The sequence below is a fragment of the Oryctolagus cuniculus genome, chromosome 13, assembly GCF_051225735.1.
Source record: "Oryctolagus cuniculus isolate XC-2025 breed Fujian yellow rabbit chromosome 13, ASM5122573v1, whole genome shotgun sequence".
NCBI lineage: Eukaryota > Metazoa > Chordata > Mammalia > Lagomorpha > Leporidae > Oryctolagus > Oryctolagus cuniculus.
The window spans coordinates 15,494,000-15,614,577 of record NC_142879.1 but is presented as its reverse complement, the minus strand read 5'-3'; the positions used below and the strand labels follow the sequence as shown (position 1 = coordinate 15,614,577).

Sequence of the window (120,578 nt, the reverse complement as noted above, 5' to 3'; positions counted from 1 at the left end):
TTCCGTCTCATTTCAAAATGGCTCACCTTAAGTATCTCAGTTTAGGAATTTATCTTCTTCAATTACAAATTCCTGTTCTGTCATCAACCTCTAGCTGAATCAATCCTCCAGGGAATTTCTTTAGGTATTCCATTGAATACAGGGTAATGGTTTCTCAAGGGGATGTGCCTAGTGGGGTTGCTAAGCCACAAGGTACACACTTTTCACTCTCATTAGATGTTTCATACTGTTCTCCAACTTAGAACCAATTAACATGCTCACCATCTCATTGTATTGACAGACTTTTTATCACTAGATGGCTATAAAAATTATCTTATTGTAATTTGTCCACTCCATAATTTTGATCTTTCTACATTTGTGTGGGTCTTTATTCATCTATGAAACCTCTGCTCATTTTTCTTTATGAGATTTCCTTTTCTTATAGATTTTTAATCACTTAAAATAGATACTATAAATAATAACTTTCATCCATTGAACATTTTGTCAATATTGTATCTAAGTAGATGAGACTTGTTATATGTATTTTCTTGTGGTGTAGTCACATTTATAAATTTTTACCTTTGTGTTCTGTACCTTTGAAGTCTTATCTTTTATTTTATTTTTTAAAGATTTATTGATTTATTTGAAAGGCACGGTTACAGAGAGAGAGGGAGGACAGAGAGAGATCTTCCATCCTCTGGTTCGCTCCCCAAATAGCCGCGATGGCCAGAACTGGGCTGAGCTGAAGCCAGGAGCCAAGAACTTCATTTGGGTCTTCAATGTGGGTTCAGGGGCCCAAGCACTTGGGCCATCTTCTGCTGCTTCCCTAGGTGCATTAGCAGGGAGCTAGATTGGCAGTGGTGCTACTGGGAGTTGAACTGGGGCCCATATGGGATTTTGGTGTCTTGGCCCCAGAAATGTTTTTCTACACCTATGTCATGATAATAGTCTCTTATATTTCTTCTAAATTCCTTAGTTTTTTTTCATATTTAGACCATAAAGAAACCTAGAGTTAGTTTTTATGAAATGAGAATTTTCCTTATGATATGGATTTCTCCTGTCTTTTATGCAATCTGCAAGGAGATTTTTATGATATTCCAAGTTGCCACTTCAATTTATCTTATTTATTTAGCTAAGTGACAATGCCACTCCAACCTTATTTTTCTTTTTTTTTTGATTCTTTGTAATAATCTTGATTCAATTTTTGATTTAAAAAAATTGTTTTGGATTGCACTTTTGCAAATTTGGGGAGAACTGAGATTGGTGTGATGTTATATTTTTTCATGGAAAACCTGTTTATGCAGGTCTCTATTAACTTTAGTAAAGTTCATTCATTCAAATTTCTGAAAACCTCTTGTGCTAGGCATTGGTCTAATAACTGTGATCACTGAGAAAGTGAATTAGGAGTCTAACTAAAAATTAATATGCTGTACTTATGTATATATAGTACCATAGTATATAAAATTATGGTTAATGCTAATGGAACAAGAAATGGTTTAGCAGATTAATGGAGATCACCATTGCAAGAGTCATGGGGCAATGGCAGTAGATTTCTGTTTAAACAGGGTAATCATAAAAGACACAATGGAGAAAGGACACATGTGGAAATTTTTGGAAAAGCTGAAGAAAGAGTATTATTTTTAATTTTTTTTAACTTTTATTTAATGAATATAAATTTCCAAAGTACAGCTTATGGATTACAATGGCTTCCCCCCCATAACGTCCCTCCCACCCGCAACCCTCCCCATTCCCACTCCCTCTCCCCTTCCATTCACATCAAGATTCATTTTCGATTCTCTTTATAGACAGAAGATCAGTTTGGCATACATTAAGTAAAGATTTCAACAGTTTGCTCCCACACAGAAACATAAAGTGAAAAATACTGTTTGAGTACTAGTTATAGCATTAAATCTCAAAGTACAGCACACTAAGGACAAAGATCCTACATGAGGAGTAAGTGCACAGTGACTCCTGTTGTTGACTTAACAAATTGACACTCTTGTTTATGGCATCAGTAATCACCCTAGGCTCTTGTCATGAACTGCCAAGGCTATGGAGCCCCCCTGAGTTCACTGACTCTGATCATATTTAGACAAGGCCATGGTCAAAATGGAAGTTCTTTCCTCCCTTCAGAGAAAGGTACCTGCTTCTTTGATGACCTGTTCTTTCCACTGGGATCTCACTCGCGGAGATCTTTCATTTAGGTTTTTTTTTTCCCCCAGAGTTTCTTGGCTTTCCATGCCTGAAATACTCTCATGGGCATTTCAGCCGGATCCGCATGCCTTAAGGGCTGATTCTGAGGCCAGAGTGCTGTTTAGGACATCTGCCATTCTATGGGTCTGCTGTGTATCTCACTTCCCATGTTGGATCATTCTCTCCCTTTTTGATTCTATCAGCTAGTATTTGCAGACACTATTCTTGTTTATGTGATCCCTTTTGTTCTTAGTCCTATCATTATGATCAATTGTGAACGGAAATTGAACACTGGGACTAGTGAGATGGCATTGGTACATGCCACCTCGATGGGATTGAATTGGAATCCCCTGGTATGTTTCTAACTCTACCGTTTGAGGTAAGTCAGCTTGAGCATGTCCCGAATTGCACATCTCTTCCCTCTCTTATTCCCACTCTTATATTTAACAGTGATCACTTTTCAGTTAAGTTTCAGCACTTAAGAAGAATTGTGTATTGATTACAGTATTCAACCAAAAGTATTAAGTAGAACAAACAAAAAAATACTAAGAGGGATAACATATTAAGCTGCTCATCAACAGTCAGGGTGAGGGCTGATCAAGTCACCGTTTCTCATAGTGTTCCTTTCACTTTAACAGGTTTCCTTTTTGGTGCTCAGTTAGTTGTCACCTATCAAGGAGAACAAGTGGTATTTTTCCCTTTGAGATTGGCTTATTTACTTAGCATAATGTTTTCCAAATCCCTAACAGGGATCACTTTTCAGTTAAAATTTAAACACCTAAGAATAATTGTGTGTTAATTACAGAGTTCAACCAATGGTACTAGAACAAAAAATACTAAAATGGATAAAGTATTACATTGTACATCAACCGTCAGGACAAGAGCTGATCAAGTCACTGTTTCTCATAGTGTCCATTTCACTTAACAAGTTTCCCCTTTGGTGCTCAGTTAGTTGTCACTGATCAGGGAGAACATATGATATTTGTCCCTTTGGGACTGGCTTAATTCACTCAGCATGATGTTTTCCAAATTCCTCCATCTTGTTGCAAATGACCGGGTTTTGTTGTTTTTGACTGCTGTATAGTATTCTATAGAGTACATGAGCTGAAGGAAAAGTATTTCAACCAGAGTCAATAGTGAGGACAAATGTCCTGTGATAGGATCTTTTTGAAATTATTCTAGAACAGTAATGAAAGGAATGAATGAGGAGAGGAGTGAATCAAAGAAGTCTTGGGGGGGGGTGCACATCATAGTGGGTTTTATGAAAGCACAGTTTTTTTATTTTATAGAGACTGAAGAGCTTTGCAAGGTTTATGGCTAAGGAATATCATAACCTATGTGGATGATACATTAAAGTAAGTGTAGATGCAGCAAAGCCAGTGGTAAGTCCAGGTGAGAGATGATGGCTCAAATCAAGAGGACATTAAAGGGATGGTTGAATTTTAGATACGTTTTGAAGGCTGAGCCACAAGGATTTCCTGAAAGAAACTATGTGTGTTCTAAAACAAAAATAAAAGTCAAGAGGATAATAAAATCCTTCTCCCAAAGGAAAGAGTTTCTATTTATTGAGATTTAGAAGTCTGCAGATGAGTTCAGAAGTTGGTTCTGAATTCATTGACTTTTAGATGAGTATTAGACATCCTTGTGGATATATTTAGTGGAAGGTAAGTACAGAATTCCTGAATTTAAGAGAGGCCCAGTATGGAGATATAAATTGTGTGTCGATTATCATACAGGTAATATCTATGCCATGAGACTGCATTAATGAGCAAGGCAGTGAAAAGAAAGTCAAGAGAGAATGGGTGACAGAACTACCACCAATCATACCAAGAAGGCAGTGAGTAGAAAGAAAAAAAAAGTGGGTGAATAAAATACATTCAGAGAGAGAGAGAGAGAGAGAGAGAGAGATCATTTGCTCCAGATCTTAATGAGGTCAGTTTATAGTAGACTAGGCTGGAGATTGGTCCCCTTTGAAAGGAGAAGTTTGGGCAGATTGATGTGGCTAAAGTTGTTTGGAATGTGTTTAAGGAGGACCTGTTGGAAAGAAATGGGGTATAGAAGATCTGTGAGTTCTTCTGAGAAAAGTAATAGAGAAATGGCTCAGTAGCAGATAAAGTTATGTCAAAGACTTCACTGGAGGGGCTGGTGCTGTGGTGTAGCAGGTAAAGCTGCCTCCTGCAGTGCCAGTATCCCATATGGGCGCTGGTTCAAGTCCCGGTTACTCCACTTCTGATCCAGCTCTCTGCTATGGCCTGGGGAAGCAGTAGAAAATGGCCCAATGCTTGGGCCCCTGCACCCACCGTGGAAGACTCAGGCTCCTGGAACCACGTGGAAGCTCTAGGCTCCTGGCTTCAGATTGGCTCAGCTCCGGCCATTGTGGCCAATTGGGGAGTAAACCAGGGGATGGAAGATTGATCGATATCTCTCTCTCTCTCTCTCTGCCTCTCCTTTTCTTTCTGTGTAACTCACATTCAAGTAAATAAGTCTTTAAAAAAAAAGACTTCACTGGCCGGCGCCGCGGCTCACTAGGCTAATCCTCCGCCTTGCGGCGCCGGCACACCGGGTTCTAGTCCCGGTCGGGGCGCCGGATTCTGTCCCGGTTGCCCCTCTTCCAGGCCAGCTCTCTGCTGTGGCCCAGGAGGGCAGTGGAGGATGGCTCAAGTGCTTGGGCCCTGCACCCCATGGGAGACCAGGATAAGCACCTGGCTCCTGCCATCGGATCAGTGCGGTGCGCTGGCTGCAGCGCTCCAGCTGCAGCGGCCATTGGAGGATGAACCAACGGCAAAGGAAGACCTTTCTCTCTGTCTCTCTCTCTCACTGTCCACTCTGCCTGTCAAAAAAAAAAAAAAGACTTTACTGGAAACAAGAAATAAGGGCATATATTTATGTTATGTATGTCAATGGCAGTTATAATGAAATGCATGAATTTTGATGTAGGAAAGAAAGACAAAATTATTGGTATTACATCTTTGAAGAGTATATAGGGGATCTACTGGAACAAATAAATTAAATCTTTGGTAATGGTCATGAAAATCCCTGTGATTATAGATTTTATTAAGTGGGTAGATTTGCTGGTGGGAGTCAGCCAAGGTAGTATCTTTGCTGGAGTAAATTAACATGGCCTTGGGTTTGTAGTAGGCAGCCAGTTATAGGGAAGTGTATTTTTCCCCTTAATTAGAAAAGAGGATCTGAAACTGTATGGATAGCAATATATAGTCTCAGTTTTTCTTTTATTTTCTGTTGTAATACAGTCTGAATAGGTCTAGACCATCTGGGTATCATGTAGATCATCCTGACCCATTAAATCAAAGGCATCATTCAGGAAGAGTAAGGTATGCTGAAGGTCTCGGCTCATGTGCTCCAAGGAGTATGTATATAAAGAGAATTGAAAATGAAAATGAATCTTGATGTGAATGGAAGGGGAGAGCGAGTGGGAACGGGGAGAGTTGCGGGCAGGAGGGAAGTTATGGGGGGGGGAGCCATTGTAATCCATAAGCTGTACTTTGGAAATTTATATTCATTAAATAAAAGTTAAAAAAACTGCATGCCAATAAAAATAAACTTCCCAAAGGAAAAAAAATCCATGAGGATTCCGGGCCTTGCTGCAACAGTGAAGTTTTTAGGGTTTCAGTGTCCAGAGTGTATCTTTAGAACCCCTTAATGTAAAAGACAAATTTTATGTCCTGCATTACCCACTACAAGAAAAGGAAGCATAGTATCCTGTTAAGTCTTTGGGTACAGAAAATACCTTATTCCATACCTACGTGTACTTAGTCTGCTCCAGGTGACATGGGAAATGAGGATTTGAGTCATACTGCCATGTAAACCACTGAGACCAGCTGAGAATGGATAACAGATGAAGAAGACAAAAGCAAACAATTGTGCCCCTGAGACCAAGGGTACTGACTGCTCTGCACTGATTCCACCTAAAAAAATGGGAACTATCTTATTGATGGGCATGTGCAAAAAAGACCAAGGTGCTACACAAATGTTAAGATTAGCAACTGAGTTTGTGCTAGCATTTCCAGTAGGAAATTGGCTGCATATTGAAACATTTTCCTATCGGATAATACTATTCTGAATGTTTAAACTATCTGTGTCTGGGAGCTAAAAGTAAATGACAAAACTCCTTAGATAATTATCAAAATTAAGTTATAAAGAAATCTTTCCCTAAGAAGCAGCAGTTGATGAAAATGTACAACCAAGTACTTAGCTTATTCCTCTGATATTAAGTAAGAGCTCCCCAGTCAACTAATATGCTTCCCATTACAAGTGACTCTCTTCCTTTCTGGAGGACTACGCCTAGGGGAGTTACTGTGCTCTTCGTTGTAAGTCAAAAGGAAACAGCCCCATAGTAATTGCCTAAGTGGGACCTTGGAGTATTCCTGTGAAGTAGCTGTTCCCATGGCCCTATTACTGCATCACCGGAAGCTTTGCTGGAGAACACTTGCAGAATACTGGGAGAACTGCCTGGTTGGTGCTGGTGCCTGAAACTCAACTACTGTTTATCCATCTTATTTAACAAACATTTCCTGATGGCTGCTTAGATGCCAACAGTGATACTCAGCATTTTGAAGGATTAAAAATGAACAAGCCAGAGGTCCTGCTTTCCTGATATTTCAAGTCTTTTGGAAACTTAAAACAAACGGCAAATAAATTGGAGAGGGTACTTAATTAGATTAGTAGGTCTAGAGTGGAGTCCAGTAATGTTCAGGTTTAGCAGCTATCCTGGAATGTCACTGATTATTGGATCCCACTTTGAGAAACGTTTCCTTGCTACTGTTTATTTACAGGTAAAAGCAAGACCGGGAGGGAAAAAAAATCACAAGAGAAAAATATAAGAATTGCTATGAACGTTGTGCTTATTTTACTGTCTTGATTCTAAGATGAAATTCTGGATGGGCCAAAGGACAAGAGTGTCCTGCGGCTGGGCTCATGCTGGCCATTTTGGAGAGCCAGCGATGCTATATGTGAGATTCCTCTAGGAAAACTGGTATCTTTTACTCCTTACTGAAACTCATCCAGTTCTTGCCACCCATACCTGTGTGGATAGCAAAATGCCCTATCAATCCCTGTCCCCTCCTATCTTTTAGGATCCTAAATAATATGTGCTTTTTTTTTTTTTTTTTTTTGGTCAAAGGGTTAAACCCTGAAAGATGTCTTGTTTGCATTCAAAGTAGTAAATGCTCCAAAAATTTTTTTTGAAAAGCCATCAATAAAGCAGTTTTTGATCGCTGGCCCTTTTTTTTCACTTTCTCTGAATCTCTCGCATCATTTTGATGCATTCGTGTTCTGCCACCTGCTTTCTGGAGGCTGTTTGCATTCTCCTAGGGTTGCCTGGAGCCTGTAGGTATTCTGCCATCTCAGTTTCTACAGAATTAATCTTGTCTCTTTTCATAATTAGGAAAATTTTTTTCCAATTAGAAGATAATTTCAAAAAAGATAAAAAGATTATCTACCCATATATTTCTTAGGGCTTTTAAGAAATGATTCTACTATTATTAGAGCTGCATGTTTGGGTCAAAATACAACCCACATACTTTTAAAATTTACATCAAGTTAACCAAACCTCTGTTTGTTTCTAGTATCAATCCTGTGGTCAAAACATTTGTCACAGTAATAAACAACAGCATAATTAGAACTACTTCAGTGAATTTGGGTCAGTGTATCACTCTCTTAGAACACATTTTACATTTATCACAATTATAGCCTGGGGACAATTTTGGCTTTTTGGCCTCAGATAGTTTAAATCATTATTATTTTGTGAACACGTTGCGCTCAATCTGTAGTTCAAATGCAGAGACAATAAAGCAAAACGAGTAAAAAAATGGATTTTGATTGTCTTGGAACACTGTTTTTAAATATTCCTCTCACATCAAATAATAGTGATTTCAGTATTTATTGTGATTATACCCAGTTCTTTTTTTTTAAAAAAATTGCTGGTTGAATCATGTAATAATTATAGGTTATATTTATTTAATGTTTAAATCACATACTATGCTAAGAACTTAATGTATATCACACCAACAAATACTTGCTTCACTTTATAGGTGACAGAATTGAGTCCCAGAGAGATTAAGTACCTTTCTCTAGGTCATATATTTCACAAGTGACAGAAGAATAAATAAAACCTAGCAGCCCTGGCAGCATAGTTTTTAATGTGGAAAGTTTCCTCTCATACTCACAGCCATTGAGTTCCCGCAAAACTCATGGAAATAATTTCTGAAGGACAGAAGTACATAAGAATGTCCAGTGCTTCGGCAAGGTGAAAGGCAGATAAAAAATGAGAAGAGAACACTGGATCTGGTGATGATGCATGCGGGGGTCACACTGGAGAGAGCTGTGCCTGAGAACAGTATGATCTGAAGGTAGACAAAAAGATGACAAACGTGGTAGCTGACCGTAGTCCGCCTGGTCTCACGGTTTGGTTGTTTTCAAGTTATTTAGATGATTAGGCTCGAGTGTTCTGTGTTGTAGAAACAGGAAAACACTAGCGTGGCTGTACCAAAATGAGCAACAGGGAGACTAGCACAGAGCAAGGTTGAACAGGTGAGTTGAAAGAAATTTCAGGAAGTCTTACAGGCCACAGTGAAGAGGCTAAATAGGTGCTAAGAGCAGAGGGGGCGAACCTGGGGAGTATTAGGCAAATAGGGATAAAAATATCATGCAAATTTTTAAACAATCACTGTGCATGCTGTCTGATGGAAGGGCGGTAGAGACTCCAGAGGGAAGATTATTACCTTGGTTTAATCATGGCGAGTTTATCTAAAGAGATAACAGTGGAAGTAGGTAGACTGAGGGATTCTGGGAGCAGAGTTAACAGGAATTGTCAATGAAAAGGAATTAAGGCATGAGAGAAAGACATTAATCAACGATGACCCCTAGCATGGCATTAGAAACTAGAGGTACCATTTATTGAGAAGGGAAGGTTACAGCAAGAGGAGGTTCAAGGGAGACCAAACCTGTTTTGGTTATTTTTAGATTAAAAGAAAAATATCCAAGAGGATATTTTAAGACTAGAAATATTATATGCTTAAAATATGGAAGATAGGTTTCTGGGTCTTCCTGAAGGCAGTCACGGGAACAGTGGGTGGCAAGTGAATCTGGGTCAGCAGGAGTGAAGGGCAGAGCAGGTGAGGGGTTGCTGCAAGCTGGGTATGCGATCAGAATGGGGGATGCGGCTCGTTCACAGCGATTTTTCACAGAAAAGTGAATCCCCCAGCCTTGGGCTTAATACAGACTTGAGTCGAAAGTTTTTCAGCCACAGCAGTTAGCCATTTCAGTCCTGATATAGCTGTTTCTCAGGCTGGAAACTGGCCCAAGAAGCAATGACACATCCTAGTCGGTTTTCCACTCTTCATGGAGTCAGGAAGGCCAGCCCTTCTAACTCCCCGCTAACACCCAGGTCGCCAAATGCAAGTTTCTCTCCCTGAACACAACTTCCAGTCCTCCACTCACTCCTATAGCCAAAGCTCCATCAGTTGCTTCAAGGAGGCCTTTCCAGAAAAGCGTCTCTAGGGGATTCTACGGTGACTTCCATTTCCTTTTATTCTGTCATGTTGCTGCAACTTCTCTTAATAATGACCTTTTATTTCTGCCAGGGTCCTCCCTCTGGTCGGACACCAACTACAACAGGGTCCTCACATATGATTCCAATAACATTGTCTTTAAAATGATTGTTATTTTAGTTGTACAAATTATTCTAGCAGCAATGGGACCACTCTGTTACTGTGAAGACTTTGTTTTTCCTTTCCATTGTACACACAAGGGATGGCATCGGCGATTTGTAAACCCAGAACATTCTATTTGGCTCTCTCTCAAAGGACCACGTCATTCAAAGCTGTGTCAATAGAGAATTAAAGCTTCCACATGACTAGGTATTCAAAATGTAAATACAGCTAGCTATGGCATTTTAGAAACCCCAAAGTAAAAACTTCACCACTGAAGGGGGAAAAAATAGCTTAAAAAGAGGACAGCAGGACAAATGAGGACAGCTAGTCTTTTTTCAGCGTATTTTTGTTGGATTCATTTTCAGTTTTGTAAACCAAGCTCCAGTTAGATCTTGAGGAAAAAAAAATCTAACTGACATAATCCTCTGAGTCAACCTTCACACAAAAAGGTTTTGAACATCAAGGCAATGTTAGCAGTTTTCTAACCTCATGTCTTATCAATTTAAACAGAGCTGAATATGTAACTTTACATATACTATCAAGTAGGAGTAGAAAAATAAAATTCCATGTGCTCTTTATTACCGAAACCAAAACAACAATGAACTATTCTCTTTAATTAACATTGAAAAAAAAGGATAAAATTATATTTGCTTTTTCCGCCTCTAACAAATGTATGTGAGTACTGTGTCTTTTTAACGAACTTATATAAAAATTTTAGATATTAAACATGCTATAAAATATTATAAAGCAGAGGTGGTATAAGGAGACTATTTCCTGGGTTTAATACATAAAATATCATCTGTTTCTCTTAATGTCACAATCTCAACTCAGTCCTACTACTCTAATTTCAAATCATCTGTTATATTTTCAATACAAAGGCAGATGGAATTTCATCAGGAATAAAATTACTCCTTGTGGGTGAGAATGCCTAGGATTGGGGCTATCATTATACATTTGCCAAAGGGACTTCTGATATTGGACAGTGTCCTGCAGTACAGAATCTGGTTCTTTACCATGGCTCAGGTTTCCTCCTGGACGACCAATTTTGGCCAATATGTAACTTATGAAAAGCTGAAGTTTAACTTTGAGTGTTCCTGTTTATCCTTTTATTATTTAAATAATCTTCCCCTTACTTAGGTTCTTTTTAAGGTAGGCATAAACTTGTAACAAAAAACTTTACCCTCCAGTATGACAGTAAGAGAGCAACTTGATTCTTGGAGACTACTAAAACTCTTCTGTGATTCATTATAGAGTATTATTGTGCTTAATTTTCAAAGAGGAACGCATTGCTTCTCCATAAGAAGAAATGAAGCTAGCCAATTGAATGAGTGTCTCAAAAGACTGTTTTAACTGAAGATGATTTCAATAGTATCCTCAAAGTACAATAAGATTTTCAAAGACTGTAAATGAATTAAAAGTAGTAGACTCCTATTCCACCAATTAAGTGAATAATTACAACAGCTTGTTATTTTTGTAATTTAAAATTTCACATAGAATGACCTTGATGAATGAAATAAAGAAAACTTTGTAGACAAAAGAGAAGAAAAGTGAAGCCATAGGCAGTTTTTATACTCCAAAAGGAACTTAGGAATTTGTTTCTTTTTTGTTCCTTGAAAATATTTCCTCCAATTTCTTTTATTCTTAAATAAATATTAGGGCCACATTTTTAAGGAAAGAGGTAATTATAAGCACATTAACATTTCTACCAGACAGCAAAGATAGTGCTGGCCCGTCAACCCAAAACAGAATGCAGCTTGGCACGGAGCCCTGGGCCACTGCAGTGAGTCACTCTCTCTGCGCTGCCCAGAGAGGGGAGTAAGCGCCCTCTCTGCTGTGAACTTCCACTTAGGACAACACCACATGCTGCAGACCCAGAGGTGTGCTTTTATTCTTGGGCTTCCCAGTCCCAGTTTCAAAGCCAAAGCAAAGGCGTGGTTTGCACTAGGACTTTAAAGTCAAACAGAGTAAAATTCCCTCACTTGCGTTTATTCCAGACTGCCTTGTCCAGATGGCTTCTTACAGGGAGAGAAAAAGGGGACCCTCACGCTCTGCTTCCTTTCATGCTGGCGGGCTGTGATTACTGCTAATGACCCACAGCTGTCCTGGCTCCGCACCACCTCTACCCTCTGCCCACCCCCACCTTCTTGCTCCCTTCTTATTTATGCTTTCCTCCAGCAAGCCTTCCACGGAGGGCGGTGGGAGTAAGTTTTATGATGGATCCACCATCGGGACTCACCCTGAGTCTGGCTTCTCATGAAACCTGAAAACAGCAGCAGGCTCAAAGCTGATAGCTCTGCACAACCAGCAAACCTACAGTTTCCAATTTTTCTAAGTGCTCCAACAAACATTCGTGAACTGATTCAGAAAAGCAGTTTTAAAGATTCCCTGTAATCTTCTGAATATATCATTAGCTACATTCATAGCTAAAGCATTAGATGAGTTCTAGATTTACTGTTGTATAGAGCACTAATTCTTTCAGCATATGTAGAAAGAGGGGCGAGCAGACTGGGAGAATTTTTGCTATTAAATTTTCCCCCTTCTACTTTCATCACTCCAACTGGTTTACACAAACACTATTGGGGAAAGGTTTCCATTAAATGAATTTGGATACGTCAAAGAATTGAAATGTCTTTTTCAAAGGTTTATTTGTATTGTCTGTTTAGTTATTTATTTTATTAGGTAAGAAGACAGAGAGCAAGAGAGAGTGAGTGAGCTCCCATTGCTAGTTCACTACCCAAACACCACAACAACTGAGATTAGGCCAGGGTAAAGCCAGAGGAGCCAGCAACTCCGTCTGGCTATCTCACACAGGTGGCAGGGACGCAAACACTGGAGCCAACATCTGATTCTTTCCAGCTTCCGAACTCTCAGGAAACTGCAATTCTAACTGGAGCCAGACTCAAACTCAAGCACCCTAATATGGATATGGGTGTCCCAAGCATTGTCTTAACTGCTATGCCAAATATCTGCCCAGGACGTTAAATGTCTTTGAGACACTGTCTAGTCTCGGCTTGTTCTACTGTAGAACATATCTGGATTGTAAAGCTGCCTCATCTTCCACACTCCGTGCTCCCAGCACAGACTCTAGAATCAGAAGACAGAAGACGGCCATTGCCAGGTGAGGACCAAGGTTATTACTATGAGTAACAATAATGTTATTGATGGTTGATTCTGCCATTATTAATAGGCTTAATAGTAGTCCTATCCATGCTACTATTAAGATATTATTTTATACTGATATTTACTGTTGCTAACCATATTAATTCCTAGAGTTTCTGTTGCAGTGATCTCTGTTAGAAACTTTGTCACTATCAGGGGCCTGTGGTTTGCCTAGGATGTTATTATGCACAGTTGCCTCTGCTTTCCCAAGCTGTGAAAAAGGAGAGTAAACAAGTGTGACAGCCATTGGCCCACTTGCTCATATTTAGGGTAGTTCTCTTTAAATGTGCGGGCAGCTCCCACTTAAAATATCCTTGTTATGGAATTACTGTGAACTAAGAAAATATGTTCTTAGAATTCCTCAGTTTTCTTCCACGGTAGTCCTTTCCCTCTCGTGCTCTCTGAAGCTTTTCTCCTTTACCTGGAAGGAAACAAGCCCACTACCTGTAGATTCAAATGACAGGTCTTCATCACATCCAAGCACGAAGGTCACTTCTCCCAGGAGGTTCTCTGACCCCCCTATGTCTTTCCCTCTCTGAGCTCAATACCATTTCCTCTTTTTCTATCCCCTCACCGGGAAGTGACTTTTATTGCCATGCTAGCAGCTACACAGTCTGTTCCTGATATCATACTACTTCTTCCCTCGTGATCCTGTCTGTCTTCAGTGGTCCCATGAATGCCTTCTTCTCCCCCACAGTCTGGAAGTGGCCATGGCCAAAATGGAAAGCGGTGTCCATGAACTTAGCGGCAGTCTTCTTCAGGGCCGACCATTTGTTCTGCACCAGCAGGGACTTGTGAAGGGTGAGCACTCACTTCTTGGTCCCCACCACACAACCTTTTAGCATCACAACGTCATTGCTCACTTCACTGTAATGCCCAAAGCCACCCAGAGGGTTGATACTCTTATCAGATAGGTCATAGTAGGTGGAGGCCTTATTCTTGACCAGCCTGCCTTCCTTGATCAGGTAGCCCTGCCCAATCCTGTAGATGTAGATAGCCTTTCTTTTTTTTCTTTTTTTTTTATATATTTTATTTTATTTAATGAACATAAATTTCCAAAGTACAGCTTATGGATTACAATAGCTCCCCCCCCGCCCATAACTTCCCTCCCACCCACAACACTCCCCTCTCCCACTCCCTCTCCCCTTCCGTTCACATCAAGATTAATTTTCAATTATCTTTATATACAGAAGATCAATTTAGCATATATTGAGTAAAGATTTCAACAGTTTGCACCCACACAGAAACACAAAGTGTAAAATACTATTTGAGTACTAGTTATAGCGTTAATTAAACACCTAAGAGTAATTGTGTATTAATTACAGAGTTCAGCCAATAGTTTTAAGTAGAACATAAAAAATACTAAAAGGGTAAAGTTTTAAGTTTTTTTTCTTTTTTTGTTTGTTATATAGTTTTTTTTATTTAATAAATGTGAATTTACAAAGTGCAACTTTTGTATTGTTGTGGCTCCCCCCCAACCTCCCTCCCTCCCGTGGCCCTCCCCTCTCCCACTCCCTCTCCCATCCCGCCCTTCATCGAGTTTCATTTTCAATTACCTTCATATACTGAAGATCAACTTAGTATATACTAAGCAAGGATTTCACCAGGCTGCACTCACACAACCGCACGATAGCCTTTCTGTAGATGATGGTAGCCTTTCTGCCCAGGCAGTGACACAGAGAAGGCCACGTGCATAAGGTGGGATGCCCCAATACAGGTGACCTGGAGCAGCCCTTGGTGGGTCTTGCTGGGCAGCTTCTTCGTGTGCCAGCAGCTGGTGAGCTTTTGTAGCCTTTGTCTTTGGTCATGCCCATGACATCGATCACCTTGTGCTGACCAAACGCTTGGTTCACTGGGATCTGCTGCTCCAGCCGTTCCAGGCCCGGCGTAGTTCAGGGCTATGGTGCCACTGTTCACCTGGATCTCCATCCGGTGAGTCATCTGCAGCAGAGGAAGCAGGCACATTGGCGTGTGGGTGAGGATGCGGGTGACCTGGCAGCACTTCTTCAAGCTGCTGAGGTCTTTCTCCAGCTGCTTCTTGCCAAGGTTGTCCTGCCAGTTCTTGTAGTGCTTGGTGAAGGCCTTTTTCTACCTCTCCCAGTTCTTCTAAAGCACCTTTGCACTCATCACTGACGGAATCAGCAAAGATTCTTGACGGTGTGGAGGCCCCGAGGGGTTTCCGTGGAGCACATGATGTCTACAGCCACCATGGTGGTATCTCCACGGTATTCAGACTCTACACTTCCTTCTTGTTCACCTTGGATCCTGGCCTATCAGCTTTCACACGAGGTGATTCATGCCAGCCTTGTAGCCCAAGAAGGCAGGGAGGTGCACAGGCTTGGAGGAGTCGTCCTTGGGGAAGCACTTCACCCTCCCACGATGCCTGCTGCTGCAATTCAGAGGCAGGAAACCCAGAGACCCATGTCTGGGAGTGGAGAATTTCCTGTGAGATATCTTGCTGCCAAATCTGCACGTAGAGCTCCTGTGAGATATCTTGCTTGTTACTTACTATTTTGTATAATAAAGTTATTAATCTAAATTCCCTATATACTTAAATTTCCTACATTCTCCTTTTAGATTAGAAATTCCATGATACAGTAGACATATCATGATGGTTCTTATACCACAGTGTCTTAGGCATTTCCTTCCTTCTTTTTCTTTCCTTCCTACTTTCCTTCTTCCTTATTCTTTCTCTCCCTCTCTGCCTTGCTCCCCAACTCCTTCCATCCCTCCTTCCTTTCTGTCCACACATATACACATATATATATATATATATATGAATGACATCTATGTAAACCCATACACACAAATATATAAATTTGAATAACATATGCCTATTTGTGTTTGTATCTTTGAATTGTGTGTTTGTGTGTGTGTGTGTGAGTGTGTGTGAATTTCACCTGCTTGGTCTTGATCAGGACACATAACTCATCTGTTTCTCAAGATGTATATTAGCAGTGTCATGAAAATAAACAGGCTCTGTAAAACTTTAATGTAAGATTTATTCAGAGCAGAATATGAGTGACATAGGCATGGCAGACACAAGTCCAATAACTTTCAATGATTCTTGGGAAGTGTTCCAAAGTGGTCAAATTCTAGCCAGCATTTATTTATGCCATGTCAGTAAATTTTCATTATCATTACACAGTAGACATATATTGGCTTGGCTTGAAAAGGCTGACTTTATGTAAGTGGGGCAAACTTCTCCTAAGTTGGAAATTTTTTTTACACATGCTTGGTAAAAAACATCTACAGAGGCAGGGAATGCTAAAATAAGTTACTAACAAATTCTAAGGGGGATATTTCTGGAAATAGATAACAGAGTTAGACCACTGTGATTCAGATGACTAAGACAAAACAGACTCTATTTACACATTACGCGCGTCAAATTAACGTGGTGGGTAAGATTAATAGCTCTGTCTGGACATTCCTCAGACAGGTCTCAGTATGTATTTCTCTTGAATATGTTGCAGCCTTTTTAGGAACAGTTTGTTCTCAAGAGGAGGCTACAATTGAGAGCAAAGCAAGGACTCAGGATGAGGAACTCTGATATGGGATGTGGGCATCTCAAGGACAACAGCGAGGCCAAGTACTTGCCCATCATTGACCATTTATGTATAAGTGTTATTTTTAACATCTGATATGAAACTCCCTTTGTTTACTTTTGACAGATCCAGCATTATTATTTTTTTCTTTTCTTTTTTTAAATTTTATTTTATTTAATGAACATAAATTTCCAAAGTACAGCTTGTGGATTACAATAGCTTCCCCCCGCCCCCATAACTTCCCTCCCACCCACAACACTCCCCTCTCCCCATCCATTCACATCAAGATTAATTTTCAATTATCTTTTATACAGAAGATCAATTTAGCATATATTAAGTAAAGATTTCAACAGTTTGCACCCACACAGAAACACAAAGTATAAAATACTATTTGAGTACTAGTTATAGCATTAATTAAACACCTAAGAGTAATTGTGTATTAATTACAGAGTTCGACCAATAGTTTTAAGTAGAACATAAAAAATACTAAAAGGGTGAAGTATTAAGTTATTTTTTTTTCTTTTTTTTGTTTGTTATACAGTTATTTTTTTTATTTAATGTGAATTTACAAAGTGCAGCTTTTGTATTGTTGTGGCTCCCCCCCAACCTCCCTCCCTCCCGTGGCCCTCCCCTCTCCCACTCCCTCTCCCATCCCGCCCTTCATCGAGTTTCATTTTCAATTACCTTCATATACTGAAGATCAACTTAGTATATACTAAGCAAGGATTTCAACAGTCTGTACTCACACAACCGCACAAGGTATAGGGTATTGTTCGACTAGTAGTGTTGTTTTTAAGTTTCATAGTAAAACACATTAAGGACAGAGATCCTACGTGGGGAGCATGTACCCAGTGACTCCCATTGTTGATTTAACAATTAGCGCTCTTATTTATGACGTCAGCAATCACCCGAGACTCTTGCTATGAGCTGTCTAGGCTATGGAAGCCCCTTGAGTTCACCGACTCTGAACTTGTTTAGTCAAGGCCATATCACAGTGGAGGTTCCTTCCTCCCTTCAGAGAAAGGCGCCTCTCTCCTTGATAGCCTGTTCCTCCTGCTGGGGTCTTGTTCACCAGGATCTTTCATTTAGATTGTTTTTTGCCACCGTGTCATGGCTTCCCATGCCTGTGAGACTCTCATAGATCCAGCATTATTATTTACATATTGTCTGTCAGCAATGGTGGTTCAGAGTCTTCCCAAGAGTATAAAGTAAAGTAGCAAAGAGGTCCTAGAGCAGTATGACATGAAGTGCACAATACACTCAACTTCCATGAGACAGATCATTGCATTTGCAGTACAGTCTGGCAATTCACTGGCAGAGCCTATGAAAATCTATTCCGAGTTCTCATTGGTATATATTCATTGTTTCTTAAGGAATATATAAATCTAAAAAAGTGTCATCATAATGTAGTAATGTGTAGAGGTGGTATTTAGAAGACATCTAAACACACAAGCTATAATGCCTGGTAATACTGCACTGATAATAGTTTGAGAAATCTGAGGGCAATAGGAAGATTTTTCACAGAAAAATAAAAATTTAATCACAGAAATATAATGAAGAGAAATTCAAAAAAGGGAAGGGTACAGGTGAGTTCAAGGTAAATGTTCAATAAAGCTTAAAAAAAAATAGGGGCTGGCACTGTGGCATGGCGAGTAAAACCGCCACCTGCATTGCCGGCATCCTATATGGGCACCAGTTCTAGTCCTGACTGCTCCACTTCCAATCCAGCTCTCTGCAATGGCCTGGGAAAGAAGTAGAAGATGGCCCAAGTCCTTGGGCTCCTGCATCTGCATTGGAAGACCCTGAGGAAGCTCCTGGCTCCTGGCTTCAGATGGGCACAGCTCTGGCCATTGTGGCCAACTGGGGAGAGAACTGGTGGATGGAAGACCTCTCTCTCTGCCTCTCCTTCTTTCACTGTGTAACTCTGATGTTCAAATAAATAAATAAATCTTTAAAAAAAGATAAATGTTCAGAACAGGATTACTATAACATGCTTGACAGACTCAGTGTCAGCCAAAGAGAGTTAAACTGTGTAGAGCTTGATTATATTAGAATGTTGTTTTATCCTAAGAGAAATGAATAACTACAAGTTTTAACCGTGGTTAGGTTGATTACATTTATAATTGGGATGGTAACTAGTGACAACCTGGAGATTTAATTAGGCTGTGTAGAGACAGAGAATCTTTATGAGGCTTTTATAATAACCAAATCACAACGCATGGACAACCTGCCTAGTAGCTGATAGCCAAAATTCCATATGTTCAAGCCCAACTCTCTATTGTTTAATCCTGTTAGATCACTTACTCAGTCATCTCTGAAGTGAGAATTACAACATCCACCTCATTGGGTTGTTATGAGATTAAATAAGTTAATAATTACAGTATGCTTGATTCACTAAGTGGAAGAACTTTTTTTTTCAAAAAGTATTCATTAGAGCTAAGAAAGTATAAAGGAAGATTAAGATATAATTTTGAAAGCTCAGTAGTAAGCAGAATCAGGATCTGACAGAAAGTAAGTCAAAGCTGAGTCCAAATTTTGGGACCTGATGCTTGGTACTGTGAAATGAGATGGTTTATCTCAGGCATTATGGATATGGTTAGTTTTAGGGAGGGAACAAAACAAACTGTGTTCTATTTAATACTTTTTAATATTGAGATAGCTAATGGTAAAAATGAAAGTTTTGTGGATTGATTATAAAATTGAGGCTTGCAACTTAGAATAAAGAATTCAATGGCAGATAAAAATTTATTCATTTAAAGGTTACATGTGAAGATGTAGCCTTTTAGGGGAGAAGTATTTAGTAAGAAGAGAACGTGATTAAGTAAAGAAGCATCAAGAAAAAAATACACTTTTAGGAATGGGTATAGGAAAAGGAGATGACAATCCATATTTAGAAAGGATATTTGGAGTGATAAGAGAAATAAGAACAAACAGAGTCACGGAAACCAAGGAGTTAATGAGTTAAAAAATAAGAGATGGGATCAATATGCCAGATCATGGGGGTTAAGTCCACTTGATTATAGACTGAAATGTGGCCCCTTTCTTGGCAACTACAAAGAAAGACTTTGCCTGAAATACTCTCATGGGCTTTTCAGCCAGATTGGAATGCCTCTAGGGCTGATTCTGAGGCCAGAGTGCTGTTTAGGACATCCACCATTCTATGAGTCTGCTGAGTATCTCGCTTCCCATGTTGGACCACTCTCCCCTTTATTTATTCTATCAGTTAGTATTAGCAGGTACTAGACTTGTTTATGTGCTTCCTTTGACTCTTAGTCCTTTCATTATGATCAATTGTGAACTGAAATTGATCACTTGGACTGGTGAGATGGCATTGGTACATGCCACCTTGATGGGATTAAATTGGAGTCCCCTGGTATGTTTCTAACTCTACCATTTGGGGAAAGTCAGCTTGAGCATGTCCCAAATTGTACATCTCTTCCCTCTCTTATTCCTACTCTTATGTTTAACAGGGATCACATTTCAGTTAAATTTCAACACTTAAGAATAACTGTGTATTAATTACAGAATTAAACCAGTCATATTAAGTAGAACAGACAAAAAAACTACTAAGAGGGATAATGTATTAAGTTGTTCATTAACAGTCAGGGCTATGCTGATCAAGTCACCATTTCCCATAGTGTCCATTTCACTTCAACAGGTTTCCTTTTTGGTGTTCAGTCAGTTGTCAACGATCAGGGAGAACATATGGTATTTGTCCCTTTGGGACTGGCTTATTTCACTCAGCATGATGTGTTCCAGATTCCTCCATTTTGTTGCAAATGACTGGATTTCGTTGTTTCTTACTGTGGTGTAGTATTCTAAAGAGTACATATCCCATAATTTCTTTATCCAGTCTACCGTTGATGGGCATTCCGATCTGGCTGAAAAGCCCATGAGAGTATTTCAGGCATGGAAAGCCAAGACACTCTGGCAAAAAAAAAAAAAAAAAAAAAAAAAAAACCTAAATTAAAGATCTCTGTGAGTGAGATCCCAGTGGAAAGAACAGGTCTTCAAAGAAGGAGGTACCTTTCTCTGAAGGGAGGAGAGAACCTCCACTTTGAATATGACCTTGTCTAAACAAGATAAGAGTCGGTGAACTCAAAAGGCTTCCATAGCCTTGGAAACTCATGACTGGTGCATAGGGAGATTACTGATGCCATAAATAGGAGTGTCAATTTGTAAAGTCAACAACAGGAGTCACTGTGCACTTACTCCTCATGTAGGATCTCTGCCTTAATGTGCTGTACATTTAGACTTAATGCTATAATGAGTACTCAAACAGTATATTTCGCTTTGTGTTTCTATGGGGGTGCAAACTGTTGAAATCTTTACTTAATGTATACTAAACTGATCTTCTGTAAAAAAAAAAAAGAAGAAATTATCAATTCCCAACTTGACTCTCACTGGGATTAAACATGACAATAGGTCTGATCTGATTTCATCATCATTTAAAAAATCATCTATTATTTTTCACTTTATGTTTGTGTGGGAGCAAACTGTTGAAATCTTTACTTAATGTATGCTAAACTGATCTTCTGTAGATAAAGAGAATCGAAAATGAATCCTCATGTGAATGGAAGGGGAGAGGGAGTGGGAAAGGGGAGGGATGCAGATGGGAGAGACGATATGGGGGGGAAGCCATTGTAATCCATAAGCTGTACTTTGGAAATTTATATTCATTAAATAAAAGTTAAAAAAAAAAAGAAATGCAGGATTAGTGGAATCCCTGTACAAGAATCCTCCTGTAGCTTCTTGGGGGGTATAAGAACAGAAAGGAGTACCTTGAAGAGGTAAGACATTTATAATATATAAAATTCAAATGTTTCTGGATTTCATGTATTAATATTCAAAGTAATAAAATATCATATACAATAAATTAAAAAAAAGACTTTGGTGAAGAAAGTGATATTATGAAGACATAAAAATTAATGGGACATAAAATATACAGTAGCAGTGGGAACTTATTCACAATAAAAATATTTAAGCATAGAAGAATTGAGGTAAAGGCAAAATTAGTGAAGAACTCAATTCTATGTTATGAATTTGTAGAAATAGGATTATGAGTACTTTTTCTGTGGGAGTATGATTTGAACCTGAGTAGATGATGATACAGAATCAGAATCATGAATGAATAAGTAGTATAGACAGCAGGGTTAATGTTGGAACATATGCACAATATTCTCTCAAATGGCAATTTAGGGATTCAGAGCAAAGCTGAAAACAAGCTAGACAAGTGTCAGTGATGAGGTGGTGTCGTTCGTACTTACACTACTTGGGACCATAGTACTTCTTGAATACTTAGCTTGATGTCCTCCATCAGTTTTGGAAAACCATTTCTTTATGGCAAAATTGTTGAAACTAAAGTGAAAATCTGACAAAGAGAACAATTCAAAATACATATTGTCCTCAACATAGCAATAGTTACTTTTCAGAAGGAATAATGGAAGTCACTGAACAATAGAATTATAATTTTGAAGGGATGAAAAGAGATAAATTATGATTTATAAGTCCTCATATTAAGGAGTGAAAAAATTCTGATTTATAGTGCACACCAAAATCGTCACAACACAGAAAGAACTGTAAAATTACATGTAGTAAGTTTGGAGGGGATAAAATTTGGAATGATTAATAAAATATCCAAAATAAAGCAAGTTGAATGTGTGTGTAGGACATATGGGAAAAAATTAAATCTCATATTATTAAGCCTATGTATTTTAGAATCTGGAAAACATCATGCTGAGTGAATTAAGCCAATCCCAAAGGGACAAATATCATATGTTCTCCCTGATAGGTGACAACTAACCAAGCACCAAAAAGGAAACCTGTTGAAGTGAAAGGGACACTATGAGAAACAGTGACTTGATCAGCCCTTGTCCTGAATGTTGATGTACAATTTAATACTTTATCCCTTTTAGTATTTTTTTTGTTCTAGTTAATACTATTGGTTGAACTCTTTAATTAACACACAATTATTCTTAGGTGTTAAAATTTAACTGAAAAGTGATCCCTGTTAAATATAACAGTGGGAATAAGAGAGGGAGGAGGTGTACAGTTCGGCATATGCTCAATTGGACTTGCCCCAAATGGTAGTGTTAGAAACGTGCCAGGGGATTCCAATTCAATCCCATCAAGGTGGCATATACCAATGCCATCTCACTAGTCCAAGTGATCAGTTTCAGTTCACAATTGATCATAATGATAGGATTAAGAGTCAAAGGAATCACATAAACAAGACTCATGTCTGCTAATACTAACTGATAGAATTAAAAAGGAGAGAACTATCCAACATGGGAAGCAGGATACACAGCAGACTCATAGAATGGCAGATGTCCTAAGCAGCACTCTGGCCTCAGAATCAGCCCTTAAGGCATTCAGATCTGGCTAAAAAGCCCATGAGAGTATTTCAGGCATGGAAAGCCAAGACTCTCTGGCAAACAAACAAACAAACAAACAAAAAAATAAAAAAAAGTGACCTAAATGAAAGATCTCTGTGAGTGAGATCTCAGAAGAATGGGCCATCAAAGAAGGAGGTACCCTTCTCTGAAGGGAGGAGAGAACTTCCACTTTGACTATGGCATTGTCTAAATAAGATCAGAGTTGGCGAACTCAAGATGTTTCCATAGCCTTGGCAAATCATGACAAGAGCCTCAGGTGATTACAGACGTCATAAATAAGGGTGTCAATTGTTAAATCAACAACGGGAGTCACTGTGCACCTGCTCCCCATGTAGGATCTCTGTCCTTAATGTACTATGTGAATTAATGGCAAAACTAGTACTCAAACAGTACTTTATACTTTGTGTTTCTGTGTGTTTGCAAACTGTTGAAATCTTTATTTAGTATATATATATACTAAATTGATCTTCTGTATATAAAGATAATTGAAAATGAATCTTGATGTGAATGGGACGGGAGAGGGAGAGGGAGATGGGATGCTTATTGGTGGGAGGGAGGTTATTGGGAGAAAAAGCCATTGTAATCCAAAAGCTGTACTTTGGAAATTTATATTTCATGAATGCTTCAGTTGCATTACGATATTGTAAGGAACATAAAAACTCAACTCTATGTTATCCATAATAGGCATTCTTTATAAAAATAAGCTAAATACAATGGAATGGGAACAGTTTTATCAGGTAATTACCAATCTAAAGAAAACTAGTATACCTGAATATAGAAAACAAAAACCACTTCAAGCAATATTACTAATATTAAAAATAAGCATTTCATGGGGACAGTGCTGTGGCTCACTTGGTTAATCCTCCACCTGCAGCTCCAGCATCCCATATGGGCACCGGGTTCTAGTCCCGGTTGCTCCTCTTCCAGTCCAGCTCTCTGCTGTGGCCCGCGTGGGAGACCAGGAAGAAGCACCTGGCTCCTGGCTTTGGATCAGCACAGCATGCCAGCCGTAGTGGCCATTTGGGGAGTGAACCAATGGAAAGAAGATCTTTCTCTCTCTCTCTCTAACTCTACCTGTCAAATAAAAAAAATAAGCATTTCATGATCCAAAAAAAAAAAAAAAAAAGCTTTGATTTACTAGAATGACACAATAATTCTAACTTTAAAGGAATTCATGTGTTCCTAAGACTAAAGAGCATGATGTTAAAAATACTGAACCTTTTGGTCACATTTCCATAACATTTTATTTTATTGTTTTTATCACAGACCCTGGTGGGCAATATAATGTTACCAATTAGCATCCTTCGGTTTAACCTTTTCGTATTTCTTGTAAAGGACACCTAGAAATAATACAATCCCTCAGCTTTTTTGTTTCAAAAAATCATTGTCTTTCCTCCATTTCTGAAGGACAGCTTTGTTGGGTAAGGTATTCTTGGTTGAAATATTTTTTGTAAGCATTTTCAAGATATCCTCACACTCTCTACTTGCCTACAAATTTCTGCTAAGAAATTTACTCACAGACTTACTGAGATTCCTTTTTATGTGATGGGTACCTTTTCTCTTTCTTCTTTCACAATTCTCTCTTTGTCTTTAACTTTGGAAAATGATTAGAATATGTTTTAGTAAAGACTTCTTTGTGTCCAATCTATCTGGAGTTCTTAGGGATTCATGGATATCGGTTTTCATTTCTCTACTCAGATTAGGGAAGGATTAGTTCATTATTTCTTTAGACTTTCTTCCCCTTTCTCTTCATGTCTTCTGGAACCTCATAATAAATATATTGTTTCACTTGATGTGCTCCCATAAGTCATGTCAGCTTTCTTCATTCTTGTTATTGTTGTACTATTTTTAAATGATCTGTCTTGAAGCTCTCTGACTTTCTGCTTGGGCTGAGTCTGTTGTCAAAACTCTCTATCGAATTCTTTAAATTTAGTCATTGTATTGTTCAGCTCTAGAATTTTTTTATTTTATAGTTTGCCTTTGGTTGAACTTCCTATTTTGAGCATTGATTTCTTTTCCAATTTTACATGTACATAGTTTATGTACAGCAAATAAGAAATCTCAGCTAACACATCTAATCAAACATATAAATAGTTCTATATCAAAATATATGAATATTCAAACTTGTTAAATTTTTTCTAGTATGAATTTAAAATTTTTATTAGTAATTTTAATTTTTTATTTATACAAGGGAATAAATCTCATGTATTTCATATTTACAGTTTTCAAAGCATGTGATACTTCCTACTGTAACCTCTCTCCCTCCCTCACACCCACCGTTCCTTCTCCTTCCTTCCTTACTAATTGCAAGATTAACTCTGCACTAAAGAATTCAACAAGTAGTAGGCAGAAAAAACACTGTTCCTTAAGAGTATAGACAAGGACTTTAACCAATAATCAAATCTCAAAATATCAATTTTTCTCATATATAATAAAGTTTTTCCTTGTATATTAGCACATATCAGGGAAAACATGGTATTTTTATTTTTGGGACTGTCTTATTTCACCAAGAATAATGGTCTCCAATTGCATCCATTTTGTTGAAAAAGACAGGATTTCATTCCTTTTTATGGCACAATAGTATTCTATCATGTATATTTATCAAATTTTTAAAACCAGTCATCAGCTGATGGACATCTGGGTTGATTCCATATCTCAGATATTGTGCATTGAGCTGCAATAAATATAGGGGTACAGATAACTCTTTCATATGCTGATTCAGTTTCTTTTTTTTTTTTTTTTTTAATTTTTTTTTTTTTTGACAGGCAGAGTGGACAGTGAGAGAGAGAGAGACAGAGAGAACGGTCTTCCTTTGCCGTTGGTTCACCCTCCAATGGCCGCCGCGGCCAGCGCGATGCGACCGGCGCACCGCGCTGATCCGATGGCAGGAGCCAGGAGCCAGGTGCTTTTCCTGGTCTCCCATGGGGTGCAGGGCCCAAGCACCTGGGCCATCCTCCACTGCACTCCCGGGCCACAGCAGAGGGCTGGCCTGGAAGAGGGGCAACCGGGACAGAATCCGGCGCCCCGACCGGGACTAGAACCCGGTGTGCTGGCGCCGCTAGGCGGAGGATTAGCCTAGTGAGCCGCGGCGCCGGCCTGATTCAGTTTCATTTGGGTAGTTACCCAGGAGTGGGATGGACAAGTCATATGGTAGATCTATTTTCAAATTTCTAAGGAATCTCCATACTGCCTTCCATAATGCTTGTACTAGTTTACATTCCCACCAACAGTGTATTAGGGTACCTTTTCCCCCAACATAGTTACTAGCATTTGTTATTTCTGGATATTTGGATGATAGCCATTCTAGTTGTTGTGAGGTAAAACCTCATTGTGGTTTTGATTTGCATTTCCCTGATGGCTAGTTATCCTGAACTTCTTTGGATGTGCTTGTTGGCCATTTATATTTTATGCACTGAAAATTTCCTGTTCATATCCTTAGCCCATTTCTTAATTGGCTTGCTTTGTTGTTGTTGAATTTCTTGAGTTCCTTTTATATCCTGAATATTAATTCTTTATCAGTTTCACAGGTTGCAAATATTTTCTCCATTTTGTCTGTTGCCTCTTTGTTGAGTGTTTCCTTTGCAGTGTAGATGCTTCTTAGCTTAATGTAATCCCATTCATCTATTTTTTTCCTTTATTGCCTCTTTTCTAGGGTCTTATCCAAGAATTTTTTGCCTACGCCACTCTATCGCAATGTCTCCCCTATGTTTTACTTCAGTAATTTGATGTTTTCAGGTCTTGGATTTAGATCCCTGACACACTGTGAGTTGATTTTTGTATAGGGTGTAATGTAGGGGTCTTGTTTCATATTTCTGCATGCAGAGATCCAATTTCCCCAACAATTTGTTGAGGAAACTTTCCTTTATCCAGGGAGTAATTATAGCTCCTGTATTGCTTTCCTGATTTTTAAAAAGTTATCCATGTGTGTTGTCTTATAACTCACTGACATTTCTGATGATTATTTTGAATTTTTTGTCAGGAAGCTCCATTTCTTTTGTTTTGTTTTTGTGCTTATTTTTACTTGTGGTCCATTTTGTTCTTTCAGTAATGTCATGTGTTTCTATTACATTTCTCTGATCCTTCATGATCCCTATAGTCTTGTGTTGGAGTATGTGCATTTATGTACGGACTCATCCAGTCTTTATGTAATAGTCACTAGCTTTGTAGTCTATAAAGTCTACAAGGAGAGCATTTTACTAGATACCCTGGCCAGAAATTCAGAGAGGTGAGGCAACAGGAAGCGATCATGGTTCAGATCTGCTACAGATATTCACAGATCATTGGGTGGTCAGCCTGGTGAGGATCTGGATTATCTGCATGGGCCTAACTGAAGTGTGAATTGGTGGGCACCAGTCTGGCATTATGGTGGATCTGTTTCCTGAATCTACAGGGGCTGGACAAGCATGAGGATCCAGTGAGATGTGTGGGATTCAGCCTGATGTTCAGGTGAACCCAGCATGTAGTTCTTGGGGACCAAGATGACAGTGAAATGGCTCTGGAAGTTGGGTTCATGTATTTCTTCTTTTTTTTAAAAGAACCAAAATGACCCTAAGAGTAAGGAAAAGTTGAGGAAAATCAGAGGAGAATAATGTATGGGTTTTGTACAGCTGGAGTGAGTATGAGAAGGATAGGTAATTGAAAAATATTGAAAGTGCGGCTGTGCCTACTTACACCCCTAACTGAAGTTTGAAAGATCATTTGAAATAAAATGGTCTTTGTCCATAAGAATTTAATTTACCACAACATTTCTAAATGAAGGAGCAGATGAAGAGAAAACAAATAGATTGATCCATGATTTGAGTAGTGCAATACTGGGCTTTCAAAAAGTTAAAAGAAAGAGAAAATAAAAGATATTATAAATTGCTTGATTAATCAAGCATGGATAGGGAATAAAGTAAAGAATACAGAGGGCTTATTTTATGGTGATTAAAAGCATAAACTTTATAGTCAGGCCTACCTAAGATCAAGGAGCATACTGGTAATCAACTTAAATTATCATTTTAAATGAAGCTGCTTCATTTCCCCAATTGAAAAAAATATCTATCTGTGGAAATTAAATCAGGAACTATATATAAAATCTAAGAAAAAGCACCAATATAGACAAACTAAACAAACTGAATAACTGGAGATTAAGAATAATTATGACCTCTGGCGATTGGATTAAGATGACTAGGGAGGGAGGGAGCTTGCTGCTCAAGTATAGAAGATAGCTTAAAACAAGTGGGAAGAGTGCAGTCTCAGGGAAGAGCTAGGGAGAAAACTGCAGAGGAAACTCTATGTATTGGAGGATACAGTGGATATACATGGAGGGTGAAGACTTGTACAACTTAAGACCCCACCAGCCGCGAGCCCCTGCACCAGTGTGGGAAAGCTAGGTGAGACGAGGCTGCAGCAGCCCAAGCCACTGGCGAAAAACAGCCTAAAGGGAATTTGGCTTGGAGCCCCATAGGGGATAATATACCTGCCAAACTAGAGGAGAAAATAAAAAACAAAGGTGGGGAGTATGTTTTCTTTTTCCTGCAAAGGCATCCTATAATAAACAGACAGAGAGCAGGTGCCATTTTGGACATACTTAACAGTTGTGCCAGCTTGTGTTCTCACCCAGCGACCAGCCAAGTGGAAACTCCTGAGTCTGGTTGGGAGAACAGACAGGGGCTGGGTGCTGGTGACTGTGGGAAATTTGTGTGGGGGGGACTGTGAAAACACTGAGACTGCATGGGAGGATTCATGGTGTGGCTGGGACATTGGGAAGTCACTGTGGAAGGCTCCACATGATGAGGGCTCTTTGTTTACCTGGCAAGAGACATTGCTGGGAAATCTGAGCTTATACTGAGGACTGCACAGATCCTTTGTGTGGTCCTTGTGGCAGAGCAGATGAATAATAAGCTCAGGCACTCAACTCTTTCGAGGAGAGAAGCTCAGCTGAGTCTATACCAACAGACAAGAAAAAACCTCCTCGTTGATTAAAAAAAGAGAGAGAGATTTACCACGCCAAACCTGGTTGTGTCACCTCAGACATGCCCGTCACCCTGCAGCACTGAACAGAGCTCCCTGGCCATGCCCACCACATGCCTCTAGGTATTCACTGAAAGCAGGCACTCTACTAATACAATCAGACATAATCCAAAAATAAAAGCTGCTGCAGCAAAAAATGAAGGAAAAAATGAGTATCACCACAAATGCTGAATAACAAATAAATCCATGAAACAAGAACAAGGAAGACAACATGTCACCCCTAAAAGAACACAACACCTCAATACTAGATTGTGAAGATGATGAGATTGAAGAAATGCCAGAAATGGGGTTCAAAAACTTGATCATAGGATTACTTAGAAGTAATCAGAAGCAAATGCATGAACTAATGAAATACTTACATGACATGAAAGAAAATTTCTCCCACAAAATGCAGATCTTAAAAGAGAAATCAAAATGAAATCTTGGAAATGAATAACTCAATAGAACAAATAAAAAATTCAGTGGAGCAGGCCAACTCTCTGCTGTGGCCAGGGAGTGCAGTGGAGGATGGCCCAAGTGCTTGGGCCCTGCACCCCATGGGAGACCAGGATAAGTACCAGGCTCCTGCCATCGGATCACTGCGGTGCGCCGGCTGCAGCGTGCTGGCCACGGTGGCCATTGGAGGGTGAACCAATGGCAAAGGAAGACCTTTCTCTCTGTCTCTCTCTCACTGTCCACTCTGCCTGTCCAAAAAAAAAAAAAATACAGTGGAGCACTTTAACAACAGAATTGGTGAAGCAGAAGAACAAATACCCAACTTAGAAGATGAAGAACAGGAAATTATACAGTCAGACCAAACACAAGAAGATGAAATTAGAAAACTAAAAAAACAGTGTTGAGAATCTACAGGATACTATCAAATGACCCAACATACTGGTTCTAAGAGTGCCTGAAGGTGAGGAAAGGGAAAGGATTAGAAGGCATTTTTAGTGAAATAACAGAAAATGTCACCAATTTGGAATAAGAAAGGGATATCCAAGTATAGGAAGCTCATAGAACTCCTAATAGACATGACTAGATAAGATCTTTACCACAAAACACTGTAGTCAAACTCTCCACAGTAAAATGTAAAGAAAGATTCTAAAATGTACACTAAAGAGATGCCAGATTATGTTCAGAGGATTCCTAATTAGACTCACAGCGGACTTCTCATCAAAAACCCTACAGACTAGGAGAGAATGTTGAGATATACTCCAAGTCTTAAGAGAAAAAACTGTTAACCCAGAATACTACACACTGCAAAGCTCTCATTTATGTATTCAGGTGAAATAAAGACCTTTCATGACACAGAATCTGAATTTGTCATCACCCATCTAGCCCTGCAGAAGATGCTTAAGGATGTGAGGCACACAGAAAAACAGATACATGGTCATCATGATAGAAGAAGGTAAAGGAAGGAAAGCCCCAGTAAAAGTACAAAGGAAATCCAAAGTAAAAAATAGGAATATTTATGGAAAAATGGCAGAGCAAAGTTGTTACTTATCAATAGTCACCTTGAATGTAAATGGCCTCAACTCTCCAGTTAAAAGAAACAAACTGGCTGAATGGATTAAAAAACAAAACCCATCTATTTGTTACCTACAAGAAACACATCTCACCAACAAAGATGCACAGAGACTGAAAACAAAAGGATGGAAAAAGATATTCCATGCTAACAGAAAACAAACAAGAGCTGGTGTAGCCATCCTAATATAAGACAAAATAATCTTTAACACAAAAAAATGTTTGAAGAGACAAAGAAGGACACTTTATGTGATTTTATGATTAAGGAATCAATTAACAGGAAGATGTGACTATAATAACTATATATGCACCTAATTATAGGACACCTCGTCATACAAAAGAAATATTAAGTGATTTAAAGGGAGATATATACTCAAACACAATAGTAATGGGAGATTTCAATACCACATTTTCAGCAATGGACAGAACAACCAGACAGAAAATCAGCAAAGAAACAGCAGATTTAATCTATACTATAAGCCAAATGGACCTAACAGATATCTAAACAGAACTCTTCATCCTACAGTTGCAGAATATACATTCATCTCGTCTGTGCATGGAACTCTCTCTAGGATTGACCACATGCTTGTCAATAAAACAACTCTCAACAAATTCAAAAAAATTGAAATCATTCCATGCATCATCTTGGACTACAATGCAATGAAGCTGGAAATCAACAACTCAGGAATCTCTAGAACATATGCAAACACATGAAGATTGAACAACATTCTCCTGAATGAACAGTGAGTCATTGAAGAAATGAAAACGGAAATCCAAAAATTTATGGAAACAAAGATGACAATTCAACATATCAAAACTTATGGGATATAGTAAAAGCAGTGTTGAGAGGAAAGTTTATAGCAATCGGTGCCTACATCAAGAAATTGGAAAGGCACCAAATGAATGAGCTACCAATGCATCTCAAGGATCTAGAAAAACAGCAAACCAAACCCAAAACTAGTAGGAGAAAATAAATTATTAAAATTAGAAAAATAAACAAAATAAAACCAAAAAAATTACAAAAGATCAGCAAAAAGAAGCGCTGGTTTTTAGAAAAAATTGATACAACAATGGGCCAATGGCAGAGAGATGACTCAAATCAATAAAATTAGAGATGCTGAAGTAAATGTAACGATAGACATCAAAGACATAAAAAGAATCATCAGAAAGTACTACAAAGAGCTGTATACCAAGAAATTGGGAAACCCAGAAGAAATCGATAGATTACTGCACACATACCATATACCTAAATTGAGCCATGAAGACATGTAAAACCTAAACAGATTCATTAGCAAGACAGAAATTGAATCAGTAATAAAGATTCTCCACACAAATAAAAGCCCAGGACTAAATAGCTACACTGCTGAATTCTACCAGACATTTATAGAAGAGCTAACTCCACTTCTCAAGTTGTTCAAGACAATTGGAAGCAACAGAATCCTCCCATATTCTTTCTATGAAGCCAGCATCATACTCATTCCTAAACCTGAAACATAGAACAGAGAAAGACAATGACACACCAATTTCTCTGATTAACACAGCTGCAAAAATCCTCAACAAAATTCTGGCCAATGGAATCCAAGAACACATCAGAAAGATTATTCACTCAGACGAAGTGGGATTTATCCCTGGTATGCAAGGATGGTTCAACATTTGCAAATCAATCAATGTGATACCTAACATTAATAAAAAACATTAACATTAATTATTATTAACAAAAACATTAATAATAAAAATACCTAACATTAATAAAACTGAAAAACAAAAACCATATGATTATCTCAATAGATGCAGAGAAAGCACGTGAAAAAATACAACACCCTTTCATGACAAAAACTCTAAGTAAATTGGGTATAGAAGGAACATTTCTCAACACAATCAAGGCAGTTTATGAGAAACCCATGGCCAGCATGCTACTGAATGCACAAAGTTGGAAGTACTCACACTGAGATTCCAGAACCAGATACTGATGTCCATTCCCGCTATTGCTATTCAATATTGTACTGCGATTTCTAGCCACAGCCACTAAGCAAGAAAAAGAAATCAAAGGGATCCAAATTGGGAATGAGGAAATCAAACTATCTCTATTTGCAGATGACATGATTCTATACATAGGTGATCCAAAAGACTCTACCAAGAGACTATTGGAACTCATAGAAGAGTTTGGTAAAGTAGCAGGATATAAAATCAATACATAAAATCAACAGGTTTTGTATTCACAGACAATGCCATGGCTGAAAAAGAACTTCTAAGATCGTTCCTATTCACAATAGCTACAAAAAAATCAAATACCTTGGAATAAATTTAACCAAGGATGTCCAAGATCTCTATGATGAGGATTACAAAATAATAAAGAAAGAAACAGAAGAAGATACAAAAAAAGGAAAAGTCTTCTGTGTTCATGGATTGGAAGAATCAATATCATCAAAATGTCCAGTCTTTCAAAAGCAATTTACAGATTCAATGTGATACTAATCAAAATACCAAAGACATTCTTCTCAGATCTAGCAAAGGTTATGCTGAAATTTGTATGGAAACACAGGAGACCTCAAATAGCTAAAGCAGTCTTATATAACAAAAAGAAAGCTGGAGACATCACAATACCAGATTTCAATACATACCTCAAGGCAGTTATAATTAAAACAGCATGGTACTGGTACAAAAATAGATGGACAGACCGATAGAACAGAATAGAAACACCAGAAATTAACCAAAACATCTACAACCAATTTATATTTGAGCAACGAGCTAAAATAAGTCCCAGGAGCAAGGATGGTCTCTTTAACAAAAAGTGCTGGGAAAACTGGATTTCCACATGCAGGAGTATGAAACAGGACCCCTACTTTACACCTTACATGAAAATCCATTCAAAATGGGTTAGAGGCCTAAATCTATGACCTGATACCATCAAGTTACTAGAGAACACTGGAGAAACCCTGCAAGATATTGGCACAGGCAAAGAGTTCTTGGATAAGACCCTGAGGCACAGGCAATCAAAACTAAAGTTAACAAACAGGATCATAGCAAATTGAGAAGCTTCTGTACTGCAAAAGAAACACTCAGGAAAGTGAAGAGCCAACTGACAGAATGGAAGAAATTATTTACAAACAATGCAACTGATAAAGGATCAAAAACCACAATATATAAAGAGATGAAGAAACTCTACAACAACAAAACAAACAATCCAGTTCAGAAGTACCAAGGACTTTGAAAGACATTTTTCAAAAGAGAAAATCCAACTGGCCAACAGAAGCTTGAATAAATGCTCAGGATCACTGGCCATCAAGAAAATGCAAATCAAAATCACAATGAGGTTTCACCTCACCCCGGTTAGAATGGCTTTCATACAGAAATCAACAAACAACAAATGCTGGTGAGGATGTGGGAAAAAAGGTATCCTAATTTACAGTGAGTGGGAATGTAAACTAGTAAAACCACTATGGAAATCAGTTTGGAGACACCTCGGAAATCTGAATATAGACCTACCATATGACCCAGCCATCCCACTCCTGGGAATTTACCCAAGGGAAATGAAATCAGCAAATAAAAGTGTTATCTGCACCCCCATGTGTACTGCAACAATATTCACAATAGCCAAGACATGGAATCAACCTAAATGCCTGTCAACTGAAGACTAGATAAACTAATTATTGGATATATACTCTAAGGAATACTACACAGCAGTAAAAAAAATGAAAGCTGGTCATTTGCAACAAAATAGATACATCTGGAAAACATCATACTTAGTGAAATAAGCCAATCCCAAAGTGACAAATACCATATGTTCTCCCTCTTCTGTGATAACTAGTAGAGCACCTAAAAGGAAATCTATAGATGTGAAACTGACAATTGTGAAGCAATGTCTTGAACAGCCCTTGTCTTGATTGTTGAGGAATTTTTTTTTCCTTAATGGATACTGGGACTGGGAATGGGAGAGGGAGGAGGTGGGGTGGGAGTGGGAGTTGGAGTGGGAGTGGGAGCATGGGTATCATGGGAGGAATCCATATATTCCTGAAGCTGTACTTATGATATTTGTACTTATTAAATAAATGGTTTCTTTGGGGGAAAAAGAATAAATATCCATTCTTTTTTTGTTTTTTTTTTGAAAGGCAGAGTGGACAGTGAGAGAGAGAGAGACAGAGATCTTCCTTTGCTGTTGGTTTACCCCTCAATGGCCGCTGCGGCCGGCACACCATGCTGATCCAAAGCCAGAAGCCAGGTGCTTCTCCTGGTCTCCCATGCGGGTGCAGGGCCCAAGCACTTGGGCCATCCTCCACTGCACTCCCTGGCCACAGCAGAGAGCTGGCCTGGAAGAGGGGCAACCGGGACAGAATCCGGCACCCCGACAGGGACTAGAACCCGGTGTGCCGGCGCCACAGGCGGAGGATTAGCCTATTGAGCCACGGCCATTCTAAGTATCCATTCTTATACAAGATAGGATAAAAGATACATCGGCAGGAAGTATAGGTGAAGTCATAGAAGATTTTATAAGTAGCAATTTTTGAAGGCTTTCTTTAAAGATGTTTTTAATTGGAGAACATACACACACGCATACACGCATAAGAGAGAGAGAGAGAGAGAGAGAGGCAGAGAGAGAGAGAAAGAGAGAGAGATAGAAAGAAAATTTCCATTTATTAGTACACTTACTCCCCAAATAGCTCAGGGCTGAGCCACACCTAAATTAGGAGCCTGGAACTCCATCCAGTCTCCCACATGGAGGGCATCACACACTTAGGCCATCAAGTGTTGCTTTCTCAGATACATTAGCAGGAAGCTGGATTAGAACAAGTGTATCTGGAACTCAGATTGGCACTCTGATATGAAATGTTTATGTAAATGGTGGCTTAACCTGCTGTGCTACAAAACCAGTCCTCAATAAATTTAAAGAAAAAAAATAGGAATATGGCCCTACAAATAAAAATCCCAAACCATAAATAAAAGTTATTAGAATCATGGATTCAAATTCTACATTCACATAGTTAACATACTTGTACGTCTCCAATCTTCACAAGGAGTAAGAAAGTATATAAATTATTTTGAAGATTTTTGGCTCTCTTTGGTAACAGAAACTTATTTTTCCTTAAATTTTAAAAATTCCCAGATTTGTTGCTATTTCTGTTCATCAATCCTATTGTCACATCAATTTTTCACTTATGGACACTTAGCATGAAGAAAATTATAGAGGTCAGAAGGCAAGAAGCATGAAATATTACACTGAGCTGTGCTAGTTTGACACATGGCTTGTTAATATAGAATTATGACAATGAACTATTTCTGATACTCATTGTTATAACAAATAGCACATTTTTTAAGGCTTCAAGAAGAGGTGAACTAAGTTCATATGAATCTCAAAAGGTTCAGTTCAGTTCAGGGAAAGGTTAAGTTTGATTTTATTCTCTGAATTGGCTTGCCAAACCCTAATTACAATAACAGACACTATTTTGCAAACTTGGAAAAGGTTTCATTTACATGACAGATATAAGAATCAAATGTTATCTTCTTTTTTCATTTTGTCTTTTAAATACTGACTTCAATAAACAAATAAGAAGGAATTATGAAGACGATCATAAGAAGCAAAAACACTGCACTTTTTAAGTTATTAAATTGTATGACTCTCTACTGATATAGGCAAATCAAAGTCTTTACTAAAAGTTAACCCTTGGAAAGGGGAAGATGTGCTCTTGTTTACGGTTACAATTACTCTACTAAAAACTTCGGTTCCATGATGATACAAAACTCATTATAATGGAAAAACAACTTATTCCTAAAAGAAAATATCATATATTATAATTTGAAAGTATTTTCCTTGCTTGATTACCAAATGTAAAAACAGCCATTATTGTTATTATTCTTCCTTTTGCCCAGGATGTAGCAAGGAGCTGAAGATATACAGGAATATGTTGATGAGAGTCTTATCTACCTATCTTTGCAAATTCTGCTCATGATTCAGCCTGGAAAGGTAAGAAATAAATTCTGCAACTTCTCCTCTGCTTGACCTTCATTCTCTCTTTGTTTAGAACTTATCATATAGCAAAAGGATTTCCTGTAAATTATTTATGAAATCACAGAACACGTCATGTTTACTTGCATAATTTTCTCGCCCAAAAATAGAGATCAATTAAGAAAGAGGGAGAGGTGGAAAATGTGTGCAAACATCTTGGTTTTAATATGTGGTTATGCTCTGACAACCTTCATTAATCTTTGCATGGCCCCATGTAATAGGGCTTGTGGAGTCATCCTGCTGTTATTTAAAGACCAATCTGAACATTCTTATTTATCTCAAACCATATCAAAGCAAACCAAACCACAAATCTGATGCTAAGTCCTTGAAAACGGACAATGATCTTTAAAGTTGATTTCTGTAGAGATGATAGGATGGTTAGCAGACAAATAAAAGAAAGATTTCAAAATTTCTCTATAAATGCTTATCTCTTTGCTTCAAACTTCTGGTTTTCACGACCTCCAGATCACATGTCTCTTTTTCCTTTACCTTGAACTTCATTACTGAAGTCCTGATTCTGTCCCATGATAGAGGGCATTTGGGCCAAGCCCTTAAAAACCTTTCTTAGTGTTCATACTTATAAACCAGAGATACTAATGATATATACTTCCTAGTTCTGAAGTAAATATTAGGTGAGGTAGTAGATACAGATTTAGAATAGCTCCTGACACATAGTAAGCACTTAATAAGTGTTGATTGCTATTGTTTATTATTATTATGAGGGATTTTAAACATAAGGGTCAAATCGTTGTTTCACTTAAAAGTAGTGGGAGACATTCCAGCTCAAGGAACTCTGAATTGTTTAAAATACTGGAATAGTACTGCTTACTTCAATCTGCTTTTAGTTTGTTGCAGTTTCAACCTCACATTTTTGTACTTTGAAAGAAATTTTATTTATTTACATTTAATTTGGAAGGCAGAGAGATGGAAAGAAATATTTCACTACTGATTTACCACCCAAATGCTCACAACGACCCTTTGTGGGCCAGTCAAAAGCCTAGTCCAGGAAAAGGATCTGAATCTGGGTCCTAAACATGGGTAGCAGGGACCCTAGTACTTGAGCCATCACTGGGTACTTCTAAGGGTCTGCTTGAGCAGGAAGCAGGATCAGCAGCAGGGGAGCTGGGTGGAATCAGTACTCCAGTATGAGATGTGGGCAGCCTCAGCTGTACTGTAACTACTGGGCCAAATGCCCACCCTATACCTGGCATTTTAAAAGGAATTTTTTTTTAAGATTTACTTTATTTATTTGAAAGACAGAGTTACAGAGGAAGGTAGAGACAGAGAGAGAGGTCTTCTATCCACTGGTTCACTCCCCAGATGGCCACAATGGCCAGAGTTGTGCCGATCTGAAGCCAGAAGCCAGGAGCTTCCTCCAGGTTTCCCATGTGGGTGCAGGGGCCCCAGGACCTGGGCCATCTTTTACTGCTATCCCAGGCCATAGCAGAGAGCTGGATCGGAAATGGAGCAGCCGGGACTAGTACCGGCACCCACATGGGATGCTGGCACTTCAGGCCAGGGCTTTAATCCGCTGCACCACAGTACCGGCCCCTAAAAGGATTTTTCCATAATTGTAGCTCAACTTGAAATATTTTGGCTTCTATCTCTTAATTTTATTGGCTTCCTTCATTTTTGTTTTTATCTTGGTATTCATTTTTTTCTAGTTTTTTAAAAAAATTCTTTTTCCTTTGACTTTAAATACCATATCCTTTATTTATTTGTTAATTCACATATTTATTATATTTCATTTGTTTTTCACAGGCTTTGGAGTATTCTAAAATATTTTAAAACTAATAGAAAGGCTTATGAATATTTACTAATTGTTTTGTATTCAAGGCACTAGTCTAAGGGTTTCACATGGATTATTTAGGTAGTCCTCACAATGGTCCTTTGAGGTAAGTGCTATTATTATTCCATTACACAAATAAGAGATACTTCCCTGAGATTCATAGTACTCTATGTTGTATTGGAGTATAAGTTCACTTTAATCTATTTAATCATCTGATTTTAGTATATTATTTTTAATGTGAGCTATTATTTTATAGTTAACAATGACAAATAATTTGGTATGATGGAAGAATTGTAGCACTGAACACATGCTAAACATTACATACATGGATTTATGTACATCTTCAAGTTGTCACTCCAGGTAGAGGAGAAAGAGTAAGATACAGTCTGCTAGCATTGTTACAGGAAAGTCTTGAGTAGATTTTGATTGCTCCAAATTTCTATTCCTTTTTTAATAAGATTTATTTATTTGAAAGGCAGAGATACAGAGAGATGAGAGTTAGAGAGAGTGAGAGTGAGAGAGAGTGAGTCTTTCATCTGCTGGTTCACTCCACATGTGGCTGCAAAGGCCAGGACTGGGCCATGCCTAAGCAAGGAGCCAGGAATTTCCTCCAAGACTCCCACATCTGGGCCATCATCCATTGCTTTTCCCAGCACATTAGTAAGGAGCTAAACTGGAAGTACAGCAGAGGACTCAAACCAGCACACATGTGCGATGCTGACACTGCAGTGGCTGAAGAAGTTGGCTAATTCTGAATTTCATGTGGTAGGATTTTAGGATAAAACTACCTCTATGATGACAGGTGCTGATAGACCTTTAGTAGAGTAATACTGTTGGTAGTGCTGAAACTGTATATGAAATGGTTTCTCTTTCTGATTATAAATTTAATATCTTGAAAAAAAATTCTGAATGGTTTTAATCATCTTCCTAGAAGATTTGGATTATATAAAGATCACTGTATATATTGATCCCAATTTAATGTTGTTACCATCAGTTCCTAACCCTTACAAATGAAGGTCCAATGTTGTGAAATGCCTTTCTGTTTAGTGGCATTCAACTGATAATATCAATCAATTTTGACCTATATTATTATTATTCTCCAAACAACCTGTTTGTTTCTCTTGTTGCATTTGATTCCATTTCCCAGCTCTACAATAAATCTTCCCCTGTGCAGTTATCTTAATACAGAAAATTTATAAAAGACTTTTCTACCAAAAGCCAGGTTGGAACCCTTCTAATGTTGTTCAAAGGAACTAGGTTTGCCAGTTTGAGACTGAATCAATAAACTAGTATCCACAATTCCAAGTAATTCTAAACTCTAAAAAGCTAGTAGTTTAATCATTACTAACCCTGTGTGTATCTTTGGGAAGGAGCGAGCTTTTTTTCTTGGAATAAAACTATGTCAGATCCTAAATGCACAGATACTGTCTTCATCATTTTTGTGTGAATGAATATCCTCTAGTTTGTGTGTCTTTTAAAGCATGATTCCAGGAATTCCAAGTGTAATGTGATACTAGTGCATATCACCTTTATTAACGATGCCTAACCATCAGTTAACCTCTGGCTGGCAGTCACATTCCAATGTCAACTAGCCCAAACCTAGACTGTAGTTATAATTTCCCAAATATGTTATAGTTAACCTGTTTTTCTAAAAAAACATTTTATTAAAACATTAAGTATACATAGAAATGAGCTTTTTCATTCTAGTCACAGAATCAAAAGAACAAAACATTTAGTTTCCCGAGAGCCCTCACAATGACCCTCTCCATTTCGTCTTCTTTTTTAATGTGAGAAGGAAGAATATATTGTCATTTACATAGTATGATTCAGTGAAGCAATATTTATTGATATACCAAATGAAATGAAATCCACTTTTTTAATAATCTCTCTATATGTGAACTACCACAGATAAGAGGAAATCATGATATTTGTCTTTTTGTGTCTGGCTTATTTCACTTAGCATAATAATCTCCAGTTTCATCATTTTGTTGCACATATCTTGACTTCATCATTTTTATGGTTGACTAATATTTCAGTGTGTTTATGCAATGCATTTTCTTTATGCAATCATTGGTTGATAGACAGCTAGGTTGATTCCTTATCGTAGCAATTGTGACTTGAACTGCTGTAAAAATGGGAATGCAAGTAACTCTTTCATACGCTGACTTCATTTCCTTTGGATATGTTACCAGAAGTGGGACAGCTGGGTCATATGACAGATCTATTTCTGGTTTTCTGAGACATCTCCTGACTGCTTTTCATAATGGTTATACAAATTCACATTCTAACTAACACTGAGTTAGGATATTTTCTTCTACACATCCTCTCCAGCATTTGTTATTTTTTGACTTTTGGATAATAGCCATTCCATCTGGAGTGTGATGATATCTCAATGTGGTTTCATTTGCATTTCCCTAATGGGTAGTCATTCTGAGCATTTTTTCACCTGCCTATTGATAAGTTGTATTTCATCCTTTGAAAAATGCCTGTTCATATTCTTTGCCCATTTCTTAATTGGATTGTTTTATTGTTGTTGAGTTACTTGGGCTCCTTATATTCTGGGTATTAATCCTTTATTGGATACATAGTTCACAATATTGTTTCCCATTCTGAAGTTGCCTGTACATTTTGTATCCTATATTGTGAAAAATCTTCTTAGCTTGAAGCCATCCTCTTTAATTGTTGTGCTTTTATTGCCTGTACTTCCAGGGTCTTATTTCATTATAGGGATCTTCCACATCTGGTTCAGCTTATCTCAAGGTATTTAATTTTTCTCTTGTTGCTATTATGAATGGGACTGGTCTTACAAGTTCTTTCTCAGCTACAGCATTGTTGATATATAAAAAAAGTTACTGATTTATGTGTGTAGATTTTATATACTGTAATTCTGCCAAATTCTATTATGAATTATAATAGCCTCATAGTTGAGGCTTTTGGTTACCCCATATAAAGGATCATATCATCTGCACACTGGGATAATTTTATTCTCTGCTTTCAAATTTGTAAAACTTTGATTTTTTTTCTTACCTAATGACTAAACAACTTCCAGAAATATATAGAATAATAGTAGTGACAGTGTGCATCCTTGTCTGGATCTGGATCTTCATGCACATGTTTCCAGCTTTTCCCCATTCAATATTATACTGGCTGTGAGTTTATCATCTATTGATTTAATTATGTTGAGGTATCTTCGTTTTACACAGATTTATTTTATTCATTTGAAAGACAGAGTTGAGAGAGAGGTAGACACACAGAGAGATAGAGGTCTTCCATTGGCTGGTTCACTCCCCCAAATGGTTACAATGGCTAGAGCTCAACTGATCTGAAACCAGGAGCCAGGAGCTTCTTCTGGGTCTCTCATGTGGGTGCAGGAGCCCAAGGTCTTGGGTCATCATCCACTGCTTCCCAGGCACATTAACAGGGAGCTGGATCAGAAGCAGAGCAGCTGGAACCTGAACGGGTACCCATGTGGGATGCTGGCACTGCAGATCAGGGCTTTAACCTGCTGCACCACAGTGCTGGCCCCTATATAAAATTGTTAAAGGTTTTTTTTTTTTCTCTATCATGAAAGGATGGTGTGTTTTATCAATGCTTTCTCTGCATCTATGAATAAAATCATATGGCTTTGAATCCTTCTTTTCGTTGATGTGATATATTATTTTTATTAATCTGCATATATCGAATCATCCTGGCATCACTGGGATAATTCCACTTGGTCTGGGTAGATAATCTTTGTGATATGTTGTTTGATTTTTTTTAGTATTTTGTTTAAGACTTTTGCATCTATGTTCATCAGGAATATTGGTCTATGGTTCTCTTTTTTGGTATCTTTCTCTGGTTTTGGAATTAAGGTAATTCTGGTCTCATATTAAGTGTTAACGGGTTCCTTCTCTTTCAGTTGTTTTGAATAGTTTAAGAAGAATTGATGTTAGTTTTCCTTAAAAGTTTGGTAAAATTAAGCAATGAAACCATCTGGTCCTGGGATTTTCTTTTTGGGAGACTCTATTACGATTCAATTTCAGTCTTGGTTATTGGTTATTCAGGTTTTCTATTTCTCAATTTTGGCATATTATTTGTTTTCAGAAATCTGTCCATTTCATCTAGATTTCTTGTTGGCATATGGCTGTTTGTCATAATTCCTAATTATTCTTTGTATTTTTGTGACATCAATTGTATCATCTTTTTCAATTTCCAATTGTATGAATTTGGATCTTCTTTGTTTATTTGATAGTTAGGCCAAAGGTTATCAATTTAAATTTTTTTCAAAAAACATTCATTTCATTGATCTTCTGCATAGTTTAAAAATTTCTATTTTTTTCTAAAATTTATCATTTCTTTTCCTTCTACTTTGGGTTTGGTTTGTTCTTGTTTTCTTAGGTCCCTGAAATGAAAGAGGTGGTTCGCAACACAGCCAGAAGCAATGTGTCCTCTCTCCTCACCGTCCCATGGAGTAACCTCTTTCCTGTTCTGTCCATTCTCCACTGAAAACTTTTCTCAGTAAGTTCCCTGGGAATGTGGTCCTTCCTTTGTTTTTCTTTATTTTTTTATTTTATTATTTATTTATTTATTTTGACAGGCAGAGTGGACAGTGAGAGAGAGACACAGAGAGAAAGGTCTTCCTTTGCCGTTGGTTCACCTTCCAATGGCCGTCACGGCTGGCGCGCTGTGGCAGGCGCACCGTGCTGATCCAATGGCAGGAGCCAGGTGCTTCTCCTGGTCTCCCATGGGGTGCAGGGCCCAAGCACTTGAGCCATCCTCCACTGCACTCCCGGGCCACAGCAGAGAGCTGGCCTGGAAGAGGGGCAACCGGGACAGAATCCAGCGCCCTGACCGGGACTAGAACCTGGTGTGCCGGCGCCACAAGATGGAGGATTAGCCTAGTGAGCCGCAGCGCCGGCCCCTTTGTTTTTCTGATATCTCTCTATTGCTGAAGTCAGTGCAACTTCTCACTATTCAATCATCTGGGCTCTCCTACCACGTTTCTATACTTACCTCATTATTCGTCTTTTTTTTTTCAAGAGCTGTTTTATTCATTCTTAAATTTGAGTGATATGGCTCAGAATCCAAATGTTGAGATATTTCAATTCTAATTTTATCGAGCAATACACTAGGTATTTCTATCACTTAATATTGGCAGCACTGATGGACTATAGATCTTCAATCTTTTCATTCAAATTACTGAGTCCATTCTTAAAACTGCCTTCATGCCCATGACCATTTTCTTCATTGCCTTCAGATCTTTGCTCAAATGTCCTCTTTTCATCAGGATCTTCTTGGAACAATCTTTAAAATGATAACTTATTGCTCCCTTTCCCATCATAAAATCACCCTAATATTCTTAGCCCCTTCTATTTTATTTTCTCCAAGAAAAGGGCTCAACTTGTTTCACACTCCAGAGCTGACCTATTGCTCTTGTGTGTTTACTGTGTCCCTCCATTAAATTAGATTGGGATCATTTTCCCTCCTTTGTTCCTTTCTATCTTTTTAGCCCATAACACAGTATCTGAGTTATAGTAGATGCTTAATAACTGTGCCTTGAATGGATATCTGAGCAACCTTTTATATAGTTGCTTGCACAGTTTTAACTCTGCCTAGTTGCACTATTGACTCCATGGAGTTTTTTAGTTTTTCATAACATATTACATATCTTGGTGACATCATAAAGGTGTAGACTTCATTCATCCAACTGATTAATTTTAGGTATCAATATAATTTGGGACATGCTCAGGCTGACTTGCCCCAATGGTGGAGTTGGAAGCATACCAGGGGATTCCAATTCAATCCCATCGAGGTGGCATGTACCAATGCCATCTCACTGTTCCAGGTGATCAGTTTCAGTTCACAGTTGGTCATGGTGGAAGGACTGGGAGTCAAAGGGAGCACATAGACAAGTCTAGTACCTGCTAACGCTAACCGATGGAATAAATAAAGGGGAGAGTGATCCAACATGGGAAGTGAGATACTCAGCAGACTCATAGAATGGCAGATGTCCTAAATAGCACTCTGGCCTCAGAATCAGCCCTAAAGGCATTCGGAGCTGGCTGAAAAGCTCATGAGAGTATTTCAGGCATGGAAAGCCAAGACACTCTGGCAAAAGATCTCTGCGAGTGAGATCCCAGTGGAAAGAACAGGTCATCGAAGAAGGAGGTACCTTTCTCTGAAGGGAGGAGAGAACCTCCACTTTGACTATGACCTTGTCTAAACAAGATAAGAGTCGGAGAACTCAGAGGGCTTCCATAGCCTTGGAAACTCATGACTGGAGCATAGGGAGATTACTGATGCCATAGACAGGAGTGTCAATTGGTAAAGTCAACAACAGGAGTCACTGTGCACTTACTCCTCATGTAGGATCTCTATCCTTAATGTGCTGTACATTGAGATTTAATGCTATAACGAGTACTCAAACAATATATTTCACTTTGTGTTTCTATGGGGGTGCAAACTGTTGAAATCCTTACTTAATGCATACTAAACTGATCCTCTGTAAAAAAAAAAAAAAAGAAATTATCAATTCCCAACTTGACTTTCACTGCAATTAAACATGACAATAGGTCTGCTCTGATTTCATCATCATTTAAAAAAAATCATTTATTATTTTTCACTTTATGTTTCTGTGTGGGAGCAAACTGTTAAAATCCATACTTGATGTATACTAAGCTGATCTTCTGTATATTAAGATAATCGAAAATGAATCTTGATGTGGATGGAAGGGGAGAGGGAGTGGGAAAGGGGAGGGTTGTGGGTGGGAGGGACGGTATGGGGGGGAAGCCATTGTAATCCATAAGTCGTACTTTGGAAATTTATATGCATTAAATAAAAGTTTAAAAAAAAAAGAAGATATGCTAAAAAAAAATATATGAGGCTTTAAAGTCAGCCTGACTAGGTTCAAATTCTAATACTTAGAAGATCCTTTGGATAAACATAAATATGGTAATAGTTTCCTCATTTGTAAGGTGTCAACAAAAGTGATTATCCAACTTTATAGTTTTAAAATTCAGAAACATACAACATTTTCCTCTGAAACATACTTATCATTGATCATCAAAAATCAGTGTGAGAATTACATAAAGGTACAGGTTAGGCTGTTAGAAAAGTATCTGGTATAGAGTTAAAACTCAAATGTGTCATCTATATCACATATATACAGTATACTTGCATGTGAAAAATATACCTATTGATAAGAGATATTTGATCATTAAAAATAATAATTTAGTTCACAGGAAAGTATTTCCTGTCATATTCATGCACATTCTGGAGTTTATATGAATGGCACAAATTAAGAGAAATTCATGGATAAGATTGTATTCACTTTGTCTTGGAACATTGGAGGAAATAAGTCCCAGCCATCATTATTCAGGAAACACAAGGAGAATTCTATTAAGTGTTAAGAGACTTGTATCTAAAATCAAGTTTTGCCACTAATTGTGGGCAAGTCACTTAATGATCTGTCTCAGTTTTTACAATTACTGGTAGATGTATTGCGTATCCTTCAGAAATTGGAAGATGACATTAATTCATAAAGAATTTCTTACTCCAGAAATACAGAAATTTTGGATTACGTAGGGGTGTGTGAGTGATGCTTAAGATAAAGGAAGAACAATTTCAACTGAATTAAAAGGAACCCAAAGTCAGAATGACAGCACCAGAAGCTGACACCAAGATGGCTGAACAGGGAATGACATGCTGCTTCTAAACAGAGGAAAATAGCAGAAGAAAAGCAGAGCGAGTGCATCCCCAGGGGAACATTGGAGAGAAGTCTGTAGTGGAAATTCTACAAAAGGCAGCGGAATGCCATGAAATGCTGCGGAAAGTGTGGACACCCCACAAGGAGCACATACACTTCTCGCAACCCCTGCGGCTAGGAACTAAAGAAGATGCCAGCTTTGGAGAGTGAGGGGAGAGCAGACTGAGGTAGCCCATGCCACTGGTGATTTTGCCTGCTGTAGAGCTTTGTGGACCACCCTGTCTTTGAGTCTGACCTGGAGCCCCAGTGGGGAACAGGGTACTCACCTAATCCAGCAAAAGATAAGCACATTTCTTTCTCCACATGCCCCCACAAGGGTGCCCAGCAGCTGGTGGGGAGAAGGCACCGTTTTGACACCAGTGGAGGCTGCAGCGGCTCTTGTGCACTCCTGTGACCAGGGGATTTTATCAGAGGGGAAAAGCTGCATTTCCCACTGCCTTTGAGTCTGGCTAGAAGGGGTGAAAGGGGCTGGGAACCCACGTAGGAACTGTGAGGTGTTCCATCTTTTAAACGTATCACAGGCTCAAACTGCCAAAGCAGAGCACCTGCCGGCAGCTGGCTCTGGAAATGTCTCTGCTCACTCTGTGGACAGGGCAGGCGCGCAGAGCTGAGAAGATCATCTGCATGCCATGACTGTGGAAGCTTTGTGTGTTGTGACTACGGGAATTCTGAGACTGCACGACAGGGTATTGTGTATAGCTTGGTCTCCAGACAATTACTGTGTCTGGTGTCAGAGGCTCAGAGCTTCCTGGTGGCATATGGTCGGGTACTGCAGAGGGTTCCTTGCTCTCCTTGCTCTGTGTAAGGACCAAACAGATCCTTTGTGTTGTTCATGTGCTGGCATGTATGGGGGTTGTACCCAGTATGTGCTAACCCCAGTCACTGATCACCTTGGAAAAGAGGAAGTGAGGTTGTGATTATGCCAACAGGTGTCATTGTATCATCTCTCCTGATGATAATAGAGATTTACCATGCTTACCTTAGGTGTCATCCTGGATTCTCACCCCACACTTGAGCGCTGATGAGAGCTCCCTGGCCCTACCTAGCACACACCTCTGGGTATTCACTGAAAGAGTACGTATTACACTAAGCTCCAGAGTCATAGTTCAAAGATAAAACCCATCAGAGGAGAAAAACAATGAGTATTTCCACAAATACCTAAAGATAAAAAAAGAAATTAAAGAAACAAGGATGACAACATGACTCCTCCAAAGAAACACAATGCTTCAATATTAGAATGTAATAAAGAAGAGATTGGTGAAATGCCTGAAAGGAAATTCAAACGAATGATCATATGATTACTCAGAAATAATGAGAAGCAATTTAAGTTAAAGGACTCCATACATGACATGGATGAAAAATTTTCCTGTGAGATTTTATTTTTGAAGAGAAATTGAACTGAAATATTAGAAATGAAGAATTCAATAGATCAAATACATTAAAGTGGAAAGCCTTAACAACAGACTTGGTGAGGCAGAGAAAGAATATCCAAGCTGGAAGACAAATCTTTGGAAATATCTCACTGAAATGATATAAGGTGAGGTGAGGTGAAGTGAGGTGAGGTGAGGTGGGATAGAGATAGAAATAGAGATAGAGATAGAGATAGATAGAGATAGAGATAGAGAAAGAAAGATGGAAGGAGAAAGAGGAGGAGGAGGAGAAATAATTAGAAAAATTAAAAACAACATTCAAGATTTATGGGATATTATCAAATAACCAACATGTGGTATGGAAAGAGAGAATGGATTAGAAGGCCTATTCAGTAAAAAAATAATGGAAAAACCTCCCTAATTTGAATAAAGAAAGAGAAGTCCAAGTACAGGAAGCACACAGGACTCGTAATACATGACCAGAAAACGTCTTCACCATGACAGAATCTCTACCAAATATGCTAACCAAAACAGAATATCTACAAAATATAACACATGGAAACTGAACAACACACTCCTGAGTGAAGAGTCTATCACAGAAGATATCAAAAGGGTAATACAAAAATTCCTGGAAATGAAAGAAGATGACAATATAACATATCAAAACTTCTAAAATACAGCAAAAGCAATGTTAACAGGGAAGTTTATAGCAATTAATGCCTATATCAATAATCTGGAAATGCTAAATGAGTTATCAATTCATCTCAAAGACCTAGAAAAACAACAATAAATCAAACCTAAAATTAGTAGGAGAAAAAAATAATTAGACTTAGAGAAGAAGAAAACAAAATTGAAACAAAAATACAAATGATCAGTGAAATTAAAAGCTAATTTCTTAAAAAAACTCAACAAACATGCTACACCATTGACTCACTTAACCAAAAAAAGGGAGGGGGAAGACCCAAATTACTAAAATCAGAGATGAAAAAGGATATATTAAAATGGATACCACAGAAATAAAAAGAATCATCAGTAATTACTACAAGCAGCTATATTCCACAAATTGGAAAATCTAGAAGGAATGGATAGATTCCTAGACACATACAATCTCTCTATTGAAGTCATAAAGGCATTAAAAACCTAAACAAATAACCAAGACAGAGAATGAATCAGTAATAAATAACCTCCCAACAAAGACAAGCCCAGGACTAGATGGCTTTACTGCTGAAATCTAGCCAACATTTAAAGAAGAATTAATTCCAATCTTCTCAAGCTTTTCAAAACACTGAAAGGGAGGAATGCTCCCAAACTCCATCTATGAAGCCAGCATTACCTTAATTCCAAAGTCAGAAAAAAATACACAAAGAAAGGTGAACTACAGACCAGTATCACTGATGAACACAGATGCAGAAATCCTTAACATGATACTAGCTAATCAAATCCAAGAACAAATCAGACAGATCATTCACCTGGACCAAGTGAGATTTATCCCTGGTATACAGGGATGGTTCAACATATGAAAATCAATGAATGTGATATATCATATTAACAAATTGAATAATAATAATCATATGATTATCTCAATAGATGCAGAGAAAGCATTTGATAAAATAAAACTTCCTTTCATGATAAAAACTATAAGCAAATTGGTTGCAGAAGGAACATTCCTCAACACAGTTAAGGCAATATATGACAAACCCACAGCCAGTATCTTATTGAATAGGGAAAAGTTGGAAGCAATGCCAGTGAGATCTGGAACCAAACAAGGATGCCCACTTTCACTGCTGTTATTCAATATAGTTCTGGACATTTTAGCAAGAGCCATTAGGTAAGAAAAAAAATCAAAGGTGTACAAACTGGAAAGGAGGAAATCAAATTATCTCTGTTTGCAGATTATATAATACTATATATAGGGGATCCAAAAGAATCTATTAAAAGACTCATATGAGAGTTTGGTAAAGTTGTAGGATATAAAATTAACAAACAAAAATCAATACCCTTTGTATACACAGACAATGCCATGACTGAGAAAGAACTGCTAAGATCAATCCCATTCACATTAGCTACCAAAAATTAAATAAATAATTTGAAATAAATTTAACCAAGAATGTCAAAGATCTCTACAATGAAAATCATAAAACATTAAAGAAAGAAATAGAAGACCCCGAAAACTGGAAAAGTCTTCTATACTCATGGAATTAATATAATCAAAATATCCACACTACCAAAAGCCATTTACAGATTTAATGTGATTCCAACTGAAATACCAACGACATTCGTTGCAGATCTAGAAAAAAATGATGTAAAATTCATACAGAAATAGAAGAGACCCTAAATAGCTAAAGCAATCTTACACAACAGAAACAAAGCTGGAGGCCTCAAAATACCAGATTTGAAGACATACTACAAGTCAGTTATCATCAAAACAGCCTGGCATTGGCACAAAAACAGCCTTATAGACCAATGGAACAGAACAGAAACTCCAGAAATCCATCCACATTCTACATCCAACTAATCTTTGAGAAAAGGAGCTAAAAATCAATCCCTGGAGAAAGGACAGTCTCTGCAACAAATGGTGCTGGGAAAAGTGTTTCTCTACATGTAGAAGCAGGAAGTTCTACCCTATACCTTATACAAAAATCAACTCAGAATTGATCAAGAATCTAAATCAGCCTGTTAACATCAAATTACTAAGGGAGAACATTGGGAAACTTTGCAAGACATTGACATAGGCAAAGACTTCTTGGAAAAGATACCAGAGGCACTGGCAATAAAAGCAAAAAATAGACAAGTGGGTTACACAAAGCTAAGAAGCTTATGCACTGCAAAGGAAACACTTAACAAATCAAAGAGGCAAATGACAGAATGGGTGAAAATATTTCCAAACTATGGAGCTGGTAAAGGGTTAATATCCAGAATCTACAAAGAGCTCAAGAAACTCAGCAACAACAAAACAATACTGTTAAGAAACAAGCAAAGGACTTCCACAGGCATTTTTCAAAAGATGAAATTCAAATAGTCAACAGACACATGAAAAAATGCTCAGGATCACTAACCAAAAAGGAAATGCAAATCAAAACCACAATGCAATGTCACCTCACCCCAGTTAGAATGGTTCTCATGCAGAAATAATCAAACAATAAATGCTGGCGAGGATGTGGGGAAAAAGGTACCTTAATACACTGTTGGTAGGAATTTAAACTAGTAAAGCTATTGTGGAAGACAATATGAATATACCTCAAAAAGCTGAAAAAAAATATACTATATGACCCAGCAATCCCACTCCTGGGAATTTATCCAAAGGAAATGAAGCCAGCATATGAAAGAGATATCTGTACCCCTATGTTTATTGCAACTCAATTCACAATAGCTAAGATAATAGAATCATCCTAGATGTCCATCAGTTGATGACTGGATAAGGAAATGGAATATTACTCACCCATAAAAATAATAAAATTCTGTCTTTTGCAGCAAAATAGATGGAACTGGAAACCATTACACTTAGTGAAATACAACAGTCCCAAAAGACAAAAACCATATGTTTTCTCTGATTTCTGGTACCTAATAGAGTACCAAAAAATGTAATATAAATGAGTGAAATTGACATTTTGAGATTAGATGATTATTTATAGTGCTCATCTCTACTGTTGAGGAAGCTTTTATTTTCCTTCTTACTATTTGTTGAATTCTTTACTTAGTGTATGATAAACCTTATCCATACAAAAAAGAGAGTAGATCATTGTAAAAACTGAAGGAAATAATGGGATATGCAGGAAGCAGAAAGTGAGAGCGTGGGTGGGAAGGGGTATGGAGGGGAGTATTACTATACTAAATCTGTATATATGAAATACACGAAATTTGTTCATTTTTAAAAAAATTTAAAAATAAAGAGAAAAAGTTTATAGAGAAAAAAACAGTAAAACTTGAAGCATACTGGGTGGGTTCAGGAGCAGGTTAAACACAGCTTAAAGTGTTACTGAGGTAAAGAGTAAGTCTGTGAAGCAGTTATCTAGAATTCAGCACAGAATTGCAGAACTGTTAACTACACACAATGTTGTGCAACAGATCTCTAGAAATTTTTCTTCTTGCCAAGCTACAACTATTGAGCAACTCCTGCTTTTGCCCTTGTTTGTGATTTGAAAGGGGATGCTTTCAGATTTTCAGCCTTGAAAATGATGTTGGCTTTCTACTTTTTGCATATGAACTTAATTATGCTTAGACAATTCTATCTATTCCTAGCTTGTTTAGTATTTATTATGAGACAGTGTTGAATTTTGTCAAATGCTTTTTTGCATAAATTGAAATGATTATATGGTATTTGTCCTTCATTCTGTCAATGCAATGTATTGCAGTGAATGCTTTTCATATGTATATTTATTTATCCTCAGACTGCAAGAATGCAGGCTACTTGGTCATGATGTATAGTCTTCTTAATAGGTTGTGCAATTTGCTTTGCTAGTATTTTGATGAGGAGTTTCATCAATATTTGTCAGGGAATTTGATTTGTACTTTGTTTCCTCACAGTATCTTTGTTTGAATTTGTTATTAGGACAATGCCAGTTAGTTGAATTGCATTAGGAAGTGTTTCCTCCTTCGATTTTTCTAAGAGTTTGAGAAGCATTAGTTTTAATTCTTTAAATGTTTGGTAGAATCTTACAGTGAAGCCATCTAGGTTTATGCATTTCTTTTTTCTTTTAAGATTTTACTTGAAAGACAGAGTTACAGAGAGAGGTAGAGACAGAGAGAGAGAGATCATCCATCTGCTGGTTCACTCCCCAGATGGCTGCAATGGCCAGAGCTGTGCCGATCTGAAGCCAGGAGCCAGGAGCTTCTTCCAGGTCTCCCATTTGGGTTCAGGGGCCCAGAGACTTGGGCCATCTTGTACTGCAATCCAAGGCCATAGCAGAGAGCTGGATCTGAAGAGGAGCAGCCAGAACTAGAACTGGCACCCAAAATGGGATGCCAGTGCTTCAGGCCAGGGCTTTAACCCACTGTGCCACAACGCCTGCCCCACATTTCTGTCTTAAGAGGGTTTTGATTACTGATTCAACCCTCTTATTCTTTATTGGTATATTCAGATTTTCTGCTTCTTCATGATTCACTCTTGGTAGGTTATATATTTCTAGGAATCTATCCATTTCTTCTAGGTTATTTAATTTGTTGGTATATTATCTGAAGTAGTTTCTTATAATTTTTATTTCTGGTGCATTAGTTGTAATGTCTTCTCTTTTATTTCTGATTTTTGTCAATTTTTCCTCTGTTTTCCTTAGTGTAGTTAAGGGTTTGTTGAATACTGATCTTTACAAAGCAACAACTCTCATCTCTGTTGACTTTCTTTCTATTGCTCTTTTGTTCTCTACCACAGTGCATATATTACATACTTATTTTATATAAATATTTATATAAATACTATATATAAACTTGTATAAATACTTATTTCCTTGCTTTTACTTTTTTAAAAATGATTTATTTATTTATTTGAAAGGCAGAGTCACAGAGAGGCAGAGGCAAAGGCAGATAGAGAGAGAGAGAGGTCTTCTATCCACTGGCTCACTCCCCAGATGGCCACAATGGCTGAGCTGCACTGATGTGAAGCCAGGAGCTTCCTCCAGGTCTCCCATGTGGGTGCAGGGGCCCAAGGACTTGGGTCATCTCCTACTTGTTTCCCAGTCCACAGCAGAGAGCTGGATCAGAAGTGGAATAGCTGGGACTCAAACCAGCGGCCAAATGGGATGCTGGCACTGCTGGTGGTGGCTTCACTTGCTCTGCCACAGCGCTGGCCCCTCTTCTGCTAACTTTTGATTTAGTTCTTCCTCTTGTTCATTGAGAAGTAAACTTGTGTTATTGAATTTAAATCTTTCTTCTTTTATAAGGTAGGCATTTACTATGATAACATCCCTTCTTACTACTGCTTTTGCTGCATTGTACAAGTTTTGGTATATTGCTTTTTTTTTTTTTCGTATCAAAATATATTCTCTTTTAACTTGTGATTTCTTTGACTCACTTGCTCTTCAAAGATGTATTGTTAAATATACAAGTATTTGTGAATTATCCTGCTTTCCTTTAGCTATTGATTTCTTATTTCATTCCTGTGATTGGAAAAGATGTTTGGTTAAATGTATTAGAGTAGGTTTACGGCTAACGTGATCTATTTTGTAAAATAGTCTGTGTGCACTTCAGAACAAAACATATTCTGATGTTGGTGGTAGAATATTCTGTATATCCTTTATATACAATTGGTCTATACTATTTTTGGAGTTTTCCTTCTTTTTAATTGGCTTTCAGATTGATGTTTTCCTTATGAAAAGTATGGTGCTGAAATATGTTACTATTGTTAATGAACAATTCTCTTCAGTTATCTCAATGTTGTTTCATGTATTTGGGTGCTCTGCTATTGAGTATATAGAATGGTTACTCAAAAAGTTCATGAAAAATGCATATTTGTAAAATTACACATGGATTTCAAATAATTGAATTAAAATAAATGTTTAATTCTATATTTCCATGAACTTTTTGAAGTATCTTATATATACTCATAAATGTCATGCTTTATGGTAATTGAACCCTTTAATTATATAATATCCTTGTCTTTTTTCACAGTGCTGTACTAAAAGTCTGTTTTGTCTCATATAAGTCAGTGACCAATGCTTCCTTTAGATTATCATTTGTATGGAATAATGTTTTCCCACCATTTCACTCTCAACCTGCTGATGTCTTTATATCCAGAGTTACTTTCTTCTAGATAGTATATAATTGGATTTTTTCAAAAAATATTTTTAATGATTTAGAATAAAGAGACAGGGAGGGAGGGAGGAAGGGAGAGAGGGAGGAAGGGAGGGAGGGAGGGAGAGAGAGAGAGGGAGAGAGAGAGAGAGGGAGGGAGTGAGAGCGAATCTTCTATCCGCAGGTTTCCTCCCCAAATGGTACAACAACTAGGTCTGGCTCAGGTCAAAAACAGAAGCCAGGAATTCCATCCTGGTCTCCCACAGTGCTGGCAGGGAATCAAGGACTTGGGTCATCTTCTGATACCTTCCCAGGTACATTAGCAGGAAGGTGGATCTGATCAGTAACTGGGACTTGAACAGGCACTCTGATATGAGATGCTTGTGTTGCAACCAGTACCTTAACCAACTATGCCACAATAAAAGCCAGAGTTTTGATTTTTTAAAATCCAGTCACCTATTCTGTTTTTTGATTGAGGAGTTTAATACATTTACATTTACAGTAATTAATAATAGAGGAAGGTTAATATCACTGTTTTATTCATTACTTTATGATTGTCATATTTTTCTGTTTTCCTCTCTTTCTGCTATTTTTTGTGTAGTATGTTTTTTTTTGTAGTGACATGGTTTGATTCTTTCTCATTTTTCTTTGAATATATTCTGCAGCTATATTCTCTGTGGTAATCATCAGGATTCATAAAACATATCATAGTTAAATTGATAAAAATTTTTAATATTATATACAAACTGCTTTTTCTCTACATATTTCCTTTTTTTTTTTTTTTTTTTTTTTTTTTTTACAGGCAAAGTGGACAGTGAGAGAGAGAGACAGAGAGAAAGGTCTTCCTTTGCAGTTGATTCCTCCAATGGCCGCCGCGGCTGGCACACCGCGCTGATCCAAAGCCAGGATCCAGGCGCTTCTCCTGGTCTCCCATGGGGTGCAGGGCCTAAGGACTTGGGCCATCCTCCACTGCACTCCCGGGCCACAGCAGAGAGCTGGCCTAGAAGAGGAGCAACTGGGACAGAATCCGGCACCCTGACTGGGACTAGAACCCGGTGTGCCAGTGCCACAGGCGGAGGATTACCTAGTGAGCCGCGGCACCAGCCCAAAGATCTACTTTTAAACTGGATGACGAATGCAGTTCTAAAGTTGCTGCAGTGAACCGTTAGTCCTCTCCAGTTAGCTTTTGTTAAACTTCAATAGCCCTGAATTGTTTTTGCTCTTTAATATGATGAAAATAAAATATTGTAAGACTAGTTTGTAATATAAAGCATTCTAAAACTCTTTCACTTGGCCGGCGCCATGGCTCACTAGGCTAATCCTCCATCTTGCGGCACCGGCACCCCGGGGTTCTAGTCCCGGTCGGGGTGCCGGATTCTGTCCCGGTGCCCCACTTCCAGGCCAGCTCTCTGCTGTGGCCCGGGAGTACAGTGGAGGATGGCCCAAGTGCTTGGGCCCTGCACCCCATGGGAGACCAGGAGAAGCACCTGGCTTCTGCCTTCGGATCAGCGTGGTGCGCCGGCCGCAGTGCGCCAGCTGCGGCGGCCATTGAAGGGTGAACCAACGGCAAAAGGAAGACCTTTCTCTCTGTCTCTCTCACTGTCCACTCTGCCTTTCAAAAAAAAAAAAAAAAAAAAGAAAAGAAAAAAAAAGAATAAAACTCTTTCACTCTACAGAGAAGGGAGTAGACGAGAAACAAGTAAGAGAATACAAAGGAAGAAGTGGAAAAAGAAGAGGAAGAGAGGAAAAGATATCAAAAACTAACAACAACCACCACCATATGAATGGATATTAATAATGGAACAGGATGAAGTACAGGGGGACGGTGACTCTTCATCTTTCCCAGTAAGGAGTCGATGAAAACTGGGGATATAGAATATTATATAAATTTTTTTTTTCATTTTTTGATCCGAAGGCAGGAGCCAGGTGCTTCTCCTGGTCTCCCATGGGTTCAGGGCCCAAGGACTTGGGCCATCCTCCACTGCACTCCCGGGCCACAGCAGAGAGCTGGCCTGGAAGAGGGGCAACTGGGACCAAATCTGGTGCCCCGGTGGGACTAGAACCTGGTGTGCCGGTGCCACTAGTCAGAGGATTAGCCTATTGAGCCGCGGTGCCGGCATCATATTTCTCTTTTGTATTTTAATTTTTAATTTTTTTTTGCCATGACATAATTTTAATCCACTCTATATTTGCAGGCTTAATTCACCACCAACCATAATATTCAACAAGTAAACAGTAGGAAGACCAGAGTTCCACAGCAGTATAAACAAGGGCTAAAACACACATCATTGGAGATTCAAGATGGTGAGATAGGGAGGGAACTTACTGCTCTAGTCGAGGGGAACACACTTAAGAAAACAGTGGGGAGCATGCAGTCTCAGAGAAGAGTTAGGGTAAAACTGCAGTGGAAACTCCATGGAAGTTAGAGGGATGCTGTGTACCTACACGGAGGGTACAGATGTGCAGCAGGAGTCAGATACAACACAGGACCCCAGCAACTGAGAGCCTCAGCACCAGCTTTGGAGAGTGAGGTGAGACCAGAATGACACAGACTATGCCAGTGGCAATAAAGCTCTGGGAAGAGCCTGGTGTGAGTCCAGCCTGGAGCCCTGTGGGGGACAGTGTACCTGCTAAAGGAAAAAGGGGGCATGTTCCTCTCTCTCCCCAACCACCCAGCAATGGTGCACTGCAATTAGCTGAAACAGGCCAGGTGCCATTTTGGACATATGTACCAGCTTGTGTCCATGTGTCCACAACCAGCCGAGAGGACACATCTGAATCTGGATAGGAGGACTGACAGGGGGCTGGGTGCTCACAAAGAACTGTGAGGTGCCCCCAGATACCCAGCATGTCATAGGCTCTGGAGCTTTGGCTGAATGGGCATGCTACCAACAGGTTGCTGGCTCTGGAAGCATTTCTGCCTCTCTCTGGACCACATGGACTGGCAGGTCAGAGTGGATCCTCGGCATCCTGTGACTGTAGGAGCCCTGTGTGCTAGTACCGTGTGGGAGGGTGCAGGGAATGGATGGGTCTCTGGGCAGTCACTGTAGGCAGCTCCACATCCTCGGGGCTTCCTAACTGTCCGTGATGGATCATTGCTGTGGGATTTGCACTCACACTGAAGACTGCATGGATATTTTGTGTTGTCTAGCACTTGGCCATAGGTCACCTTGGAGGAGAAGAGGTGAGGGTGAGATTATGCCAACAGAGCTGGTTAAACTCTCCCCTCTGATTAACAAAAAGAGATTTACCACACCTAACTTGGGTGTTATCTTGTATACTCCCCTCACCACTGGATCCCTAAACAGCTCCCTCTGGTCATATCTACCGCATGCCACAGAGTATTCACTCAAAGAGTAGACACTCCACTAAGCCACAGGGGCATAATCCAAAGATAAAAGCCATCAGAGGGGAAAAAAAAACTAAGTATGCCCACAAACGCCTGAAATTAAGAGCAGAAGTTCACAAAACAAGAATAAAGAAGACAGCATTATACTCCCAAAGGTATATAACAACACTTCAATGCTAGAATGTGAATATGAAGATATTGAATAAATTCTGGAAATGGAATTCAAAATTAATCGTAGGATTCTGATGACTCAGAAGTCATCAGAAGCAAATCCATGAGTTAAAGAAATCTATACATGAAATTGATATTTTAAAGATAAATCAAAATAAAACATTAGAAACAGAGAATTTAATAGATCAAATAAATAATGCAGTGAAAAACCTTAACAACAGATTCAATGAGGCAGAAGTAAGAATATCCAAGTTAGAAGACAAATCTCTAGAAATTAAATTAAAAACAGTGTTGGAGATACAGGGGATACTATCAAACTACACAATATATGGGAGTTAGGAGTTCCTGAAGGCATGGAAATAGAGAATTATCAGAAGGTCTACTCATGGAAATTATTATAGAAACTTCCTTAATTTGGAGAAAGAAAGGGACATCCAATTACATGGAAGCTCAGAAAACTCCTAATAGAGATGACCAGAAAAGATCTTCACCACAACACATTGTAGTCAAACTTTCCACAGTAAAATATAAGGAAAAGATTCTAAAATGTGTATGAGAGAAACCCAAATTACTTTCAGATGATCTCCAATTAGACTCACAACTGACTTCTTATCAGAACCAATAAGGCTAGAAGAGAATGGTGAGATACAGTCTAAGTGTTGAGAGAAAAACTGTTAATGCCAAATACAGTACTCTGCAAAGTTCTCATTTGTGAATGAAGGTGAAATAAAGATATTCCCTAATAAAGAGAAATTGAAAGAATTTGTCACCATACAGCAAGAATTTGCTACACATAGAAGAAACACAAAAACTTGGTCATCACTATGAAAGAAGGTGAAGACAGAAAATACACCAGCAAAAGTACAAAGGAAATACAAAGTAAACAATAGGAATATTTATGGGAAAATGGAGGGGCCAAGTCATTACTTATCAATAGTAACCTTGAATGTAAATGGCCTCAACTCTCTGGTTAAAAGATTCATGCATAAAAAACAAGACCCATCTTTTTGCTGCCTATAAGAAACACATCTCACCAACAAAGATACTCACATATACTGAAAATGAACAGATGGAAAAAGATATTCCATGTTAACATAAACCAAAAGAAGAGCTGGTGTTCTTTCTCATTTCATCTGAAATGAGAAAAAACGGGCTTTGACACAAACACTGTTAAAAGAGACAAGGGCACTATGTAATGATTAAGGGATCACTTCAACAGGAAGATGTGACTTTATAAACACACATACACCTAATTACAAGGCACCTGACTATTTAAAAGAAATGTTAATGGATCTAAAGGGAGACATAGTAAAGGATTAACTTTACTATAATTAAGTAAACTAAAACTAGATCTTTATAAAAAGTATTGGGAATGGGGGAGTGGGGAGGAAGAAGGAAGGTAAGGTAGCATGGAAAGTTTCACTATGTGATTCCCGGCTGCTCCACTTCTGATCCAGCTCTCTGCTATGGCCTGGGAAAACAGTGGAAGGTGGCCCAAGCACTTGGGCCCCTGCACCCACATGGGAAACTGGAAGAAGCTCCTTGCTCCTGGCTTCGGATTGGCACAGCTCTGGTTGTTGCAGCAAATTGGGGAGTGAAACATTGGATGGAAGACCCCTCTCTCTCTCTCTCTGCTTCTCTAACTTTCTATTTTCAAATAAATAAATAAATCTTAAGGAAAAAAAAAGTATCACTATGTCCCTAGATCTGTATTTACAAAATACATGAAATTCGGTTTAACTTAAATAAAATTAAAAATTATTAAAACACAAAAAATTATCCTGTAAATATTCAAATATTTCATAGTAACCATTGTCATATTATGTTTTACAGATAAAGTAGAGGAATAAAATTACAAAAAAAAAAGTTTGTGATTTTGCTAGATTATCATTCATACATATTATGCCAAATTATCATTACAAAATGTTGTGCAAGATTGTCACAATATAAATGATAATTATGATAAAAAGGGAAATTTACCAACTTAAATACATGTATCAGAAGAAGAGTGTGCTGGATCAAATCTACCACTGTTAATTGAAAATTCAAAGATTCTATTTGGTCTAAATCTCAGAGATTTTTGTTGCTGATGTTATCATCACTTTGTTATCTTTCTAAGTCTACATGGAGGGAAATGTTCCTCCTCACCCTGGGAGAATCTGAGAGACATACATGTTTTGGAGGTAAAACAGTTCCTATCTTTACTGTTAATACTTGGTTTTGGTTTGGATATTTAATTTACATGTAATGTGTTAGTACAGAAAATTTTACTGGTGAAATGACAGAAACCAGTCTTGAAAGAAACATATTTCTCTACAGGGAAAAAAAAGCAAAATTCCCATAATTCATTCATGTAATAAGTATTTATTAAATACCTTTTAGGAGTCATATATTTTTCTAGACTATGGATACATTAGTGAACAAATCCTCATAAACAAATCCCTGCTCATCTGGCTGCTATATTTAGTAGAGGAAACAAGTTAAATAAAAAATGAAACAAAATATATAGTATATTAACTACTCAAAAATACTAGAGGGAGAAATGGGGAATTAAAGAAGATAGAAAAACTTGCTCAGGATCCCAATATTAGGCAAACTGGCCAGAGAAAGTATTTACAGAGGTCCTTTTGAAAAAGATGTTGAACAATGAGTGGGGAGCCAGGTTGTCAGTTGGAGAAGGTTGTAGACAATGTCAGAGAGGTTGTGAAAGGCCACATTGTAAACGGTCCTATCATTTTGTCTGGAATAGCCCAAGTTTAAGCTTGCTGTCCTGGTGTAGTTAATGACAGCCAGTCTCTGACAACTGGTAAGGCTCTGCCTTATAATGTTCTCCCTACTTTTTTGAGAAGACTTGGGCTTTAAGTAAAATGGGAAGCACCTGGAAGTACCATGATATGAGTTAGGTTTTAACTGGATCATTTGGACTTCTCTGTTGAGAAGAGGCTGGAGGGAACAGAAATGAATACAAAATATATTCAGAATCTGACCAACCCCTTTCACTACTTCTGTTGCTACCAGCCTGGTCCAAGTCACCACTACTTCTTACCTGGATTTCCATCAGAGCTTCCCAATGAATTCTTCTTGTTACATTTGGGTACTAGAGATATTTAAAGAAAAGCACCTTGATGAAACACATACTCTTCCTATTCAGCAAATATTCTAAACTTTTCTCTTTCATGTCTAGACAGTTTTAAAGAGAAAACCTATCAGATTTTTTTCTATTGAATAATTCAAATTGCATTGAAAGTGTTCAGTTTCATTCCAGGCATATCTTTTGATTTCATTATAATCAAAGTCCCTGTGTGGTGTCCTTTATAGAAATAATGGTGACTTGTACCTCAGTTCTCTGTTTTCTCAGACAGAAAGACAAAGGACCACAATTAGAAATCAGACTTGAATCTCAGCTCTACTCTATAAGTGACACTTGACTTTGATTTTCACAGAAACAACTCTAAGGTACTTTAGTCATGTACCTCTATCAGTGTCAGTAAACATTGTTAATTTCTTTTTCTTGAGCATGAATCTCTCAGTACTTTTGAACTGAAACAGAAAAACATATATTTACCCTTTAACTTCCTTTGCTAGGTCTCATAGGAACCAGATATCTGCAGCCAATAGTTCTCTTAGACACTAGCAACATTTCTGATAGAAAGTTTACAGTTATACAAATCCTTACGTTCAGAAACCTGAAGAGGACCATGTATTTCTCTATCAGAAAAGGCCTTGTATTAGACATTTGTACAGAGAAATCAAAAAACATTTCATTACATACACAACAGGTGCATTTCACGTCTTTGGGCTGTAACACAATTTACTGATATGTGGAGGAAAAAGTAGTGTCATTTTCATTTCATTGTCTACACATCCTTTTGGCAGAATATGTATTTACCCATTCCCCTGCTTTTTCTTTACTGGTGGCAGTGAGTTGAAAAAGAACATTTTGTATTGTCTCACTGTCTTCATTGGACTTCCTCGTTTCTCCTGGATTTACCCTTCTCCCATTTCCCATTGCAAGTTTCACCATAAAAATCTGTGTTTTAATATACTGTCTGCTAATTTGGGGGGGGTAAATGCTACTTTAAATATTCATCTGAACTACTATGTCATGTCTGATTGAAGGAACTGTATGTTGCAAGCATTCTATATGGCATAACTGAGCCATTCTCAGATTCACACTGTCATTGCTCAGTAGCCTATACTGGGCAATTGAGTCTGCTATAACCAGATACTTTCCTATGTGGTTCCTAGCTGTTGCTGTTTTCCAAAATAGATGGATAGTGCGTTTACCACTTGCATTGATTAAGGACACCTTATATGTTTTCCCATGTAGTAAAGGTATAGGGTTAATATTTTATTAGTGGTAATGGATTAGAATCATCATGATGGTTGCCAACAAATTCCTATAGGTCCCTTGACCATAGACATATTTTCTCAGCCTTAAATATCAATGGGTTTTTACCAATTTGAACACTTGAAAATATAGTGTTTGAAGTGCAGCTTTTCCCAGCTTGAGACATAAAACTTTCTATAATGAAAAAAATAAAATTCATACCCTGTTAATCTAATCTCATGTATTTAGTGAAGAAAATGGTAGTACTGTCATTTCAAGGGGAAACTACTCTTATTTAAAATTTTTATTTACATTTAATTACCTTACAAACACACTAAATCCTGTATCATGTCTAGAATTAATTTAAACCTTGGAAAGAACAACAGCATTTACCTTTTATCATCAAACCTTAAACTAGTGATTAATTTATTCTTATGTACTTCTATCAACTTGGACACTGATTCAATAAATGAAAGCAGTCATCGATTAGAACCAATTGGTCTTCAGGTAAGAAAAAATAACCTCTGGCTAAGTATTAGAAATACTGTCAAAGGAAGAACTCAGTTACATCACGTTTTAGTTCCACAAAATTCTGGATGAGGGTTGGTGATGGAAGCTATAGAGAAAACACTGTATGTTTGTATTTAGCATGAAGGAGTTAAAGCCTGTTAGCTACTCAGTCTTGCAGCCAGGGGGACACCCCCAGTTCTTTTCAAATGGGCTCTGGGTAAACAGAGTAATGACATTTGCTAGAAGGAGGAGAAATTTTTTCTGAACTACACTTAGGAAAATGTCCCTGGCTAAGGATTACCAAGGGTTAGTAGAACCCAAACATGGCTCCTGGAGAATGTCAAATAGTTTCTATGGCTCTCTGGAGATAGAGATGTATTATGTGGAGACTTCCTGCTGTGTGAATCACAGACCTCACTTAGAGACTTCCTCTGTCCAGGGATAGCAGAGCTGCCCAACGAGGTAAAGAAGAATGACGGTGTTGCCTTCAACACCATGGACACCTTCTACCCCTTGAAGTTTTTACAAAAGACTGATACCTGTAACTACCCAGTAAAGCTTGATATTGAGTAGGATCTCTCATGCAATATGATTTTGATGACTTGTTTATGTTAGCCCAAAATTAGTAGTTATTGTGATCTAAATCAGTGGTTCTCAAGCTATGCATAAACATTATCAATTGCAGATTCCTGGGCTCCTCACACAGAGAGTCTATTCAGGAGGTTTGGTTTTGAATACAGCATCTATTTTTTGACTTAGAAATGTATGTGTTACATAACGATTTGGAAATATCTCTAAGTCAATCTTATGTTGGCATAATTCTAATTCTACATCTTTCTATTGCATGGAAGAGATCTTTGGTAAATTATGGTTTACTCCATGAATTTCTTGCTTTTGCTTATTTTTAATGTGTTTGACTAACAAATGGAAGCTAGATGAGTGTTTGAAATACGAAAGGGAAAATGATCTCATTGTCTACTATAATATAGAAACATCTCATTGCTCTCCAAAAAAAGGTTTTAGAGAATTTAGTTACACAGAATTTTAAACGACTTTTTCCAAATCACTTGATTTTTTTTTGTAACATGTCTAATGAATTATAACTTACCTTTAGAATCAGAATATTGACCCATTTATTCCATGTGGTATATAGAGCACATTTTAAAGGTGCATGTTTGATTTATTTCTTTTATTCATAGCCTTAATGAAGCTCACTGTTTACTCTTAGTGATGATGATGAAACTAGGTTCAAAGAGAAGAAAGTACTCTGTAAGGTCAAAGGATTGGGGCCGGGGAGTTCCTCAAGTAAGAGTGGAGGAAGAAGCATCTTGCAAGTCTTCTATAAAGACACGTTATTGCCTCAGAGAAACACTAAATTACAAGCCCACCTTCTAAAAGAGGCATGTAATCCTGATGGCTAATGCTACCTAGTATAAGTCAGACTACAGAAGCGATGGAGTCTTTCAAACATACAATTTTCTGGCCACATCCTGGTTTTTTAGGTTCCAGTTTTTAAAGTCTCTGTCTCAGCAAATTGTATTTTTTTCCACTCTCTTGTCTCCTCTAGCCTTAACCCTTCTACCCTTTAACATCAAAAACACAGACTCCAAATGAGTGATTAGTAAAGAAGGAAAGTTACATTTAGCCAAGTATTGAAAAATTTAGAGTTTTAAACTGTATTTAGCCCAAGCAAATCCCAACATCTTGGTTCAAATTAAAAAAAAAATACATACAACTCCTTGGTTGTCAGCTGGTTTTTACAAAACATCATCATGATGAATTAAGAGTAAATGAATGAGAACCATATGGAAAAATTTCCTTTGATATATACCCAGGATTAAAAAGTTTAAGAAAAATTGCTCTTGGCAATATAGTTTTGTATTTTTTGCTGCAATGAAAATGTCTGAAAAACAGTCTGAGAGTTTTGTTTAATCCACATAGCCAAGTACCAAGTTTTCCCATCCACAGGGCTAAGGCAACGATGGTGACCCCTCAGGAAGGTGAAGGGAATGGACTCACTTGAGGAAAACGTCAGAGAAATTATCTCCTTGCTCCTTTTGGGAAGCCATCAAACAAGAGTTCACCCCAGAGTTCAGACAACACATCTGGCCTGCTAGTGTGCAGCATAAATAGCACAGAAGTTAAGGGTACGGGTTCTAGCTCAGTGTTTCCCAACCTTTTCTGTATTATTTCTCTCCTAGGAAGCCTCTTCAGACAGTCCCCCAAGCCCTCTGCAGGAAATCTTCCTCTACAAATATACTGTGTATCTGTTTATGTTTCGCTGTGTGTGTGCGCGTGTGAATCTTGTTTTAAGGAGGTCAAGAAAATTCTCTCTCTCTCTCTCTCTATATATATGTATATATATATTTCATAATTAAAGAGTAGGATTTTCTCGCCCTCCCTAGAACCAAATTTTCCTCTCTTGAGGGTGAAATGGTATACGTGGACAATCAGTATGCTAGAGCAGTGGTTTCCACTCAGGAGCGTTTTTATTCTGCACCAGTAAGTTGGCAATTCCTGAAGGTAGTTTTGAAGGTCATAACTGCAACAAGAGGGAAAGGAGGGATGCTGCTGGTTGCTAGAGTAGAGGCCAGTGATGCTGGCAAACATTATAGGGGCAGACCCAGCAATAAGATATAATTTGGTCTAAAATGTAGACGGTGGGGTGGGAAATTTCACTGTAGAGAGAGACTGCTTGAGTTTGAATCTTAGATATATCTCCTACTCAGGGATACCCTGTGGTTTGTGTCTATAAAATGGAAGTTACACTGGTATTGAGTGTATAAGGTGAGAAAATCAAATGAATTAATACATACAAAACACCTGGAACAGTGCCTGACATATGGAGAATGCGCAATAAAAATGAACTGTTATTTTAAATCACATGGTTTCTTACATCAAGTTGAAAAAGTATATAAACATCACAAGATCCTTCTTGAAATTTGTATGTCTCTATTCATGTCATTGAAGCACATATAGTAGTTTATCCATGTTCAAGCTTAACTTCAGAATACCTTAAAAAATTTTTTTCTGAGAGACAGAAAAAGAGAGAGAGAGAGAGAGAGAGAGAGAGGGAGAGAGAGGAGGGAGAATGAATCTGTCCTATCTGCTCGTTCAGTCCTCAACTGTACAGAACTGGGGCTGGTCCGTGCCTGGGGCCAGGGACTGAGATCTCAATGCAGGTCTCTGACACAGGTTGCAGGAACACAATTACTTGAGCCATCACTGCTGCCTCCCAGGGTCTTCATTGGTGGGAAATTGGAGTGAGGAGCCAGAGCTGTGAATTGAACTTAGGCAATCAGATATGGGCTACAGTCATCTAAGCCACTAAATTAAATGCAATCTCCCCAGAATGCACTTTTGTAGTGGCTAACAAGCTATTAGATTCGGCAGATTAGTGATTAGATGAGCAAATATAATGAGAAAGAATCAAGGATGCTACTGCAGACAAATGTATTCCATTACACTGCGAAAAAGACTTGAATGTAAGAGGCTGAGATGTATCTTTTGGGGGCTTCACTAGCTAATCAGGAAGCACCACTCTGACAGTCGACATATCCTGGTGGCAGATCAAGAAATGCTGTTCTAAATGAGAATGTTTGGGTTCATAGCATAGTGAAACATAAACTAGTGATCCGAGTACTTACATTATAAATATCTTTACCAAATAATAGCTGAAGCCCCGGGTTTCCTGCTATTTACTTCTTATTAGAACACCAGTGTTTGCATAGACAATGCAGATGATTTGAGTTAAGTGATCTTTCGGGATGTAAAAGAAAATATGGCTTGCTGCAAAAATCGAGATCATCCTATTTTCTCTCCCTTTCAGTTTATAATAAGAAGCAAGAACGAAAGAATATGAGGGACAATCCATTTGCTTTCATTCCTTCAACAAGCCCACGACTTGACATTTCCTAAACTGAGCTGCTTTTCCAGGTCATCAGTTTAATTCTGCACCGTTTCCCAGTCTTTAATGTGTATTACAGAATTATGCTAAAATCATTCATGGAGACTCTTATTTCTAGGGATTCTGTTTTTTGTTTTTTTCTCATTTTCTGCTGTCTTCTGCAATCTCAACAAAATATTCACACGAAGAAAAAGTGGGGAAGGGAGAGGGAGAGAGGGATGGTGAGAGCGAGAAAGGGAGATGGAGAGGGGGAGAGGGAGGGACGAAGGGAGAGAGAGAGATGACTATAAAAATGTAGATGATGACAGACATAGCCAGAATTAGAAGGTATGGTCTTTAGAGAAAACTGCCTGAACTGGGATTCTGGAATTGCCACCTGCTAGTTCTGCGCTTGCTGTCTGGTTAAATGACCCAACATCTTAGAAGCACAGGCTTGAGCGCTGTGTCTGGGGCACAGACATGTTCAAGATACAAGTTAGCTATTGGTCATTTGCTTACCATGGCTGCAACTGAATCACCACTTTAGTGAATTCAAAAGTTCAACGCTTGAGTAGATTAAAGAAACAAGACAAATATCTTTCCTTAAAAATACTACCTTCCCATTGTTATACTGATAACATGTCTCCTTTTGTGTTGCAGAGGATTTCTTACTATGTTAATTTTTGAAAAATGATATGCTTCAGCAGCAAAGAAAATCAATTCCATGCAGAAACAAGGCAACAAACCAATTCTTCAATGCTACAAAAAAGCATCCACATATGTTTTTCAATGGCTGACTTAGTTTTACAAAGTCTCTGGTGGCAATGTGTCCTTCAAATGTCTCTTTCTCTTGTAAGTGTAAAGTTTCTCTCTTTGGGCTCTGTTGGCTCCCAGCCGTCTTTTGTGTTACTGCTTCCCTGAGAGCATAGGAAGGGAAGTCAAAGGCGATGGGAAGGGCATGGCTCTTCTCTGTCTAGGGGATATATTTGTAAAAAAGACTCTTCTAATATCACTGCTATAAAAGTTCTGCCTTCTCTTCTTGCTACAATTTCTGCTCTAGAATCATAACATTGTTGTATAAAACTTCTAGAAATGCCTAGACATGAATAGATCATTTTATTGGATTCAGAGCAGAGTGGTTTGAAGGTTATTTTTCTTTCCACTTCCAGGAAGTTCAGCGTGGGAGGACTTGAGCACCACACTGGCCCTTGTGTTTCACTCAGGCCTCTTTTAAAACAGTACATTCTGGGGGGCTGGGCTGTAGAGGCAGGAGCTCCTTTAAAGCCTGCGGGCTTATGCCTCAGGCAGTCCGATTCCTTACCAGTGTCTGAGAAGCACTTGATTCCTGGAAACGCATCCATCACCATTCATGAACTGGAGCTCTGCCTCACTTACTAGTAACAGCATGATCTGGGGAACATTATCTAAGCTCTTTGTACCACAACCTTCCCTGCATGCTTATGAAAAACAAGAGGGGAGAAGGAAAGAATACGGATATTACCGGGGCCAGCGCTGTGCTGTAGCGGGTTAACGCCCTGGCCTGAAGATCTGGCTGCTCCACTTCCAATCCAGCTCTCTGCTATGGCCTGGGAAAGCAGTAGAAGATGGCCCAAGTCCTTGGACACCTGCACCCAGATGAGGCTCCTGGCTCCTGGCTTCGGATTGGCACAGCTCCGGCCGTTGCGGCCAACTGGGGAGTGAACCATTGGATAGAAGACCTCTCTCTCTGCCTCTCCTCTCTCTGTGTAACTCTGCCTTTCAAATAAATAAATAAATCTTTAAAGAAAAAAAGAATATGGATATAACCAAGGCTTATCTCATAAGGTCATTATGAGAATCAAAATGGCATAAAGAGAAGTAAATTACAATTCTTATGCAAATAGCGTACAAGATTAATATTAAGAGAATTCCAAACAAACTTTTTTTTATTTCTTTAATTTATTTAACTTAACATATCTCTTTTTTATTTTTAAGGATTTTATCTATTTATTTGACAGAATTACAGTCAGTGAGAGACACACAGAGGTCTTCTTTCTGTTGGCCCAAATGGCCGCAACAGCCAGCCCTGCGTCAATCTGAAGCCAGGAGCCAGGTGCTTCCTCCTGGTCTCCCATGCAGGTGCAGGGGCCCAAGCACTTGGGCCATCTTCCACTGCCTTCCCAGGACATGGCAGAGAGCTGGACTGGAAGAGGGGCAACCGGGACTAGAACCAGCGCTCATACGGGATGCCAGCGCCCATATGGGATGCCAGCGCCGCAGGTGGAGGATTAACCTAGTGTGTCACAGCACCGGCCCAACTTAACATATCTCTTGACCCTTTCAGAATGATAGTTCTTGGTAGGCCCACATTTGATATTGTGTCAGAAATCACAGACAACTGTGTATAAACTGAATAAATCCTGATTTATTTATCATATCCTGGGCATAAGATCTCCATAATGATTCTTTCTATAATCCAGCTAACAAAAGTAGGGGTAAACAGTGAAATATTTAAGATCATGATTGCAATCATTTTACAAGTGAAGAAATGGAAGAAGATACTGATCAAACAATTTACTGAAGTTATTCTTTCAATAATTGATCTTAAATTTGCCTTTTGCTCACATCAATAAAATATTAACTCTTTTCGTTGCTTCTATATTGCTGTTTTATTTTTAGGTTAAATGTGTGGGACATAACATTTCATTCAAAGAATATGGGAGTTCAAAGGCAAAGGGGGACATTTCACAGCTAAGAAGTTTAGGTTAACAGAACTATTCTTGAGCACGTGAAAGGAGGATATGTGCCAAAATTTTAGAAATGTCAGATCATTCTTTCATTTAGCTACTCAAAAATAAGAGTTGACAGCTGAGCCTGAAAAACATAGTGTCTGTTACTCAGACACTTACTTGGAATATGTCCGTTAATTTCAGTGTGGGTGGAAAGAGAATTCTGTTTATTTGAAAGTGTAATATAGATGGAATGTAAACAATGCCAAGGCTATGGTTTCCAAACTTGTGTATTCTGCAGATGTATTCTGAGCAGGTTTTATGTGCCAGGCTTTATGCTGCTAGCAGTGAGGATTTTTTAAATTTAATAAATGATCATTGTCTGTGGTTGAAAAGATTAGGCAAAAATATGGAATCCACAAATTGCAAATATTTGACCAAGTGTCAGATGAAAGGGAGATAATAAGTGCTATGGGAAGTCAGATGCTGAGAGATGAAGATACTGAAGAAGCTAAAAAAGCATTTAATTAACAGAATTTGAGCAGGACTTTTAAGGAATCGATGGCATTTGACTTTTTTTTCTTTTTTAAGAGGTCTTCCATCCACTGGTTCACTCCGCAAATGGCTACAAAGGTCGAGACTGGGCCAGACCAAAGCTAGGAACCAGGAGCTTCTTCTGGGTCTCTCACGTGGGTGCAGGGGACCAAGCACTTGGGCTTTCTCTGCTGCTTTCTGAGGCCACTGGCAGGGAGCTGGATTGGAAGTGGAACATACAGGTCTCAACTTGTGCTCCTATGGAATGCCAGCACTGCAGGTAGCAGCTTAACCCATTAAGGCACAATGCCAACCCTGAATGGCATTTGAATAAATGAGGGAAAAGTGTAAGAATGCCAGGAAGTGCTGGTGTCAGGTTGGGGTAATTGGTATCAAGATGGAGGAGGAGACAGTTCTAAAGGCAGGTGCAGATGTGATGGCAATAGCTCTTCATTTGATTAGGTACATGGTAGAACCCCCTCTCCTTCCTGTGAAGTCCAACATTAAAGGCTGTGTTAATAATATTAATTCACATTGGAACCATTGCACAATTTATTAGTCAGAAGAGACTAGTAAGATAATTCAATAATCCTGGAATATAGTAATGAGGATTTGAAATTGGACAGTGGAAGAGAAAATTATAAGAAGTATAATATAAAATTACCAAATAAAACTCATCTAATACTATCAGCAACACCATAATGCCACTATTGTCATTGAAAAGAGCAAGCCTATAGTCTTTTTCAAAGTATCAAATAATATGCAAAAAAACTACCATTTCCTTCAAGATGTCAGCTATTTGAGAAATTTTCACATTGTATGACTCCTACCTTCTAGACTCAAATTTTTCTCTCAAAATGGGTCAAATTATCAGAAAAGTGAACCAACTCAATTCTCACTGCTACTAAGAAGATATATTATTGCTCTTCCCAGCAGTACAGAGCTATTTCATCTATTTAGATTCAAGAAATGTTCTGCTTCCTAATAGTGACAGATACTTTACCCCCTCCCCACTAATGGCTTGGCATATCCTATCTCACTAAGACCTTACACACATATTTACTATATATTATTCAATGACCATTTTACAGATGAGGTCATTGAGGCCTAGAGAAAAACTTTCCTGAGTACACAGTCAGCAAGGAGATCATTAAGGCTTATAACACAGGTCTGCCTGGCTTCTTGCATGCATTTTCTTAACTAGGACACACTACTATTTTCCATGACCCTCCAATCATGATTGCCTTTTGCATCCTATGACTTAGGAACAATATCACATTATGCTTTCTAGCATGAGTCCCACAACTACCTGCATGAAATACGCATTATTTTCCTTTTACAGATGAGAAAAAGCAAGCTGAAACACATGAATGGATCATTAAAAAATGTTGTTTCAGGAAGTTATTCTGGACCACTCTAGAGTCATTTCACTCCATGTTGCTTCCATTTTTTAGTATCTTTCTACATCAGAACTATGTGAGTCAGTCCAAAAAAAAATGTAGGGTACCAGTGATTTTTGGTTTTATATTTTGATAATTAGAATATCAAATGGTAACAATGCTTGGCACATAAGCTAAAAGAGAATTATACCCCTTTTTTCTGTTTAACTAATGTAACCTTTTCCTGACATATGCTAGGGATGCTCTGAGAAACCTAGGAATTAAAAAGTGAGTATGCATACCTGAAACCATACCAGTTTGTCTCCTGTTTATGATTAAATGCAGAAAAGACACTTTAACTGATTTATAAAGTAACTAATAAAAACACTAACACCACCATCTATAGATCAAAGGATAACACGCGTGGGGGCATGACGTGCTTAAATATTTCCTCCCCAAGACCTGTTTGGAAGATTCCCTTGTTTTTCTTATTGGATGGAGGTACAGTTTCCTTGACAACCAAATTTTGAACATACTGCTATACCTCAGTGTTCTACAGCTTGCTTTAAAAGTCAGAGTGTGATATTCTTACTTAGTAGTGATTGCACAATTTATATATGATATCTACAAGATACTACAGAGAAGACATTAGGTAACTAAGATAAAGGAGATTGTAAAGACCGAGGTATCTGAAACCATAAAAGGCTTTTAAGTTTATAGTTATTACTTAAGGACTTACCATCTCTTTGTAATTATCTATTTATGCTTGCTTGTTCATTAACCAGAAACAGGTAATTCTGGGTTTATACTGACACTTATCTAAAACTAGAAATAGGAGAGTAACAACTAGTTTATGGCAGTTGTTCGGTCAGTTACCAGGAATAATTCCAGATTGCTCAAGATGACTCTGAGAATCCATGTGAAGTCTCCCTGCCAAGCTTGCTTTTCCGGAGGACTTTCAACACCCCAGGGAACTCCTGTGCAGCACGGGAGAAAGTGACGTAAATGCGATTGGGTTTGGCAGAGCTTTTCGAATAAGTTGTTCAATTTCTAGAAATAGTGGGAAGTCTGTCTAGCCTGTAGGCACTTGTCCAGAAGCATCATATTCAGGTTCATTTTTCTTCAGGGGAGTAAGACTATGTATTTTTTACTACCTTTTGCTCTTGCATATATATAAAAAATCACAGCTTAATCTTTGTATCCTCAAGTGCGCCCTTTAAAATAGTGCTATGTTTTTAAATTACTTTGGCCCATGCTTTGTCTTTCAAATGCACACTTTTAGGGAAGTGTCCTGGAACAGGTATTCCTTATTTGGTTATGAGCCTATCTGCAAACTTTTATATATAGATGGTTGTAAGCATTTTTTAAGGGAGTTTCAATTATTTGATAAAGTTCTAAATGTGCTGAAAATTCAGACAAATGTTAACATCTGCTTCCTTCCACAATTCACTGCCTGACTTTGCAACTTTCCTTCTTTCTCTGATACAGTTCTGTCCTCTCAATTCTCAGCATCCCCCTTCTCTGATGCCATTCTAAATGTTCCCTTATATTTCCTGCTTAGATCAGATTTTTTAATGTGTATAGATTTACCATCACATTTTCTTTTCTTTTCTCTATCAACTGAACTCATAATTTGGGTAATTTGTCAGAATTAGCTCATCATGTAATAATTCAAAGCCAAACGTGGAGGAGATACCACAAGTTTTAGAGTTTTGAGAAGACATTTCAGAGTTTCCTTTTGAGGACAATTAGTATCCAAAAATGTTTGACCATACAAGCTCTGATAAATACTTGGATAATTTGAAATTAGTTTAATGCAAAGGGTTCCCTTACATTATGTAAAATGTTCACTTTACACAGCTTGTAAGATAACGAGTGCAGATAGTTCTAGATGGTGGTAGAGCTAAATGCTCAGCAAAACAAGATATCCTTCACATTCTTGCAGCCACACAATTTGCTAAACAACAGAGTGGGAGGGACGATGAAACTATTAAATCCTCAAGTTTAATGGAGCTCCAGAGCCCACTCATTGAGACAGAAGATCATGGGGCATGTTGTAGAAAAGAATGCTATTCATAAACATACAAGTGCCTTGAGGATTGATTTTTTCTATGAGCAACCCCCTTCTCCCTTTCCTGGTTCCTTTGAGAGAATCAGATAGAAAAGATGTGCACCGAGGAATACTCATTCTGAAAGGAGATGTTAATTGATGTCTTAGATGTGTGCTATTTTCATTGTTTCCTGATCTATACTTTTAGTGAATATGTCACTACTGTCTTTACTCAGTGAGAAGATGAATTGGATTATATCTTGTTTTTTTTTTATCTTTTATTTAATGAATATAAATTTCCAAAGTACGACTCATGGGTTACAATGGCTTCCCCCCCCCATACCGTCCCTCCCACCCACAACCCTCCCCTTTCCCACTCCCTCGCCCCTTCCATTCACATCAAGATTCATTTTCGATTATCTTAATATACAGAAGATCAGCTTAGTATACCTTAAGTAAGTATTTCAACAGTTTGCTCCCACATAGAAACATAAAGTGAAAAATAATAGATGATTTTTTTTTAAATGATGATGAAATCAGATCAGACCTATTGTCATGTTTAATCCCAGTGAGAGTCAAGTTGGGAATTGAAAATTTCTTTCTTTCTTTCTTTTTTTTTTTTTTTTTACAGAAGATCAGTTTAGTGTACATTAAGTAAAGATTTCAGTCGTTTGCACCCCCATAGAAACACAAAGTGAAATATACTGTTTGAGTACTCGTTATAGCATTAAGCCTCAGTGTACAGCACGTTAAGGACAGAGATCCTACATGAGGAGTAAGTGCACAGTGACTCCTGTTGTTGACTTTACCAATTGACACTCCTGTTTATGGCATCAGTAATCTCCCTATGCACCAGTTATGAGTTTCCAAGGCTATGGAAGCCCCTTGAGTTCTCCGACTCTTATCTTGTTTAGACACGGTCATAGTCAAAGTGGAGGTTCTCTCCTCCCTTCAGAGAAAGGCACCTCCCTCTTTGAAGACCTGTTCTTTCCACTGGGATCTCACTCACAGAGATCTTTTTGCCAGAGTGTCTTGGCTTTCCATGCCTGAAATACTCTCATGGGCTTTTCAGCCAGATCCGAGTGCCTTTAGGGCTGATTCTGAGGCCAGAGTGCTATTTAGGACATCCGCCATTCTATGAGTCTGCTGAGTATCTCACTTCCCATGTTGGATCACTCTCCCCTTTATTTATTCTATCGGTTGGTGTTAGCAGATACTAGACTTGTTTATGTGCTCCCTTTGACTCTTAGTCCTTTCATTATGATCAATTGTGAACTGAAATTGATCACTTGGAGTAGTGAGATGGCATTGGCACATGCCACCTTGATGGGATTGAATTGGAATCCCCTGGTATGTTTCCAACTCTACCAATTGGGGCAAGTCAGCCCGAGCATGTCCCAAATTATACATCTCTTCCCTCTCTTATTCCCACTCTTATGTTTAACAGGGATCACATTTCAGTTAATTTTCAACACTTAAGAATAACTGTGTGATAATTACAGAATTAAACCAGTCATATTAAGTAGAACAGACAAAAAAAAATACTATGAGGGATAATGTATTAAGTTGTCCATTAGCAGTCAGGGCTATGCTGATCAAGTCACCATTTCTCATAGTGTCCATTTCACTTCAGGAGGTTTCCTTTTTGGTGTTGAGTCAGTTGTCACCGATCAGGGAGAACATATGGTATTTGTCCCTTTGGGACTGGCTTACTTCACTCAGCATGATGTGTTCCAGATTCCTCCATTTTGTTGCAAATGACTGGATTTCGTTGTTTCTTACTGCGGTATAGTACTCTAAAGAGTACATATCCCATAATTTCTTTATCCAGTCTACCGTTGATGGGCATTTAGGTTGGTTCCAGGTCTTGGCTATTGTGAATTGTGCTGCAATAAACATTAGGGTGCAGACCGCTTTTTTGTTTATCAATTTAAACTCCTTTGGGTAAATTCCAAGGAGTGGGATGGCTGGGTCGAATGGTAGGGTTATATTCAGGTTTCTGAGGAATCTCCAGACTGATTTCCATAGTGGCTTGACCAGTTTGCATTCCCACCAACAGTGGGTTAGTGTCCCTTTTTCCCCACATCCTCGCCAGCATCTGTTGTTGGTAGATTTCTGTATGTGAGCCATTCTAACCGGGGTTTGGTGAAACCTCATTGTGGTTTTGATTTGCATTTCCCTGATTGCTAGTGACCTTGAACATTTTTTCATGTGCCTGTTGGCCATTTGGATTTCCTCTTTTGAAAAATGTCTATTGAAGTCCTTGGCCCATCTCTTAAGTGGGTTGTTGGTTTTGTTTTTGTGGAGTTTCTTGATCTCTTTGTAGATTCTGGTTATTAACCCTTTATCTGTTGCATAGTTTGCAAATATTTTTTCCCATTCTGTCGGTTGTCTCTTCACTCTCCTGACTGTTTCTTTTGCAGTACAGAAACTTCTCAATTTGATGCAATCCCAATAGTTGATTTTGGCTTTGACTGTCTGTGCCTCCCGGGTCTTTTCCAGAAATTCTTTGCCTGTGCCAATATCTTGAAGGGTTTCTCCAATGTTCTCTAATAACTTAATGGTGTCAGGACGAAGATTTAGGTCTTTAATCCACGTTGAGTGGATTTTTGTGTAAGGTGTAAGGTAGGGGTCTTGCTTCATGATTCTGCACGTGGAAATCCAGTTTTCCCAGCACCATTTATTGAATAGACTGTCCTTGCTCCAGGAATTAGTTTTAGATCCTTGATCAAATATAAGTTGGCTGTAGATGTTTGGGTTGATTTCTGGTGTTTCAATTCTGTTCCATTGGTCTATCCATCTGTTTCTGTACCAGTACCATGCTGTTTTGATTACAACTGCCCTGTAGTATGTCCTGAAGTCTGGTATTGTGATGCCTCCGGCTTTGTTTTTGTTGTACAAGATTGCTTTAGCTATTCGAGGTCTCTTGTGCCTCCATATGAATTTCAGCATCATTTTTTCTAGATCTGCGAAGAATGTCTTTGGTATCTTGATTGGGATTGCATTGAATCTATAAATTGCTTTTGGGAGAATGGACATTTTGATGATGTTGATTCTTCCAATCCATGAGCATGGAAGATTTTTCCATTTTTTGGTATCCTCTTCTATTTCTTTCTTTAAGGTTTTGTAATTTTCATCGTAGAGATCTTTAACGTCCTTGGTTAAGTTTATTCCAAGGTATTTGATTGTTTTTGTAGCTATTGTGAATGGGATTGACCTTAGCAGCTCTTTCTCAGTCATGGCATTGCTTGTGTATACAAAGGCTGTTGATTTTTGTGCATTGATTTTATATCCTGCCACTTTGCCAAACTCCTCTATGAGTTCCAATAGTCTCTTAGTAGAGTTCTTCGGATCCTCTAAGTACAGAATCATATCGTCTGCAAAGAGGGATAGTTTGACTTCTTCCTTCTTGATTTGTATTCCTTTGATTTCTTTTTCTTGTCTGATGGCTCTGGCTAAAACTTCCAGAACTATGTTAAATAGCAGTGGTGAGAGTGGGCATCCCTGACTGGTGCCAGATTTCAGTGGAAATGCTTCCAACTTTTCCCCATTCAATAGGATGCTGGCTGTGGGTTTTTTATAAATTGCTTTGATTATATTGAGGAATGTTCCTTCTATACCCAATTTGCTTAGAGTTTTCATCATGAAAGGGTGTTGAATTTTATCAAATGCTTTCTCTGCATCAATTGAGATAACCATATGGTTTTTCTTCTGCAGTCTGTTAATGTGGTGAATCACATTGATTGATTTGCGAATGTTGAACCATCCCTGCATACCAGGGATGAATCCCACTTGGTCTGGGTGGATGATTTTCCTGATGTGTTGTTGTATTCTATTGGCCAGAATTTTATTGAGGATTTTTGCGTCTATGTTCATCAGGGATATTGGTCTGTAATTTTCTTTCAGTGCTGCATCTTTCTCTGGCTTAGGGATTAAGGTGATGCTGGCTTCATAGAAAGAATTTGGGAGGATTCCCTCTTTTTCGATTGTTCTGAATAGTTTGAGAAGAAATGGAGTTAGTTCTTCTTTAAATGTCTGGTAGAATTCAGCAGTGAATCCATCTGGTCCTGGGCTTTTCTTTGTTGGGAGGGCCTTTATTACTGTTTCAATTTCTGTTTCAGTTATGGGTCTATTTAGGTTTTCGATGTCTTCCTGGTTCAATTTAGGTAGGTTGCATGTGTCCAGGAATCTATCCATTTCTGATAGGTTTTCTTGTTTGCTGGCGTACAGGTCCTTGTAGTAATTTCTGATGATTCTTTTTATTTCTGTGGTGTCTGTTGTTACGTTTCCTTTTTCATCTCTGATTTTATTGATTTGGGTCTTTTCTCTTCTTTTTTTAGTTAGTTGGGCCAATGGGGTGTCAATTTTGTTTATTTTTTCAAAAAACCAGCTTCTCGCTTGGCTGATTTTTTGTAATGTTTTTTTGGATTCAATCCTATTAATTTCTTCTCTGGTTTTAATTATTTCTCTTCTCCTACTAGATTTGGGTTTGGTTTGCTGCAGTTTTTCTAGGTCCTTGAGGTGCGCTGAAAGCTCATTTATTTGGTACCTTTCCAATTTCTTGGTATAGGCACCTATTGCTATAAATTTGCCTCTCAATACTGCTTTTGCTGTATCCCATAAGTTTTGATATGTTGTGTTATTGTCTTCATTTACTTCCAGAAAGTTTTTGATTTCTCTTTTGATTTCTTGAATGACCCAGTGTTCATTCAGGAGCATGTTGTTCAGTCTCCATGTGTTTGCATACTTTCTGGGGTTTCCTGAGTTGCTAATTTCCAGCTTCATCCCGCTGTGGTCTGAGAAGCTGCATGGTATGATTCTAATTCTTTTAAATTTGCTGAGACTTGCTTTATGGCCTAGTATGTGGTCAATCCTAGAGAAGGTTCCATGCGCTGCTGAGAAGAATGTGAAGTCTGTAGATGTAGGGTTGAAAGTTCTGTAGATATCTGTTAGATCCATTTGGGCAATAGTGTCAATTAAATCTGCTGTTTCCTTGTTGATCTTCTGTCCGGATGATCTGTCTATTTCTGAGAGTGGAGTATTGAAGTCCCCCAGTACTATTGTATTGGAATCTAAATCTCCCTTTAAGTCCCTTAACATATCTTTTAAATAGACCGGTGCCCTGTAATTAGGTGCATATACATTTATAATAGTTACATCTTCCTGTTGAATTGAACCCTTAAGCATTATATAGTGTCCCTCTTTGTCTCTCTTAACAGTTTTTGTATTAAAGTTTATTTTGTCTGATATTAATATGGCTACACCTGCTTTTTTTTGGTTTCTGTTGGCATGGAATATCTTTTTCCAACCTTTCACTTTCAGTCTGCATGCCTCTTTGTTAGAGAGATGTGTTTCTTGTAGGCAACAAATAGTTGGGTTGTGTTCTGTGAGCCAGTCAGCTAAACGGTGTCTTTTAACTGAAGAATTCAGACCATTAATGTTCAATGTGACTATTGATACGTAGTGACTTTGCCCTGCCATTTTCCCGGAAATATTTTCTAGTATATGCTTTGAGCTTCCCATGCTCTTTTACTGGTAGGTGTTCTTCCTTTCCCTTCTTTCATATTGATGGCCGTGTTTCTGTGTTTCTGAGTGTAGCACATCTTTAAGTATCTTTTGCAGGGCCGGACGAGTGGCCACAAAGTCTTTCAATTTCTGTTTGCTATGAAAGGTCTTTATTTCACCTTCATTCACAAATGAGAGCTTGGCAGGATATAATATTTTGGGCTGGCAATTTTTCTCTCTTAGCACCTGTGCTATGTCTCGCCATTCCCTCCTAGCTTGTAGGGTTTCTGATGAGAAGTCAGCTGTGAGTCTGATTGGAGATCCTCTGAGAGTAATCTGACGTTTCTCTCTTGCACATTTTAGGATCTTTTCTTTATGTTTCACTGTGGTAAGTTTAATTACCACGTGTCGTGGTGAGGATCTCTTTTGGTCATGTTTATTGGGGGTTCTATGAGCTTCCTGTACTAGGATATCTCTGTCCTTCTCCAAACCTGGAAAGTTCTCTGCTAGTATCTCACTAAAAAGGCCTTCCAATCCTTTCTCTCTCTCCATGCCTTCAGGAACTCCTAGAACTCGAATGTTGGTTTTTTTAATAGTATCCTGTAGATTCCCAACAATATTTTTTAGGTTTCTAATTTCCTCTTCTTTTCTTTGGTTTGACTGTATGTTTTCCTGTGCTCTATCTTCTAAGTCCGATATTCTCTCTTCTGCTTCACCCATTCTGTTTTTAAGGCTTTCTAATGTGTTTGTCATTTGATCTATTGAGCTCTTCATTTCATTTTGATTTCTCTTCACTATAACACTTTCCTGTTCTACTAGTTTCTGAGTTTCATTTTGACTCTTCCTTAAAATTTCGTTTTCACGAAAGAGATTTTCAATCTTGTCCATTAAGGATTTCTGTAGTTCAAGGATTTGCTTTTGAAAACTTCTAAATGTTCTTATCATAAATTTTTTGAAATCCGTATCTTGCATTTCTTCTATCTCATCATCTTCATACTCTTGGCTTGGGGTGTTTTGCTTATTTGGAGGCATCATAGTGTCATCGTTGATCTTGCTCCCTCTATTTCTGTGTTTGTTACTCGGCATAGTTAATTCTTCTTGTGTCACTGTGCGTTTTTTTTTTCTTTTTTTTTTTTTTTTTATTTATACTGTGTCCGTGTTAAGTGGACTGCCTGCTGTTGGAGGAGCCTTGGAGGCTTGAGATGGGTGCGGCCTGAGAGCTCTGCCTGGTTCTTCCAGGTTAAGGGTGTGCAAAGGTGACACCCTCAGGTTATGCGTGGTAAATCTCTCTCTTTTTATTTATTTATTTATTTTATTTATTCAGGGGGTAAGTAACACCGCAGGGCACGGCTGTGCAGAATTGATGGTATTTAGCTTCCAGTCTTTGGCTCCTCTGGACTCCCACTGGGTTGCCTAGGCTACTGAATTGTAGTGACTCAGTTCCTTAGCTCTCCCCCATTGATATGTAAATCCAGAGAGCAGGCCTGCTCTTTGTCTCTTGGGAATTCTAGCCTTGCAGCCTTGTAACCTTTGCAAGGTTAGGGGGAAGAGAAACCCCGAAGCTTTTTTTTTTCCTTCTTTCCGGTAGTGAGTTTGCTGCACTTTCCGGCCCCCCTCTAGATTCTGACCCCCGTTTCCCCACCAATGTCTCGGGTTATTGAGCTCACCTCCCCTTCCAGCGCCGATGTGTGGACTCGGTGCCCAGAGCGTCCCAAGTCTCCCCGCTGTTGTCTGTGTGGCATGCACTCCCCTTGGAGCACTGGGGCTTCTGCGGCTCGGTCCCGCGACTTGGCTTCCGCGCGGTGGGCGACCTTGTTCTCCCAGTAGGTCCTCCGATTCACGATTCCCGTGCAATTTTTTCCTGGTTCTTTTTTCTGCGGCTACCGTAACTCCCCTTTTATTAAACTAAATTTTCCCGGACTATCGGTGCGCGCCCTCACTGTTCCGCCATCTTGGCTCCGCCCCGAATTGGATTATATCTTGTTTACAAATTTCTTAAACACACATATTGTTATAGAACATCCACAAAACTGATTGGAAGAATTGCTACAGATTTCTCAAAACTGGGTCTGCTAGCCTGATATGTAGCAAGTCAGTTATTGACACATGGGAAGAAAGCAGGTATTCATTGTAAAAGAGCATGAACTCACCCACTATTGCTTAATTTCCAAGCTCCTAAAGGGGTTAGGGTAAAGATCTTACAGACTGAAGTTGAAATTGAGATGTACATGTTTCACCTTGTGTCCAAGTCTCTGGTTGGTCTGGAGTGCCTGTGGCCCTAGAGCAATTGGTCAATAATAGCATATTCTTTATTAAATCTGATGGCGAAGTGTACGGTCCTCCAGTCCATCAAGAGGCTACATGAATGCTGTAGTCATGCTTGGCTTTGGGCCTGAGGTCTCTGGAAAAGAAATTCCTTGAGACCAACCATCATGATGTCATTAATGGGGAGATAAATGACCTCAAGTGTCTGGTGTTCAAGGACTCTGTGGGGTCCCTACACCACTCCCTCTATTTCGTGAGCTAATTTTAGTAAGAGGATGATTTGCAATAGTAACAGCGGGAATAGGAAACTTCAAGCTAAAGGGATGAAGGAGGATACCATGGGGGACTAAGATATGGTGGTATCTAGCACATGCATGCAAGGCACCGTAGGGGCTTGGTTTCAATCTCTGAACTCTCTCTTCCATCCTTCCCAGACTTGCTCCAGTAATTCAGCAGATGGTTGCTTCTCTGGAGAGAAATAGGGAAACATCTCAGAGAAGCTGACAATAGGGATGCAGCTTAGCACCTTATTAACTCTATGCCAATCTTTTCTTCCAATTCAGTGAAGGGAAGCAGCTCTTCTCTCAGCACACTTTTGAGAGTATGTTGAATCTCGTGACTTTGGAAATTATCAAGGGCCCAATTCTCAGATGCTTTTCAACCCTAACCCCTTTGGGACCTAATTTCCCTCTAATATTCTCAGGATTTCCTTGCAATGGAGAGTCCATTTGTTCTTTCACTTCTTGGAAGGAAGCTGCTTGCTTCTCTCTGATTTACTGCGTGGTTGGTTAAGAGGAGTGAAAGTCAATGGAGAGGAACCTCCTTCTTCCTGAGTTTCCTCTTCTTACCTGCCAGCTCACAAGATGAATGTGTCTGATTCTGCTCCAAATTCCTTCACTGGCAGAGAGGCTCAACTCTTTCCACCTCCTCCACTGATGCTTAAAAGGCATGTGATAATGGTTGTACTTTCTCAAGGTTTAGACATGAATGAATTGTCCATAGAAGCCTAATCACGACTGATGTACATCTTCTCATCGAACTTTTCCCAATGATAAGGTGGAACAGTTTGAAACCTATTATTCTGATTTTGTGTATGTCTATTTATTAGACATTCTAAACTCAAAATGTTACAGAGCAGGAGTTTAAGACCCTCTTAAAATCGCATCACTTTCATATTTAATGCAAACAAATGTGCTCTGCTATTCATTTTATTTATCTTACTTTATTTTATTTTTATTTATTTGACAGATAGATTTAGACAGTGAGAGAGAGAGAGAGAGACAGAGAGAAAAGTCTTCCTTCCATTGGTTCACCCCACAAATGGCCACTATGGCTGGAGCTTGCCAATTTGAAGCCAGGAGCTAGGAACTTCTTCCGGGTCTCCATGCAAGTGCAGGGGCCCAAGAACTTGGGCCATCTTCCACTGCTTTCCCAGGCCATGGCAGAGAGCTGGATCAAAAGTGGAGCAGCTGGGACTTGAATTGGAGCCCAAATGGGATGCCGGCACCGCCAAGTGGAGACTTTACCTGCTACGCCACAGTGCCGGCCCTGTATAATCAATCACTTCTTATATTAATATGCACAAATAAATTTTTAAAATCAGTTAGCATTGAGAGATCTACACAGAAAAACTATACAATCTTAATTCCTTCTTCCATCTCCAAGACACATATTTCTGTCTGCCATAGCCTATTTTCACTTTTTCTAGTTGTTCTTTCTCCAAGTTATTTTCCTATTACTAATGCGTGCTTACACTGATCTTCTTTGATCACTATAAATGATTATTTGTGTGTGGTGATGCACAGAATGATTTATACTAAGACCTACCTCTTCCCTCTTCTCCTCCAGGCTTCAATATAACTATAATTTAAAAATTTTAAATTGATAAACTATTCGTATCTTTGTGAGTCTTTGACTTAATGTGGCATAGTTAATCCATCAGCTAGCCAGCCACTTCTATCTTCAAAATATTTCCTGAACCCAACTGATTCTTGCTAATACAATCTACTGCTATCGAATATCTCTTGCCTGGATGGCTATCATAGGTTACTAATCGTTTTTCTTGCTTCCACTCTTGGCTACTTGCAGTCTGTTCTGCACACAGCAGCCAGACTGGTATAAATGAGTTAGTTCTCATGAACTCTGCCTTCCAAAGACTTCTCTTATGCTTGCTAGGGCCAAGGTCTTCCTCCCATATCCTAAAGACCTACATGACATGGATCCTGGCCTCCAAATCATGCCCCCTTTCCTGGCGATCCCTGAGGCTCTGGGTCACAGGCTGCTTAGCTGTCAAGTACACCACAAGTGCTCTCCTCAGAGCTATGGCACTGGCCGCTCCCACAGCCTGGAATTTACGTGCTGGATATTCACAAGCTCCTTCCTCATATTTTAGGCTCCTTTTGAAAGGGCTTTCATTTAAAACTTGCTTGCATTCTTGACAACCTCCTCTAAAGAAGCTCCTGCCCAATCAGATCTGTAATCTCTCTTTATACTCTTGCCTGGAATGTGGACTACATGAGATCAAGTGCAGTGTATGTGTTTTGTTGTTGTTGTTGTTGCCATATTGCTAGCACTGACAACAGTGCGGCAGTAAAGAAGCCCAATAAATAGTTATAGATTTGATGAATATGTAAAAAGAGCATTAATAAGAGAGATAGCATAGATGTTTCAATGATGCTATAGATAGGCACCCAAAGTTTTGAACTTCATCTAGAGAGGGTAATCATTCTATAGAAAAATAAAAAAGAAACCAGTTGCATGTAGTGAGCATCCTTAACCCTCAGAAAGAAAAAAAATCTCTTAAAAGTTTGTCCCTTTTACGGGTTCCATGGATTGTTTCCATCTAGTTGGAAACACAGATTCAGGGTGCCATCAGGAATTGTTCTTCTTTTAGACATTTCAGAGACATTTCCAGTGCAGTGATTCGGAGAAGGCTCAATGGGAATCCATTTGTAAACTGTGTAACTATAAAATATATCAGCATGTGCTAATAAGTGAAAACTATCCATTCTCCCCTGACTGTTATTTGCCAGTTTTAAATTGTACTTGTGTGAAAATATTTTCCTATTGTGTATTATTTACCTTATAGATACACTGTTATTTTACCGACAGCCATTTTCTTCATGCTCAGTTCATCTCATTTTATATGTTCTCTCCAAAGTCATGGCAGTGACTACTGCTGACTCCCAAGTCCTGGACAAGCTTCACATTTATTTAGCTCCCTGATCATCTCCATTTGCACATGTCACAAAATTACTAAATGGAACAGGAAATGGATAATTCTTTCCACCAGACTTGTTATCTTTATGCATTTCGCATCTAAGAAAAATAAGGGTGATGTCAGATCTCCCTCTCATGTAATCTTCCATAATCAATCAATCAATAAGCACATTTTATACACTAAACCCCCCGCAGTAGCTCTGAACTGGTCTTCTGTCTGTTCCTAGCAAGTCCTCCATCCTTAAGAATTCTCTAATTTTACCACAGATATAATTTCTTTAACTTAGGCTAACATCCCTTCCAGCTGTCCACTGCATCTCAGACAAATCCAAATGCAGGCATTCTCCAAGTCCTGCAGCAACTCCTGAAGTCTTGAGGATAAAGGTCGATTAAAGACTACCAGATTACGCCCTCCTTCCTAGACATTGTGCATCTCTCTCCAGCTCAGACTCTTGGCGGTATCTCACACAGACTCTGCATCTGCGGTTCTGAATGACTAACCATTCCCCAATGCACCAAATTGTTTCTTCCACATGTTGTTCCTTCCGCTTCAAATGTCCTTGGTGCTACCTCAGTTCAGTCAATTTTCACTTGCCCTCTACAACTTCGTCGCTAAGAATCCTTTTCTGAATTCTCGGTGTTCTTCCTTTTGCCCATTCATGGTGCTCCTCTAACAACGCGTATAGATTTGATGATTGATCATACCATACTATCATTCTTATTATTTATCTCTACTGTCCTACTTATGTAGTTTGTCAGCTGAAATTCTAAAGGTTAATGATGGTGTTTTTGAACATTTTTATGTCTCAAGTTGTCTAAACTGATAATGTTCATTAAACATCCATGTAAAGAAAGAAGAAAGAATGACTTGAAGCTTTGCTACCTAGACCTACAAGAACTTTTCAGAACCAAACAAAATTAAGATACAGTGTTTCAGGCCTTTGCTGTAGCACAGCAGGTTAAGCCACTACCTACAATGCCAGCATCCCAGACGGGTGTCAGTTCATGTCCTGGCTGCTCCACTTCCAATCCTGCTCCCTGCTGGTGGCAGTGAAAAGTGGTCCAAGTTTTTGGCCCCTGCCACCCACATGGAAGACCTGCAAGAAGCTCCTGGCTCCTGATTTTGGCCTGGACATTGTGGCCATTTGTGGAGTGAACCAGCCGATGGAAGAATTCTCTCTCTCTCTCTCTCTCTCTCTCTAACTTCCTTTTCAATAAATAAATAAATCTAAAAATAAAGATACAATGTTTATGTTTTGAGGCACTGTGGGCAAACATTACATGCTATTACATATAACGGGAACTTAAAAATGCAGAGATGTGGGGAATGATGATTTTTCTATTTTGGTTTTCAATCAAAAGGTAAGGACTATTTAAGTTGTAGAACACAGTCCTGGGGTGTGTGTGTGTGTGTGTGTGTGTGTGTTGGAAAGGTACAGGAATCATGACAATTTGGCAAATGACTTCTGAGGAAATATTCCAATTTTAGTGTTACATTAATTTACTTTCTACTGGCAGTTAAGTAATTTGTTGCTACTGGATTGTGTATATATTTTAAATATATGTATTTCAATAAAGAAGGCTCTCTTTCTACTATCCATCTATCTATATTTCTTTGGCATCAATGCAATTATATAAATACCCAGGATATAAAAGCATATTAAAACCATTGATTGAGTGATGAAAAGTTGACACACTTAAAATTCTTCTAATTATACTTAATTAGTGAATTTTCTTTTTTATAAGTGGGACTTGAAAAATACAGATTTGATTTGAAGCATAATTCATAGTTCCCTTTATTTCCAGCCATTTGCCCCATATGATTTCTTGTGAGCATCATTTGTGTAGGTTTGGCTGTAGGTACGGTCCCCAAACATATAGTTTATACAGTCCCAACAATGTAAGAAATAAGAAAAAAAATACTATTAGGCTGATTAGAATGCACTGCAGGAAGGCATCAATTATTGAATGATCCCAGTCCTTCACCTCAAACTCTGCCTGAAAGACCATTCCAAACATTTATTACTCAGAGTGAAAAAGCACTGCCTTGGATCTCTGCTGACTTTATTTCCCTTTCACTTTCATTAAGGCTTCTTGTGCTGTGTAAGCTGCATGAACAAAAGTAACCTACGTTATCTACACATACAATTCTGTGTACTTTAATTAGATCCTGTTTTGTCATTTCCATAGCAGGCCTCCCTGTTCCCCGCAATCCTGTAATTCATTCCTTTCCAGCTATTGTTATCTGGGCTTCATCTTCTTTCTTTTCATCAAATTTAATTTAACTTTGAAAAAAAATGGGATGGAGATATGCAACCTCAATAGCTCACACTACAGGTTTTGTAGCATTTAACTAGAATTACATTTGTAGGATAGATACATCCTGACAAAAGGAAACAAAAGCAACATCTCTGATGGGCAAAGATAAAAATGTTTCCTCCCGCTCCAGCATGTGCTTAGGCACAATGGCATCTAACAGCTTTGTAAGGTTTTTGACATTAGGGACCACCTCTTTTATGTGCTCTGAATTGATACTGGCACCCCATAGGTGTTTAATAAATATTAATACAACTAGACTTAATAATAAATGAAAAGGAAACGCTTCTCGAGTAAACCCCGTGGTGGATGCCCATCGCAAGACGTGCTTCACTGTTTTCAAAGGCAGCCTTTCATTTCAGACATAATCTTCAAGACTCATAATTTTATCTGTTTCATTTAAAAATAATATAAAGAGTATCCTTAGCTATTTCTTCATTTAGTGCAAAGTAAAATTTCACTTCCAGAAGAAACAGTAACAGAGGCACAAAAACCAAACTGTAGACCATTCATGATGTACACTTGTATATCAGGAACTAAGGCCAGATGGGGCTATAAAATTAGCCCTAAATCTCAACATTTAATTCCATATGTTTCAACAGAATAATGTAGGACATCATTCAGGAGATAGGGAGGCGCTGGAAATATTCTTTTGCAGTTTTTTACTTCTCTTTTCCCCAATCCTGACAACCACCCATCCAGGCTTAGAAATTGGCTGTCCCAGTATGAGAGGGGAGGAAGGCTCACTAAAAAGATTTGATATACTGAAGGGAGGCAAGAGGGCATTGAAGTTGTGTGCAGGCAGTTTTTATTCACTCAGATGTGGAATGTAGCAATTTTAAGTGGATTTCAAAAATACAGTTGCATCTTGTTGGATTTAATGACACAAAGAAATACTCCCTTTATCTAATAATTTGTTATTTGTAGACACAGAAAGGACTTTAGGTCACAAGATCGGTCATCCTGCATTCAAGTGGAGTTGGGGTAGCATGAATGACAGTTGGCTTGTTTACACAGCTTTTAGTCTATGTCTCTAGACATTTCGATAAAAAAGAGTACATACAAATCAGTCAAATAACAGGTCTGATTGATTTCACTCAATTCCTCCTTTCCCCTACATAACTATTTCATTAGAAGGAACAACTTTCATATAAAGTTAGTTTTTCAATAATCTTACCTACTTATAAAAGTATCTCATCACCTCTATAAGGTGCCAGTGCTGTGGTGTGGTAGGTTAATCTGCCACTCTGTGACAGTGGCATCCCATATGGGTGCTGGTTTGATTTCTGGCTGCTCTATTTTTGATCCAGCTCCCTGCTGGTGTGCCTGGGAAGGCAGTGGAAGATGACCCAAGTACTTGGGCCCTGCACCCCAAGAAAGCTCCTGGCTTCTGATCAGCCCAGCTCTAGCCATTGTGGCCATTTGGGGAGTGAACCAGTGGATGGAAGATATCTTTCTTTCTTCCTCTCTCTCTGTAACTCTGCCCTTCAAATAAAACAAACAAATCTTGAAAAAAAGAAAGAAAGAAAGAAAGAGGTATGCTTATATCTAGTAACTGTTTACTGGAAAAACATTTAATCAAAGCAATTTTTTTACCCATAACATTTGAGTAAGAATACTTCACTCCCAAAATAATAGAAAAGTACTTATAAAGGATTATGTAATGGGATAAATAACCCAAAATCCTTTTTAAAAATCAGTCAAAAACATTTTGGGCCTGACGATATCTGACCCAAAATTTTTCTTCTTTTTTTTTTTTTTTCCAAACAATACTGACTGTAATATATAAAGGGCAAAAATATGGGGTAAATAGACAAAGATTATACCAAAACTTTCAATTTCTAAGGTATTCTTAGATGCTTCACTTTTGACTTAGAAAAGTTAGATTATCTAGTGTGGAATTCCAAATAGTGTCGAAGTGCATTATAGTAATTGATGTTAACATTAAGCAGTATGGAAAGTTCTTGCCAGAAATGACACTACAGTTCAAGACCACACTAACTGGCTAGAAATAAGCATCTCTCTGGAAAGTGCTGCCTGTCAAAAATAAAATATTTTGACACATTTGCATGCCTGAAGTCTAAGTTCCATGTGGATCACAAATTGGGAGACTAGCCACGGCTACTAGATATGCTCATCTTGCTCCCTTCTCAGCTGCGCTGGAGACTAAAGTAGCAGTTTGGTTGTGGGCTTATATTCCAAACACAGCCAGTGTGACTGAGTTTCAGCCAGAGAGAAAGCTTTCCTTGGGTGCAGATACCAGGACTGTGCCCTTGAAGTATAACCTGAAGATGAAGCTCTCTAATTAAATAAGCTCAAATTTTAAAAGTAAGACTTTAAACATTTAGATTCTCCTTTTAAGTAAAAATATCACTGGTAAATGTGATAAATTGTTTGGTATTATCAGAATTCAGTCCTTAGTAACAGCACAGATAGGTACCTTGTGTTTAGACAATAGGAATCATCACACTCCCATAATTCTTACAAAACAGTTTTCATTTTTCTGTAAATTTAGTTTTCAAAGCACAGAATGTTCCAAAGGAATTAAGAAAGGGAGACAGAGAGAAAGCAGATGAAAAAAAATTTACTCTGATTTAGAGTTTTGCATAAGTAAATATTAGGCACTAGTAGCCTAAAACATTCAACACCAAAGAAAAAAGGGAAGAATTGGGCAGAAAAACCTATGAATGTGGAGCCACAATATGAATACTGTATTCTTCTTAAGGCATTATATAATGATTTTATGAACACATTAACACAAAATAAAAGCTCTATGACAATAAAAGATTCAGAAAAGAGAAAATGGAATCATCCTTCTGTCGCTCCCCGTCTTCGTGGAGGAACGACACAGGACCCTGCGCTGTTCTTTCGTCTGCTCGGCCCTCCCCGGGTTTGCTGCTGGTTCTTCCCGGGTTGGCTACTGTCCCTTCCACCTTCGTGGAAGGGCGGTTCCCCCTGGCCACTTTCCCCACTTCCGCGGGGGAGCAGCACACCGCCGGCCGGCTCTCTCGGGGGCTGCACAGGTGTTCCCTCAGATGTTCCCCTTAGATGTTCCTGGTGCATGTTGTCTCTCTCCTCCTTTATAGTCCTCTTCCGCCAATCCCAACTCAGCTGCCCACACGCCGAGTACGCTGCTCTCCTCCAATCAGGAGCAGGATCAGCTCCTGGAGGTCATCACTCAAGTTGGCAAGAGGCAGCTGCGTAGAAGCTGTTTTATCCTCTCCCAGCGCCATATTGTGGGAGAGCAGATGCATAGAATAAGTCTTAATTCCAGTAACTTAGTCTAGTCCGGGTTGCTCCCCACATCCTTCTACTATTTTTAAATTTCAATTTTAATTTTCACTTGTATCTATTTTGAGAGCATAAAATGTTCAAACTGCTTGTGGTACATATTTACACATTTTGAACGGTTTTCACTTAAGAGAAAACAACTGTTATATATATTTTCACTTCATCTTCAAACTTTCTAATGGATGTAAAATATTCTGTCATCTGATTAAACTCATCCTTCATTGATTAAAAAATACATTTAGTACCTACATATCCCAGGTTCTGTCCAAAGCACTGGGCATATAGCAGATATAAGTTCAATGTTTTGTTTTCATAGAATAATGTTCTAGTGGGGGACACAGACGGTAAGTACATAAATTTCTAATAATATAATGGATAGTTAGAAAACAAATGGATAGGAGCCTGCTTTAGAAAAAATTACCCAAGCGCTGGCGCTGTGGTACAGCAGGTTAATGCCCTGGCCTGAAGTGCCGGCATCCCATATGGGTGCCGGTTCTAGTCCTGGCTGCTCCTCTTCCGATCCAGCTCTCTGCTAATGTGCCTGGGAAGGCAGTGGAAGATGGCTCAAGTGCTTGGGCCCGTGCACCCATATGGGAGACCCATAAGAAGATCCTGGCTCCTGGCTTCGGATTGGCTCAGCTCCAGCCGTTGCAGCCATCTGGTGAGTGAACCATCGGATGGAAGACTTCTCCCTCTCTCTCTCTCTCTCTCTGCCTCTTCTTCTCTGAGTAATTCTGCCTTTCAAATAAATAAATAAATCTTTAAAAAAAAGAAAAAGTTACCCATCGATCTCTCCAAGGGGAAATATTTAAAGAAGACATGAAAGAAGGGCTGCAGTCATTCATTAAACTCTCTTGGGGAACATTGGGCATAGGGGAGAGAAAATACATAAACCCTGAGATGCTTGGAGAAATCAGAAAGCCAGCTCAGTTATTCTGATTCTATGAAAGAAAGAGGTATGAAATGAAGTCAGCACCATTACGAGGCCAAAATATAGGTCAGGGGCTGGGAATACATAGTAAGGATGTCTTCTTTATTCATACACTGGCATCATCAAACTTTGGGAGCAGGGGTTGATCTAACCTACTTGTGAGTGTTTTGAAGAGGTTGATCATAGAGATAGAGACAAGAAGAATGCTAGGACACTACTGCTGACTTAGATACCAAACTAATCAATGTCCTACTCTTCAATAAAACATATCTGTCTACACTTACATATTGATGAGACACAAATCTTCAAGTTAACAGGTACTTTAACAGAATCTGACCCTTTAATAAATTGTATGCGAGTTACAGAAAGGCACCTCCTTGGGTCTCTTCAACAGTACTCCAACATCACATTAAAAAGACAAGGTTTTCTTTGTTTTATTGCAATGTGTCAGGTATTTTTTTAAAAAGCTGAGTTAATATATTCTAGATGAGGAGAAATTTGTGGGAAAGGGTCAGCCATGGTTTACTTGCCCACCCAATTAACATTATTTGATTAGGAATAGTATTATAACTGATGGTTATTATTAACCTTTTTTTTGTACAAAGGATATTCTTAGAATAAATTTACAAGAGAGGAAGTAATTGGTCCCTATAAAATTTTTCTATTTTCTATCAAGCAGTATATGGACTTAATACTAATGTATCATTCCAATTAGTTTCTCTTTTAATCTAGCCTTGGGAATTGTAATAACCTGTAAATTGTATTTTTTAGTGTTTCCATAACTTTTTTAACCTTGTTTTCCAGATTTTACCTGTCTATAAAGCTTTAGACCTTGGTGTGGATGTGTGTGGTCAGAGGCAGAAGAGGCCATTGGATTAGTAAAACTATTTGTACTGAAATGTTTCCTCAGAACTTTTGTCACTGTATTTGATCTGAAGCTGAAAAGCAATTTTTAAAAGGGTATTATGACCTTTAAATGTGTCCTGTTTTAGTCACTCTGACAATTAAAGAAATTACAAGACAAAGTGACTACCTTTGAAAAAAAACAATTCACTTTCTCTTTAGATGAGCTATGAATATGAATTGACAGGAGTATGGTATAGGAAAATAAATATGGTATTTGGAGACATTTATTTAGATTTATTTGAAAGGCAGAGAAAGAGGGACAGTGAGAGAGAGCGAGAGAATGCATGAGCACATAAGCTGGTTTAATCCTCAAATGCCCACAACAGCAAAGTCTGGACCAGCCCAAAACCAAGAACAATACAAGTCTAACTTAAGGGTGTCAAGGACCCAAGAACGTAAGCCATAACCTGCTGCCTACCAGGGTGTGCATGAGTAGTAAGCTGGAATCAACAATGGAGCTGGGACTTGAACCCAGGTACTCTGCTTTGTAGGCATCCCAACCTGAAGCTTAACTGCTAGGCCAAATTCTCATCCCTGATTACTTCAAAGTAACACAGTTGCATTCACATGCATTTTACATGACAATCTACAATCACTGAAGAGTACTTAAAGGGAGAAGATTCCACAGTTTTGAAGAACACTAATAAACAAACAAATAGGAGAGTTTGAAAACCACAGAATAAGGGTCAGCATGTGAGAGACTAGACAATAGTATTAATCTGCCATGTAACTCATTGTCTACTACAAAGTTCTTGAGATTTACATCTGTTATATACAACAATCACTTTCTTGAGTAGTTCTTCAAATATAATCTTAATGTCATGTTCAGCAGCCAAGGACAAGACAAGACCACCCAGAACAAAGACCTGGAATGCAGCCAGTCCACCAACTTTACTATAATACTGTAAACCATTCAATTCTGCTGAATCATACATGTTAATAGGGCCTAAAAAACAAACAGGTGTGCCTTCAACTTGAAAATCAAATAACCAAATAAAAGCTAAAAAAGATGTGTAGAAGTCCTTTTAGCAGCATTACTTTGAATAGCCAGGAATCAGTGATCTATGGTCCGAGCCAACAATGGGGGAATCAAATCACCCAACAAGTGAAAGAACAAGGGCACAAGAGCTATAACTGTATTTCCAGAAGGAAAAAAAAAAAACACCATCATTGTCACAGAGGAAGGATGGCCTTCTATGCTATTCATAACTTCAGGTGACTTCACTGTAAAATATGCCTTAAAGATTTGTGTACTGCCTATGACCAAACAAGTACAGACAGTCCTATTGGCAACAGTCCACACTGCAGAATGTCCAGGAGGATAAGTTGTTTCTCAGATTTCCTAGAGAGGATCTTCCAAGATAACATACTGATCACATGTCTACAGTAAAAATCTGTATCCTCTGAAGCACAGATTCTGGAAATCCAGACTTAAAAATATGGGTCTCCAGATGAGGCCGGTGGTAGACAGTGACCAAGCAGGTGTAGTAATGAGGTTATTAGAAAGACTAGTGGGGGAACAATCCATGTGAGGCAAACCTGAAAAATTAGATTACAGGTGAGTAAAATTAAAGGGATCACACTGAGATATTAAAGAAGCAGAACACTGAGAAACCAAGGAATGCATATACAGAGTTGCAGATCTGACCTCACAAGAAAAATGAGTAATTAGAGAGGGAGGACAAGAGAAGGATAAGATGAATAGAAAACACGCATTTAGCTTCCTCAGGATGAGACAAGAATGTGAGATGGGCAATCCAGGGCAAACACACTGTAATGGCTAGCCTCGGGGAGAAAGTCTGATTAGAAGAGGAGTGTAGGTCTGATCTGATTTCATCATCATTTAAAAAAAAAATCATCTATTATTTTTCACTTTATGTTTCTGTGTGGGAACAAACTGTTGAAATCCTTACTTAAGGTATACTAAGCTGATCTTCTGTATACTAAGATAATCGAAAATGAATCTTGATGTGAATGGAAGGGGAGAGGGAGTGGGAAAGGGGAGGGTGGTGGGTGGGAGGGACGGTATGGGGGGGAAAGCCATTGTAACCCATGAGACGTACTTTGGAAATTTATATTCATTAAATAAAAGATAAAAAAAAATAAATAAATAAATTGGTAAAAAAAAAAAAAAAAAAAAAGGAGTGTAGGATATATTCTCAGACCGGTTCAAGTAAAAGCCATTGTAAAATTATTGCCATGACTGGCTTGCTGGATTTAGAAAATTCCATTTGTTGAAAAACAGAATTAAAAGATATATTTATTTAGATGCATTTTTTAAATCCATTCACTTTTTTTTTTCATGTATTTCTATGAAAGTTCTGAAGATCTCTTGTATTACCTACCCAATCCTCCTAAGAGTAGAAATTATATCAATAGCCAATTTACTTGATAACTGTCTTAACATTTTGTACATTATTTTCTGCATCTGTAGTGGCTGCAAGAAGACAATGGTTCTTACCAGACAATAGTCAGAAAGACTGGAAGAACTACACGGAGCCTTTTGCCTCGCTCTCCAGCCTACTGAAGGATTTGTCTCACCCAAAGCCACTTTGAATCAGGGTAATCAAGTGGTAGAAGGGAAGAAGAATCAACGAGGTCACCATCACTGTCATCAGCAAGCATCCCTAAGGTGTGAAGTCAGTGTCAGGGAAAGCATGGACTTAACGCAAAGCCCATCCTTTCCACAGTGATGGTGAATATTCCCATCTGGCTATAGTTGAATCTGCATCTGGTTGTATCAGGAGCTGTTTAAAAGAAGTGCACAGGGGCTGGCACTGCAGTGCAGCAAGTGAAAGCCCCAGCTTGCAGTGCCAGCATCCCTTATGGGTGCCAGTTCGAGTCCTGGCTGCTCCACTTTCGATCCAGCTCCCTGTTAATGTGCCTGGGAAAGCAGCCAGGGATGGTTCATGTTCTTGGACCTCTGCACCCAAGTGTGAGACCCTGAAGAAGTTCATGGCTCATGGCTTTGTATCAGCTCAGTTCTGGTCATTGCGGCCATTTGGGGAGTTAACCAGTAGATGGAAGACCTCTCTCCCTCTCTGTCTCTCTCTCTGTCTCTCTCTCTGTCTCTCTCTCTCTCTGTGTCTCTACTTCTCTCTGTGTGTAACTCTTTCAAATAAATAAATAAATCTTTTTAAAAAAGTAAGAAAAAAGATGTGTGAAAGGAACAAAATAGATAGTTTTTTAAATGTTAAGAATGCCCCATTTAGATGTCCTCATATTATAGGCAAATTGTTTAAATTCAACAGAAATGGAAGATACGCACTCCTGGAAGTGTGGAGGAAGGATTCACGGTTTTGATTCATCTATCTGCCCCCAGACAGTTGCTATTGATTTTGGCTTGGCTGAGATCATGATGCTTTTATGACAGGGATTTATTTCTGCTGAAAGACTTGGGAAACATTCATGTCTTTCAGATATTTCCTGGAGAAGTCTCATGTCTTACCAGCAACAATGCACACTCAGGACTAGTGATTGTTAAAAATGAAAGCATAGAATTTCTTTTTAAAAAATGAGTATTAAAAGTCACTCACAGGATTAAAGAACATCTGTGATTCACCAAAGTCATTGCCTTTGTTAGCCCTTTCTTCTGGGGTTCAGTGCATATTCAAAGTCATGAACAGGCTTTTCTCAGGTTCTTGATCTCTAATTCATTAAAAACTAATTGTTCATAAATGTTCTAAGTCAACACATCATTTCACTGATAATATATCCTATAGTTTTAGTTCCCAAATGCCAATTTCTTCCATCATGGTACAATTTTTTTGACATTTCAAAATGGCTTTAAATATATAAAACAAAAATTCAGAGGTAGTGATATAGTTCCCACAAGCCCTTCAGCCCATTCCCCCCCATTAACCCCCTATTAACATCTCATATCAGTATCCTTGTCAGAATTAACAAACCACACGCAGCTTCCCCTATTCTTTAATCAAAGTTCCTTTTATTCTTTCTACTTCTCTCAGACTCTGGTAACCAATATTCTGTATTTATATCGAGTTCTCTCTTCCTTTTACTCTTTTTAATTTAGTTCCCAAATGTAAAGGAGAATATGTGGTATTTGTCTTTCTGCGTCTTGCTTATCTGATTCAAAATGATGTCATCCAGTTCCATTCAATTTGCTGAAAATGACAGGATTTCTTTATTTTTAAAAACTGAATAGTATTCTATTGGCATATATACCACATTTTCTTTATCCATTCATCCAATGATGGACACTTTGGTTGATTTTATATTTTGGCTTTGTGGACAGTGCTGCCTCAAACATGGTAAAGCAGGTGTATCTTTGAAAACAATGAGTCCTGCCTTTTGGGTGAATATCCATAGCAGGGCTGCTGAATCTTATGGCAGTTCTATTTCTCCATACTGTTGTCTCAGTGGCTGCACCAATTCATAATCCCATTAACGGCATATCACAGTTCTTTTCTCTACGTTCTCCTCAGAATTCATTACTCTCTTCCTTTTTGATAAAAATTGTCCTGACAGGTGGCAGAAAACCTTTAAATGTGTATATAAAGTAAATGATTAACAAACCAGATGCATAAGTCATATATGAATATTAATAATTGGTTTCCAACATCAGGCAAGGATAGTGAACCTGAGATCTATTTCCTGCTTAGGTCAGATATTACTGCCCATTCATCATCATCCAATATTTATAGGCTCAAAGTAGGATTAAAATGGAGAGACTCTACCTTTATGTTCTACCCATGAAACACTTAAAGTACAAAATATAACTTCACACTTTAGATGCGTTTTCCTAAAGACGTCCAATTATCTGATTGCAGAGATGCATGCTCACGGCACATGTGACCAGTGCACATTCACCAGCTCCCTGCTGCCTGATTCTGAACACCTTCAGTTTGAAAGACTTCTAACTGCTCACAGCTGAGTGATAGCAGCACTAGCGACAGAACTACATTTCCCATCTCTCGGATACATGCTTAGTTATCACTCGCATCAATGCAGTAGCCGAGAAAAACGCTCCTGAGAGATTCACTGCTTCCTCACCTGATTTCTCAGCCACTCCCAGACCAGCACCGAGGGGTGCAGTGTTCTTAGGCATTTCTACAGTCCCAACTCCAAAGGTCACTGATCTGCTTCAGAGTTAACATCTCAAAGAATTTTAGATAAACATGAACCTTCTGACTCTTCTATCCCAGGGTAGCTGCAAGCTAACTGTAAGTGAAGTGTGTATGTTTCTCTTTGCGTATGGCTGCTGGACAGACTCCCAGTGGCAATTTGAAAATTGCACAAAACTAACAACTGGACCCAGGCAATAGGAGCTCCTTTACTTTCAAGGGTCCAGAGTAAGTCCTAAGTAAGCTCGTGGAGGTTTTCATATAATGATCTCATCCAAGTTCCTTGGAGTTATTAGTAATTGGCTAAATTCACAGCTTCGATTCGATGTGATTCATCAACAAAGTGTTTAACTGCTTATCAAAACCTACACAACTAGAGTTATAAACTTAGTACCGATAGAGTCCTATGCATTCTTTCCTGTGGGACTGCAGGCTGACAAAGCAGACTTCTAGAGCATGCCAGGGCTTTTAGCGCTGACAGATATGAGGGGAAAAAAACCTGGCAACAGAAAAAAAGTCAATATTTTCCCCCTTAGATAACGTATTTATTTTTCAGAAATTGGTTTCAATATTTGGAGTGCTTGCTTTCTAAACGCTTACTTGCCTGTCTTCAACAGACACTTCCCTACAAGCACAATTATTATCCCTTTTAGTAGTCTTAGATCAAAGATATCAAAACTCGGAATTTGGTTTTTCTGTAAAAATCTGTTCCCCATTTGGCACAGGGGACTCAGTTCCAGTCTGATGCTTGGCAGCCTCCAGCAAATCACGCAAGCCGGGACGCACTTGCTGCTTAGTGCACACGCGCATTGCGTGCGCACGAGGACATTCACAGTGAGGCTCCTCCCCTCCTGAAGAAGAGTACAGAAAGCCATATCTCACTAGACACACTAAAGAACAGCACACTAAGGACAGAGATCCTACATGAGGAGTAAGTGCACAGTGACTCCTGTTGTTGACTTAACAAATTGACACTCTTGTTTATGGCATCAGTAATCACCCTAGGCTCTTGTCATGAGCTGCCAAGGCTATGGAAGCCCCCTGAGTTCACTGACTCTGATCATATTTAGACAAGGCCATGGTCAAAGTGGAAGTTTTATCCTCCCTTCAGAGAAAGGTACCTCCTTCTTTGATGGCCCATTCTTTCCACTGGGATCTCACTCGCAGAGATCTTACATTTAGTTCCCGCCCCCCCCCCCAGAGTGTCTTGGCTTTCCACATGAAATACTCTCATGGGCTTTTCAACCGGATCCACATGCCTTAAGGGCTGATTCTGAGGCCAGAGTGCTGTTTAGGACATCTGCCATTCTATGGGTCTGCTGTGTATCTCACTTCCCATGTTGGATCATTCTCTCCCTTTTTGATTCTATCAGCTAGTATTTGCAGACACTATTTTTGTTTATGTGATCCCTTTGGTTCTTAGTCCTATCATTATGATCAATTGTGAACAGAAACTGATCACTGGGACTAGTGAGATGGCATTGGTACATGCCACTTTGATGGGATTGAATTGGAATCCCCTGGTATGTTTCTAACTCTACCGTTTGAGGTAAGTCAGCTTGAGCATGTCCCGAATTGCACATCTCTTCCCTCTCTTATTCCCACTCTTACATTTAACAGCGATCACTTTTCAGTTAAGTTTCAGCACTTAAGAAGAATTGTGTATTGATTACAGTATTCAACCAAAAGTATTAAGTAGAACAAACAAACAAAAAATACTTAGAGGGATAACATATCAAGTTGCTCATCAACAGTCAGGGTGAGGGCTGATCAAGTCACTGTTTCTCCTAGTGTTCATTTCACTTTAACAGGTTTCCTTTTTGGTGCTCAGTTAGTTGTCACCTATCAAAGAGAACAAGTGGTATTTGTCCCTTTGGGATTGGCTTATTTCACTCAGCATAATGTTTTCCAAATTCCTAACGGGGATCACTTAATTAAAACTTTATATTTGATCTCAGCCAAAAGGCAGAGAAGCAATTAAATTAAAACGTCATACTGCTATTTCTTTTATTAAAGTAGGTGATCAGTATAGTTTCCTATGGCTCCTCTGCAGCTAAAAATTTTATCCTTGTAAATAGATAAAGATTCTCCTTGGTAGACATGTTAGTGTGACACTAGTTTTCTTTGGCAGTGTCTGCAATCCAATATATACTGATGTCTACCTTACATTGAGGACCGGGATCTGGGAATTTTTCTTTACCAAGATATTAAGCTACATCTTGCTTAGAGAGACAAATTTACACTTCTTGGTATACTTTCCACAGACCTTCTACATAACATCAGAGTTCTTATGAACAAAGCTTTATAGCATCCTTTGTCAGGAAAGTACAGTTAAAATGAAATGTATGTTCCCTCTTTCCTATGGATCATTTATTTCTGGATGAAAGTTAACCTTGAGAATTAATGAACAAAGCAAAGAATGATGGTAGTGGGACTTAGGAAAAGTATGTTAAACAATTAAATATAATATTTGACTAATTTTGTAATTGAGAGATCTCTTATAAAAAGTGGTACTTTCCATAAACAGAGAGAGCAATTGGGAACCAGAGAAGTCATGACTTACAAGGCTGAATATTTAGGGAAAAGAAGGCACAGAACAAAAAGAAAAATGCCAGCTTCATAATATGGAGGCTGAGTTAAAAATGGCTAAGCATTTCTGTCAGTCATGTATGTTAAACTTCTAGGTTGTATTATTCATGTAAAAAACTTTTGGTTACAAATAGTAGTAGTTGTTGGAGTAGTGGAAACATAAATACAACAAACATTACTACTACAAAGACACATGTATTAGAAACTAGTAATACACTAAGTGTTTCAGAATACATGCCAATATAGAAGGACATTCTTAACAGAAAAAAAGAATTATGAAAGATTATTAAGCATAGAAATGGGAATTATTCACTATCATCCTAGGAAATAAGATTTTAGAAGGTGTCTTTATAATAAAGCATAAAGTATTACATTTGTTTCACAGCTGTATTATATATAAGTATTGCAATTCCCTCCCATAGGAATAAAGTATTTTCTGCGGAATGAGTGAATTCTAAAGCAGTGTGAATTCTTAAGCAATAAAATAAGTAAGTACAATCTTACACAAAGGAATTAGGTAAGAATGGTCAAGAAAATTATTTCAACACAATTAGCTGCAACAGTTGAAAGATATTAAAGGTCTGGAAAGAATCTTTTAACCATATGGGAGTTATTAATAAATCAATATCATATTTGACAGCCATTCTAATAACCTAAAACCAGCTTCAAAGTCAGATTATTTGGAAATCTGTATTTATTTTAGCATATCAGATGACAAAGGAAGAAATGTGGTATTTATACATAAAAATATGTTCATATGTTGATATGAGGGCAATTAGTAACCTATGGGATAAAGCTAAAGCAATCTTTAGTGTAATTGTTTCCATTTTGCACATTTATAAAGGCAGATGAGAAAAAGCACTCCATATTACTAGGCAGTACACATTCCATTAAATTAACCCTCTTAGGGCAACCATGTATTTAATTTTCAACTCTGGTACTTTAGCAGTAATTAAAACAGGAGGTCAGCTATACAATATTACTTAAATAACCTGCCAATGGTAGGTAAAAATCATCTCTTTAGAAATATCTTCAAGACTCACACTCAACACTCTTCCTATATCCAAATTGGTTACTTATTGCATGTTGTGCTTATAATAAAGCAGCATGAAAAAGTGGTATGTTTCATTTTAGTGCCATCATAACAAATCAAACCATATTAGATACACATCTGAGGTAACAGACCCAGTCAACATGGCACTACATAATGAAGTGCAGTAGAAAGCCTCATCTTGAAGCCTTACTTTGAAGATAAATTAAACAGAAAAACAATCTTCAGTAAGTAAAGCCTACAGGGGACTGTTTTACATCATCACTGATTCATGCACAGATTTGGTTATTATTATTCTACAACTTGGTTGATTTTTGGACAACCTCATTGGCAAAAAGAATTTTTGTAAAGTTTCCACTTTCTAACATCTTCTTAGAAGTTGAAATTTTCCCCTTCTCTAGTAATTTCCAGCTTTTTCCATTTGGTTGCTATTACCATTTATTTTTCTTATGTTTCAACTGGAAGAGCTGCCAAACAAAGATGTCTTTTCAGGACATGCAGAGGGAGTGCCAGTGCATGGTTCCAACATCGCCACTTGGTGGTTCCCTGCCAGCTGCAGAGGAGAAGGGGGGTTCATTCTCTTTTCTTGGCCCTCACAGGCAATCATATGACTCATCTTTTCAGAGACGCTTAGAGGAGTTGTGAAAAGCGTTCATTTTAACATACAGATTTTTAGAATGAGAGGATGTGTCTAAGAAATATGGATTTATGAAGGCTTTTGATGAAGCAATGGCACAAGAAAGTCAGCTGTAAGTTTTGTTAAAAATATAATAAAGTTGATACACGAGGTTCTCTCAGTAGCACTGAAAGAATGATTTGGCTGTCTGAAACATAAGCCAAGACCCTGTATTTTTATTAACCTTCCCCCCTTTCCTTTTTTTAGATTTTGGAAACAGCAAATACAGATGAATCAAAAAGGTCTTTTAAGGCAGTTACCTTTAAGAAAAGTTTGATAGAAGACCAACACAGTGGAAAAGGTCAGAAGGCATTTGGGGAAGCACCAGGGATGAGCTGGTGTAGTCAGCTGTCTATGTGATTTTATGTAACTTTCAATGTGTTACTTAACCTTCTATGCTTCATTTTTTCCCATTCATAAAAATGACAATAATTACACTTGCCACCTGTGTACCTCAAAGGAGAGAGGGAGGACTAATGAAATGTCTGTCAAGGGCTTTGAACTTTCCAGAATAAAGCTTTTATGACTCCATAAAGTACAAAGTAGTATCCCAAGCTTGTATTTTTCCTGGCATTTACCTCGATCTATCAAGTTCTTTGCACACCATTGGCTACTGTTGCTCACAACATCCTCCTCTCTTAGTGACTGCCAGAGCTATTCTAGAGGAGTGCCAGGCTGCTGCTGCTTTCTTCACACAAGGCTAGGGAGACTTTGTCATTTTAGTCATGGTACTGAAACTTTTGTTCCTTTGCCTATTTCCCTGGGCGTGTGAGATTTTTTTTTCTTTTTTGTGGGCACGGGAGCATGGGTAAATGACACAAGAACCAATGTGGGAAACATCAACTCAGACATTCCCAAATGACACATTGATACTGAGAATATATCATTACAGAGCCAGCTTGGAATGCTACAAAACATCTCCCACTATTGTAAAAGAAAAGTTCATCTTGCCAAATGCAACCTTATAGCTTATAAATTCTTAAAAATATTTATGTTTTATCACCCTTTCTCTCTTTTTAACTTTTTGGTTTTCCTTGAACAAGGATCCAGAAACAATTTCATGGCTATTGAAATCAAAACTTTGATCTTTAAAGGAATCAATCCTTTTTTGTATTTCACTGAGGGGACTTTAAGAGTACAGTAGATTTGGATCTTCTGATATTCATGCCCACAATGCTGGTGAGGATTCTAAAATCAGTCTATGCTGAGGGTCATGGTGAAATTACAGCAATGGGTTATTCCAAATTACTGCTTTACTGATAGGAAAGTTGGAAAAATAACTTCAAGAATTAAAAAAAATTTTTTGATCTACTCAAAAGGAAGAGAGTGAGAGACTGATTTTCTATCTGCTGGTTCACTCCTACACACCCACAATAGCCAGTGCTGGGCCAGAATGAAGCTAGGAACTGAGAACTCCATCCTCATCTCCCCCATGGATGGCAGGGGCCTATGTCTCCCAGGATGCATTAGCAGGAAGCTGGATAAGAAGCAGAGCAGCCAGGACTTGGAACAGCATATGCAATGTGGTACTGATTGATACGTGCCAAACATTGGAAAATTCAAGGAAAAATATCAGACATAGCCCAGGTCCTTAGAGTATATTCTCATTCATCATCTGAGAATCCCCACTTTTGCAATTTTATACATAACAAAGTAAAAACAAACAAGCAAAAACTAACAAAGGAAATAGTCACACACCCCCACACCTGCGCATGTGCATCTACATGCATTATCTTCCTTCTTGGCTCTCTAATTCTTAAAGTACCACCCCTGTGAATTCCATGGAGGAATTCTGCTTGCACCAGAAAAGATTTTTAATCTTCAGTAAGAATCTGATTATTGAAATTGCAAGTACTTTCTGTATGCATTTGTTAAGATCATTAGTTAGCTAAAGATTTATAAAAGGCATTTTTTTTCTGGAACATCACATATATGGCAATTAGAAACATGTAATTACATACATGGGGTGCGAGGGTACATGATATATAAAATCTGGCTTCAGGAAACTTTTATTCTTTCACAGAGAGATTTAAAACGAATTTACATAATAAAGTGCAAATGAGATTTAATTTTATATGTAATCATTTTATTCTATAACTACTTCCTTCATGAAAAACCCTTCAAAGACATCCCATTAGCTAAAAAAAAATGTTTCAGGACTGGTAGGATAGAGTCAAGTACATACTTGGGGTACATCAAACTTACTGAAGTTATTGTCAAGCATTTATTCATCTGCCTCCTTCAGTGACTGACACAATACTTTTGTAGGGTTAGGAAGATTAAAAACAGAAGTCCCTGTGCTGAAGTTGACAGCATAGTGTGAAGATAAAGCATGGCCAATCTCAACTCAGGGTGACAATTATGATGATATCTGTATACATGGGTGTCCGTGGGCCATTTTTTTGTTTTTAAATTTTTTTTTATCTTTTTCCATCCTTTTATTTAATGAATATAAATTTCCAAAGTACAGCTTATGGATTACAATGGCTTCTCCCCCATAACGTCCCTCCCACCCGCAACCCTCCCCTTTCCCACTGCCTCTCCCCTTCCATTCACATCAAGATTCATTTTTGATTCTCTTTATATACAGAAGATCAGTTTAGCATACATTAAGTAAATATTTCAACAGTTTGCTCCCACACAGAAACATAAAGTGAAAAATACTGTTTGAGTACTAGTTATAGCATTAAATCACAATGTACAGCACACTAAGGACAGAGATCCTACATGAGGAGTAAGTGCACAGTGACTCCTGTTGTTGACTTAACAAATTGACACTCTTGTTTATGGCCTCAGTAATCACCCTAGGCTCTTGTCATGAGCTGCCAAGGCTATGGAAGCCCCCTGAGTTCACTGTGGGCCATTTTAAGAGGACTGATGCCTGGCCTTGCTGAAGATGATGTGTCAGAGAAGGTGAAGGTGTCCTTCCTAAGTCCTTTGATGTCTTGAGTCAGAAACAGGAGCTATCTGATGGGGGGGAAAGTTTACAGGGAGAGAAAACAAGGAAATCTGAAAACCACAGTAAGTAGTTCATTGCAGTGTAGGGCAAAAGATGGAGCATGGCGATCATACCAATATTAGAGTGATGGGGTTAGCTTCAGTGATGGCTAGACAGGGGCAATGAGACTGGAATCAGGCAATGCTGTCACAAATCAAGAATCCAAGGAAGACGAACGAGTCCACGGGAGGCAGAATCCAAACAGGTATGAAAGGGTAGTGATTCTCTCAAGCTCACCTTCCCAGACAGCCTACATTTATAGACTTCTGGTGTTACTGTCACATGAGCTTTTGCAGAGTTGCTGCATCTCTGTATGAGTGTTGGACTTAAGTATAATCATTAACTCATATTACCATTTTTAACTCTTTGGATATTTCCTTACTTTCTAAGGCAGGTCTTTAAAAGTTCATGGAATTATACATTTTGAAAAAGCTATGCATGTATTTCAAAAATTTTTGCAACAAAATACAGTTATTCTTCAATTCCTTCATCCGCAAACTTTTTAAAGTATCTTTATATATGCAGAAAGCCTAGAAAATGCAAGAGGACTGTAACTCCCTGGCCCTGCAGTTAGGTATAATGAAGGAGACTGGTAGACTTAAGAGGGTTTTTAACCCTGCACAGGTGAAAAGTTTTGCCTAAGTTTGCCCAGCTGTTTCATGGCAATGCAGTAACAAAACTAGACTCCCAGCTTAGACCTCTTTTATATCCCTATGCCCTAATTCTATATTCTTTGTGTCAGACAGCAAATAAGTAGCTCCAAGCTTTAGCTACTCAATTTTTTTAAAAATTTTTATTTATTTTTTTGAGAGGTAGAGTTACAGACAGTGAGAGGTAGAGACAGAGAGAAAGGTCTTTGGTCTGCTTGTTCACTCCCCAAATGGCTGCAAAGACCAGAGCTCCATTGATCTGAGCCAGGAGCCAGGAGCTTCCTCTGGGTCTCCCACGTGGGTGCAGGGGCCCAAGGACTTGGGTCATCTTCCACCTCTTTCCCAGGCCATAGCAGAGAGCTGGATGGGAAGAGGAGCAGATGGGACTAGAACTGTTGCCTACATGGGATGCCAGAGCTGCAGGCGGAGGATCAACCTACTGCGCCACAGCGCCGGCCCCCTACTCAATTAATTTTAAATATAATCATTATTACTTGATGCCTAAAACACTGATGAAGAGAAGAGAGTAGAAAGAGGCAACATCTGAAGATTTTGTGTGTGTGTACGCGTGTGTGTCCATGTGTGTGCTGGGGGACTAAGTACTAAAAAGTAATGAAGCACAAAAACCTGGTTAGTTTCAATTAGAAAAAGAAAATAAATACTTGGTGAAATAGATTATTGTAGTAGAGGAATATAAGCAAGGAACCCTCCTTTACTTTTCCAGCTGGGGGGAGCTGCACACAGAATAGCTTCCCTTTCCTTTCAGCTCTGGCTTTGCCATTACCTTATTTAGTAAAGATCCTTAGAATACTCGTATTTGTTTCAACATCTAAGATAGATTGGTTGAAAAAAGCATCTTATTATGGGTCTTTATTTTGTAGTTCAATTTGTAATTGCAGTTATTTAAATGAGAAGCAGACAGTGGAACACATCTAAATTTAGCCACACTGAGTGGTTAGTAAAGGATGAAAAAATACCAAACCTGGCAAATCTCATTGATGGATACAAATCTTAAGAGTTTATGCAATAATGACATAGATTTTCAAATACCTAATATTTGGTCACCTGCAGATTAACGCTCAGTAAACTTACAACTTTAAAAGATCTGCCCAGGCTGGACAAATTATTTTCCCATCAGCAGTATTAACCACTGCCACAGCTGAAAAGACAAACAAACCACAAACATCTGAGAAAGAGATGAATTAAGAACACAAGGAGGACTCCTTCAGACTGCGACGAGTACAACTTTCCCTTTCTTTCTGCTGGATTATCTCCAATCTACCCTCAATTGCTGAACTGACATGTGGTAAGCTTGGACGACCCAGAAGAAGCGAAACACATCCAGCTGTGCGTATCTGGCAGTCTGCTATTTCACCTGGTATTTTTGGATAGTGGGCCCACTGCCATGCATTTGGATCAATCACTTGCAGTAAGTTAAACGTTTTCCCAGTTTCCTGGCACAGGCAATGAAAAATATCTCTGGAAAGCCAAAGTTCATAGCACAGACTTGCAAGTGACTCCTCACTCATCAGTTTTAGATCAGTTTAAGTTGGAGAAGGCACTCATTTAATTTAGCTGACTATCTCTGCTGCTCCTGGAAATAGGAGGTAAGAAATAGTTTAGAGATTCTTTTATAAAACTCTTAGATTTCTATAGTGTAGATTCTAATTTCTCTAGAAGCTTTAAAACACAACTGAAGGCATCCCTGAGTCTACCTGACTTTTGAGGGCTCCCTCAGTGTCTCGGCCTTGCTTTCCTATTCTCAGTTGCTAAATTGATAACTGTGGTGAAATGTCATTTAAATTCGATGAAAGAGTCATTTACACTTTGTACTTTTTGAATTTGAAGGATTATAGAAAGTTAAACATATATTCAAATTACTATGCTATATTGCAGTATATAACAAATGCTGTAAGAAAAAATGACAGAGAATACAAGGAAGATAGGGTACATTTCCAATTGGGGAACCTAGAATAAACCACAAAGTATATGGGAAAAAGCACATTAACAAGTAAAATGGATGGGAAAAGGCAAATAAGAGCCACAGAGCTAGAGATCTCAGGCTATGTGTCGGGAAGGCTAAGCTAGTCATTAATGATGTTGGACACAATGTGCAAATTAGTGGACATTAACTGAGTATCGACAGGCACTGCAGAGAAAGCTGGGCAGGGCTCAGTGTTATGGTCCATCGAAAGACAAGGCAGAGATTGTGTCTTACCCTAATGGCCACATGTACATTACAGAAGTCCAGTATCTAATTGGCACGTAAGACCCTGTAACATCTAGACCAAACTTTCCATTTGTTTTCCAAGACTCTTCTTCCTGAACCACAGGCAGGTTAATCAGCTATTATGTCTTTTATTTGAAGCAAGTTTTCCTAACTTTCTCACTCTGTTGATGTCTTCTCTAAAGAGTTTTCCTTTCTCCATTTCTGCTTGTGTGAACTGGAAGTCCCATTTCAGACACCATTGCCTTTTTAAGACGTTTCTTTTTTTTTTTCTTTTTTCCTTTTTTGACAGGCACAGCTGGACAGTGAAAGAGTGAGAGAGAGAGAGAGAGAGAGAAAGAGACAGAAAGGTCTTCCTTCCATTGGTTCACCCCCCAAATGGCTGCTACAGCCGGCGCGCTGTGCCGATCCAAAGCCAGGAGCCAGGTGCTTCCTCCCAGTCTCCCATGCAGGTGCAGGGCCCAAGCACTTGGGCCACCCTCCACTGCCTTCCTGGGCCACAGCAGAGAGCTGGACTGGAAGAAAAGCAACCTGGACAGAATCCGGCACCCCAACCGGGGCTAGAACCCGGGTGCCGGCACTGCAGACAGAGGATTAGCCTAGTGAGCTGAGGCACTGGCCAAGACATTTCTTAATTTCTTTCCAAGTCTGTGCATTTAAATTCATACAGAACCTTATTGACAGAAGTTATTTTCTGTTTTTTAATGATTCAGTATGAATATAGCTAACCTAACAAATTATAACACTGTATATCTGTCAATTCCTTTTTTGTGTATGCTTCTAGAAATTAGCAAAGAGTTATGTTTATAATGGAAGCATTACATATTGGTTGAATGGACAAATCAATGAGCAGATAAGAAAAGTTTAAAAAAGAAACTACATATTTTTGGAAGGTTAAGTTCTAAAAATCTGTAGCTCGATGTTAACTATATATGAAAGTGTGAAAGTCTTTAAGTTTAAAGCTGTATTACAACCACATTGATTTAGAGGGATGGCAGTAGACTGTATGAGGAGGAATAGATTACAGAACATATTTAATTAATTATATTTTATTTTTCCAAAAAGGTTACTTATCTTAAATCACAAAATGTGAACTAAGAAGTTAAAACCAGTTTTTAAAACATCTGTTTCACAGATAACACCATACAAATCATGAGAAAACATTCAGGAAATACTGTATTGTCTCCATGGCTATGAACATACTTTAAAACATGCTGTGGATTCTATAATTTTGAAAACAAAACTCAATTTCATTGATAATATAAATATTTAATGTTCTAAATTCTGTGTTAGTACACTTTTCCTAATATATAAAAAAAGATAAAGATTGCTGTGTCAAATAATTCTAGCACAAAATCAGAGCATACATATACAGATACAGACAGACAAAATAATACATGTAAATATGGCTTTATAATTTATTTTCTGCCTGAGAGATAAATTATAATCTTCCACTAATATACTCTTTTATAGCTTTTAAACTAATATGGAATACTAGCAAATCTTTAAAGCACTAATGAAGCTAGATTAGTTTGAGGTTAAAATGTGGTAAGTAAATACACATGGATAAATGGTTAAATTCCTAATTGAAATGCAGAGCTTTTCATTTTGCAAATTGAGAGCATGAACTCATTGTTTCAAAAGTGAATAAGGTAAAAAAAAACATACAAAAGATCAGCAAAAAGAATAGATTTTTTTAGAAAAAAAAATTGACACACCATTGGCCCAACTAACCAAAAAAAATAGAGAAGACTCAATAAAATTAGAGATTAAAAGGAAATGTAACAACAGGCAACATAGAAATAAAAAGAATCATCAGAAATTACCACAAAAAGCTGTATGTCTATAAACTGGGAACCCAGAAAAAATGGACAGATTTCTGGACACATACAACCTACCTAAATTGACCCATGAAGACAAAAAAAAGTTAAACACACAAATAACTAAGGCAGAAACTGAATCAGTATTAAAGACCATCACAACAAAGTAAAGTCTAGGGCCAGATGGATTCACTGCTGAATTTTATCAGACATTTAATGAAGAACTAAACCCACTTCTTCTCAACCTATTCAAAACAATTGAAAGGGAGAGACTCCTCCCAAATTCTATGAAGCCAGCATCACCTTAATTCTTAAACCTGGAAGATATACAACACAGAAAGAGAACTACAGACCAATTTCCCTGATCAACATAGACACAAAAATCCTCAACAAAATTCTAGCCAATCGAATACAACAAAATATCAAAAAGGTCATTCACTGGGACCAAGTGGGATTTATCCCTGGTAGGCAGAGATGGTTCAACATTTGCAAATCATTCAATGCAATATATTACATTAACAAATTGAAGAACAAAAACCATATGATTATCTCAATAGATGCAGAGAAAGCATTTGATAAAATACAACACCCTTTCATGATGAAAACTATAAGCTAATTGGGTACAGAAAGAACATTCCTCAACACAATCAAGGCAATTTATGACGAATCCATTGCCAGAGTCTATTGAATGGGGAAAAGTTGGAAGCATTCTCACTGAGATCCAGAACCAGACAAGGATGACCACTCTCACCACTGCTATTCAATACAGTCCTAGAAGTTTTAGCCAGAGATATTAGGCAAGAAAAAGAAATCAAATGGATACAAATTGGGAAGGAGGAAGTCAAACTATCCCTATTTGCATATGACTTGATTCTATAGATAGGGGATCCAAAAAACTTTACTTAAAGATTATTGGAACTCATAGAAGAGTTTGGTAAAGTGGCAGCATATAAAATCGACAAAAATCAACAGCCTTTGTATACTCAGATAATCTGATGTCAAAGATCTCTATGATGAGAATTATAAAACATTGAAGAATTAGAAGAAGGCAAAAAAAAAGGAAAAATATTCCATGTTCATGGATTGGAAGAATCAATATAATCTGAATGTCCATATTACCAAAGAAAATCTACAGATTCAATGTAATAACAATCAAATACCAAGGACATTCTTCTTCTAAGATCTAGAAAAAATGATGCTAAAATTCATTTGGAAATACACGAGACCCCAAATAGCTAAAGCAATCATATTAAAAAAACAAAGCCGGAGGCATCACAATACCAGATTTCAAGACATACTACAGGAAGTTATAATTGAAACAGCCTGGGACTGTTACAAAAACAGGATAGACCAATGGGACAGAATATAAATGCCAGGAATCAACCCACATATCTATAATCAACTTTTCTTTGACAAAGGAGATAAAATAAAGCCCTGGAGCAAGGACAGTCTCTTCAACAAATGGTGCTGGGAAAACTGGATCTCCACATGCAGAAGTATGAAGCAAGACCCCCTACCTTACACCTTACACAAAAAGCCACTCAAAATGATCAAAGACCTAAATCTATGACACAATACCATCAAATTATTAGAGAACATTGGGGAAACCTGCAAGACATTGGCATAAGCAAAGAGTTCTTGAAAAAGACTCCGAGGTACAAGCAATCAAATAAAAAATGGCCAAAGGGATTATATCAACAACCTAGTTAAGAGATGGGCAAAGAACTTAAAAAGGCATTTTTCAAAAGAAGAAATCTGGATGGCCAACAGACATATAACTAGCTGTCAGGGAAATGCAAATCAAAACCACAATGAAATTTTACCTCACCCCAATTAGAATGTCTTTCATAGAGAAATCAACAAACAACACATGCTAGCAAGGATATGGGGGAAAAGGTAGCATAATTCACTGAGGGTGGGAATGTAAACCGGTACAGAAACTGTAGAAATTAGTATGAAATACCTCAGAAATCTGAATATAGTCCTACCATATGACCCAGCCATCCCACCTTGGGAATTGACCCAAGAGAAATGGAATCAGCATATGAAAGAGTTGTCTGTACCCCCATGTTTATTGCAGCTCAATTTACAATAGATAGCATAGGGAATCAACCCAAATTTCCGTCAACTGAGGACTGGATAGAGAAATTATGGGATATGTACCTCATGGAATACTACACAGTGTTAAAAAATACAAAATCTGGTTGTTTGCAACAAAACAGATGAAACATTATCCTCAGTGAAATAAGCCAGTCACAAAAGGACAAATGCCATCTGTACTCCTTCTCCCTTGGAGTCACAGAAACCAGTTGTGGAGGACATTCCATGTGTTAAAGGATGCAATTACTAGGGCAAAGCAAGAATCTTACCCAAATGTAGAGAATTCTCTATTGGAAGTTCTCTTTATTGGTTGGGTTTATAGTCCATATAATAGAGCAGAGTTATCAGAAGTGAGAAAAACATGATCAAAAAAATATAAAAGAGGAATACAGCCAAAAAGGGAAACAGCAACGTTAGTAGTGGACAAGGATCCAGACAGCGATCTTGGTGCAGGAAAAGCAAGGATCTTTATCCCTTCCTTTTACTTATGTACTTGTATTTTATGTGATGTGTGTTGGTGGGTGTAATTGCTGACCTGGGTTGCAGGGGTGAATGTTGATAGTGTTACACAGGAAGTGACCTGTTACCCATATTTCAATGTATGATGGGAGATACTTTTTTCATCAAAACCCAATCAGCAGGTGATGTTACCCGCCAAAGGGCATTTATTTTTCACAAAAAAGTTATTTGAAAGCTATTTATTTCTATGTGCTATTTCCTCCATTTTCCCTTCTCTTTCCATGCCGTACTGCCTCCACCACCACTCAAAGATAAAGTAGCTTTCTGCCCCTGCACTCAGCTTGCCTCCTGAACCTCCACACCCCACCTCATCACTTGCGTTTTGCAATGCAGTGGTTCTCTCAGTTACAAAGAGACAGAGAGACATAGGCAGAGAGATCCTCCACCCATTGGTTCACTCCCCAAATGGCCACAATGGCCAGGGCTGGGCCAGGCTAAAGCCAAGATCATAGAGCTCCATCCAGGTCTTCCACTGAAGTGGCGGGGGCTCTAGCACTTGAGCCATCCTCTGATGTTCTCCAGGTATGTCAGCAGGGAATGAGAGCTGAAGTGGAGCATCTGGGATTTCAACTGGCTGCTCGTATGGGACACTGGCACCACTGGTGGTATCTTAAGCTGTCGTATCAAAAGCTGGCCTCAGGAAATTTTGATTGATTTTGAGATTTCCAGATGTCTGGTATTTTGGAAAGATTATGGGAAAAAATGAAATGTAAGTTTCCACTATTTATTAAAATAATCCCTTGATTGCCTAATGGGGTATTCTGTCCTTGCATCTTGGCAGTTCTTGAGAGCTGGAATCACAGGCAAAAGAGCTTCTTTAAACATCTAATAATCGGCTTTCTTTTGGAGGATTTTGTTTTAAATAAGGGTCTTTACATCAAACTTCCACTTGATTATTCTTCAAGAATACTCAGTATTCTTCAAGGAGTTTAGGACATTGATGTTATACTTCAGATAAAAACAGTTTAGTCTGGGATATGGTATAATCTGTGGTTTATTTCTATGTGATAATAGTTTTTCCTTCTTTCCTTCCCTTTCTATAGCTTATTGCCCACACCTCCATGTCTTTCTACTCCTTCCCACATTCTTCTTTATTTTTCTCACCCCATCTCATCACTGGCTTTGTGAAATGCAGTGATTCCTCAAAACCAATCCTCCTATCAATTTAATCATAACAATCTGGTATATGAGCCAAAAACCAAATTGAAACAAAAACAACTTCCCTAGCCAGACCTAAATGTACTAAATTAGCCACAAATAACCACTAGGAACACTGATTAGATATTATAACCATTCACAACTTTAGCAAATCTCTAAGAATAGCAATAGGTTATGTAGAGCAGGCTCTTGTATTTTGTGTGGAGTCCATTAAATCTGGCTGGAAACAAACAATTTTCATAAATATAAAGTATTCCTAATAGTTTCCTTTCCCACATTATTTTTTAAACATGAAAACCATGTAATAAAAGAGAGGTAGTCCTATGGATTTATGTTGGATTAGTTGTGATGTAAGAAGGGCTTTTATAGAATCTAATATCCATTTATTTACTGATTTTAAACTATCTACTGACCATTTCAGAAATAAAGACCTAGGTGGATATAAAAGACTCAAATAATTAATATAATAACTTTAAATTAGTACTATCTGCCGGCACTGTGGCTCACTTGGCTAATCCTCCGCCTGTGGCACAGACATCCCATATGGGCACATGATTCTGTCCCGGTTGCTCCTCTTCCAGTCCAGCTCTCTGCTGTGGCCCGGGAAAGCAGTGGAGGATGGCCCAAGTGCTTGGGTGCCTGCACCCGCATGGGAGACCAGGAAGAAGCACCTGGCTCCTGGCTTCCAATTGGCGCAGTGCCAGCTGTAGTGGCTATTTGGGGAGTGAACCAACGGAAGACCTTTCTCTATGTCTCTCTCTCTCTTTCAATGTCTATAATTCTACCTGTCAAATAAAAAAAAAAATAACAAATTAGTGGGCCGGTGCCACTGCTCACTAGGCTAATCCTCCGCCTTGTGGTGCCGGCACACCGGGTTCTAGTCCCGGCCAGGGCGCCGGATTCTGTCCCGGTTGCCCCTCTTCCAGGCCAGCTCTCTGCTGTGGCCTGGGAGTGCAGTGGAGGATGGCCCAAGTCCTTGGGCCCTGCACCCCATGGGAGACCAGGAGAAGCACCTGGCTCCTGGCCTCGGATCAGCGGGTTGCACCGGCCGAGGCAGCCATTGGAGGGTGAACCAACGGCAAAGGAAGACCTTTCTCTCTGTCTCTCTCTCTCACTGTCCACTCTGCCTGTCAAAAAAAAATAACAAATTAGTACTATCATAGAATCAAAAACCATACTTTGCAGGTTTCAGAATATATTACTGACAATTATTAAATGATAATGAAATTAGAGTAGATAGTTGGCACATAGAACTGTAGACTTTGGCTCTGGTCTTGAGGATACTTTAGTTCAGTGCTTTTCAAAAACATCTTGAGCAACTGAAGTCATCTTTTTCAAATGAAATTTTACATAAGATCATCATATAAAATATTAATTAAAGTAGAGTTGTTTTGGTTAAGCAAAAAAGAGATCAAATCTAGTCAAATTTTACAGAAGACACAATTTAGGTCAAGAGAACTCTTCAGTTTATCAAAGGTAATAATAAAAAAAATGAATAAAAGCTCCTATTATTGAATTCCCATTTCAGACATGTTGTTCTGTAAAATGTGATGAATCTAGAGAAGAAATCTGATGATGGGAAAATTAAGCCATTTAGACTTAATGAATGTATTCATTTTCTAGGGCTGCTGTGACAAAGTACAGCAGACTGGGTAAACAAGGGAAATTTACAAACATTTCTTATAGTTCTAGAAGCTGAACATCTAAGATCAAGATGTTGGGAAGGGTAGTTTTTTCTGGGGCCTTTCTTCTTGTTTGTGAAGGGCCACCTTCTCCCTGGGTCTTCACATGGGCTTCATCTGTGAGTGTCTGAGTCCTAACCCTTCATATCAGGATGCTAGTCATAAAGGATTAGAACCCAGAATGGTCAGAGTGGGCTCTGAGAGGCCAAGCTGCTCCTTTGTCCACATTCACATGCACTGCAAGTGCAACCTAGGCAGTCTGAGAGCACACCCTGGGCATGCCACCTGCTGCTTCTGTGGCTTTGCATCTGCTGCCCACAGATCCCATGAGCCAGAGACTTCTCCTGTCCCACATTCTCTGCTCTGCTCCCTGTGTGTTCTGAAGAAAGAGGACATGTTCTCAGGACTGGAAACCTAAAGGATAAAATCAAATGACTCATCATAGAGGTTCCACAAGTTCCTGAAAGCATGGAACAAGAGAAAGGATTAGAAGGCCTTTTTAGTGAAATACTAGCAGAAAACTTCCCTAATTAGGAGAAAGAAAGAGACATCCAAGTACAGGAAGCACACAGAACTCCTAATAGAAACAAACAGGAAAGATATTCACTATGACACATTGTAATCAAACTCACCACAGTAAAACATAAAGAGGGGCTGGTGCCCTGGCTCACTGGGTTAATCTTCTGCCTGTGGTGCCAGCATTCCATATGGTTTCCAGATTCTAGTCCCAGTTGTTCCTCGTTCAGTCCAGGTCTCTGCTTTGGCCCAGGAAAGCAGTGGAGGATGGCCCAAGTGCCTGGGCACCTTCACTGGCATAGGAGACCAGGAAGAAGCACCTGGCTCCTGGCTTTGGATTGGCGCAGCGCTGGCTGTTGCAGTCAATTGGGGAGTGAATCAGTGGATATAAAACCTCTCTCTCTCTCTCTCTCTCTCTCTAGGCTTCTGCCTTTCAAATAAATAAATCTTTTTTAAACATAAATAATTCACCACACTCCAACGTGGCCATTTGGGGAGTGAACCAACAGAAGGAAGACCTTTCTCTCTCACACTGTCTATAACTCTACCTGTCAAATAAAAATAAAACATAAAGAAATATTCTGAAATGTGCAAGAGAGAAACACCAGATTACTTTCAGAGGATCTCTAATTAGAGTCACAGCAGACTTCTCGTCAGAACCCCTACAGACTAAGAGAGAAAGGCAAGATATAGTTTAAATCTTAACAGAAAATAATTGTTAACCCAGACACTAAAACCTGCGAAGCTCTCATTTATGAATGAAGGTGAAATAAAGACCTTCCATAACAAACAGAAATTGAAAAAAAATTGTCACCACACATCAGGACCTATAGAAGATACTTAAGGATACACTGCACAAAGAAACACAGAAACATGGTCATTACTACAAAAGAAGGAAAAGGAAGGAAATCTCCCAGTAAAAGTTTAAAGGAAATTCTAAGTAAAAGATAGGAACGTATGTGAAAAAATGGAAGAGCAAAGTCATTACTTATCAATAGTCACTTTGAATGTAAATGGCCTCAACTCTCCAGTTAAAAGACACAGAGTGGCTGAATGGATTAAAAAACAAAACTTATCTATTGCTGCCTACAAGAAAAATATCTCACCAACAAAGATGCACGCAGACTGAAAGTGAAAGGATGGAAAAAGATATTCTATGCTAACAGAAACCAAAAAAGAGCTGTTATAGCCATCCTAATATCAGACAAAAGAGACATTAACAAAATACTGTTAAGAGATAAAGAAGGGCACTATGTAATGATTAAGAGATCAATTCAACAGGAAGAGGTGATATCATAAATGTATATGCACCTAACTTCAGGGCAACTGGCTATTTCAATGATATATTAAGGTATCTAGAGGGAGATATAGTCTCCAATACAAAAGTAATGAAGGACTTCAATACCCCACTTTCAGCAATTGATATATCAATCAATATCAATCAGATAGAAAATCAGCAAGGAAACAGCAGAGGTAACAGACATAATAGACCAAATGGACCTAACAGGTATCAACAGAACTTTTCATCCACAAGTACAGAATACACATTCTTTTCAGCAGTGCACAGATCTTTCTCTAGGAGTGACCAAATACTAGGCCTTAAAGCAAGTCTCAGCAAATTCAAAAAAGCTGAAATCATACCATGCATTTTCTAAGACTACAATGCAATGAATCCAGAAATAAACAGATCAGGAATATATACAAACATATACAAACACATGGAGAATGAACAACATGTTCCTGAATGAATAGTCGGTCATAGAAAAACAAAAGAGAAGTCAAAAAATTTCTGGAAAAAAATGAAGATGACAATACAACATATCAAAACCTATAGGATACAGCAAAAGCAGTGTTAAGAGGAAAGTTTATAGCAATTGGTGCCTACATCAAGAAATTGGAAAGGCACCAAATAAATGAGCTATCAATGTATATCAAGGATCTAGAGGAGCTGGCGCCGCAGCTCACTAGGCTAATCCTCCGCCTTGCGGCACCAGCACACCGGATTCTAGTCCCGGTCGGTGCGCCAGATTCTGTCCTGGTTGCCCCTCTTCCAGGTCAGCTCTCTGCTGTGGCCATGGAGTGCAGTGGAGGATGGCCCAAGTACTTGTGCCTTGCACCCCATGGGAGACCAGGATAAGAACCTGGCTCCTGCAATCAGATCAGCACAGCGTGCTGGCCATGGTGGCCATTGGAGGGTGAACCAATGGCAAAGGAAGACCTTTCTCTCTGTCTCTCCCTCTCACTGTCCACTCTGCTTGTCCAAAAAAAAAAAAAAAAAAAGGATCTAGAAAAACAACAGCAAACTCAATCAAAAACTAGTAGGAGAAAAGAAATAAATAATTAAAATTGGAGGAAAAAAACAACACACTTAAATCCAAAAAATACAAAAGATCAGAAAAAAGAAGTCTTTTTTTTTGAAAAAAAAAATAAACAAAATTGACACATCATTGGCTCAACTAACCAAAAAAAGGAGAGGACTCAAATCAATAAAATTAAAGATGAAAAGGGAAATATAACAGATACCACAGACAAAAGAGAATCATCAGAAATTGTTAAAAAGAGCTGTATGCCTACAAACTGGGAAACCCTGAAGAAATAAACAGATTCCTGGACACATACAACCTACCTAAATTGAACCACGAAGACATAGAAAACCTGAACAGACCCATAACCAAGACAGAAACTGAATCAGTAATAAATACTCTCCCCTGCAAAAAAGCCCAGGATCAGATGGCTTCACTGCTGAATTCTAACACACAATTAAAGAACTAACTCCAATTCTTCTCAAGTTATTCAAAACAACTGAAAGGGAGAGAATCCTCCCAATTTTTTCTATGAAGCCAGCATCACCTTAATTCCTACACCTGAAAAAGATGCAACAGAGAGAGAATTACAGACCAATTTCTCTGAATAACATAGATGCAAAAATCCTCAATGAAATTCTGCCCAATGGAATCCAACAAAACATCTGAAAGATCATTCACCCAGACCAAGTATGATTTATCCCTGCTATACATGGATGGTTCAATATTCACAAATCAATCAATGTGACACCTAACATTAGAAACTGAAGAACAAAAGCTATGATTATCTCAATAGATACAGAAGAAGCCTTTGATAAAATACAATACCCTTTCATGATGAAAACTGTAAGCAAATTTGGTATAGAAAGAACATTTCTCAACACAATCTAGACAATTTATGACAAACACACAGCCAGAGTCCTATTGAATTGGGAAAAGTTTGAAGGATTCCCACTGAGATCTGGAACCAGAAAATAGTGCTCACTCTCACCATTGCTATTCAATATATTACTAGAAGTATTAGCCAGAGCCATTAGGAAACAAAAAGAAATCAAACAGGTACAAATTGGGAAGAAAGAAGGCAAACTATCCCTATTTGCGGATGACATGACTCCACCAAGAGACTATTGGAACTCGTAGAAGAGTTTGGTAAAGTAGCAGGATACAAAATCAAAACACAAATATCAACAGCCTTTGCATACCCAGACAATGCCAAGGCTGAGACTGACCTTCTAAGATCAATCCCATTCACAATAGCTACAAAAAAAATCAAAATGCTTGGAATAAATTTAACCAAGATTATCAACAATCTCTATTATGAGAATTACAAAACATTAAAGAAACAGAAGACAAAAAAATGGAAATCTTCCATGTTCATGGATTGTAAGAATCAATACCATCAAAATGTCCATTTTTCTGAAGGTAATTTACAAATTTAATGTAATATAAATAATAAATGCAAGGACACTCTTCTCAGATATAAAAAAATGATGCTGAAGTTCATATGGAAACACAGGAGACTTTAGATAGCTACAGTAATCTTATATTACAAAAACAAAGCCAGAGGCATCACAATACCAGATTTCAACACATACTACAAGGCAGTTATAATCAAAACAGCCTGGTACTGGTACCAAAACAGATGGATAGACTAATGGAATAGAATAGAATGACCAGAAATCAATCCAAGCATCTATAACCAACTTATCTTTGACAAAATAGCTAAAACCAATCCCTGGAGTAAGGAGAGTCTCTTCAACAAATGGTCTGGGAAAATGGATTTCCACGTGCAGAAGTATGAAGCAAGACCTCTACCTTACACTTTACACAAAAATTCACTCAAAATGTATTAAAGATCAAAATCCAAAAACATGATACCATCAAATTATTAGAGAACATTGGGGAAATGCTGCAAGAAATTAGCATAGGCAAAGAGTTCTTGGAAAAGACACTAGAGGCATAGGTTGTGAAAGCCAAAATTAACAAATGGGATTACATAAAATTGAGGAGTTTCTGCCATGCAAAAGAAACACTCAGGAGATTAAAGAGGCAACGACAGAATGGGAGCAATTATTCACAAACTATGCAACTGATAAAGGATTAATAACCAGAATATACAAAGAGATCACGAAACTCCACAACAAAACAACCAACCCAGGTAAGGGATGGGCCAGGGAATTAAACAGACATTTCTCGGGGCTGGCGCTGTGGCGCAGTAGGTTAACACCTTGGCCTGAAGTGCCGGCATCCCACATGGGTGCCGGTTCAAGACCTGACTGCTCCACTTCTAATCCAGCTCTCTGATATGGCCTGGGAAAGCAGTGGAAGTTGGCCCAAGTCCTTGGACCCCTGCACCCACATGGGAGACAGGGAAGAAGCTCCTGACTCCTGGCTATGGATTGGCACAGCTCCGGCCATTGCGGCCATCTGGTGAATGAACCATTGGATGGAAGACCTCTCTCTTTCTGCCTATCCTCTCTGTGTAACTCTTTCAAATAAATAAATAAATCTTTAAAAAAAAAAAAAAAAGCAGGCATTTCTCAAAGAGGAAATTCAAATGGCCGACAGACACATGAAAAAATGTTAGGATCACTAGCCATACTAGCCATCAGGGAAACATAAATCAAAACCACAATGACGTTTCACCTCACCCCAGTTAGAATGGCTTTCATACAGAAATAATCAAACATCAAATTCTGGCAAGGATGTGGGGAAAAAGGTACCCTAATCCACTGACGGTGGGATTGTAGACTGGTAAAGCCACTTTGGAGGATGGTATAGAGATACCTCAGAAATCTGAATATAGACCTACTATTTGTCCCAGCCATCCCACTCCTGGGAATTTACCCAAAGGAAATGAAATCAGCAAATAAGAGTTATCTGTACCCCTGTTTACTGCAGCTCAATTCACAATAGCTAAGACATGGAACAAACTTAAATTCCCATCAAACAAAGACTGGATAAAGAAATTATGGATATGTACACTATGGAATACTACACAACAGTAAAAAAAATGAAATCTGGTCATTTAAAACAAAATGGATGGATCTGGAAAACATCATATTTATTGAGATAAGCCAGTATAAAATGACAAATACCATATGTTCTCCCTTATCTCTAAGAACAAATAGAACACCTATAACAAATTCTGCCAAAGTGAAATTGACATTTTGAGAAGGGATGGCCTGAGATGCCCTTGTTTTGACTGTCAAGGAACAGTTTTTTTTTTTTTTTATCTTTCATTTTTTTCTCTTCATACTGTTTCTTGAACTCATTACTTAACATAGAGTTAATTATATGTGCATAAAGTCAATTGAAGATGGTTCTCAGTAAGAAATGTGTGGGAATAAGAGAGGGAGGAGGAAATTTGTAACTGTAAAACTGTATAGTACTGCATACATTCCTAAGGATTAACTTCTAAGGATACAGATTAAAAACTTGTCATTGGATCCCAAATCCCATTAAGCAGGGTGATAAAAATGTCAACTTAAGTGTGAAAGTGATCATATTAAGTGCTAAAGTGAATATATAGATAGGATTAAGTGTTAAAGTGACCATATACATAGGATCAAGTGTTGGGTAATTATAACAGAATTAAAAAGGAGAGAATGTTCAACATGGAAAGCAGTCCGCACAACTGACTCATAGAAGGTCTATTGCTTTAAGTAACACTCTGTCCTTAGAATCAGCCCTTAAGGCTTCCCAGTCTGGATGAAAAGCCTCTGTGAGTATTTCAGGCATGGAAAGCCAAGACACTGGGGCAAAAATT

At 38.4% G+C, this 120,578-nt stretch overlaps 1 pseudogene; it reads right to left on the bottom strand.

The window, feature by feature from the left end:
- Positions 1-13,627: 13,627 nt before the first annotated feature.
- On the bottom strand, positions 13,628-97,330 carry LOC138845088 (large ribosomal subunit protein uL3 pseudogene; annotated as a pseudogene).
- Positions 97,331-120,578: the final 23,248 nt, after the last annotated feature.